The sequence below is a fragment of the Mchenga conophoros genome, linkage group LG13, assembly GCF_057382185.1.
Source record: "Mchenga conophoros isolate Kocher_MC1m ecotype Shallow Benthic linkage group LG13, M_conophoros_male_GT1.1, whole genome shotgun sequence".
NCBI lineage: Eukaryota > Metazoa > Chordata > Actinopteri > Cichliformes > Cichlidae > Mchenga > Mchenga conophoros.
The window spans coordinates 15,432,864-15,558,020 of NC_140538.1; the positions used below are offsets into that span (position 1 = coordinate 15,432,864).

The following is a 125,157-nucleotide window of genomic DNA, read 5'->3' on the forward strand; positions in this document are numbered from 1 at the left end:
ACGGCACAACTCCCGGCACATCATTTTCAGATCACCGCGGAGTTTCGCTGCTCGGGTTAAACGTAATATATAAGTCACTTAGACAACCTAAAAATGTTATTGTTGGGCTTTTTTCAGTGTTTTGTTTGTTCGTGAGTAAATCGGTTTGGCTGAGATTAAAGTTATTAGATTAGATAAAATAAAACTTTATTAATCCCCCGGGTGGGTTCCTCCTTGGTTTTCACACAGCTGACTAAACGTCAAACAGAAAACTTATTAAACAGAAGTATGAGACAGTCGAGAATTTACACCAGTGTCTGGTTATATTTTAGATAGCAAGAAGCAGACGGCCGAGTTTATTAAACTCCACCGAGACAGCGGTGACGCTAATCAGAACTAGCCTTCTGATTAGCTAATCAGAAGGCTAGACCGTCCAATTTCACGCCTTTAAACTTTAAAGGCGTGTTTGTGTGTGTGTTTATACAATTGCTATTATGTTTGCACTTTATGTGTAATGTTACTGACTGCAGAGATCAGTAAGATGTGTGTATTTTTTATTTATTAGTTTTATTTATTTAATATTATTTTTTAATTGAATGACTGTCTAGTAGTTCACAGATGTCGAAAAACTGAGTGTGGTAAAGCCACTGATTTTTTTTTATGTATATTTCTGCAATCTGCACATTGTACTGACTTTCATTTTAATGTTTACACCAGGGTTCCTTGTCAGCACTTTATGCTCAGATGTTTGTAAGCTAAAAATAAACTATTGTGTATGTTCAAATATACTGTTGTGATTGAAGAAGTTAAATAAAAATGTCAGTCATCAATTCATGCATCACCTCATGTCATCATAACAGAGGTCTGTCTTCCAGGAAAGAACAGTTTAAAATTAATGTAATATAGTATTGGCCATACTATATGATGTATTGCTTGTCTTTGTTTAATAATACAGAAGACAAAGACCTTAAAAAATAATCGCATATCGCATCGCAATCGCAATATTGGGGCAAAAAATCGCAATTAGATTATTTTCCATAATCGTTCAGCCCTAATTCTAGGCATTCCAGTATCCAGCTGTGGGGCATTGAGTCATAGGCCTTCTTGTAATCAATCCAGGCAGTGCACAGGTTGGTCAGTCTGGTCTTGCAGTCTCGGCTGATTGTTCTGTCTACCAGTAGCTGGTGTTTTGCGCCTCTGGTATTCTTGCCAATTCCTTTCTGTGTCCCGCTCATGTATTGACCCATGTGCCTGTTCATCTTAGCCGATATGATGCCTGACAGGAGCTTCCATGTAGTACTGAGGCAGGTTATTGGTCGGTAGTTGGAGGGGACCGGTCCCTTCTTGGGGTCCTTGGGGATCAGGACCGTCCGGCCTTCAGTTAGCCATTCCGGGTGTCTCTCGTTAACTAGCAGCTGGTTCATTTGTGCTGCCAGACGCTCGTGGAGTGCAGTCAGCTTCTTCAGCCAGTAGGCGTGAACCATGTCGGGCCCTGGTGCTGTCCAACTCTTCATACTGGAGACCCTTTCTTGGATATCTGCCACTGTGATGGTTACTGGACCCTGTTCAGGGAGGTCGCTGTGGTCTGCCCTCAGATCCTCCAGCCACTGAGCATTGCCGTTATGGGTTGCGTCCTTCTCCCATATGCTCTTCCAGTATTGCTCCGTCTCCAGCCTTGGTGGTGCTGTTCTCTTATTGTTCCCTTGCCACTGAGAGTACACCTTTGCTGGTTCTGTGGAGAACAGCTGGTTTATTCTCCTGCCTTCGATCTCTCTGGTGTACCTCCTCAAGCGGCTGGCCAAGGCTGTGAGTCTTTGCTTGGCAGTTTCCAAGGCCTCAGGTATGGACAGCTTGCCGTATTTCTTAGGCACCTTATTTGTCGCACCTTTCTGCAACTCCGTTAGTTGGCTAACCTCCCTCCGTGCTACTTTGATCTTGCCCTCTAGCCTCCTTCTCCATGGAGGGTACTGCCCCTTGTGGCTGTTCAACTTGTAGCCAAGCATCTCACTGATCACTGCTGCCGTATTGTAGATCAACTTGTTAGTGTCGGTAATCGTGGTTGTAGGTATTGCCCGTAGTGCTGCATTAACATCATCTAGCAGACCTTCTGAGGGTACTTCACGTAATCTTGGTAACCTGCTACGGGGGATCCAGGTTTCAAGCTTGGCCATGATCCTATTTTTCAGGTCAGTTCCTCTCGCACTCAACGATCCTTCTCCTATCGCACTTGGGGCTATGTACCCAATCTCGGGTGGGGGTGATGATATCTCCCCCCTGACCTGGCGTCCTGACTCCTCCTTGCCGTAGCATTTGTGTTGTACCTCGTCAATCTCTAGCTGTGAGAGCAGTCCCTTCTTTCGAATGTTGGAACACTGAGCTACTAGTTGTTTCGCCGTCATTGTGGATGTTGGGTATCGAAGAATCCATAGGTCCCTCATCCTATTCATGTAGCCCCTTCCGCCGGGGTTACTTGCGTAGTAGCATTCCAACAACGCCCTGTTTTCGTCCCTTGCTTGTACTGTGTTGTTGAGTTTGTACTGTGAAAAATGATGCTAATGTTTCCTCCATTAATAAAAAATTATCATTTCTTCATAGTCCTGACGAAACTGAATTTTTTTGGTAACCTCATACTTTACACTGATATTAATATTTTTGAATAATCATTAATGATCTCAAATAATGTGTCGTGACCAGTGTTGGGACTAACGAGTTATTAAGTAACGCGTTACAGTAACTACGTTATTATTGTGGTAACGAGCACGGTAACTAGTTATTATGCCAAAATCAGGAACGCGTTAGTCGTTACTGGGATTTAGATAGGGTCGTTACTCGTTACTTCGTGTGGTGGCTATCGCGGAGCTTCCACAGATTCAGTAACATTAGCAAGTGGTGGAGGCCAGCAGGTGGATGAAGGAAAGGGGACGCAGAAGGAAAAGAGACCCGAGGCGGCCGCCGGTCCAAGTGTGAACTGAACTTCAGGTAAGAAGTTATGACCTGCAGTCTATCTGGGTCAAACATGAACCAAGTTTAGGTGGAGTTTATTTTCGTTATTCTGACTTTTTCCGTACTGCGTGCTAGCTAGCATGACGGAGTTTCTATACAGCTGGGTGGGTGCTATGAAGTTAATGATGTTGAACTTTATTTTGTTCATAAGTTATTAGAGTTGCCAACCGTCCCGTCTGGTATTCAGAGAAAATATTACGCGTTTCTTATTGAGGTGAAAAGGAACAGTTTGTCCCGTAATTCAGCTACAATGAAAAAGGCACAAAGCTGGAGTTATTCTGTGTTTACGCTGCACAGCTGCCTCTTCTTCTCTCATTCCCCCCCTCCCTCTCCCGTTTCTACTTCAATCATGAAAACTGATCTATGATCAGCTGATCGGCTTTTCTCTCTTGTTTGTTTATCGCTCACTTTGCGCCAGAAAGAGGAAACCAGTGGATGTCGCGCTAAACAACAGCAGCACGTTTAAGTTTGATCAGCTGTTGTTAGAATTTATTTAATATTAATTTCTAGTATCAGCTGATGTTTGCTGGAGCCACAGCTGCAAAAAAGCTGCTGGTCATGATATGGTTTGGTTATCTGATGAGAGGGAAACATGAAGATGAAACCAGGAGATGTCCTTACTGGATCATCAGAGCTGAACAGGTGATGGAGAAACAGGTTTACCTTTTAGGTGACATGAATGAGTTGAAGGGAAGTTATGAACTGTTTCTAAGAGACAAATAACCCCAGGATCCTTTTTTAGGTAGCTGACAGCTGGTAACTGTGCAGGTGCGGATCTAGCAAAGTGTTGCCAGGGGGCCAGGTAGGGCATTAACAGGGAAAGGGGGGCACGCTGTGACGTAGGCTAGAATCATGGCAGCAGTCAATGACGGTCCAGGCGTGGGATTTCTCTCGTGGAAATATTCACATTATCTTTTCCTTTCTATTGGTAGGTGGCACAGTGCACTTGTGGCAAGTAAGCAAGCTAGAAGACTGGCAAAGTTATGGAAGAAACACATTAACAAGAGAATTCTGAGTAAAACCAAAGTTACTTTCCCTAGTAACTAGTTACTTTGAAAGTAACGAGTAACTTGAAGTAACTGAGTTACTTTTGAGAGAAGTAACTAGTAATGTAACTAAGTTACTATTTTAAAGTAACTTACCCAACACTGGTCGTGACACCAGAGGAAAGAAAGCGATTGAGGTCCCTCCCTGGCTGCCTCTACATCACAGCTAAGAAAGGTTAAAAGGTCTTATGTAGGGATGGGTACCGGTGTCTGATATAAACGGTAGTAACCAGACAGAAAAGCAGCGCACATTTCGGTGCTTTATTTCGGTGCTTTTTTTTCCTGAGCTGTGATACACTTCTAGCCAATCATTTTATGTTTTCGAGGATAGTAGGCGGGGCCAGGTACGTACGTTCTTTTAGAGCAGAGCTACAGATTAAAAATGCCCAAGGCGAAGCGGTCAAAACTCTGGCTGTACTTCACAGCAAAATATGCAAACTCAGCAGCCTGCAACAAGTGCTTTAAGCTGATACTGTGATACTGTCAAAGGAGGTAACACCTCGAATCCGATGAAATACCTGGCGACGCATAGCGGTTTTTTTAAAAGCCGAGAAATGCGCCGTATTTGATAGCTTGCTGCGAGACCTCACACCGAGCACATCTACTGCGGGTGGGTTGCCTGTTATCGGACCCGGAGTTAGCAACATCCCCCAAAACACGAAGAGGAGAGTCCTGGCCCCTAGCCCTGCCAGTGTAGCAGAAATGATGACAGAGGCGGTCTGCCTCCTCCCACCGCAGGGAAAAGGGAAACACCACCTGGGTCTGGGTGCAGTTCCCCCCTCCAGGGGCGGGGGCACCTAGACCCGGTTTGTAGAGTACGCTTGGGGAGTGTGATCGTGTGTACAACGTCTCTTTATGTCTGTCTCCACGTTGGTTGAGTGTGGAGTAAGTGCATATGAGAGCATGAGGGTGGGAATGGATGTTTGTATCTGTGTGCGCCTGTATGTCTGTGTCTATATGTCAGGTTGGGTGTCAGGCGCCACCTCTCTGGGGACATCTCAGGCCCTCCAAGGTTTGGAGGCCTATCTCCCCCTACCACCCCTTCCCCTGCCAGTGGCGGACCCCCTCAGACATCGGTGCGTTGGTGGTTCTTTGTGTCCGGGGATGGGCGTCCAGGTACACACCGGCTCACTCCTTGGCGGCCGCTTATCGGGGCCTGGAGCCTGGGGCTCGCTCGGGCCACTTCGGAGGTGGGGTGCCCCCGGCCTCTCGGCCTGGGGCTCGGTCACTCAGGCGCAGCTGGCTGCCGGCGGAGCTCACGGGCGCGTCACTGCAACTCCCCCTGGCTTCTGCTCCGCGGCTGCTGAGTGAGCCCTCATCTGGGACTCTCCTCAGCTCTTTCCGGGACAGTGGCGCAGCTGCCCCTCTGTTGGTCTTCCTTGGTCTCTTGTGTTCTGGGGGCCTCTGGATGTCTGGAGTTTTGATCTCCTCCACACCTGCTTCAAGCCCTGGAGGACGGGGCTGTGGCCCCCCCCACACCCTCTAGCAGATTATTACATGAAGGAACCTTTTAAAAAAACAAAAAACAAGCGCGTCCATGCTCACAGGTGTACACACGGGTGATCACACCCACAAACTACACCCTTTTTGGCTCCTACCTCAAAGCACACTGTGTTCTGTTGATCTTATGTGCTGCACAATAATGTTTAACATTTAGTATTTACTGTCATATTCCCATATATCATTGTGATGTTGTTTATTCTATTACTCTTGTTCTCTTCTGCTTGCTTTCTTTTTTCTTTCTCAGCAGGTGAACCAGGTGATTGATATATGCATTTTTTTTTCTCTGCCCGTTCTGTTGGTTTTTGTCTTTTGCCCTTCTCCCCCGTCCCTCTTCTCAGCTGTTTCTCTTTCCCTCTTTCTTTCTCCCCTTCTTTCCCCCAGTCAAGTCTGTCCCGTATTCAGTAAGTGAAAATAAAATAAACAATAAAAGGTGAATCAAATGGACCATTACGGCAAGGCTGGGATGGTCAGTTTGGTAAAGTAAATCCGTTGGGCATCTTTCTTTGCCTTTAGACAACAATTCTGATGCAAAAGAGCCAAACGGGACAGGCCAAAAAAAAAAAAAAAAAAAAAAAAAAAAAAAAAAAATGATGACAGATGATGACGGCAGCAGCAGCCGTTCTTCTCTGCGTGAGTAGCTTAATGTTGTTCGTGTGTAATTTACGTTGAGTAGGCTAACCACGTTATTACATTAATGCATGTAAGGTGAACTAGCAAACACCATCATAGCTACATGCGGCTGTCTTCTTGTTTGATGGCAGATACTCCCTTCACCCTGGCCAAAAAGGCTAAAATGACCAAAGAAAAAGTGGAAAACAGTTAAATATGAGAGGTTTTGGACAAAGTTTGTGTTTTTTCCATTGTTTAAGCACTGCTTCCAGCCAAGAGTGATACCATATATGCCCCACAGCTGCAGAAACGGCTAACATTGTTATCTTTTTACAAAAAACAGCTGAACATGAGAGGTTTTTGGACCAATTTTGTGTTCTCCATTCTTTAAGCACCGGTTTGAGCACCGTTTGAGCACCGGCACCGTTTCAAAAGTACCGATTTGGCACCGGTATCGGATAAAACCTAAACGATACCCATCCCTAGTCTTATGTGTGTGCACATGAGCCAGCTTCAGTCTTGGCTGTTATGTGGATGTTTGGAGAAATGCAGCAAGATATCAGCAAGGCATCAGCCTGCCAGACTCAAGACTGGCCTGAGGACGTCATGTGTCCTCGCGAGTGAGAATGAAGGACCATGTGTGGATTGATTCCAAACGGTTCTCATGTTTCCTCATTCTTCCAGTCTCCTCATTTAGGAACGTGTTGGGTGCCCGGAAGCGTAACATGTTGACAATTTGTCACCTAGCACAAAATATTGGGAGTGAGAACGTGTTGTAATATGTAATAGCATCTGTAAAAGAACTTTTTTAGACAGATACCCTTTAGAAGAACAGTTCTGAATACTGCATGTAAATACAAAGGATATCTGACCTGTGTTCATTTTCATTTTTTAAGCTTTGTTTTTATTATTTTATTATTATTTATATATTATTTATTTTATTTTCAGTTGTTACAGATGGCATGTGGCTGGGGGATAGGAAAGGGAGAGAGAAAGATGAAGGAACAGAAAAATAGAGGGTAAGAGGGACAGTGAGAAAGGACAGTTAAAAAAAGAAAGAAAAATATCCCCTGGATCACCTGCTGAGAGAAGAAGACAGCAACATAATAAACACATCACCATCACATTAATCTAGCTAATAGTAAATAACAGTAAATACTAAACATTAATGTTGTGCAGCATGCAGGACCGACAGCGCACAATGTGCTTTGAGTTAGCAGCCAAGAAAGGTGTTGTTTGTGTCTGTGAACACCCGTGTGTACACCTGTGTGCACACCTATGTGGTTCAGCGCGCTTGTACTCAAAAGGTTTCTCCACATAACGATCTGCTAGAGGGTGTGAGGAGCCATAGCCCTGTCCCCCAGGGCATGAAGCAGGTATGAAGAAGATCCACCACTGGAGACCACCGAAGGGGCATCTGTGTCACCCTACTGGGAAGAGCTGAGGAGAGCCCCAGATGAGGGGTCACCCAGCATCCACGGAGCAGAAATCAGAGGGGGCTGCAGTGGTTCGCCCGTGGGCTCTGCCAGCAGCCAGCTGTGTCAGAGTGAACCGAGCCACAGTTCACTCTGTGGCCCTAAGGCCTCCGGCCTCTGGGCCCCCCAAATCCTGACACTGGCGCCACCGAGCCCTCTGACCACCACCAATAGGCAGTAGGCTCGAACCGGCAACCTTCCGATTACAAGGCGAACTCCCAGCCACGATCGCCCACAATAGATTTGTTACCCTAACTCTCTTAGCCCTGAGACAGACAGGTCCCCCTGTACTCTGCCAATGTTTACTTATTTTTTCTCCTTGTTATTATGTGTTGTGGTTTATTACTGATTGTAATTTGGTTGTTTGTTCTGTGCTGGGATCTGTAGATAAATGCTAGTGTGTTCCTTGGTTTATAGGCCCACTTGTAATATTAGTTGGATTGCAGATAGGGGGCAGAGTTTAATAAGAATATGTTTCTTCTTCCTGCACCTTTTCACACATGGTTGCAGTGTTATATCAAGGTAAAGCATAGTTTTTGTGTATGACAAGATAAAGCTGTTTCAACTGTTGAACCAAGTTTGAAATAAATAAATACATGAAATGAAAGGCCTGACAAATGTGCTGGGTACATTAAAGACGTATATCACTGTCAGCACAGTTTGCTCTTTCACCCTAAAATATTTATTAAGTTGCAGAGTGCATTTTCTTAACTGTTTACAGTTAAGGACCCTATTCATATTTAACTGTTTTCAGTTTGCCAGGACAGCCCTGCAGAGTCACTGTCCACATGGGAACAAGAAGCACTCTGCACAAGTGTGCACTCTGACTAGCAAGATCCAACCAGATGTAATGCTCCATCTCCATGCCAGAGTTTTTTGTGTGTCTGTGACTGGAGCATCTCACACACACAATCACACACTAGCTTACATGTAAATATTAGCATATCCTCAGAGAAAATACAAATGTGCTCATTAGACAAGGAGGTTTTTGCTCCTTGCCAGCATAATTAGCATTTAATTCAAATACACACACAAGGGGGCAGGCTTTCTCCCAGTGCCACCCTGCCTGTCTTTGCAAATGACAGAAAATCTTTCACAGCTTTAATAAAAGTAACCACTGCTTTTCTTATTTCAGCCAAAACCACAGAAAAACCACCAAGTAACACTATCTATGTGCTAAAAATGTTAATAAATGTAACATAACCAATAAAGACACAGAGCAGCACCAAAGCTACATAATGGTTTACTTGTCATCTCCCTTTTTACTTAACTATCCTATATACTTACACTTTCCATTCTGTTTGTCTCTGTTGCAAAATATACAGATAACAGATTGTAATATTATATCACTGGCATGCTTGTTCTAGTTGGAGGAATCCACAAGACTATAGTTTGTAGAGGTAATATTGAAGGCAGCACAGAAACCATGAAACAGTCTAATTGTTGTTGGTACACATTTATTTATGCAGTTAACACAAACAAGCCACACATTTCAGGAAAATTATGTAGTTTCAAGCACTACTTTCCTGATTTGCTCTTGACGAAGGCGGTCGCACTTTTCTCCTCCTCCTTCTCTCCCTTAGCTTCCCTGCTTAGCCTCTTATGTCCTTGTCTAGTCTCGTGTTTTTTGTATTACTTTTCCCTGGAACATTCTCTCACAGTCTGTTCTCTAAAACCTAAAAGAGGAATTATGAATTGGATCAACTGGTCCCTAAATGCAATTGACACCCCTTTCTCAATGAGAAGTTTGGGCTTGGGTGAGCCTGAGTGCTGAAGATATCTACCGATTCGGAACCATGGTAACAGGGTTCTGGCTGATCAGAGCTGGCTTGGCCCTGACTTATCGAAGAATTAAGAAAGGGGAACCGGCTGTTCAAACCCCCACAAGGCTGCCCGCTGGGATTGGAACGATGGGGGGAGGTGTGAGTTTCTCAAAATGGGCTCATTGAGTGCAGCACGGATAAGATCTTGGAAAGGCTACGGCTGCTGTGAATACTCAGAATAAGATCTCTGACTGCAGACTGGATTACATCTCGGAAGGGCTAGCTCGGAATAACATCTCTGGGCGCAAATTGGATGACATCTCGGGGAGGCACACTGCCGTGAGTTCTCAGAATCGGCTCCTTGAGCACAAGAAATGACAACATCACAGAACGCAAGTATAGCGAAGCTCGCGGCTCTCCAACGGGAGTGTTGGACTGTAGAACTGCTTTGAAATTCATATGAGCTGTAAAGTAAAAACCACCATCACTTCATGCGGATACCCCTTTGGCACCAGCTGCGGTCTCAAGGCTGGAGCGGAACAACAACACCCTGATAACGACTGTGTTTAGTCTGTTCCTTCCCATTCCATGCAAGGCCACCTAGGTTGGCTGGAAGACTGTTTACTTAGCCTAGCAGGGCGAAGGACACTGTCTCAGCTGAACTCTGGACACGCACACACATACATATACACTGATATGCACACACTCATCCCCCCTCCCTTTCCAAACGCCTTCGACGCTCATTCCCTTCCGATGCTGACGGTGGATCAAGGAGACCAGTGCACGCAGGCCCGGATGTACTGTCTAAATTGGCTGTCTCCCACCCTTTACCCACCCTTGTTTGCTTGTCATGTGTTTCTTTGGTGTATTAAGAGTTATTTCATGTGCTATGTGCAGAGGTGTTTTTTTCTGTTCTCAAACTGATCTCCCTGTTGGAGCTCAGTCTGGGGGGGGGGGGGGGGGGGGGGGGAGTTATTTTTCTCTCCTTATCTTTCCTCATGTGGTGCATTTTCCATTGTTATACCTCTGACCTGTCTTCCCCATGTGATGTTTTGTGTAATGTATGTATGGTCGGAGGGTAAGATGGCGCCGCCATTGCGTGCAATAGGTCGGCAGCCTTGTGAAATTTCCCCTTGTGGGACTAATAAAGATATATCAAATCAAAATCAAATCAAAAGTGATGGTTTGGTGTGGTATATGGGGTACAACGATAGTGGGTCCATTCTTCATCAATGGAAACCTCAAGGCCACTGGATATTTGAAATTGCTACATGATGACGTGTTTCCCACTTTATTCACTGAAGCTGGCACGTTCCCTGAGTTTTTCCAGCAAGATGGTGCACCACCACATTATGGGTGCCAGGTCCGAGCATTCCTAGATGAACAGTTTCCTGGAAAGTGGACTGGTCATCGTGGGCCAGTTGAATGGCCCCCAAGGTCTCCCGATCTGACCCCCTTAGACTTTTATCTTTGGGGTCATCTGAAGGATATTGTCTATGGTGTGAAGATACGAGATGTGCAGCACCTGAAACTACGGATACTGGATGCCTGTGCTGGCATTTCTCCTGCGGTGTTGCTATCAGTGTGTGAAGAGTGGGAGAAGAGGGTTGCATTGACAATCCAACACAATGGGAAGCACATTGAACACATTTTATAAGTGGTCAGAAACTTGTAAATAACTCATGAAAGAATAAAGTTACATTGAAATCAAGCACACCATTGTTTTTCTTGTGACATTACCAATAAGTTTGATGTGTCACATGGCCCTCTTCCTATTGAAAAAACAAAAGTTGTATCCAAGATGGCCGACTTCTAAATGGCCGCCATGGTCACCACCCATCTTGAGGAGTTTGCCCCCTCACATATACTAATGTGCCACAAACAGGACTTTAATATCACCAACCATTCCCATGTTATTACGGTGTATCTATATAAATGGCCCACCCTGTATATTAGAATAATAATGAGAAGATAAAACATGGCAGAGGATCACAAAACAGAAATTTATTAGCAGAAACATAAAGTAAAAGAAAAGAGGAAAAAAAGTCAAAATCTCAATGATATTCCAAGAAATAAAACTCAATATTATTCTACTGCAAAAGTATACATCAACATCAAGCACACATCCTAAATTCAACCAACTAAATCAATCCTTCAAACAATAAATTAAAACAATAAAAAAAATCAACAGGAATCCAAACCCAAATATATTACGAAGAATTAAAAGCTTTTGTTTTTTTTACCAGTTGTCTCATAATCAAACATAAATCTTTCACCATTTACAATGCTGTGATTGCAGCCATTCCCCAACTCTGTATAAATGGTACTCATGGCCGTTGATCAATGGTCATTGTAAACTGCATATTAATGATCATGAAATCAGTGGTACTAGTTTTAGTCATTTTGCAACGGTACTGTTTATAAGATTGGGGAAACCTGCAGTCAGCTGAGTCTAAGGAAGTCACTTGGATTAGTGATGAAAGGTTTCTCCCATTGAAAACGCTACATCCAGATGAAGAAAATCAATTTTTTGGGATAGAAACCAAAAGCACATCCTCATTGGGGTTTCCTGCAGACATATCAGAGCTGTGCTATTCCTCTTCTTGATCTTTAGCTACATTCTTAGCTACTGTTAGTTTTGCACACATGTACTGTAGAGCAGCTTTAGTCTCTTCACCCACTCTGCTTCTCATCTCCTCCAGTTTCTGGACCTTCTCTGTTTCTCCTTTCTCCTTCATCTCCTCAATCAGGAAGTCCAAGTGGACAATAGTGGACGCTGAATCAGCTTTCAGAGCAATCTGCTCCAGTCTGACAAGATGTTGGTAGGACTCATCCAGTAACTTTAACTTCTCTGCTGTCAATTGGTTAATTTTCTTTTCAACATTTTCCAAAAGAACCTTTTTTTTTTCACTTTCTGATTTATTATTTTCATACTTCTCTTTCATTTCAGTATCAGTTTTCTGAAATTTCCTTGTTTTGTCCACATACACCCACTTTTGTTTCTCATGTTTTGATGCAGGACAATTATTGAGGCAAACAGTGCAGCGGCCATCTTTCATGAACTCACAGTTTTCACGACTCCAGATTGCTTTGCTCCTGCAACAATTCACCTCACAGACAGTGCAGCAGACAGCTCTCTCAAAAGTCCACCACTTTGAATAATCTATAGGTGATCTCTCTTTGTAATTCTCAGTAACTTCGATATTGAACTTCTCATTCTTCTTCATCTCTTCGTCGTGTTTCTTCAGAGCTTCTTGAATCGATCTGATCTTTGTCTGTGTCACTTTACCCTGTCTGATTTTCTCTTGCAGGTTTTGAATGCAGGCTGCCAGTCTGATTCGTTCATTCAAAACTTCCACAGTTTTCTGCAATTTTTGAGGTGAAGTCTTTTCAAGAAACATTGTGAACTCTCTTATTCCTCTCTCTGATTTTTTATATGCAGTTGTCAGAAATTCTTCTTCCTCTGTTCGGTCTTCATGCTGGCAGTTATCAAACAGGAAGTAAAGGGGCTGATTCTTCTCATTTCTGGCACATTTAATGTTTGAATCTTCAAGAGCTTGAAGAGAACTTTTTGGTTTTCTTCCATTTGAGTGTGTGATGAGAGCTACGATATTTTTCTCCAGGTCTTTTTCAAACAGAGACATCACTGAATCAAACACATATATTGGTCGGTCACTCATTCGATTATCCGTTGCTTTCATCACCAGACCCACTGCATGAACTTCAACTCCATCCTCTGATTGAAACAAGTCCAATAATCTTTTACTGATGATGTCATCATGTTCAGTCCCTTTGGTGTTTCCATATCCAGGAGTATCGATGATGGTCAGAGAGTAGGGAAGGGTTTCATCTTCAAAACCAAAGATCTCGTACACGATCACATCTGATGTCTGACTTTCTGTCTGAGTTTTCTTCTCCTCCTCTACGATCTGAAACCAGACTTTATCCTCCCACTTCACTCCAATGGTGTAGTTGATCAGAGTGTTGATCAGGGTAGATTTTCCTGCTCCTGTTTCACCAACAAGTAAGATTGTTTTATTTGCCTTGTCTGGATTTTTTTCTCCAACAGTTATTCTGGTCAGAGTTCTAAGCACCTCTTTGTTTGGTCTCAGCCGGTAGAGAACAGGAGGTCCTACAGAGATGATATAACTGTTGGAGATGATGTTGTTATATTTTGGTGAGCTGTTACAGTTCCTGTAAAAAAAAGAAAGTTTATATTTTCTCAGTCCACATATTGTGATCACATGAAATGAAATGCAGTCAAACTTACAAAATTTCTTTTTAAAATTTTGGGGTCACTTAAAAAAAGTTGTGTCATTGTTTTCTTAAAGAAAATGTTTTTCTTTCAGAATGAGGGATGCACAATTACTTTGTCCACTATTAAGATAATGATTATTAATTGATTAAATGTTTTTATTGCACTCTCATATAACCAGAACACGGTTTTCACATCTTCATATCCATACAAATATTTGCATCAAAATAGAGCTGGTCCTCCTTATATGTAATTTAAATGTTTACATTTCCCTGTTTCAGTTTCTCACAAGTTACTCACAGCCTGTTATTTTGGTAGATATTTGTCTTTTGCATCTTATGTATAATTTTGTTTTCCCGTTCTTGTCTAATTTTCCAGATTTAATTCAGCTGTGTTGACTTATGATTAATGTGTACATGATTAATGCACAAGAGGACGATGGTTTTTGTTTCCCACAGTTAAATGAATATGATCAAGTGATATAAATGTGTGATTTGAAATGCACACTCAATCAATTAAAACAGAAAACAAAAGCAAGTCAAACTCCCTAAATCTGCCACATGCCTGCATGAGCTTAGCGTCACTGCTTAAGCAGGCATAGCAAGTCAAAACAGAAGTCTCCTCCTTGTCTGAGCTCGCCACAATACTTTAGCGGCCCTGTTTGAAGTGTGGCCGATTCTATTCCTTTCTACTCCAGCCACCATGGAGAGAGGTGCTTCTATTATCAGCAGCGAAGTATAGTAGTCGTGTCCAAATTCATCCTCCTGAGGACCCGGCGAACGAAGGCCGGGTCCTCAGAAGGTCGGGTAGGCTGGAAGTAAACGGCTGTGAAATTGGACAGTTTAGCCTTCAGATTTTGCGTCACCGCTGTCTCGGTGGAGTTTAATAAACTCAGCTGTCTCTTCCTTGCTATCTAAAATATAACAGGACACTGGTGTAAATTCTTGACCATCAGTTTTCTGTTTGACGTTTATTCAGCTGTGTGAAAACCAAGGAGGAACCCACCTGGGGGATTAATAAAGTTTAATTTTATCTAATATAATCTAACAACTTTAATCCCAGCCAAACCAATTTACTCACAAACAAATAAAACACTGAAAAAAGACAAACAATAACATTTTTAGGTTATCTAAGTGACTTATATATTACGTTTAACCTGAGTAGCAAAAGACCGCGGTGATCTGAAAACGATATGCCAGGAGTTTGCCGTTCTCGGCGGCTCCAGTGACCCTCGAGCTCCCAGCTAGCAGTTGAGCTGGTGGATAACAGACGTCTCCAAAAACGTCAGAGCACTTTTGCAAATATGTGATATCTTGAAAAACCGAGCAGATATTTGAAGTTTACACAGCTACATTCTTTTAACAATATTCTGCTGCCCTCAGGTGAATGTATGGCTATTCACCCTATGCAGCGAGATTAACATAAGAGGAGATGGTTCCAGGAACGACAGGACACATCGCTTTGTCTTTGTGTCTTTAACTGAAGACCGTTTTTTCCTCTTTTAATTTGTAAGACTGTGAACATACAGTAAAATAATACGTAAGCATCAGTATCAACATATTTTGTAAACAAAACAGAAGTTAGCAACATAGCTTTCCTTATGCTTTACATTCATCATTAACATCTTTCCTTATACGTTCAAATAACCTTTTAAGTAACATGAAAGTAACAAATCTTACAGAAAATGAAGTTAGACATTGCTTACTTACAGATTATGGCTCAACAAACTCCCCAACAATGTACACTGGGCTTAAAGTTTTGCAGCTTGTTCTCTGCTCCATGCATTTTCTCCCACTGCCTGCGTGAACTTTGCCTGCTGCTTACAACACATCACCAACAGTGTTGCCAACTCCTCAGTAAGGAAAATCGCTATTGGTTGTCCTAGAAGTCGCTAGAAGTCGCTAAATGACGTCATCGCCTAATTTGCATAATTGGTCATGCTAATCTAATTGTAACCTATGTTTTTGGAGAGAGAAATAGCATCGTGGAAGAGACATAAAGTGAGTAAAAAACGTCCTAAATGCATTTAGAGTTTATTTAGAACTACAAATTAAATTTCTTTTAGCAATTATTGTTTTTTTAATGTCACAATTCCATCCCTTCTCCTTTACCCGGGCTTGGACCGGCAAAAGTGACCCGAAATAGGCACTCTGGTGGAGTTACTTTGTGTGTGTGTTTATAAGTAGTTTTAAACCTTGTGATCCACAAAACAGCATAAGAGTAAAAGAGTAAAAGAAGAACTGACTGCGTTACAGCACCCGCTGCTTGTTGAGAGTAAAAGCAATACGCGCTTTCACGTCTTTTTTTAGTCGCTAAGGGGTCTGAAAACTCGCTAAATATAGCGACAAAGTCGCTAAGTTGGCAACACTGATCACCAAAGGGGGCAGTGTAGTGCACACCAAATAACCAAAGAAGAAGCCACAAACTGAAGGGGTAATACTGCCCACTATTGGGAAACCTGAGAAATGCGCCAGCCAAAGAAACCCAACAAAGCAACAACCGAGGGGCAGAATAAATATGTTAAAAGTTTATTTTGTGACCCAGAAAGAGTAATAAGAATAATATTAAAAACTTAGTAGTGGCCGCCATTGTTGTAAACTGGAATTGGTGGGCCACGAAGGACACACCCGACCCATCCTTCAAATTCGGGGGAAAGGAGGACGCATTTGTCGGCTGCATTCGGAGGAGTCTACGAATTTGGACAGCCTTCATCGCCTACAAATGTGGTCTCAGGAGGATGCAGCCCATGAATGCAGCCCATGAATTTGGACACCCCCAGTGTCTCCGGTCCTGGGGTAAGTGATTTGTCCATGTGATTTTCTTTTGGGTCCATGGCTGCTGGTAAGTCCTAGTTCAATGATTGTTTTATTGTAATTTAGGACACTGTCAACGACAACACCACATTCAGTTTTCTTACTGTTTTACTCTTTATTTTATTTCTATAATTATAAATAAAACTGCATTAATATTTGAGCCAACTTGCCTCAGTGTGCATCTTTGAATCTGTGCGACCCTTTTTATTTGCGCTTAAAAGATTTTATATTTCCTGGGGGTGAAATTTCCCTTGGTGACATGGTCATTTTGGGGGGGGGGGGGGGGGGTGGGTATAATAAATAATTCTGATTAATCACCAAACCACAATGCTTCTGGTTTAGCACTGTAATATTAAATAACAGAATCTGAAAACACAAGACAACATTCCAGGGAAACAGGCAGAAACAAAGCTATGATTCAACAAGGAACTATGGTAAACTGAATCTTGAAGTAGATACAGGAGGCAATTAGGTAGAGTGAACACAACAGAGTAAAAAGACAACTAAAAAAGGTAATAAAATAACAAAAAGTCAAACTAAGTACAAGATTCAAAAGACTACTAACTACCAGAGACTCACTAACAGAAAGGGTGGCTTCACAAGACAGAATTGAAAGTGGGAATGCTAAACATACTCAAACATAAGGGATCAAAATATAAATACTAAACTCGAAGATTTGAAATATAAATATGATATGTTTTTCAATGTATTTTCTTTAGCAGCAGTTGTCTGTTAAGCCTGTTATGCAAGAAGAAATCATTTGATAGAGTCCAATGTATCTGCACTGAAAACCAGCACAACAAATTGATTAAACTGCCTGCACGGACATAAAAAACTGCAGTAAAATTAGTGTATGGCAGCCAAGAAAAACAGTACATCTGCATTGCTTGTGTAATTACTTTTCTCAGACAGCTGTTTGAGTTGTCAGCCCACTATTTATATAAGTTGACTGAGCTCAGAGGTGAAGCATGAAGAAAACTTTGTAAAGCTGGCCACAGGTTTTGAGGGGAGCTGCATAGTATACTCTGTCAGGTCAGCAGTGGAAGAGGGGAAGTGCCACAAAAACAAGCATCACACTCGGGACAGCATCAGTTGCCATGATGATGGCACTCTGTGTGTAGTTTTGGAAATGGGTTTGGGGGCGTGATCATTGACGGAGGGGCGTGATCATTGACGGAGGTAAGTGACGGAAGTGACGGACAAGGTAAGCGACCCATGTTGTAGGTGACGTCAGACGCCGGAGATTTTGGCGGAGAAAAAGCAAATGGTAGCATAGAGTTTAACAAAGGTTTTTCAAGCTTCAGTATTACCAAATATACTAATCAATTGTCATATAACTAACAACATCTGTTTTATCATCTCTAACACCCTGGAGGACAACGGGGAGAGTTTAGACGCTCTCCAAGATTACATCGACCGCTGTTTTCAAGATTTAGTAATGAAGAAGGCCCAGAGTGCATCTTCCCCGGCCAAAATTGAGACGCCGTCATCAAAGAGATGTCGCCCGGCAGACTCCCCCGGTACAACATCACCTGCCGGCAAAGACATCGCAGACATCCTGGAGTCAATCGACAAGCGATTGTCCAGTTTCGATGCGAGGCTGTCCCTGGTGGAGATTTTACACCGAGAATTTAAATCTCTGAGAGAATCCCTGGAATTCAGCCAGCAGCAGGTGGAAACGCTTGCCGCTGAAAATGCCACGCTACGGGAGTCGGTCAAATCTCTCACCGATAACGTGACCCAGCTAAACATTGAAAATAAAAGAGTCCGTTATCGATCTACAAGCCCGTAGCATGAGAGATAATCTTGTGTTTTCTGGTATTCCAGAAACTGCCGGAGAGGACGCAGAGGCAACGGTGAAAAGCTTCATTAAAATCCACCTGAAGCTGCCGGAGGACACCGTAAAGAACATCAACTTCGATAGAGTACATCGCTTGGGGGGCGCGCGGTCGCGGACCGGGAGACCACGGCCTATTGTGGCCAAATTCGGTCAATTCAAACAGAAGGAACAGGTGAAGAGTCGCGGCAGAGAGCTGAAAGGAATGGACTTCAGCGTGAACGACCAGTTCCCCAAAGAGATCCTGGAACGACGCAAGGTCCTGTTCCCAGTTCGACGTAGCTTCATCCAGAAAGGCCCCCGTGCTGTCATCGCCGTGGACCGGCTCTACGTGGACGGACAGCTCTACAGCGACCCCGGCACCACACCGTGGTTATATTGACTGCACTCCAGATAAGAACCCGCTACACTCTTTTCTTATTCATTCACACTTTCTCTTTTAACATGGGTTTAACCTAGTAATATCAATATGATGTCATAGCAGATATAACACCGTCACCCTCCGTCATTGCTTTAATTGGAATGTTTCCATTTCGTTTCTTTTTTGTTGTTGTTGCTCATAGTTCATGTGGTTTCTTTCTTTCTCTTGTCTTTCACTGCTGTGGTCACCTACTTCCCCACTCACCTACAAACAACACCCTCTATTTCTCCATATTTTCACACCACGATCACGCAAACACATCAGCTCAACGGCAGCACATTCACAACAGCCTCACAGCACGCACAGACTTGCAGGACACATAAGCAAGCCACGCTTGTTCATATTAGTGAATATTCACACACATAGTCAGACTTATGGAGCCTCTCACCACACTTCTTTTTCTCTTTCTATTTACAAACAAGGGATGTTTCCACATTCTCTCCACCTGTCTAAACGAAACACCCAGCGTACATCATTAGAAATACACACACAATTATGGGCATGCTGAGGTTTGTCACATGGAATGTAAATGGAGCTGGCACCAGAGGAAAGAGGTTAAAGATATTTAACCAGCTTAAAAAACTACAGGCAGATGTTGTTTTATTACAAGAAACTCATAAACCTGTCACAGGTTTAAACGAACTTAAAACACCTGAGTTTCCTAACGTGTTTGCAGCCTGTTATAATTCTAGACAACGGGGAGTAGCAATTTTAATACATAAAAATGTTAATTTTACAGTACTCGATACAGTTATAGATCCAGAGGGTAGATTTCTAATTATTAAACTATCAATATTGAACAAAAAACTATGTATTGTAAGTATATACGGTCCAAATGTTGATGAACCCTCATTCTTCCACGGATTTTTTAGTGCACTCTCTGAACACCTTGATTGCACACTCATTCTTGGCGGTGACCTCAACCTTGGACTAAATGAAGACATGGATAGGCTCAACACAACAGGAACTCAGCGCAATTGGCAGTCCACAAATATAATCAAACAGTATATGAGTGACTTTGGTCTTTGCGATGCATGGCGCTCTCTTCACCCCACCAGTAAGGAATATACTTTTTTCTCGCATGTTCATCACTCTTACTCTCGTCTGGATTATTTTTTGGTCAGCAGCTCACTGCTGTGTGACATTTCAGACACTGAGATTCATCCTATAGCTGTCAGCGATCATGCTCCTGTATCTTTAACACTAATGCACAAGAATAACACTACGCCAAGAAAAAACTGGAGATTTAATATATCACTACTTAAAGATGAAGACTTTATTAAATATTTTAAAAAGGAATGGACTTCATATTTAGACTTTAATGACACTCCCGGAATATCTGCTTCTGTTCTATGGGAAGCAGGGAAAGCTGTGATGAGAGGTAAAATAATTTCTTTCTCATCACACAAAAAGAAAGAAGAAAACAAAAATATTCAGGAATTAGAAAAAAACATCAAATCACTAGAAGAAGCCTACGCGTGCAACCAAGATCAGGAAACATTGAACAAAATATGCAAAACAAAACTAGAATTAAATGAAATTATTAATAAAAAAACACAATTCCTTATACAAAGACTACGCTTGCAGAATTTTGAACACAGTAACAAATCAGGTCGATTTCTAGCTAACCAGCTAAAAATAAATAAAGAAAAAACAACTATATGTGCTGCTAAAGATTTATCGGGGAACACAATATATGATCCTGGAAGAATAAACAACACTTTTAGGGATTTCTATGAAACTTTATACTCACCACAAATAAACCCATCTAAAAATGAAATTGATCTGTTTCTTGACAACGTAACTCTTCCAAAATTACTAGACAGTCAAGCAATGGAACTGGATTCGCCACTGACGCCAAGTGAACTCCAGGAAGCCCTGATAAGTATGCCCAATAATAAGGCTCCAGGTCCAGACGGCTTCCCTGCAGAATTCTACAAAGAATTCTGGACAATTTTGGCACCAGTATTCCATGGCATGTTGCAGGAAATCGAGGAAAATGGCAGACTACCACCAAATATGAATTCTGCCAACATTAGTCTCCTGCTAAAACCAGGCAAAGACCCTTTATTTCCCTCAAGCTATCGTCCAATTTCTCTTTTAAATGTAGACCTTAAAATAATCTGCAAAGCTCTCTCAAAGAGATTAGAGAAAATGACCCCCCTCTTAATTCATCCTTACCAAACTGGTTTCATAAAAGGTCGGCACTCCTCAACAAACACTCGTAGATTACTTAATTTAATAGACTACTCATACGATAAAAACATCGAAACCATAATATTATCTCTAGATGCAGAAAAAGCATTTGACAGAGTTAACTGGAAATTTTTATTCGCAACTTTACACAAATTTGGTTTTGGAAACTCTTTCATAAACTGGATAAGAATATTATACAATTCCCCAACAGCTCGTATCAGAACAAATGACCAGACATCCTCCAGCTTCTGTCTCCTGAGGGGCACCAGACAGGGATGCCCACTCTCCCCTTCACTTTTTGCAATTTTTATCGAACCTCTAGCAGCAGCATTTAGACAGGCTACAACAATTAAGGGCATAAAATGTAAGAACATAGAACATAAAATCAGTCTCTATGCAGATGATGTGTTGCTTTTTCTGCAAAACACACAAACCAACCTCTCTGAGGTAATTACTTTAATAAACTGGTTTTCAAGAGTTTCAGATTATTCAATTAACTGGCCAAAATCTACAGCTCTCCCCATTAACTGCTCCTTCCATAATTCTTCCTCTGCCCCACTGCAATCCGGAAATATTAAATATTTAGGTATTAATGTCTTTCCTAAGCTTTCAGACTTAACTAAATTAAACCACATCCCACTTCTAAAGAAAGTAGAAGGCGATCTGACTAGATGGAAATCTTTACCCATATCACTCATGGGAAGGGTCGCCACTATAAAAATGATGATCTTGCCAAAAATAAATTACTTATTTTTGATGATCCCTAACAAACCATCACAAGATTGGTTCAGATCTCGTATCAGCTTAAAAACGCTACAAAGAACCAAGGATAGAGGAGGATTAGATCTGCCTAATTTTCACCAATACTTCTTAGCCAACAGGCTTCAGTTCATCTCAGAATGGTTAAAACATACCTTCTTAGTTGAGCCCTGGCTAGATGTTGAACAGGCACTATGCAAGGATCTAGAGATTTCAGACCTACCATTTATTAGCTCAAACATCAAAAGACATGAATGCTTTAAAAGTATCAACATCAGCTTTTCTCTGACAGCATGGTGGGAGTTTCTAAAAATAACGGAGTCTTCATTAATCCCATGCAAACGTACACCTATCTGGAATAACCCTGACATATTACAAAACAATAATATGATTAATTTCCCAGAATGGAGTTGTAAAGGAATTTAATACTTAGAACATATATTAGAGGGAACAGAATTTATTCCATTTGACAGACTAGTTGCACAATATGGGATCAACATGACAAGGTTTTTAGAATATCAACAAATTAAATCCATAGTAAAAAAGAGATTTAACCTCAGTCAAGTTGAATTACAAACACCACTAAGTGCGGCACATTTTCTTACTCTTAAATCCCCCAAATTATTATCTAAAATATACAGAACACTTTCTAAATTAGATGAATCAATATCCCTTCCTATTGCAAAGTGGGAAGCAGATTTATCAGTCAGCTTAGACCAAAACTTCTGGTCTCAGATTTGCTTAAAAACCTTTAAATTAATTAAAAATCCCAGTCTGCAATTAATACAATACAAAATACTACATAGAGTGCACTATACAGGTCATCGGATGTTCAAGATGGGCTTTACATCTTCCAACAACTGCTCACACTGTCAAGGCAATACACCAGACAATTACATCCACGCTCTTTGGTTCTGTCCACCAGTGCAAAAGTTTTGGTGCGAGATATGTGAAGACTTATCAAAGTGTCTGAAATGTAACATTCCAACTTCCCCCTTAGTGTGTTTACTGGGCAGCTTAGATAATGTCACTTCAGAAAAGAATATAGCCCATATGATTTTCACTGCCCTATGCATAGCCAAGAAAACAGTCCTCATGAACTGGAAAAATAAAAATAATCTTAATTCTAACCAATATAGAAATTATCTATTAGATTACATTAGTCTTGACACAGCCTCTGCCACCACATCAGATCAATTGCTCTGGGCTCCTTTTATCAGCTCCATCACCTAGTGGGGGTGGGGGGTCATAGTTTGGTCCCGCCTTCACTGTTGTGATTGGTGTGGGGGTAGGGACAGGCTTAGGGCGTCGGGGGGTTCCCCGGAGGCATCTTCCTTGGGGGGCTCAACCCGGGGTAGCGGTCATGTCCGGTTGGGGGCTCTGTTGGCTCTCAGGTGACTGTTTCCTTGCAGCTGCGTGCAGCGGGGCTAGGGGAGGGTCTGTGCTGACGGACATGGGTTACTGACCTGGTAGCCTGGCTGCCCCTGGGTGGGTCCGGGATGGGCGTAAGGTTCTGGGGGCACTCCGTCTCTGGGCTGGGGCCCGGGCCGGGCCTCGGGGGCTTGGGTCCTGGTTGGTGTGTTGCCGGGGTTGTGGGCGGGTGGGTGCATGGGGGCCCAGCCCTGGAGCAGGGTGCCGCCGGTGCGTCGAGCCACCTGGGGGGCTCTTCAACTGGTGGGGGAGATGGTCACATCTTGCAGGAGCTTTCCTCTCTTCAGGAACTCTCTCTGCAGGAGGGGGAGATACAGGAGAGGTGGAGGAAGATCTCAGCCTGGGCGTTTACTGTCTTATGTAGTCTGGAAGATGAGTGGATGGTGGAGTGGGTGCAGTTTTCTCTGTGGTGGGGTTGGGTGGACTGTCCTGGGCTCTGTGGGGCCGGGAGGCGCTGCTGCACTGGGCCCCGGTCTGGATGGGCCTGGGCCCCCTTTCCCTGGCGGGTCGCGGAGTGTGAGAGTGCCTACTGGGGTCAGCGGGGGAGCTGGCCCCAGGGAGGGGTTACCTGCCCCTCCCTTCCTTCCCTCCCCATCTCCAGCTGCCTCCCTCTTCCCGCTCCACCACAACCACCCACACATGCAGGGCCTTGGAGTAGGGGTATGTCACCAGGGTGCAGAGGAGGCTACCCCCCCCCCCCCCCCCCCCCCCTCTGTCCTCTTCTGGCTGCCTCTGCCTCAATTTTATCCCACAACTTAGACATTCACATTATTCACACTCTCATTACACATACATATAGGATCTTGGGGGTGGGCACGATATACGGAGTCCAAATTACCATCAGGGTGTACACCTCACCCCTGCCGTCGTTGCCCACCTCTCAATTTTAAATACACTTAGACATTGAGGGCTATCAGGAGGGACTATGCGCTTACCTGCTGCTCCTTGGCAGGTAGCTCCATGCCCTCCTGGGTTTTAATTGCACCTTAGAACACACATGCATCAACACTACAATGAGCGGGTGGAGGGAGGTTTGGAGTCTTCTCCCACCCCCATTCTCTGCGGCCTGCTGGAGCGGGAGGGCTAGGAGGAGTTGGCCGTCCAACTGCGGTCTGGAGTGTGGGGCCTCCCTGCTGCTACGGAGTCGGGGTGGTCTGCCTCTCCCCACCGCAGGGAAAAGGGTAACACCACCTGGGTCTGGGTGCAGTTCCCCCCTCCAGGGGCAAGGGTACCTAGACCCGGTTTGTAGAGTACGCTTGGGGAGTGTGATTGTGTGTACAGCGTCTCTTTATGTCTGTCTCCACGTTGGTTGAGTGTGGAGTGAATGCATATGAGAGCATGAGGGTGGGAATGGATGTTTGTGTCTGTGTGTGCCTGTATGTCTGTGTCTATATGTCAGGTTGGGTATCAGACGCCACCTCTCTGGGGACACCTCAGGCCCTCCAAGGTTTGGAGGCCTATCTCCACCCACCACCACTTCCCCTGCCAGTGGCGGACTCCCTCAGGTGTCGGTGCGTTGGTGGTTCTTTGTGTCTGGGGGTGGGCATCCAGGTACACACTGGCTCACTCCTTGGCGGCCGCTTATCGGGGCCTGGAGCCTGGGGCTCGCTCGGGCCCCTTCAGAGGTGGGGTGCCCCCGGCCTCTCGGCCTGGGGCTCGGTCACTCAGGCACAGCTGGGGGCCGGCGGAGCTCATGGGCGCGTCACTGCAACTCCCCCTGGCTTCTGCTCCGCGGCTGCTGAGTGAACCCTCATCTGGGACTCTCCTCAGCTCTTACTGGAACAGTGGCGCGGCTGCCCCTCTGTTGGTCTTCCATGGTCTCTTGTGTTCTGGGGGCCTCTGGATGTCTGGAGTTTTGATCTCCTCCATACCCGCTTCACACCCTGGAGGACGGGGCTGTGGCCCCCCCACACTCCCTAGCAGATCGTTACATGGAGAAACCTTTGGAATACAAGCGCGCTGATCCACACAGGTATGCACACGGGTGTTCACTGCTCGTAGACCCAAATTACACCTTTCTTGGCTGCTACTTCGAAGCACATCTGTCCTGCGTGCTGCACAACAACATTGAATATTTAGTATTTACTGCTGTTTACACTTAGCTAAATTAATGCGATGGTGTTGTGTTTAGTATGTTGCTTTGTTGTTTTTTTGGGGGGTTTTTTGCTTGTTTTCTATTCTTCTCTCAACAGGTGATCCAGGAGATTTTTATTTTTTTTCTCCCCCCCTTTCTCACTGTCCCTCTCCCCTTCTGTTTTTCCTTTCCTTCCTCTTTCTTTCTCCCTTTCCTATCCCTCACTCATGTCTGTCCCGTCTGTAACATCTGAAAATAAAATATAATAAATAATAAAAACAAAGATCGACCAAATGGACCAATACGGCAATGCCACGATGATCCATTTGGCAAAGTAAATCCATTGGGTATCCTTGTTGGTCTTCAGACAACAATTCTGATGGCTAAATGGGACAGGCAGAAAAAAAAAGAAAAAAATAAAAGGAAATGGGTTTGGCACTCCTCTCACAAATACTTCAAAACATCCAAGGACCTCAAAGGGCAGAATTACTTTGGGTTCTGTGTGGGTACACCTTTTTGGGGTCTATGTGGAATAAGTTCAGGTTTGCCTGGCCTACACAGCCCAACATACTGACGATTTGTCACATTTTGGTATGTTACGTGCTGGGATGAGAACATGTTGTCACACTAGTATTGACCACCAATATCAATGCTACCAATACCAGCATTGATACTAGAGATGGACCGATCCGATATTACGTATCGGTATCGGTCCGATACTGACCTAAATTACTGGATCGGATATCGGAGAAAAATAAAAAATGTAATCCGATCCATTAAATATCACGAAAGCACCTCACAAAACTTGCAACACGCCGTAACTCACCTCAGGTTAGCACGTCGGAGCAGTATGCATCACGTGATAGAGCGGCTGTGGCATGCGGGACCTGTCGGTGGTCTGGATAGCATTTGGAGCTTCGCTAGCAACCCGGCATTTCATCTCCGACAAAGTTATCCCGAGAGAAGTACAGCAAGTGTGTAAGTCCATCTCTGAATGTTTGTAAAGCATTCCTGCGTTAAGCTTAACAAGCGACTGCCTCTTCTTGCTGCTACTTCAATCATGAAACTGCTTAACGATCAGCTGATCGGCTTTTCTGTCGTGTCCGTGTCTCTTGTTTGCTTTTGGCCCACTTTGCACCAGAAAGAGGAAACCAGCGGCTGAACAACAGCAGCACGTTTAAGCTTGATCAGCTATTGTTAGAATGTATTTAATATTACTTTCTACTCGAGGATCTTTTTCTACGTAGCTGACGGCTGGTAACTGTGCAGGGGCGGATCTAGCAAAGTTTAGCCAGGGGGGCCGATAGGGCATTAACAGGGAAAAGGGGGCACAAAGACATACTTTTCTTTCTTATTCTCATTTAAAATGTCTAGCTTTTAATAAATAATTATCTGACAGCCAAAGTTTTAATTTGATGCAAAATGAATAGAAGTCCATTACTGTATATAGTAACTATTAAGTCTAATATACCCTAGTAAGCTATACTACTTTTTCCTTTGGGAAGGTACCATCTGTGCAGTCTGCAATTTTGTTGAAGAAAGATGTTGAATCTATTTAATATTTCTTGAAAAATAATTGATTTCTGTGCATTTTTTTCACACTGCATCAAATTAAGGTTGATTACGTCGATTAAGCATCATGAGGTGGAGCGTGAGGGGTGGTTCCCTATTTTTTATTTATTTATTTTTGTTGTTGCTGGGAGTTGGAACCCTATTAGTTAGGTTGCTTAATATTTATGCTAAGTACTCTTTAAAATACCAGAATAGGGAGGATGGTGTAGGTTTAAGTTTATTAGATTGATCAGTATTGCTGTACTATGAAATATTTTTTTTTGCATACAGGTATAACAGAATAGCTTTAGTGTAGTTGTTGTTTTAAACTTGAGTATGAACTTATACAAAATGCAGCAAGATATTTAAAAAACAGTTTTGTTGATTAAAAAACACCATATCAGATTCATATCGGTATCGGCAGATATCCAAATTTATGATATCGGTATCGGTATCGGACATAAAAAAGTGGTATCGTGCCATCTCTAATTGATACTATTGATATTGAATCAATACACCCACTCCTAATAACTGGAGTGATATAAAAGTGAAAGAAGAGCAGATTTGAGGACTGGACTCTTCACAAACACTGAAGAATCAAAGTTGGACTGAATATTTCTACACTGTGTCTGAGTACTCACTGATTAGAAAGACAACAACATGGACTTTTTCTGGATCACGTCATTGACATGCTACTGTCCCACAACAACTCACCTACTGACACTGAGGCACCATGAGAGGAGCAGCAGAATAAAGCTCACACTGAAAATAATTGAGTCCAGTTTTTATTTTATACCAGATGCATCATTAGATAAAATCCAAAAATTATGATTTTCTTTTAAACCTTCAAAAACAGCTAACAGGAAACAAGTTCATGTCAAGAGCTACTTACTACTGCTAATTACATTTAAAAAAAATAATCACTCACATGCTAATAAATGGGTTTCTGGGTGCATAATAAGAAAACATTAAATGGACTTAATTAATGTTAAAAGCAGTGTTGGGACTAACGCGTTATTAAGTAACGCGTTACAGTAACTACGTTATTATTGTGGTAACGAGCACGGTAACTAGTTATTATGCCAAAACCAGGAACGCGTTAGTCGTTACTGGGATTTAGATAGGGTCGTTACTCGTTTCTTCGTGTGGTGGCTATCGCGGAGCTTCTACAGATTCAGTAACATTAGCAAGTGGTGGAGGCCAGCAGGTGGATGAAGGAAAAGGGACACAGAAGGAAAAGAGACCCGAGGCGGCCGCCGGTCCAAGTGTGAACTGAACTTCAGGTAAGAAGTTATGACCTGCAGTCTCTCTGGGTCAGATATGAACCAAGTTTAGGTGGAGTTTATTTTCGTTATTCTGACTTTTTCCGTACTGCGTGCTAGCTAGCATGACGGAGTTTCTATACAGCTGGGTGGTGCTATGAAGTTAATGATGTTGCACTTTATTTTGTTCATAAGTTATTAGAGTTGCCAACCGTCCCGTCTGGTATTCAGAGAAAATATTACGCGTTTCTTATTGAGGTGAAAAGGAACAGTTTGTCCCGTAATTCAGCTACAATGAAAAAGGCACAAAGCTGGAGTTATTCTGTGTCTTTGCTGCACAGCTGCCTCTTCTTCTTTCATTCTCCCCCCTCCTTCTCCCGTTTCTACTTCAATCATGAAAACTGATCAATGATCAGCTGATCGGCTCTCTTGTTTGTTTATCGCTCACTTTGCGCCAGAAAGAGGAAACCAGCGGATGTCGCGCTAAACAACAGCAGCACGTTTAAGCTTGATCAGCTATTGTTAGAATTTATTTAATATTAATTTCTAGTATCAGCTGATGTTTGCTGGAGCCACAGCTGCAAAAAAGCTGCTGGTCAAGATATGGTTTGGTTATCTGATGAGAGGGAAACATGAAGATGAAACCAGGAGATGTCCTTACTGGATCATCAGAGCTGAACAGGTGATGGAGAAACAGGTTTACCTTTTAGGTGACATGAATGAGTTGAAGGGAAGTTATGAACTGTTTCTGAGAGACAAATAACCCCAGGATCCTTTTTTAGGTAGCTGACAGCTGGTAACTGTGCAGGTGCGGATCTAGCAAAGTGTTCCCAGGGGTCCAGGTAGGGCATTAATAACAGGGAAAGGTGGGCACAAAGAAATAGTTTTCTTTCTTATTCTCATTTAAAATGTCTAGCTTTTAAAAAATAATTATCTGAATCTTACAACAAACGATTGATAGATTGATGCATATATACCATCAAAACAGTGTACATCACTGTCACAAAAGTGTTTATTTTCATTCAAAGGCTTTATGATTTTTCCTATAATGGTGGGCCAGTCTCTAGTCAAAATGTCCGGGCCAATTTTCTGTCCCAGTCCAGCCATGTATGCAGCTCATCTGCAGTCTGGTGTTACCTACATCTTCCTATTCAGAAGGCAGAATTTCCGAGTTCTGAGTACAATCGAAAGCACCACGACTGCAGTTTTTGTGTTGGATGTAAAAGGCGCACATGACGCTGTGACGTAGGCTAGAATCATGGCAGCAGTCAATGACGGTCCAGGCGTGGGATTTCTCTCGTGGAAATATGCACATTATCTTTTCCTTTCTATTGGTAGGTGGCAAAGTGCACTTGTGGCAAGTAAGCAAGCTAGAAGACTGGCAAAGTTATGGAAGAAACACATTAACAAGAGAATTCTGAGTAAAACCAAAGTTACTTTCCCTAGTAACTAGTTACTTTGAAAGTAACGAGTAACTTGAAGTAACTGAGTTACTTTTGAGAGAAGTAACTAGTAATGTAACTAAGTTACTATTTTAAAGTAACTTACCCAACACTGGTTAAAAGACAAATACCAGTTCATACACACATCATTCTGTACACTGGGTTCCATCAGTTTAAGGATACAATTTGCAAGAAACTAGCTTCATGCTTATACATGGACTATTAACTTTTAACAGTTAATAAATTAATGTTACTGTTCTAACTCATGGGAACAACTCTCAAAGCAGAATGAAGACTCTAACTCTATTTATATTATAATGATTAAAAGAGTGACAATGAAACGGATAAATCACATATAAAACACAATGATTTAAAACTACATTAAATTTTAAATGCGATGACATTTCCAAAAATGAAGCTACTTAAAGACTGTTAGAAACTCAAAGACATAAAAGCATGTCTTGCACCTATTTCATGGCTTCTTTTACTTGCTTTTCCCACCCATTGTTTGTTTAACTTTTATATATTGAACGGCTGCTCTGGTTCCTTCATCCAGTCTGGTTTTCATCTCCTCCAGTTTCTGGACCTTCTCTGTGTCTCCTTTCTCCTTCATCCTCTCAATCAGGAAGTCCAAGTGGACAATAGTGGATGCTGAATCAGCTTTCAGAGCAATCTGCTCCAGTCTGACAAGATGTTGGTAGGACTCATCCAGCAACTGTGACTTCTCTGTTGTCAGTTTGTTCTTTTCCTTTTCAAGACTTTCCAAAATACCCAACTTGTTCTGACCTTTAGTTTTATTGTCTTCATATTCCTTTTTCATTGTCGTTTCAGTCTTCTGAACTTTTCGTGTCTTGGTTACATATCTCCACTTTTCTTTCACATGTTTTGATGCAAGACACTTCTTAGTACAAACAGTGCAGCAACCATTTTTCATGACCTGACAGTGTTTTGGATACCAGGCCATGTAGCATCCAGGATAGTGACAGTTCTCCTCACAGACTGTACAGCAGACAGCTCCTTGATAAAAAAAGCCCCACATCCCACCACGGATTATTTCTTTATCTTTATAGGGCTCATCAACTTCTACAATGAACTTTTCATTCTTTGTCATCTCTTCCTTATGTTTTCTCAGAGCTTCTTGAATCTGTTTGATTTCTGTCTGTTTCATATCAGTCAGTTTGACCTTCTCTTGAAGGTTTTGGATGCAGGCAGTCAGTCTGATGCGATCATTCAGAACATCTGATGTCATTACCAGCTTTCGAGGTGAAGTTTTTTCCACAAAGGCTAAAAACTCTTGCGTTCCTGTCATTGTGACTTTATCAGCATGTTCCAGGTGTTCTATTTCCTCTGTTCGGTCTTCATGCTGGCAGTTATCAAACAGGAAGTACACAGGCTGATTCTTCTCATTTTTGGCACAGTTAATGTTTGAATCTTCAATAGCTTGAAGAGGGATTGTGGGTTTTCTTCCATTTGAGTGTGTGATCAAGGCTACAATGTTTTTCTCCAGGTCTTTTCCAAACAGAGATGTCATTGCATCAAATATGTACTTCAGTCTGTCAGTCAGTCGATTATCTGTTGTCTTCATCACCAAACCCACTGCATGCACTTCATGAACTCCATCCTCTGATTGAAACAAGTCCAATAATCTTCCACTGATGCTGTCATCATGTTCAATTCCTCTGGTGTCTCCATATCCAGGAGTATCGATGATGGTCAGAGAATAGGGAAGAGTTTCATCTTCGAAACCAAAGATCTCGTACACGATCACATCTGATGTCTGACTTTCTGTCCGCCTTTTTTTCGCATCTTCTTGAACTATCTGAAACCAGACTGAATCCACCCACTTCACTCCAATGGTGTAGTTGAACAGAGCGTTGATCACAGTAGATTTTCCTGCTCCTGTTTCACCAACAAGTAAGATAGTTTTATTTATCTTGTTCACATTCTTTTCACCAAAGGTAACTCTTCTTGCATTTCCAATGGTCTCCATCTTTATTGTCAGCTGGTAGACAGCAGGAAGTCCTGAACAGATCCGAATACTCTTTTTGATGATATCTTCGTATTTTGATGAGGTGTTACTGTTTCTGTAGAAAAAGTTGATAAGCTGATTTAAACACCATTTTAAATGCTTTTTACTCTTCCCTTGAGTGCTTGTGAACCTGAGAGCATCTGGATAATGTTTTTGCCTTATAGGACCAATCAGCTGTTTATTTAACAAGAGACTGTTTTGATACAATTATTGACATGTCTGCATGTTATAGTTTCCTCATATGTTTTATTTTATTAGTAATTTGTCACATGTTTTGTTGCTCTTTTAACTTTTAGGTCCATCCAAACCAGAACCAGTTAGGTCTTAGCAAATTAAACCTTAGAAGTGTTGAAATATACTATACCATTTAAAAATGATTCATATAAAAATCAAGTTTTCTTCCCATGATGCACTGGGAACAAATGCCCCTGCTTAAAATAATTTACATATAGTTACATTTAGCCTGCAAATACTGCTTTGTATTTAGTTATACTTTCATGTTTACGTGACAAACTATAATATTAGGTTTATGAAAAAAAGCAATTTAGTTTAAACATGGCTGGCTCACAAAATATAATCTACATCTTGAAAAGTACTGCTAAATCCTGCTGTATGTGTTAAATTTCATGCAAAGCACTTCTGACCAAATTTCTGTGTGGAATGTGTCGAGAGTAAAACCAACATTACATTAGTCAAAATTATCCCCACTCTCACAAAATTTAACTCAGGGTTTAGGGGCCAAAAGCTTAATCTTTGAATGGTCATAATTGTTTTTTCCATACACCCCAGCATAATTCTCTGGTATCGCTCATACAGTATAAGCCAGAGTAATCTATGCATGAAATAAAGATTATTAGCAACTGTCGAACATTCAAGATTAGGGCTGCTCAATTAATCAAATTTTAATCACGATTACGATCTGGGCTTTCAACGATCATTAAAAATGACTGAGCCGATTATTAGCACCTCCCTCTGCTTTACTCTCGCGCTGCTCCGTGTGGCAAATCGAGCGCACCTTGCTGCATTTCGAACACGCATCACAACAATTAAAGAGGACCCGAGGGGAGCTCGGAAAGCTAAGCAGAAGTTATTTGGAGAGGAGAGTGACTGCTGTTGGTTGAAAAGATAGGTAAAAAAAAAAACTTCAGTGGTGTGGAAACATTATGGGTTCGCGGAGTCAGATGTGGATCAAGTAGACATAGTGTGTAAACTTTGCTACAGTGTGTAGCTGCACCACAGAGCAACACTGCAAAGTTCACTAAACATAGATGTTTACATTTTTCATTTATTTCTTTTATTGCAAACATTTGCACTGTTATCAGTATTTGCACACTATTTTATATTATTTTTTTAAAGTCGTTATTCAATACATTGCTATTGTTAACCCTTTAAAGCTGGTACGCTCCGTTTTGCGTAACTATTTTTAAATCCCCGTAGAACCGGAACCGTGTAAGCTAGCGCAATAATTTTTTTTGCATATGAAACCGGAGGAGTTGTACTTACATCTTATGCCATCAGCTTGTCCTAGGTCATGGTTTCCTTCCACATAAAGCTTTGCAAAAATTGCATAAAAAGCGCTTGCAGGAACAAAAATATAATATTCCAGAAACACGCTTTGCCGATCCGATCAGCTGTTCGTAACACTTCCCACATTGAAAAAGACCTCAACGCGAACTATCTCATGTCCACCATTTCCTGCCCGAAACCGGAAGTGACGTCATTTACGCGGAAAATGTAGTTTTTTACTTGTAGGCCTTAAAAGCCTATACTGGTGTTTTTATAAGTCGTGTTTGAATCTATACTTTTCTGAATAGTTTCTGGGATGCTTAGAACTCGAATTGCACTGCTGGAAATAGTTTATTTTGATGCACATGCTGTTTTCTTTGCAAATTTGCATCACAGGATTGTTTTTCGTTTTTCCTGCAGTATATAAAAATTGCTGTATCTCCAAAATAAAACTATGAAGACACTCAAAATAAATTTCCTGTTGTTGTAAACTATTTTTTGCAATTTTTTTGTATTTAAAGTTTTGAGGGATAAACCTCTTAAATTTCTCCAAGTAGAAATATATGTAAAAAAAACAGAACAATTTATTGCACTTTTTTTGCAATTAATGTAGTTGCTATGGACTTAATGCATACATATTATCAAAATATGGGCTATAACAGTTGTATTGATGTATAGCAACTTGAAATGCTCCCAAAAATGGTACTACAACATGTAAAAAAAATAATATAAGCTCTGGCGGACTTGGTTCTATGGTAGGTCTTAAAGGGTTAAATAAATATCGTCAAATAATCGAGATCTCAATTTCAGTGAAAATAATCGTGATTATCATTTTTGCCATAATCAAGCAGCCCTATTCAAGATGACTATATAAGATACTCCAAAAAATTAAGAAAGACAAAAACATCAGTAACTTATCTTCATTGCACAGGTAAATGTATCATGGAATCATGTTCAACAAACTCTGAGTTTAAAAATAAACTAAGTTGATTAACCCTGAGATCGGCGACTCTGAGTTTCATCTTTCAGAATAGCTGAAAAATATAAGTTCAGTCATCTCTGAGTATGTTCACATTGGCCATGTTCCAAAAGTCCTATCTCCTATTCCTAACCTTCTCTCCTGGAAAAGTTGTTTGGAGAACTGATAACGAAAGAAGTGAAAGAGTGTTGAAACTACAATGTACAGACGAAACATGCATCTTACTTCACCACAGTGTTTTCTTTTATGATTATATAAAAGAGAACAGCCTGTGTCATGTCATTAAAAAGGCTGGAATGTTAAAGAAAGAACATTTAGGGTCTAGCGTTACTACAGTTTGCAGCAGTTGAAAGCCTTGTAATAAATAAATAAATAAATAACATTAAAAAAATGTTGGATTTACAGGGGCTTGCAAAAGTATTCGGCCCCCTTGAACTTTTCCACATTTTGACACATTACAGCCACAAACATGAATCAGTGTTATTTGAATTCCATGTGAAAGACCAATACAAAGTGGTGTACACGTGAGAAGTTGAACGAAAATCATACATGATTCCAAACATTTTTTACAAATTGATTACTGAAAAGTGGGGTGTGCGTAATTATTCAGCCTCCTGACTCAATACTTTGTACAACCATCTTTTGCTGCAATTACAGCTGCCAGTCTTTTAGGGTATGTCTCTACCTGCTTTGCACATCTAGCGACTGAAATCCTTGCCCATTCTTCTTTGCAAAACAGCTCCAGCTCAGTCAGATTAGATGGACAGCGTTTGTGAACAGCAGGTTTCAGATCTTGCCACAGTTTCGATTGGATTTAGATCTGGACTTTGACTGGGCCATTCTAACACATGGATATGTTTTGTTTTAAACCATTCCATTGTTGCCCTGGCTTTATGTTTAGGGTCGTTGTCCTGCTGGAAGGTGAACCTCCGCCCCAGTCTCAAGACTTTTGCAGACTCCAAGAAGTTTTCTTCCAAGATTGCCCTGTATTTGGCTCCATCCATCTTCCCATCAACTCTGACCAGCTTCCCTGTCCCTGCTGAAGAGAAGCACCCCCAGACCATGATGCTGCCACCACCATATTTGACAGTGGGGATGTCTGTGAAGGTTCTCCATCGTCCAGGTTATCGTAGTCTAAGGAGCTCGAAAGAAAAGCGTCTGGACTTCTTTGAGTTGCTTGAAGACGTTTCACCTCTCATCCGAGAAGCTTCTTCAGTTCTAAGGGTCAAATGGTGGAGAGTCCCAGACTTAAACCCAGTGGGATTTCCCCCCCAAAGAGGTGCAAAGAACCCCGTGACTGAGCTGGAGCTGTTTTGCAAAGAAGAATGGGCAAGGATTTCAGTTTCTAGATGTTCAAAGCTGGTAGAGACATACCCTAAAAGACTGGCAGCTGTAATTGCAGCAAAGGGTGGTTCTACAAAGTATTGACTCAGGGGGCTGAATAATTACGCACACCCCACTTTTCAGTTATTTATTTGTAAAAAATGTTTGGAATCATGTATGATTTTCGTTCCACTTCTCACATGTACCCCACTTTGTATTGGTATTTCACGTGGAATTCCAATAACACTGATTCATGTTTGTGGCTGTAATGTGACAAAATGTGGAAAAGTTCAAGGGGGCCGAATACTTTTGCAAGCCACTGTACAAAAGAGGCACAGTGTTAGTTTTGTGACTGAAAGTTGTGAACAGAAGTACAGGGTGGACCATTTTTATGGATACACCGTAATAAAATGGGAATGGTCGGTGATATTAAAGTCCTGTTTGTGGCACATTAGTACATGTGAGGGGGCAAACTCCTCAAGATGGGTGGTGACCATGGTGGCTATTTAGAAGTCGGCCATTTTGGATACAACATTTGTTTTTTCAGTAGGAAGAGGGCCATGTGACACATCAAACTTATTGGTAATGTCACAAGAAAAACAATGGTGTGCTTGGTTTCAACGTAACTTTATTCTTTCATGTGTTAGTTACAAGTTTCTCTTTGTTCACAGCCATTGACATGTCGAAGAGGTTAACACCTGAGGAGCGGATCGAAATTGTGTTGATATCTGGTGAATGCAGTAACCGGGTCATTGCAGCAGATTTCAATGCAAGACACCCTACGAGACCACCCATCTTCCATGCTACAGTTGGATTTGCCAAAATGTGGACGCAAGAAAACTGTAACTAATGAAGAAATATCAGTGGCTGTCCTAGCTTCATTCAGCAAGAGCTCACAGCGTAGCAAGAACCCACAGCGTCGCACTCGCTGCATGTCACTCGAGAGTGGCATTAGTCGAACATCCCTTCGGCGGATATTAGCTACTCACAAATGGCACCCTTGCAAACTCCAGCTACTGCAGCACAGAATTTGCAGAATGGGCAAAACAAAAATTGGAACAGGACCCTCAGTTCACGCAGAAGATTTTGTTCAGTGAAGAGGCAAACTTTTATGTGAATGGTGAAGTTAACGAACAAAACCACCGCTATTGGTCTGGCACTAACCCACATTGGATGGATCCCTCCAAGATTGTTGGAACAACAAAAGTGATGGTTTGGTGTGGTATATGGGGTACAACGATAGTGGGTCCATTCTTCATCAATGGAAACCTCAAGGCCACTGGATATTTGAAATTGCTACATGATGACGTGTTTCCCACTTTATGAACTGAAGCTGGCACGTTCCCTGAGTTTTTCCAGCAAGATGGTGCACCACCACATTATGGGTGCCAGGTCCGAGCATTCCTAGATGAACAGTTTCCTGGAAAGTGGATTGGTCATCGTAGGCCAGTTGAATGGCCCCCAAGGTCTCCCGATCTGACCCCCTTAGAAGGCAATTGTCTATGGTGTGAAGATACGAGCTGTGCAGCACCTGAAACTACGGATACTGGATGCCTGTGCTGGCATTTCTCCTGCGGTGTTGCTATCAGTGTGTGAAGAGTGGGAGAAGAGGGTTGCATTGACAATCCAACACAATGGGCAGCACATTGAACACATTTTATAAGTGGCCAGAAACTTGCAAATAACTCATGAAAGAATAAAGTTACATTGAAACCAAGCACACCATTGTTTTTCTTGTGACATTACCAATAAGTTTGATGTGTCACATGGCCCTCTTCCTATTGAAAAAACAAAAGTTGTATCCAAGATGGCCGACTTCTAAATGGCTACCATGGTCACCACCCATCTTGAGGAGTTTGCATATACTAATGTGCCACAAACAGGACTTTAATATCACCAACCATTCCCATTTTATCACGGTGTATCCATATAAATGGCCCACCCTGTATTTTTGCGACTAGCATGAAGAAAAAAAAATCCCATCTTCTTCCTTTTGTGATTGTGATAGTTTCTACTAGGAGAGTGTCAGGGGCTGCGTTCTCAGTTTGTTTTGATCTTTTTTTTGTTATATTTTGAAGATGATGTTAAGTTCTATGATTATTCTTTAATTTCCTCAAGTTTAGTGTAGGTTATGTTTCACCCAGGCCTTCTGCGTTAGTAGTCATGTATTCTGCGTGTTTCATGTTGTCAAGCCTGTGTTGTCATGCCTATGTCTCTGTGTTTTCTGTTTTATTTTGAAGAGTCAGGTGTCATGTTACGTTTATTTGTGTCAGCTGTTTCCCATGTGTTACCACTTCCCCTGATCACCTCCTGTGTGTTGTTAAAAACGGTTCTTTTGGATTCTTCAGGGCCAAGAAAACATAAGGCTCAAAGTGGTCTTTTTACTTTAAAAATGATCTTTAATCTTACATATCCCGGGATATGGAGACAGAGCACACACAGAAACGCCTGCTCACATCAGCCAGTCTCAAGCAGAAAAACAGGAAGCCAGGTTATTTATGTACCTCTCGACGTCACATACACTTTAAGTTTCGATCAAACACTCTGCTTAGTTTCACTTTCTGCCTGCAAAAGCATGTTCTGCAAAAACATGTCGTTTCCTGTCAGGACTTTTGGCAGAGAGTGTGCTCAGAGTTGGGCCTTTCTTATAAAGCAATATAATCAGCATATAAGCATTTAAGATGATAAATTTAAGCCTCAACAGTGTATTTAGTCTGTGTGTTTTCATTCAGTCTTTGTCAAGCCATTTGTTTTCCTTTCACCATGTAATGTCAAACTCAGGTATTTCATGATTCAGCTCAGGTCTTGCTCATGTTTCATGTTCATGGATTTCTTACATAGTTTCTCACATGTTCCTGCCCTGAATCATGTTCATGTCAGTTGACTTGTTCAGCTTTGCCAAGTCAACTCTCAGCTCCCAATCGTGTGCCGTTGCCAACAGGCCAGGCGAGATGTTTCGGATTGGTGCTGCTGGCTTCTCCCCAGCTTTTATAAATGTTACCTTGTTCTGAACTGGGCAGGCGCTCAGTAAGTAACCTTTCGTCATGTTATGGCCAACGGTGACAAGTCTAAACATAGGGTTAATTAAACTTGGCACTGCTGAGGCTGCACCCTGCCCATCTTCACTGCCCACAGTTGTAAAAAACTCTTCTTTAACAAATATAGTAGCCTTCCTTTGGCAGCAAACCAGACAAAGTTGTCAGGACGATTAAATGTTTATACTCTCAACTGGAGTGGCATTTGTTGTTTTGCTGACTTTTGGACTCACTTTGTCCCAATTAAAAATGATGGATATCAAGGTCTGGGAATTGCACCCGGAAAGTTATGGAATAGTGCCAGAAAGTTATGTAACACAAGTGCAGAAGACCAAAAAGATAACAAAAATGTGTATGATCGACATACAGACTGGAGTAAAACTTTGACAAAAGCATTTAATCAATAACTGTTGCAATATCAACATTTTTAAAATTGGAAAAATACTTATTAGTTTAAATTTAAAACCGACTAAGTAAAAGACAAGGAATGGAATTACTTACGTTGCTGCCATTATGATGGGGTGGTAAATGAATCTTCACACAGTTCTGTTATTCCAGGTCTTTGTTCCTAGATAAAAAAAACAAAAAAAAAAACAAAAAGAAGAATGAAAAATTGTTAAGAAATAAATTGTTGGTTGACAATTTACTCAGAAACTAGTTTACCCCGTCATTTTCTGTAAAAACTAGCTGTGCCACATCAAGTGCATTGCAGTCAGCATTCAGCAATCAGCCACCCAGCAGTATATAAGCTGGTGAAGAGCAGCTCAGTCAGTGAGTGGGGTATTTATATGTGTGTGGATAGACATGTTTTTCTTGTTCCCCATTTAGTTGTCTCTCCCTGCTCTGTGTTTCCAGGCTTTGTTTCCCTGCTCCTGCTTAGCTTCTGTATTGGACTTTGTATTGTGTTAAAGACACACCATTAAAGCTGGTTTGGAGTTAACTAGTGCTTTCAAAGTCCTAAATCGGGGTCCAAATCCTGTCTATCACACAGCCTGTTATGACAGAAATAACAGCGTAGCTGTCTCTTTGACTTGACTCCTTTTTAATAAAACTTTTATTTTTCACAATTTACTCTGTTTGGTTTTTCCCTTTTCCCAGTTATAATATTGTTGATTCTCTCATACATTAACCCTTCTTTTTGGATATAGTGATTTTAATTAAAATATTTTAATGACTCACTTGCTTGTCCTACAGCACTTTAGGAAACATGCTTAGCTTAATTTGTTATGCACAAAAACTGGCTTCACTAAGAAACTGGCTAAGAGAATATTAAGTGTTTATGGATTCAAGCAGTTAGTAAAAAGAATAGCCCAAATATCTTCAGCATCACAAGTGTGATCTGATGGAGGCCGCTGACCCTATGATCCATCTGCTGTAAGGTAGACTCTGGACTCATAACTGAACATAGCATTCTTCCACATTTTCAGGTTCCAGTGCACATGTTGTAAACACCAACGCAATTGGGCCTGACATTGAAGGGCATCTATGGCAACTGCCAGCAAGACTACCAGGCACCTGATTAGCAGCACTTGTAGTACCAGAAGTTCAAAACAAGACTCAGTAGCAGAAAAAGTGATTTGGTATCAGTGGAGAAGATTTGGTAAGTCTGTCATGGGTGCAGCCAAGTCAACTCTACTGCTCAACCCACAAATGCACTACAAATGTGGCTCAATTTAAGGGGAAATAAAGGAGTAAATACATTTCTAAAGGTGGAGGATATACATTGGGCCGTTCACACTTTTCAAATTCAAATTCAAATTTTATTTGTCACGTACACAGTCATACACAGTACGATATGCAGTGAAATGCTTAGACAACTGCTCGTGACCTAAAGAAAAAAAAAAGGCTATGAATAAGATAGGAAATAAATATGAAAAATTAAAAAGTGTAAATTTAACTAGGAAGGAATCAAATATAAGAATATAAAATATAAAAAATGAAATAACTGTACAACACAAATTAGAATGAAGGGTAAATTTAACTGGGAAAGAATAAGATAAAATATATAAAGACCTGCTATAGAGACCGTATCGCCTGCGGGAAGAAGCACCTCCTCAGTCTCTCTGTGTTGGTCTTCAGGGAGCGGAATCGCTTTCCTGACCTCAACAGAGAGAACAGTGCTCAGGCACTTACTACAAATATATATAACCAATTTTGAACCATTTTAAAATAAAGTAAGGATAGATTTAGATGTTCTCACTTTCAGCATTTTCAAAAGATAAAGTTTTGTGTTATTAGTTCTATTTTATTTCCATTATTAAATAATTAATAATAATAATTTTAATAATTTAAATCTGTTTGCAGTTGTTTGAGTCTAGATTTTTTTGACCACAAACTGAAGCGATCTTACCTCTGTTGTGCATTTCAGGAAGTTCTGTGAAGGAGAAGGGGGAGAAAGAACAAAGGAGAGTTTTGTATTACATGAGGGGAGGGAACTGATGGTCTGGGTCACGTGATTTCATGGAAACCTGAAACAGAATTGCTCCCCCCCTCCTGCTCTTTGTGTTTACACAGCAGAAATAGTGATTGAAATTCTGGCTCCCAACCGGCTCTTCAGGTTGTTATGCACAAAAGGAATTAGTAATGTAAAAAAACGTGGTTTTCTTTATATATGTTTATATGTAAGTATAAGTATGGCCCCTAGAGACCCCTAGAGACTCTTTTCCTCCCGCTCTGTTCCTGTGCTAACTATCGCTCCTCCCCCCTCTGCTCAGCGCAAGCACAAGGCTCACATGTGGAGTGAAGCGAAAAAAAGTGTGAGAGAGAGGGTGAGAGAAAGAATTTTAAAAAATCACGGCTCCCAACAAGGAGCCGGCTTGCGTCGTTCACTTCAAAGAGCTGGCTCTAAGAGCCATTTTGTTCACGACCGACACATCACTAAGCAGAAATACTGTACATGGCAGCGAGGTTAAAAACATGGCGATACCGAGGAGAAGCGCAGTGTTTAACAGGTTATATAAAGGGAATTAAATAATATAAAGCAGGCATTTTGTTAGGTCTAAACTCAAAGACCTTGCTGTCTCAGAGACCTGTCATTGTGAACAAAACAGACACTCAGAGCTCAGAACTGGTTTTCTTGCCTGCAAGGGAAGCATCCGGGTCAGTGGTGTTGCAACTCGCCCATCCAAGCAACAACTTCAAACCTGACTTCCCTCTTTTGCCTCTTTTTATTGACATCAGTGGTTAAGCAGCTATACACAGTTAAATAAATCACATGACAGTTAAAGCAAGCGTATCTAAGCAACGTCAGTGTCTGTATTCTGTGTGTGTATGTGTGTTTTCTGCCATACCATACAAGACACGGCTTCTTATCAAGCTTTTCAGTCGCATTTGAAAGTCCTGGAGTGGCCTAGCCAGTCTCCAGACCTCAACCCCATAGAAAATCTGTGGCGGGAGTTGAAAGTCCGTGTTGCTCGGCGACAGCCCCAAAACATCACTGCTCTCGAGAAGATCTGCATGGAGGAATGGGCCAAAATACCAGCTACTGTGTGTGCAAACCTGGTAAAGACCTATAGTAAACATTTGACCTCTGTTATTGCCAACAAAGGTTATGTTACAAAGTATTGAGTTGTATTTTTGTTATTGACCAAATACTTATTTTCCACCCTGATTTACGAATAAATTCTTTACAAATCCTACCATGTGGATTCATGGATTTTTTTTTCACATTCTGTCTCTCACAGTTGAAGTGTACCTCTGGTGCAAATTACTGACCTCTGTCAACATTTTAGGTGGGGGAACTTGCACAATCGGTGGCTGACTAAATACTTTTTTGCCCCACTGTAGAAGTAATGGTCATATGACTTTGCACAAATGACAATCTTAAAATGATCAACTCTAACACATTTGGTCTGTAAACACTGCATCACAAATTTCCATGTTAAAAAGGATAAACCATAAAGTAAAACAAACATGAATATTATAATCCCCAACTGTTAGCAGAAGTATGAAAGGACAGTATACAGGGAAATCCGACATCAAATAGTAAACTGCACTGACGATAATAAGGAAGGAATAAGGAATTGCTTTTTGGTTTTCCATGAAATTAAAGGAATATTTCCAGCCAGATTTATACAATAACCAGTTGTACTACGTCTATCTGTTACATCAGCTGCCCAATCAGCATCACTGTATGCCCAAAACCTCAGTTCTCCGCTGTCACATTTCCTGTAACACAGTTCTTTCTCTGATCTCCCTTTCAGATATACATGTTTTACTGTAGTCCGTTGGTCTTCAGTTGGCTCAGTAAAATACTTACAGTTTACTAACTATAGAACTCATGTTGTGCATGTAGCCAAATAGATCAGACTATCCACTGCCTTTCTGTACCTTTTGACATCATTCATCTTTTCTGCACCATTAATGTAGTTCAATTTTTGCTCACAAGGTGTCAGCCTAGCTTTGCAATCCTGCATGTTGGACCTTTCAAGTATTTTTTCCACATATTGTTTTTGGGACATTTTTACAGTTATCACTCTGATCAAAATCTATACCAATGAATGTCTCAGTTTCCCTTTATTTTGAATTTTGCTGCAAGCATTTTTATGGGCAGAAATCTGTGCCATCAGAAACTGAATTTGAATAAGTTAAATTTGAATTTGAATTGCTCCGATTGGATCTGAATTGTAACTTGAATAAATGCTTTTAAAAATTGAATATGAATTAGCCTAATTTGAAATTCAACTTATTGGTTTGAAAATGATCATCACTAAATTGAAATTGAATTTATATTTTGAAAATGAATTAATTTGCTTTGAAACTGTATTTTATCCTTGAAAAATTTAGTTCTTGAATAATTTCAGATTCACTTCTCACCATTCAGTTTCCGTTCTGCAATTCAATTTCAGCTTTTTGGGACTTATTTCCGGTTCAAGAGTAATGACCGGAGATTAATAGAACTACGTTTTACTAGCGGATCGAAAGTGTTACTGACGGGAATCTACAGCATCTTGAGCTGAATGAAGACTTCAGAAGTCATTCGTCATGTCGAATGACCAGCGGATAAACTCTCAGGTTGGTAATAAATGGATTACATGTATAAGAACAAGCGTCATGTTAACAAATGATTGCCGTACAGTAACTTTTATGCTTATTGTAGCTGTTAGCTAAAAATGCTAATTTAGCGTAGTTTGCCCTGGATTCAGCTTTGACAAACAAATATGATCGACTGTTTCTAGTAGAATTCCAAAGTTGTCATCTTGTACCCTCTCAGAGCCCTGTATGCTTGCAGAGACCCCTACAGTAGGGAAACATGCAAAACGGTGTCCAAATCTTAGTATTTTAGCTTTATTTATAACTTACACAGCAACTCTTTAGCTAACTTAATAACTTTAGCTAAAGTGAATAGTTAGTCTAATTCAGGGGTATGCAACCTTTTTGATGACGAGTGCCATCTAAAATTTCCTCAGAAGTCAATGTGCCATATAATTGCATTAGCATAAATTTAATAACGCTCTATATTAACAGTTGCTGCGCTGAGCGGACAGCTCCTGTAGCATATGAAGTGTCGGAAAGTGGAAAGTTCAACGTCACTTGAAAAAACTGACAGCTAGCAACGTCCCTCTCACCAGTAGGCGAAGTGATTTTTAGCCAATTAGAAGTTGAATCTGGTAGTTGGGGTTGTTAGCTAAGATACCGTCATTAAGAAGAACTAATGTGTCTATGCGAGCTAATTTGCGATGTGCACCGCTGTCTGGGCCATTTATTTTTTAATGCACCTTCTCAGATTAATTCACTGAGTGTCGAGCACAGGGCTGGATGGGACAAAAAATCGGACCGGGCATTTTGACCAGATATTATAGTTAAAGCCATAAAGCCTTGTGTTGTGACAGTGATGTACACTGTCTTGTTGGTATATGTATGATTTCTATACGTTGTAGATCAGATATAAACTTTGGTTGTAAGATTCAGATAATTATTTATTACAAGCTAGACATTTTAAATGAGCTTAAGAAATAAAAGTATTTCTTTGTGACCCCCTTTCCCTGTTAATGCCCCACCTGGCCCCCTGGCAAAACTTTGCTAGATCCGCCCCTGCACAGTTACCAGCTGTCAACTGCGTAGAAAAGGATCCTGGTGTTATTCGTCTCTCAGAAACAGTTCATAACTTCCCTTCAACTCATTCATGTCACCTAAAATGTAAACCTGTCTCTCCATCACCTGTTCAGCTGTGATGATTCAGTAAGGACATCACCTGGTTTCATCTTCATGTTTCCCTCTCACCACATATGCAAACCGACATCATGACCAGCAGCTTTTACAGCTGTGGCTCCAGCAAACATCAGCTGATACTAGAACTTAATATTAAATAAATTCTAACAACAGCTGATCAAGCTTAAACGTGCTGCTGTTGTTTATACACTGAACAAAAATATAAACGCAACACCTTTGTTACTGCTCCCATTCCCCATGGGATGGACGTAGAGACCTAAAATTCATTCCAGATACACAATATAACATCTGCTATATTGAGATAATCCATCCCACCTCACAGGTGTGCCACATCAGGATGCTGATCTGACATCATAGTGCACAGGTGTACCTCAGACTGCCCACAACAAAAGGCCACCCTGGAATGTGCAGTTTTTTTGCGCTATTGGGGGTCTGGGGACCCAGAACCGGTCAGTATCTGGTGTGACCACCATTTGCCTCATGCAGTGCAACACATCGTCGCATGGAGTCTATCAGATTGTCAATTGTGGCCTGTGGAATGTTGGTCCACTCCACTTCAATGGCTGTGCGAGGTTGTTGGATATTCGTGGGAACTGGTACACGCTGTCGTATACGCCGGTCAAGCACATCCCGAACATGCTCAATGGGTGACATGTCCGGTGAGTATGCTGGCCATGCAAGAACTGGGACATTCTCAGCTGCCATCTGCCCTGAACAATGTGAACCATGATTCATCCGTGAAGCGCACACCTCTCCAACGTGCCAGACGCCATCGAATGTGAGCATTTGCCCACACAAGTCTGTTACGGCGACGAGCTGGAGTCAGGTCAAGACCCCGATGAGGACGACGGGCATGCAGTTGAGCGTCCCTGAGACAGTTTCTGACAGTTTGTGCAGAAATTGTTTGGTTGTGCAAACCAATTGTTCCAGCAGCTGTCTGGGTGGCTGGTCTCAGACGATCTTGGAGGTGAACCTGCTGGATGTGGAGGTCCTGGGCTGGTGTGGTTACACGAGGTCTGCGGTTGTGAGGCCGGTTGGATGTGCTGCCATATTCTCTCGGAGACGGCTTATGGTTGAGAAATGAACATTCAATGCACGGGCGACAGATCTGGTTGACATTCCTGCTGTCAGCATGCCAATTGCACGCTCCCTCATTGCTTGTGGCCAGTCTGAGGTACACCTGTGCACTACTCATGATGTCAGATCAGCATCCTGATGTGGCACACCTGTGAGGTGGGATGGATTATCTCAATATAGCAGATGTGCCCACTACCACACATTTGGACTGATTTGTGACCACTGTTTGGGAGGGATGGTTATATTGTGTCTCTGGAATGAATTTTAGGTCTCTACGTCCATCCCATGGGGAATGGGAACAAAAACAAAAGTGTTGCGTTTATATTTTTGTTCAGTGTATATATATATATATATATATATACATACATACATATATTTAAAAATGTAGGAGGTAAAAGCAAAAAGTTGTCAGAAAGATAAATACTCAAGTAAGAGTACAAGTACCTGAAAATTCCACTTAAATAAGTAACGAAATATTTGTACTTTGATACTTCCCGGCTCTGTCTCTGAGAAACAGAAACACGAGAAAGGTGAAGTAGCTGAAGATAAAAATATTTTTTTCTCCATTTTTAAATGTATTTGTGGTAAACTATGCAATTACTTGCCTAATTATGTCTGAGATTTTTTTTTAGGGATTAAAGAACTTTTGTCAAAATTATGGCATCTTACTTCCTCTTTCTGCTGATGATCACATTTAAATGATTTTTGACACAGTTAAGACCTTTGTTACACTTGACTGAATTATATCAGGATATGCTAATTTACCAACCAATACTTCTCTTTTAAAGGGTAGGTGTGATTTGAGACAATATTGTAACTTTCTATATAAAATTAGCATTTCACATCATTGCACAGGAGAAAATATTTTTGGTCATTTCCTTCACATATTGATCCAGGCAGCTACATCACACATTTGTATGCCTACTTACACCACTTTTTTTCAGAGTTTGTACTGTGAAAAATGATGCTAATGTTTCCTCCATTAATAAAAATTTATAATTTCTTCATGGTCCTGACGAAACAGAATTTTTTTGGTAACCTTGTACTTTACACTGATATTAATATTTTTGAATAATCATTAATGATCTCAAATAATGTATCGTGACACCAGAGGAAAGAAAGCTATTGAGGTTCCTCCCTGGCTGCCTCTACATCACAGCTAAGAAAGGTTAAAAGGTCTTATGAGAATGAAGGACCATGTGTGGATTGACTCCAAATGGTTCTCATGTTTCCTCATTCTTCCAGTCTCCTCATTTAGGAACGTGTTGGGTGCCCGGAAGCGTAACATGTTGACAGTTTGTCACCTAGCATAAAATATTACGCCTTGGGAGTGAGAACGTGTTGTAATATGTAGAAGAACAGTTCTAGCACTGAATACTGCATGTAAATACAAAGAATATCTGACCTGTGTTCATTTTCATTTTTAAGCTTTGTTGTTATTATTTTATTTTATTTATTTTTATTTTATTTTCAGTTGTTACAGACGGCATGTGGCTGGGGGATAGGAAAGGGAGAGAGAAAGATGAAGGAACAAAAAAATAGAGGGGAAGGAGGACAGTGAGAAAGGACACTTAAAAAAAAAAGAAAAATATCCCCTGGATCACCTGCTGAGAGAAGAAGACAGCAACATAATAAACACATCACCATCACATTAATCTAGCTAATAGTAAATAACAGTAAATACTAAACATTGAATGTTGTTGTGCAGCATGCAGGACCGACGGCGCACAATGTGCTTTGAGTTAGCAGCCAAGAAAGGTGTTGTTTGTGTCTGTGAACACCCGTGTGTACACCTGTGTGCACACCTATGTGGTTCAGTGCACTTGTACTCAAAAGGTTTCTCCACATAACGATCTGCTAGAGGGTGTGGGGAGCCATAGCCCTGTCCCCCAGGGCATAAAGCAGGTATGGAGAAGATCCACCACTGGAGACCACCGGAGGGGCATCTGTGCCACCCCACTGGGAAGAGCTGAGGAGAGCCCCAGATGAGGGGTCACCCAGCAGCCACGGCGCAGAAGTCAGAGGGGGCTGCATTGGCTTGCCCGTGGGCTCTGCCAGCAGCCAGCTTTGTCAGAGTGAACCGAGCCACATCCCGGAAGAGGACCGACTGAGCCACGGGTGGCAGGCCCTGCCATACTGCCACCGGGAGTGAGCAAGGTGTAGTAACTGTTCCAACAACAGTATTAACTCCAGACTCTTGAGCCATGATCGCCCACAATAGATTTGTTACCCTAACTCTCTTAGCCCTGAGACAGACAGGTGCCCCTGTACTCTGCCGATGTTTACTTATTTTTTCTCCTTGTTATTATGTGTTGTGGTTTATTGCTGATTGTAATTTGGTTGTTTGTTCTGCGCTAGGATCTGTAAATAAACGCTAGTGTGTTCCTTGGTTTATAGGCCCACTTGTAATATTAGTTGGATTGCAGATAGGGGGCAGAGTTTAATAAGAATATGTTTCTTCTTCCTGCACCTTTTCACACATGGTTGCAGTGTTATATCAAGGTAAAGCATAGTTTTTGTGTATGACAAGATAAAGCTGTTTCAACTGTTGAACCAAGTTTGAAATAAATAAATACATGAAATGAAAGGCCTGACAAATGTGCTGGGTACATTAAAGACGTATATCACTTTCAGCACAGTTTTGCTCTTTCACCCTAAAATATTTATTGAGAAGTTGCAGAGTGCATTTTCTTAACTGTTTACAGTTAAGGACCCTATTCATATTTAACTGTTTTCAGTTTGCCAGGACAGCCCTGCAGAGTCACTGTCCACATGGGAACAAGAAGCACTCTGCACAAGCGTGCACTCTGACTAGCAAGATCCAACCAGATGTAATGCTCCATCTCCATGCCAGAGATTTTTGTGTGTCTGTGACTGGAGCATCTCACACACACAATCACACACACTAGCTTACATGTAAATATTAGCATATCCTCAGAGAAAATACAAATGTGCTCATTAGACAAGGAGGTTTTTGATCCTTGCCAACATAACTAGCATTTAATTCAAATACACATACAAGGGGGCAGGCTTTCTCCCAGTGCCACCCAGCCTGTCTTTGCAAATGACAGAAAATCTTTCACAGCTTTAATAAAAGTAACCACTGGTTTTCTTATTTCAGCCAAAACCACAGAAAAACCAAGTAACGCTATCTATGTGCTAAAAATGTTAATAAATGTAACATAACCAATAAAGACACAGAGCATCACCCATTGCAGCACCAAAGCTTCATAATGGTTTACTTGTCATCTCCCTTTTTACTTAACTATCCTATATACTTACACTTTCCATTCTGTTTGTCTCTGTTGCAAAATATGCAGATAACAGATTGAAATATTATATCACTGGCATGCTTGTTCTAGTTGGAGGAATCCACAACAAGGCTACAGTTTGTAGAGGTAATATTGAAGGCAGCACAGAAACCATGAAACAGTCTAATTGTTGTTGGTACACATTTATTTATGCAGTTAACACAAACAAGCCACACATTTCAGGAAAATTATGTAGTTTCAAGCACTACTTTGTCAAAAGCAGAAACTAGTGTTGGCATTTCAGAACACATATTCATGGTATTATTCTCAAAGCAAAATCATTACAGTCACATTAGGACGTGTACAGGACAGTAATATAACTGTTTCATAATATTTTGATTTATTCTTTATATGCCATAATTCAGGAAGCGGCATACTATTGGCCAATGTCTTGTGTAGGCTACTAATGTATTTTTATTTATTTCTGGGGGCTTTAAACTTTACCTCGATTTCAAATACAGCTTTTGTGTGTTAAAGTATTTGGTTGTTTGGTATTCCTTGGCCTCTCAACACCAGACCAGATATTTTAACAAAGGTGGTAGCAGTGTCACCCATTTAACCCTTTAAGACCTACCATAGAACCAAGTTCGCCAGAGCTTATATTATATTTTTACATGCTGTGGAGCCATTTTTGGGAGCATTTCAAGTTGCTATACATCAATACAACCATTATAGCCCAAACTTTAATAATATGTCTGCATTAGGTGCATAGTAATTACATAAATTGCAAAAAAGTGCAATAAACTACAAAAAAATTGAAAATCGTTTTTGTTTTTTTAACATATATTTCTAGTTAGAGAAATTTAAGAGGCTTATCCCTCAAAACTGTAAATACAAAAAAGTTACACAAACTAGTTTCCCACCACAGGAAATTTATTTTGAGTGTCTTCATAGTTTTATTTTTGAAATACACCAATTTTTATATACTGCAGGAAAAACGAAAATAAATATTATAGTGCAAATTTGCAAAATAACAGCATATGCATCAAAATAAACTATTTCCAGCAGTGCAATATGAGTCTTAAGCATCCCAGAAACGACACAGAAAGTCATAAAGTCAAACATAACTTTTTAAAACACATAACAAGTAAAACACAAGCTCATAAGGCCCCGATCGTAAAAAACTACATTTCCGCAAAATTACGTCACTTCCGGTTTCGGGCAGGTCATGCGGTCATGTGATAGTTCGCGCTGATGGACGTAGGAAGTGTTACAAACAGCTGATGGATCGGCGAAGCGTGTTTCTGGAATATCATGTTTTTGTTGCTGCAAGTGATTTTTATGCAGTTTTTGCAAAGCTATATGTGGAAGGAAACTGTGACCTAGGACAAGCTGATGGCATAAGATGTAAGTACAACTCCTCCAGTTTCATATGCAAAAAAAATTATTGCGCTAGCTTACTTGGTTGCAGAGCTACCGGGATTTAAAAATAGTTACGCAAAACAGAGCGTGCCCGCTCCGATCGGCTGTAAAGGGTTAATATAAATAAGAAACCTGAGTTCTATCACAGCACCTTTGAGGCCATTTTCATAGACGTTTTGATCTGCCACAGTAGAAAAACTACATAGCTACACTATAAAAAGTTAGTTCCTTATGAGCATGTTACACAATACTAAATGAATAATAAATTACAGTGTGAACTTTTAAATTTAAGAAGGAATTGATGTCTTTGAATAAACTGCTGAATGCTGTGAAGCCCTCTAAAACTGGCACTTAATAATTGACATCCAGAAAGTTAACATGTGACACAAAGCATTGCTGATTAAACATCTGTGACAAGTTGGACGTGAGATCAGGTAGACACTATTTATTCTTTCTGCCAATTATATTTTCTCAGTCTAGGCAGGAAGAGGAAGTAACTTAAAACAAATGGGTTTAAAATTATCTCAGTTATCATCAATATACTACCACCATAGTTTTGTATTTAACCATAGTGTAGACCTGAAATGACTTTCCACCAAAGTGCAGCATAATAAAACCTTTAAAATGCTTCAAAGTGTAAAACTTTCGATTTCTGTTCCAACATGAAGGTGATTTAATCAAAATGATGTGGACAGCATGTACAGTTATGCTTCAATCATAAAAGATATGAAAAGGGCAAATATTAAGCTTTCCATTCTAATTTATCACTTTTTTGTTGCTTTTCCTTCCTAATTGTCATATTTATTTCTGCTCTCCATCAGGGTGAAAAAAAGGTCATCTGAGTGCATTTAATCATCAATGAAATATTTCAATACTAAGCTTTTTTGCCTTTTTATCTGTCCCTAAGTTATTGGACTTACTGCTGCAATATTTTGTTTCCTGTCCTAGTGACTCTTTTCATCTCTTTTACAACAACAAAGCTTTATTCTTGCAAAGCAGGAAAGTTTATTGCACAATTTCTTTGTTACCATTTCCTTTCTTTAAGATCACGTGATTTCTGGTTTAAAAGAAATAAAGAATTATCAAAAGCATCAACACCAAAGGATAAGCCTGAACCCTATTTTCAGGATTTGTGAGAACTCATCGTGTTTAATAGAGATTTTTTTTTACTGTTTTCGCTTCCTGCACTGTCAGTGCTATTATATATTATGAGAATGCATATTATTGTTTACTTGTAGCAATGTTGTGGATGATAATTTTCATACTTAGTTTACAGCAAAAGACAGCAGAAAAAAACACCTTATTGTATGACGAACTATCAGGAAGGCAGGTTTTAAGTGTTGCATTTGCATGTTGCTTAAATTCAAAAATAGAACCAGACTTGACTGTGGTTCAGGTGTTTTCATTCTACTCACTCACAGGCATGGCTTCTCATCTCATCGTTCTTCTTCTTTTCAGTGTGCTTAAAGGTCAGTCACAGGAATCATTAAAATACTTCATGGTTTTTTTTTTCAGGTTAGTGTCAGTAGATGATAAAAATAATGGCTTTTAATAATTTTTAGTTTATTCTGTTTTGTACTTAACAACACTCTAAGAGTCTACATATACAAGAGACAAATGAAGGAAGAATGTTTTAATTAAACGTAACCAATAAAATACTTTGTTCCTGTTGCAGGAGTTCACAGCATAACTACAGTCAGTAAAGTATCAGTGGAAGCTGGAAAATCTATCTCCATCCCATGTCTCTATGAGTCACAATATATAGACCATGTGAAGTACTTGTGTGAAGGATCTAAATGGAGCTCCTGCAGCTATGCAGTAAAAACAAACAAACCAGACCCTTCAGGAAAATATTCAATCTCTGATGACAAAAAAGAACAAATTTTTACTGTGACTATAAAAAATCTGACAAATCAAAATACTGATTACTGGTGTGTGGTGGAGATTAATAATGGACCGGACTGCGGACAGTATTTTCAACTATCAGTTACCAGTGGTAAGTGCACATCTCTATTAACATTTCAAATTCTTTACAATGTCGTTTTTTTGGAAAAAAAAGAAAAAATAACATTTTTTAAGACTGAGTATGCACTTGTCATTCAAAGCTAATGAGAATCAACATGAAATCTTAATCACCTATATTCTTTTTATTCAGCACTGAAAAAAGTATTGGCATTTTGGGTTTTTTGCTTTCTTTAAACTGAATTTTACTTGAAGATACCCCCAGTCTCTACGTGGATCATCAGAAGATTACAGGATATATTGGAGAAAACGTAACTATTAGATGTCACCCGAGTAACTCTGGAGAAATGAAGTGGTGCAGGCTGGGCATGAACTGTGTGACAGGATCATCTGGATCCATAGATGGAACAACAGTGACCACTCATATGAGAGACCCAGATGTTTCCACAGTGACCATGACTGGACTAAGGTCAGAGGACAGCGGCTGGTATTGGTGTTCTGAAGGGGACATTCAGATACCAGTATATTTAAATGTTACTGAGAAACCGATTAAGAGTGAGTATTGCAAGTTATCAAAGATTTTACATGTAAATGAATTCAATACTTTTATAAATATTTGTACTTTAGGTTTATAACTGTTACAGTACTCTTGTTATAATGTTCTACTATGTTCTACTTCTATATCTACTACTCATACTGTTGCCATAAGTGAAACAATTATCAAAATGGAACAATTCTACAGTACAAGAAAATAAAGAACACAGGTCAGATATTTTTTTATATTTATTTGCAGTATTTAGACGTAAAATATTTTAAGGGATTATGCATACAAATTTTTACGGACACTATTATTACTTGTTAAAGTAAACTAAATTATGTTCTCAACCTGTATGTTGCAGAGCTTCATATGACACAAAGATCCTCATCATCCCTCTGAGTGTGTTGGTCTTGATTTTAATTATGGTGTTGATCTGGTTTATACTGAGTCACAGTAAGTTTAATGAAGCTTGATTTCAATCCACACTAAATTTTCTAATAAATATTAAGAACTGAATTAATAGTTAGGTTATTGAGCATTGTTACAGTGAGTCAGTAACGACAATTTTGTTTTGCTAGAGAAGCGCAAAGTAGAATTATCAGCGACAGCAATGGTAAGTTATGCTGATTTATTTCTCTGTGTGCAAAACATATTTATCGCAGATGTTTTAATTGTGTTATGTTCTTCAATGAAGATAGGATGTAAGATACTCTGAAATTGGACTCAAAGAAAATAGTTCACCCAGGGTAAGTACTATCAAGAAATCAAGTTTCCAATTTTCAGCAAAGATTTCATCTGAGTGTTTGCTACAGATCTAGACTATTTGATAATGAAAATCCACATAGGGTAAACTGTTCTTGTGTGTGTGTGTGTGTGTGTGGGGGGGGGGGGGGGGGGGGGGGTGTTAAAACTCACAAAATAAAACAACACCTGTCAGATGAAATGAGAGCATGAGTCACAAAGCTGTATTTTGCTTCTGGGGATTCAAACCTCTGTCCCTTCTTGTTCACTTAAATATTGGTATTCTATTAATTTTGGCACCCTGCGCTTGCTACAGGGCACTCAGTGTGTCTAAATGCATTGTATTATGCTCATTTCACACAGGTGGACAAAGAAGTGATATACTCTGAAATTAAACCTAAGAAAAAAAGTTCAACCAAGGTAACCAACTGCAGTGTTATCAAGAAATGTTTACAATTTTCAGTGAACATATTGGCCATCTGAGAATATACAGTAGGTGTAGACTTCTTGATGCATGCTCAATCATCCAGGTAAGTAAATCTCCAAAAGTCGATTCTGTTCATGTGGATGTAGCGTTTTCAGTGGGAAAAACGTTTTGTCACTCATCCAAGTGACCTCTTCAGTCTCAGCTGACTGCAGGTTTCCCCAACCTTATAAATAGTACATTTGCATAATGACCGAAGCTAGAAGGAACAATGGGCTGGGAGTTCAGTTCCTTGACCACTAATACAAATACTCATGACCATTGATCAACAACCACCGTTCAAAGACCGCTGATCAATGGCCATGAGCACCATTCACATAGAGTTGGGGAATGGCTGCAATCACAGCATTGTAAGATGGCGAAAGATGTACTCTTAGGCCCCCTCCTCGATTCAGAAATGGTCTTTCCCTTTTCACATAAATGTCTCCCATTACTGATGGAAATCTCACAGTCTAAGAAGGCTAACCTGCCACTTTTCATATCCTCTCTGGTGAATTTGATGTGTCAGTCCACCGAGTTAATGTGATCTGTGAAATGTGGTACGTACTGAGATTTAATTTTCACCCAGGTGTCATCCACATACCTGAACCAATGACTTGGTGGTGTAGGATAACAAAGCCCTCTTTTCCACTTCGTCCATGTACAAATTGGCCACGATGGGTGAAACTGGGGAGCCCATGGCACACCCATGTTTCAGACTGCAGAACTGACCCTTGTATGTGAAGTAGGTGGAATGAAGACACAGTTCCAAAAGCAAACACACTCGGTCGATGCTGAGGTTGGGGTCATTCTGTAATCTCTAACGAACTACCCCCAACGCTGACTGGGATGCAAGTGAAAAGAGATATAACATCGTACGAGACCATGGTTTCATCTGCCATCATAGTGACATCTCTCACCTTCTCAACAAAAGCCAAGGTGTTCTGGATGTGGTGTTCAGAGCTGCCTACCAGCGGGGTGAGATTCGAAGCCAGAAACTTAGAGATGTTATAGGTGACCGAGTTGATCATACAGACAATTGGTCTTAAAGGTGCACCCTGTTTATGTATCTTTGGTAAACCATACAGACTTGGTGTAGACTCCCCTGGGTATAGCCTGTGGTATGAGGTCATGTCGATAGCCTTGTCTTGTTCTAACTGCTTCAGACAGTCTATCAACCTCTTCCTGTAACCACTTCCTGGGTCTCGTTTCAGGGGCTCATAAGTATTTTTGTCACTGAGCAATGACACAATTTTCTCATGATAGTCTTTCTGGTTTCGCAAAACTGTGCACCTACCCTTGTCTGCCGGAAGGATGATAATGTTGTTGTCATTACTAAGTAATGTGAGTGCCTTCCTCTCCTCCATGGTGATGTTGTCTGCTGGGGGCTTTGCATTCCTGAGAGAGGCCCAAACTTTCGTCTGTAGTTGCTCTGCTTCCACTTCTGCAATATTGTTGTTTCGACATTGCAGTCAGCTTAGACTGAAGAAGTCAAAGATGAGTGACGAAATGTTTCTCCCACTGAAAACGCTAGGTGCAGATGAATAGAAGCAACTTTTGGAGATAGGTTTAGTCTATTAGAGATTGATTACTAATATGTTACCTCATATAGTAAACTGTTCTTGTGTGTATTTTATAACTTGTAAAACACAGCAACAGCTACCAGAAGAAGACATAATTCATAAAGCTACATTTTCCTTCTGATAATTTAAACCTTTAACTCTTATAATGAATTTAAATATTGATATTTTTCAACAACACTGACACCTTGCAGTAGTACTAGAGTGCTTCAATATTGTAACACACTACGATTGCAGATTTATATATAGGAATACTTTTTTCCTTAAAGCTCAACAGAAGTGTAAAGTGCTCACTTTCTATTTCTGTTTCCCCCTAGAGTTTATTTGCTGAATGTGACGTGGAACTCACGTATAGTTCTGTTGTTAAGAAACAGCGCATTAAATGGGTAAATATTAAAAGACCTGAAGCCAACCACACACTAGATGTCACTTCCCTTTATCTCTTAATTTGTTCAATTATTTTGCTTGTTGTCCTAGTGTTTCATGATTTCTTTTTTAATTTCGTCACATTTTTCTTAGCTTTTTCCCTAATTGTCCCATTTGTTTCTGTTCTCAAACAGGATGAAGGAAATTATACAGAAGTTTCGGAGCATTAGAGCATATTAGCTAACAAGCGTTGAAATGTGCAAACATTAAAATCTTTTTGCAGTTTTTACTTTTTTATCTGTACCTATATTACTGAAGTATTGTCAGATAAATGCTGCAATGTGTCAGGTTGTGATGTAGTAGCTTTTTTCTTCTCCTTTTAACTGCTTTGTAACAAATTTTATTCTGCATAGCTGCAGATTTATTCAAAGAAGCATTGGCCAGTTTGCTTGTTCTTTTTCAAGATCATTGATGTGATTCTTAGTTTTGTAATAAAAAGGGATTGTAATCATCAGCATCAACATTTCTATTTGTCTGTTAGATATATTATGTATCATTATGTTTATGAATATATTGTTTGTGGTTTGTATCTATCGATCGATAGATAGATCAATAGATAGATGCCTGTGCACTGCCTGGATTGACTACAAGAAGGCCTATGACTCGATGCCCCACATCTGGATCCTGGAATGCCTAGAAATATACAAGAACAATAGGACTCTAAGAGCCTTCATCAGGAACTCAATTCACCATCAAGTGTGGGATCTACCAAGGAGATGCTCTGTCCCCACTTCTGTTCTGCATAGGCCTGAACGCCCCCAGTGAGATCATCACTGGCTATGGATACCGACTACGGAGTGGAGCAGTTGTTAGTCACCTCCTCTACATGGATGACATCAAGCTGTATGCCAAGAGTGAACAAGACATCGATTCACTGATCCCCACCACCCAGATGTATAGCAATGACATCAGAATGTCATTCGGACTGGAGAAGTGTAGCTGGATGATAACAAAGAGAGGGCAAAGTATTCAGAACTAAGGGGATCGAACTACCAGAAGGCAACATTGCAGACATAGAGGACAGTTACAAGTGCCTGGGGATACCGCAGGCAAATGGGAACCATGAAGAGGCAGCTAGGAAAGCTGCAACCACCAAGTAACTGCAGAGGGTCAGGCAAGTCCCGAAGAGTCAGCCGAACAGGCTATTAACACCTACGCTCTGCCCCTGATCAGGTACCCTGCTGGGATAATAAGCTGGCCAATAGAGGAGATGGAAGCCACTGACATTAAGACCAGGAAGCTCCTGACCATGCATTGGTCACCCCAATTCCAGCACCCTGAGGCTGTATGCTAAGTGGAAGGAAGGAGGCCAGGGAATGGTGAGTGTCAGTACCACAGTCCAGCATAAGACAACAAACATCCATGAATACATAAGGAAAATGGCTCCAACTGACTGCATGCTCAGTGAATACCTCAGGCAGCAGAAACCCAAGAAAGAGGAGGCAGCTTCATGGAAGGACAGGCCCCGGCACGGTACGTACCACTGGCAGATCAAGAAAGTGGGTGACATCCAGAAGTCCTACCAGTGGCTAGCCAAAGCTGGACTGAAAGACAGCACAGAGGCACTAATCATGGCAGAATAGGAGCAAGCTCTGAGCAAGAGATTCATAAAGGGTGAGGTCTTTCACAACAGGCAAGACCCCAGATGCGAGCTGTGTAAAGATGGCCCTCAGACAATTCAGCACATAACAGCAGGGTGCAAGATACTAGCAGACAGGGCATACATGGAACGCCATAACTAAGTGGCCAGCATAGCAACATCTCAGTCTCGACAGTCTCGGTCGTTGTGCCCTTGGGCAAGATACTTCACCCGTTGCCTACTGGTGGTGGTCAGAGGGCCTGGTGGTGCCAGTGTCCGGCAGCCTCGCCTCTGTCAGTGCGCCCCAGGGCGGCTGGCTACAATGTAGCTTGCCATCACCAGTGTGTGAATGTGTGTGTGAATGGGTGGATGACTAAACGCGCTTTGGGGTCCTCAGGGACTAAGCAAAGGGCTATACAAATACAGGCGATTTACCATCTGTGCCGAGTATAACATAGAAGTCCCGAGGTCAAAATGGGTCATTCAGTAGCAATACTGAATGACAGCAACACCAGGAAGAATGAACACAAGAAGCATGAGAAGTACCAAGGGCTCAGAGAAGAGCTCAAAAAGATGTGGAGGGTGAAGGTAACAGTGGTCCCAGTGGTAATCGGATCACCAGGTGCAGTGATTCCCAGGAAAGTGGCTCTAGCAGATCCCAGGAACAACATCAGAGATCTCTGTCTGGAAGAGCGCAGTCCTAGGAACAGTTAAGATATTGCGCAGGATCCTACGCTCCCATTCCTCTGGTAGATGACCCGAGCTTGAAAGATAGACCGCCCACAGGGGCAAGAGGGTAATTTTTCTTCATATATATCTGAGCAGTTCCTATAGGCTTAATATTTATCTGGCCTTGTACTTTTGTCCATATTGTATATTTTCTTAATTTAATCCAAATAGTAACTTCTTGCTGTTATGTTTTAAGTAATTCAGTCCACATTGACTTTGCACCCAGTAAATTACAGCTAATTATGTCATTGAAGTAACTAATAATAAGACCATACCTATGAAGAACTAGTACCAAGGCACATATGAAGTGTTGCATTTTCTATTGCATGAATTAAAAATAGATCCAGACTCGATGCTGGTTTATGTGGTGTAAGTCTATTTACTCACAGGTATAGCTGCTCATCTTATTGTTTTTTTCTCTTCAGTGTATTCAAGGTCAGTCAAATGAGCTGTTTAAATACCTAATGTTCCACAAGCTAACACCAACAGATGATAATGAAGATAACAATAAAATCCAGTAATGTGAAGGAAGAATTTTTAAGTAAACATAACCATGAAAATACTTGTATTATTATATTTGTTCTTGTTCCAAGAGTTCACAGCATAACTACATTCAGTAAAGTTTCAATAACAGATGGAAAATGTGTCTTCATCCAATGTTTCTATGACTCCAAATATATATACTTGTACTTGTATAAAGTTCTTGTATGATGGATATTGTTGGTAATTTTGTCTAATCAGAAATGTAGTGCATTTATTACGTGTATGTAGTTGAGATCAATGGAAGGTCAGTTGACATGAAGTATTGTTATATATATGGCACCAGGTGTATCATAAGTATATTTCAGTATATTTTACATAGACTATTATTGTTGATGATTTTTTATTTTACTTTTTTTTTTTTTTTTTTACATTTGTTCAGAGTAAGAATGTTGTAGAGCTGAGACAGATTTTTATTTGATCTTATTTTATTTTTGCTCTAAGTTGTTTTCTTTAATTAATGTTTTTGTTGTTTTCTCTTTTTTGTTTTTTTCTATGATTATATTATGATTATGGATTTACCTGTTTTGGTGCAAGACTAACGGTAGGATTTATAGAGAGTTGTCCATCTCTAGAAAGAATGCACCCTCTCCCTTTAATGAAACTATTGGCTGTTACTGGTAATAGGCTGCTACTAGTCCTACTGCTGGTGTGAAAGAAGGATGCAATAAGGCTCCATCTTGTGGTGGGTTTGATATGTAGTTAGACATTTAATTTGAGAGAACTGAGTGACATTACTAATTATGATTGAGTGGATCTGCTGTATGATTGAGTTACTGAGGGGGGTGGGCTGAAGAATGGCTGCTCACAAGGGGAGACCCAAATATGATATCTACATGAAGGAATGTTCATTTATTTAACATTTCTCCATGAGCATGGTACATGTTACCAGCTAATGTCACATATGCTACTAAAACCATCACTAACTACTGCAAGTGATTATAAATTCTACATTAATTCCAAATATCAGTAAATTTTAATACCTGAAGACAGAGAAGATACTTTATTGTCACAAGAGGTCACCACAGCAGTTGGCACCACATGTTTGATTTAACAGAAATTCATGTTGGATTTCTTTTCTGACATAATCTCAATGAAGATTTGTGTTTTTAGATGGAACTGAATCAGCAACCTTTCACTTGCCACATGAACATACTGTAATATGGACCCACTCTTAGAGAGAGAGAGATTAGAATACATTCGATTACTATACTAATTACTGCCTTTTTTAAATTGTAGATACTACTCATACTATATGGGAGACAGCATATTTAAAAAAGGGGCAACCCAGCTCGGATATCTTTTGTATTTTTCTGCATTATTTCTTTGCATTATTCCAGTTCCCTGTCCATTACTCTGTGGACAGGTAACTGTTCTTCTAATGAAGTGTCTCGTAAATGTTTTACTAATGTAAAGAGACTACATTAGAAAAAAGAGGTTTTGTCTGAATTCAGATATGGAGGTAGAGAGGTTAGAATAATAAACAAAAATACAATGAACCCAATACATATAACAAACTGTATGAACAGTAACAGCAACAAGATCTCTAAAGTAACCAGTACAAAATACAAAGTACCAGAATGACAACCGAACCTATAGGAAATCAAAAAATTTATATAATATAAATAAAATATAAAATATGATATAAAGAATCATGGTTGAACAACACCACAAATAAACCAGAATAAAGACTTATAATGTAGATATCTAGGACAAATGTCAGGGTCTATGACAACTACACTGACAAACACAAAAGTGATTTGTTATATGACAGAAGATTTAAAAACCAAAAAAACTTCACTGTGACAGTTAAAAACATGACATGTGAGGTCAGTCATTACTGGTGTTTTGTGGAGTTTCAGGTACATGAACACCAGACATGGAAGACAGGCTTCGTCTGTCTGTCACCAGAGGTAAGACTTGACATTTCAAATAATCAACTTTCATAGACAACATTTATACATGTTATAGTAAAAACATTTAACAAGTGTTGAGGGAGTTAAAAAGGAATCATATATGAATAATAACACAAAAAAGTTCTACTTTTTTCCATTAAGGTTCATCCAGTTTCTATGTGGATCACAAGAATATTACTGGGTTATTACTATTATTATAGGGCTGCATAATAATATTCAATATTTAGTATTTACTGTTATATTCACATAGATTATCATGATGATGTTGTTTATTATATTGCTCTTTTTTTGTTTTCTCTTTTTGTTTCTCAACAGGTCATCCAGGTGATTGATATATGTATGTTTTGTCTGTTTGTTTTGTTGATTTTTTGTTTTTTGCCCTTTATCACTGTTCCTCTTCCCCGCTGTTTTTCTTTCCCTACCTCGTTCTTTCTCCCTTTACTTTCCCCCAGTCATGTCTGTCCCATGTGTAGTAAGTGAAAATAAAATAAACAATAAAAACAAAGGTAAATCAAATAAACCAATACGGCAAGGCTGGGATGGTCTATTTGGTAAAGTAAATCCGTTGGGCATCTTTCTTTGCCTTTAGCCAATAATTCTGATGGTAAAAGAACTAAACGGGACAGGCAAAAAAAAAAAAGAAGAATATTAAGGGGTTTAATGGAGAAAAATCACCATCAAGTTTTACAGTACACAAACTGGAAAAATAAAGTGGTGCAAGTCTGGCAGCAAATGTGTAGCACAGTTGTCTGGATCAATAGACGAAACAAGTGTGAGCATTAATGAAAGTGACCTCCAGCTGCCAGTGCATTTAACTGTTAATAGTACGCTTACAACCAATTAAGAACAACTGTAAATTTAAAATATGTGTTCATGAATATTTCTCATGCACAGTTAATGTTTTGTTATAAAATTAGAACTTGTTATTGTTGGCATTCTCTGCAAATCCTTTGTAGAAAACTCACTCATTCCTGAGTCACTGAATCGCACTGTTTGTTTATTATTTCTTTCTTTATACAGATGAAACACTTACCGGAAATCAGGATGAAAAACCAAGGTCTGAAGGACTGTACTACATATACAACTATGTTTATTTTATGGCTTATAAGGAATCTTTATGCATCATGTAAAAACCTTTGTCATGGTTTTGAGTTTTTGGGGACTTTTTTTCTATTTTAATTGGTTTGATTGTCCTTGTATTTTGGTTTCATATTCTAGAGTGTCTATATTTGGTCTTTTGTTCCTGGTTTCAGTTTGGTTTACAATATTCCTTTAATCTCTGTGTTTCCATATTTGGCTTAATCTTGTTTCTATTTTTGCTTAGCTTTCTGTCTCTGTGTCAAGTTTGAGTTTCTGTTCCCATTTTGCGTCACTATTTATACTCTGTATCTAGTTTAGCTTTGCATGTTTTTGGTGATTAGTCTCAGCTGTGTTCCCACCTGTTTCCCATCCCCTCCTTATCCTGTGTTTGTATTTACTGTCTCATTTTCCCTCTGATCTTCATTGTGTCATCTTTCATGGCCGTGTCCTTCCTGTTCAGAATCAGAAAGGGTTTTATTGCCAAATGTTGAGCAGGTTTACAACATTAGGAAATTGCTGTGGTGCTTAGTGCAAAACATACTGTAAGACAACACTTAAATAAACATAAAAATAAGAATTAAAAGTGCTAAGCAGATTAATATATACATGTGTGCAGGTGATGATCGGTGCAAAAATGGAACAGATGCAGAGAACACAGTATAGGGTCATGTGTTTGTGGTGGGAACAGTTATGTGGTTATTGTTCATGAGTCCAACAGCAGAGGGAAAGAAACTGTTCTTATGGCGAGAAGTTCTGGTGCGAATGGACCAGAGCCTCCTGCCTGAGGGGAGAAGGTCAAACAGACTGTGTCCAGGGTGAGAAGGGTCAGCTGTGATCCGAGCTGCATGCCCAGTGTCCTGGAGGTGTACTCTGCAGGACCTGTACTGCAGAGATGGGAGACTGCAGCCACCATCACCTTCTCAGCAGAGTGCACAAAACGCTGCAGTCTCTGTTTGTCCCTGACGGTGGCTCCAGCATACCACACGGTCATGGAAAAGGTGAGGATGGACTTGATGATTGCAGTGTAGAATTGCATCATCGTCCGTGTTGGCAGGTTGAATTTCTTCAGCTGCCTCAGGAAGTACATCTTGGTGATGGTGGGCTCCCACTTGAGTTCCTGGGTGATGGTGGCCCAGGAAGCGGAATGAGTCCACAGTGGTGATGAGGGTGTCAGTCAGGATGATGGGGGGAAGTGGGGCTGTGTGCTTCCTGAAGTCCACAGTAATCTCCACTGTCTTCTGGGCGTTCAGCACCAGGTTGTTGTGGCTGCACCAGGACACCCGACATTCAACCTCCCTCCTGTAGGCAGACTCATCCCCGTCTGAGATGAGTCCGATAACGGTGGTGTCATCTGCAAACTTAATTAGCTTGACAGTCTGGTGGGTGGAGGTGCAGCAGTTGGTGTACAAGGAGAAGAGCAGAGGAGAAAGAACACAGCCCTAGGGGGAGCCGGTGCTGATGGTCCGGTAGTCCAAGACATTCTTCCCCAGCCTCACATGCTGGTTCCTGTCTTTCAGGAAGTCAGTGATCCACCGGCAGATGGGATCAGGCACAGTCCTCTGGGAAAGCTTGCCTTGTAGATGGTCTGAAAGGATGGTGTTGAAGGCAGAAGCCCACAAACAGAATCTTGGCGTAGGTTCCAGGGAAGTCCAGATGCTACAGGGCTATGGTGGATGACTTGAAGCAGCCAGGTACATGACATGCCTTCAGTGAGGAGTTGAAAATGCCAGAAAACACTGGGGCCAGCTCATTTGCACAGAGAGTGGCAGTAGACACACCATCTGGGCCAGGAGCTTACAGAGCATTCAGGCTTTTAAACTGCTTCCTCACATCTGCTTCATAAATATGAAGGGTTGTAGTGGGAGAAGGTGGTGTGAAATTCTCCTTGGTGTGGGGTGAGAAGGGGGGTGTTATGGGTGAAGTCTTTGACGATGGTGATGGCTTTCTTGTGGAGGGAGAGGGGGAAGTGGGGGTAATGAGTGTTCAGGGTGTCTCTATTGTTGGGGCTGATGGAGGTGTGAAGGCTGCTTGATTGCTCATCAACACGGCAGTAAAAGTCGTTGAGGGTGTTGGCCAAAAGCAAGTCATCAGTGGAGTGGGAGGTTTTAGGCTTGTAGTTGGTGATATTCCTAAAACTTTTCCACACAGAGGCCGAGTCATTGTCTGAGATCTGCTGCTGCATCTTCTCAGAGTGCTGATGTTTAGCACTGTCCACTTCTTTACTGAGCCTGTACTATAGCAGTCCCCGGCTCCACTTCTGAACACCTTGTGTTTCCCTAGAAGAGTTATAGATTCAAATTATTTTGTACCTGATCTGTTTTCTTTGTAATTTGTTGTAAAGCTGTTGTTGAGTTTTATAGCCCTTGTTGCTGAGTTGTGCATTTCGGTCCCAACTCCAGCCTGTTACAGTTCACCCTGATAGCTGGGTCTACTCTGTTGTGTATTTTAAGAAATTGTTGGTTTCCAAAAGTAAACTTACAACAATGTATGTCCTGTGACCCTGAATTAGATGTACAGACGGACAATAAAAACAAAGAGGAAACAAAACTGTAATGAATTTCATTTAGTTTGTTGTATTGTTTTATATTCCACTGTGTTTTCCTAGAGGCTATCATCATCCCTGTTATGACATGCTAATTCATTTTGCATTAAGCTTATTATTTTTTATCTATTTATTAGTGCTGTCAGCGTTAATCTCGTTATAATGACGTTAACGCCATAACCGCATTAATGTGGCAAATCTCCGTTAGTGAGTTAGCGCGGATCACCGTGTGCATGTGGCTGCAGATTAATGCTGACAGAACTACTATTTATTGATAGGAACCAGAATGCCATCTGATGAGCAAAATCAAGTTAAAAAATTTCAGAGAATATGTTGTACTTGTACTTTCATAAAATATAACGTCTGTGATTTAGATGATTTATCTTACTACATATGCTTAGAATTCAATACAAAAGAAGTTTAAACTCTGTTTTGATTTCCATTTCACCTCTCTCATGTTTTTTCTTTGCTTCCCAGAGGTCATTTGCAAACTGTGATGAGAATGTGACATACAGCTCTGTGGTTTTGTAATTCAAACACACACACACACAAGCTATGTTTAAAGAACTCCACATGGTTTCTCACACAGCGAAGTGTTGCTCCTTTTACACATTTTCACCACATGAACAGTACAACTCAATGGACAGCAATGTTGGTGTGTTTGCTGTTGGGAAAACTGGTGGGGGCACTGGGAAGCTACGGGCACTGATTTCTGTTGAGTCATTCATCCCCAGTAAGATTTCTGAGTCTACATGAATCAAACTATTGAAATAAAGTGTGTAGAGAAAGGATGGATTAAGGCGCCATTTTGTGTTGGGTTCTGTAATTGCCTGTTTAATGTAAGAGAAATAAGAACGATAATCACTAATTATGACTGAGTGGATTGATGTATCTGTTTCATGTTGTTTGTGGAAGTGGAAAAATGTGTTTATTCTCTATATGAAGGGATGTTATTTCTCCAACTGTTGCTAACTCAGTATTGTAAATATTGCTTTATTATTTGAGTGCCAGATTATTCAACTTCCAGAAGACTTTGAACGCTTAACTATATGGGACTGATGCAGTTCTGAAGCCAGTACTAAAGGCAATAATATTATTTGTTAAGTTACATAATAATGAAGAGAAATCATGGAGAAATGAAAATCACTGCTGAAGCTGCAGATCTTGACCAGCATGAATGTTATATAGTTTTAGAATAATTGAATAATTCAACAATTAAAAATACAATATATGAAATATATATTGTACATAACAGAAAGTTCACACTACAAGGTCAAAACTGTTCAAGGGCTCTCTTGGCTCTTCCTATGCATCTGGAAGTGGCAATCTCCTCCAGAGAGGGCAGAGAGCATCTGATGATCTTCTGTGATGTGTGTATGACCCTCTGCAGTAAGTAATGACACTCTCGATTGTGGCACGGTAGAAGGACACAAGCAGCTTCTGGTTCAGTCTGTTTTTACTGAAGATTTGCAGGAAGTAAAGACACTGTATCATCTTCACTGCCATCACTCGTGTATTCTCCGACTGTGACGGATCATTTGAGATCATAATCAGAAGGAGGCCATCGTCTCTACCCAGTCTCCGTTTATGTAGAGAGGGGTATAATCCTCTGCAGTCTTACAGAAGTCTAAGATGACCTCCTTGGTTTTTGTGGTGTTTAGAAGCAGATTGTTAGCAGCACACCACTCTGTCAGCAGCCACAGCCCCTCTCTGTAACCAGCCTCTTCCCCCTTTGTGATGATGTGTAAGTTCAATAAGGAAGATCTTCAGTTACACATCTGTGTGCTTCCCAAGTACTGGCAGCTAATCTAAGCTTTAGATCATTTCCACTTTCCCATGTCATCAAGCTGGCTGTGACATCACTGGTCTAGTCCAATCATCTTTCTGCTGGCTTTCTTGAGGCCAGTCAGCCTTCACATATACTTCAAATGTCACTGCATATCTGTCATTCTTCCTTGCAGACACCATCATGCAACTAGTACTAGTATAAATACAGCATGAGGAACTAGCAGTAAACCACATAACTGGTTTGTGTGGTTTAAGTCTATTCACTCACAGGCATGGCTGCTCATCTCATCATGTTTCTCCTCTTCATTGTACTTAAAGGTCAGTCATAGAAATAATTTAATTGCCTCGTGTTTCAACAGCAAATGATAAAATTAATGAATAGTTTTTTTATTGGCACTTTCATACTTGCCAATGTTCAAATGTTAGTAGATGTATAATAGAGAAATCACATGAAGGAATAATATTTTAATTAAAGCTGCAAGCAGCGTTATGAGGGCCCTCGCACCCCTGGCACGTCGAGCCACGCCCAACACCTCAAACCGGCACGTCCGATGTGATGTCACATTGATGGATTTCATGCTTTTAATCACCAGCTAACATTTCATCTTATTCAACCAGGATTATAGTCATGCCACTAGGTGGCGCTCTAACCATTATTGACAAATAGCATAACAAACATTTCCAAGCTCGAGTCTCATCACACCTGCGACCTTTGGGAGAGATTGGACATTGTGTTTTTTAGTGACAGCAGATTACTGCTTTTTGCGAGTGATTGAAACTCTACGTGCCGCCATGACCACCCCGTTTCCCTGAACGGAAAAAGCTTCGCAATTTAACATCACAAAGATCTTTAGATTCTACACACTGAAGAATGCTTCAATATGATGAAATCCCTTGGAGGAGTTCGTCAAAGTATGAGACCTGAAAAGGGGGGAAAATGTCGTCAAAATTACACATTAATTTTAAAATGGCTGACTTCCTGTTGGATTTGGGATATTGCTCCAAGAGACTTTTTTGTACACCTTGATATCTTACACAAGCTTACCAAGTGTCAGACTCATAGATGAAACACAGAGCAGGGGCTGATGTTTTGAAATATTGTAGGGGGCGCTGTGGAGCCATTTTGCGCTATTCAAGGAAAATGGTTACATAACAACAATGCCTTCATCCATTTGGAGGTGTGTGCCAAATTTCAAGCCTCTATAAACTTTCCAAGCCCCTCAAAAGCCACTTCATCTTTCATGATGAACCGCGTTGCCACCAGGGTGCGCCGTTCAGTTTAAAGTCACAATTTTTGCACTGAAGCATCACGAGGGACTGATGGTGATATTCACCGCTTTTGAGGTGGCCACGATCAACCTGTGAAAATCAGTACAACAAAGTTAAAGCCATGACATTTCCTGTTGCCACTAGGTGGCGCTGTCCGTATTTCCGACAATGGGCATATCAATCTGTTCAGGGCGGGTCTGACATCATGCCTGTAAAGTCTGGTACTGATCAGACTGGATTTCATTGAGTTATACTAATTTGTTTCTTCATGGCGTGACATCAAAGTTCGCCATGCTGCTGGGGTCACACCCTTTCGTGAAAAGTCACAGTTTTCACTGTAACCCAAGACCAACTCCTTAAGGCTTTCCTGGAGAAATTTGAGGCTGCAGATGTCACCCATCACAATACTGTACCCCAAAGTGTAAAACATGACATTTCCTGTTCCCACTAGGTGGCGCTGTCCTTGATGTCAAATATGGCAGTTGAAATATGTTCAGGGGTGGAGCCTTATCATATGTGTGCTCTTTGGTCCAGATCGGAACATGTATGACAGAATGAGAGGCAATAAGATTTTCATGGCGAGTCATCAAAATTCGCCATGGCGCCACGGCCTCATACTATTGTGAAAACTCAAAAGCTCCGCAATTTAACATGGCACAAGGGTGTAGTTGACACTGTCCAAATTTGAAGGTTATGAAATGAAACCCCAAGGAGGAGTTCGTTAAAGTTCGAGGCATGGAAATGGCAAAATTAGAGCCAAAATGTCACCTTCTCTTCCAAATGGCGGACTTCCTGTTGGGTTTGCGTCAATGGGCCCACAGACTTTTTTGTTCGTCTTGGCATGATACAAATGTGTGCCAAATTTCATACATGTAGCTGAAACGATGTGGTCGTAGGGCTGCATTTAACAAGGCATAGGTGGCGCTCTAGAGCCATTTCCCAGTGCTCATAAGTAAAACCATTAAAATACAAAATTTTTCACCAGACCTGGCATGTGTGCAAAATTTCATGAGTTTTTGAGCATGTTTAGGCCCTCAAAAAGGCCCTTGTTTGGGGTGAATAATAATAATAATAATAATAATAATAATAATAATAATAATAATTAAAGCTGCAAGCAGCGTTATGAGGGCCCTCGCACCCCCGGCGCGTCGAGCCACGCCCAACACCTAAAACCAGCACGTCCGATCGATGTCACATTGATGGAATTCATGCATTTAACCACCAGCTAACATTTCAACTCATTCATTCATGATTAGCTAGTCGTTCCACTAGGTGGCACTCTAACCATTATGTACAAATGGCATAACAAACATTTCCGAACTCGAGTCTCATTATGCCTGTGACCTTTGGGTGAGATTGGACATTGTGTTTTTGAGTAACAGCAGATTACTGCGTTTTGGCGAGTGATTGAGAGTCTACGTGCCGCCATAACCACCCCGTTTCCCTGAACGTAAAAAGCTTCGCAATTTAACAACACAAAGGTCTTTGGATTCCACACACTGAAGAATAGTGCAATATGATGAAATCCCTTGGAGGAGTTCGTCAAAGAACGATGCCTGAAAAGAGGGGAAAATGTTGCCAAAATTGCACATTAATTTTAAAATGGCTGACTTCCTGTTGGATTTGGGATATTGCTCCAAGAGACTTTTTTGTACATCTTGATATCTCCTATAAGCTTACCAGGTTTCAGACTCATACATAAAACACAGAGCAGGGGCTGTGATTTTGAAATTTTGTAGGGGGCGCTGTGGAGCCATTTTGGGATATTCAATGAAAATGATCACATAACAACAAAGCCTTAACCACATTGGAGGTGTGCGCCAAATTTCAAGACTTTTTAAACTTTCCAAGCCCCTCAAAAGCCACTTCATCTTTCATGGTGAACTGCGTTGCCACCAGGGTGCGGCGTTCAGTTTAAAGTCACAATTTTTGCACTGAAGCATCACAAGGGACTGATGGTGATATTCACCGCTTTTGAGGTGGCAAGTGCAATATGATGACTATCACTATACTGTACCCCAAAGTGTAAAACATGACATTTCCTGTTCCCACTAGGTGGCGCTGTCCTTGATGTCAAATATGGCAGTTGAAATATGTTCAGGGGTGGAGCCTTATCATATGTGTGCTCTTTGGTCCAGATCGGAACATGTATGACAGAATGAGAGCCAATAAGATTTTCATGGCGAGTCATCAAAATTCGCCATGGCGCCACGGCCTCATAGTATTGTGAAAACTCAAAAGCTCCGCAATTTAACATGGCACAAGGGTGTAGTTGACACTGTCCAAATTTGAAGTTTATAGGACCAAATCCCAAGGAGGAGTTCGTTAAAGTACAAGGCATGGAAACGGTAAAATGAGACCCAAAATTTCACCTTCAATCAAAAATGGCGGACTTCCTGTTGGGTTTAGGACATTGCCATAATAGACTTTTTTGTTCGACTCTCAACGTTATATAGGTGTACCGACTTTCAAATATGTAGGTCTTACCCATACCGGGGGCTCGCATTTTTCATTTTTCTAGGTGGCGCTACTGAGCTAATTTTCCCTGGCCATGTCTGAGAACATTAAAATACGTAAATTTTCACCAGACCTGACGCGTGTGCAAAATTTCATGAGTTTTCGAGCATGTTTAGGCCCTCAAAAGGCCAATTCATTTGCCGGAATAATAATAATAATAATAATAATAATAATAATAATAATAATAATAAACAGAGCAATTACAATAGGGCCTTCGCACTGTCAGTGCTCGGGCCCTAATAATAATAATAATAATAATAAGAAACGGAGCAGATACAATAGGGCCTTCGCACTCTCAGTGCTCGGGCCCTAATAATAATAATAATAAGAAACGGAGCAGATACAATAGGGCCTTCGCACTCTCGGTGCTCGGGCCCTAATTAAAGATAACCAGTTTAAGTAAATATAATCATTAAAGTACTTTATTTGTTCTTGTTGCAGGAGATCACAGCTTAACTACAGTCAGTCAAGTATCAGTGAAAGCTGGAGAATCTATCTCCATCCCATGTCTTTATGACTCCCAGTACGAAAATTATCTTAAATATCTGTGTAAAGGATACTATTATCGAGAATGCACATATGCAGTAAAAACAAACCAGCCAGGCCAGTCAGGAAAATATTCAATCTCTGATGACAAAAAACAAAGAATCTTCACTGTGACTATTAAAAAATTAAACGCAGATCAGGACAGTCATTACTGGTGTGCTGTGGAGATTCCTGGGATATGGAAAGATGTGAAAGTCTATTTTCATCTGTCTGTCACCAGGGGTAAGAATCCATAAGTACATTCAAGTACATTTCAAATAAGCCAAAATATTAGGAAAGACTTGGTTGTAATATTAGAATCATTATGTGAGTCATGATAAACATGTTTTTAAAAAATGCTCAAGAAGCTATAAATGTAAAGTAGAAGACTAGTAACAACTTACTACTTGTTCTCCATCAAGGTCCACCCAGTTTCTATGTGGATCATCAGGATATTACAGGTTTTAATGGAGGAAACATCACCATCAAGTTTTACAGTACACAAACTGGGAAAATAAAGTGGTGCAAGTTGGGCAGCGAGTGTGTAACACAGCCAACTGGATCAATAGATGGAACAAGAGTGAGCATTAATGAAAGTGCCCACAATGTTTTCACTGTCACCATGAGTCGAGTGACCACAAAGAGCAGCGGATGGTATTTATGTTATAAAGGAGACCTCCAGGTGCCAGTGCATTTAACTGTGAATGAAACTTTCACACCCAGTAAGTACAACAACTCTGAACCTGAAATATGTTTGTATGAATATTCCACATGCATCATGATTAGCAATGCTTTGATGTGATATTAGAAAATATTATTCAGTTTGTTCTTGCTCGTAGCCTCAGTCATTCCTCACTGAATCTCACAGTTTTTTTTGTTTATTGATTCATTGTCTTTCCCAGATAAAACAAGTACTAAAGATCAGGATGAGCAATCAAGGTCAAAAGGACTGCACTGACATGCACTAGCTATACAGCTGTGGTTACACGCTATGTATTTATTGCCATTATGTGAAAACTTTGACCTATGGAAATGATAATTGTTTGTTTTTATTCCACAGTGGTTCCCTAACAGTTCTCATCATCTCTTTGACTTTGTTGATCTTCTTTGTAACAGTGAGCTTGGTCATTTGGTTTTTGCTCAAAGGATCCAGTAAGTTTGCGCTCACCGTTGATGAAACCAGTTCGTTCTTCTTACATAATTTAACGTTAAATGTTGACGACACTGCAGTCGCGCTTTGAGAGTAAGTTCTTGTTTCTCTTTCAGAATGGACCAAAAGAGAATCATCAGGGACGGCACTGGTATGTGATGCTAATTCATTATGAATTCATTTTTTTCTAATTAATTTTTCATTATTTAAGAACAAGAATAATCTGGTAAGAAAAACCAAGTACTCTTTGTAGATGCAGTAGTGCAATACAGCTGCAGCACATGAATAAATGGTAATCATATCATGTAAATAACTTCCTTAATAATGGATATCTGTTGCATTACGGTTTCTCTTTTGGACACAGGCTCACGGGGAAGTGTATACGTCTGTTACACATAGAAAACAAATTTGGTTCCCTAGTTACAAAAAATGAACACTTACAGAGTGAGGAGAATCCCATTTACAGCAGCAGATGCAGAAGTGAAACATAAATGTGACAAACATAGAGGAAAGGACTATATCCAATCCTGCTGCAATAAAGATCTGTGATTAACGGTTGTTACTGGCACTGTAAAGCGAAGTGGGAAATCATATTTTTCATGTGTTTCACACCAGCTAGAGTATGGAGTGTAAATTTAAAAATAACATTACACTTTACTGTTGCTCTGCTTCCATGTGTGATATACTTACTAATAACATTAAAGAAACTTGTATGTTCTGTTTGGAGATTTTGTCCAATAATTATTAAAGATCATAGGACTGATAAATATTCACAGATGTTGCCCCTTGAAAAAGGATATACAAAGAAATCACATCTAATAGCTGTATTGGGTAAAACACATTTTATATTCCATTTTTTAAAAGAATACATATCTTCCATCAAATTTATGTATATTTAATATTTGAATGTGATAGGAAGTCTTAAAGTGCTAATAAACTTTAAGGAGAAAACATCTTATCTCATACTCTAACTTCTTAGTCCACATATTCCCCTTGAAAGGGAACTATTCATGTGAAGTGTCTCAACCTTAGTAAATTGCCACATTTGGTCTAGTGCACACTGTTAAAAAAAGTTCCTCTTTAAAATGTTATATTGATATCAGTTATCAGAGGGACTAAGATACAGTGAACAGTGTATGTAAGAAAAGTTCAGAAGTGACAGCCATAAACATTCACAAACATAATGTTACACGCAAGTAATTTATTTTACTACACGTGCTTGTAATTGGATAAAAAAAGGTTTAAAGTCGTTTTGATCTGTTTCATATCTGTCTCTTCTTTCTTTCTCAGAGTTTCACTGCTAAATGCGATGTGGATGTGACATACAGCTCTGTGTTTACTATGACTCAACAAACCACACAAAGGGTGCGTTATAAGAGCTCCGTATCACAATGTTTCTCAGACATTAAAACTTATGTTCTTTTTTTACATCGTCACCACACAAACAGCATGGCTCAGTCTTAGTGTGTCTGGTGGCTAGACCACTGCTTTAATTCAGACCAAATACTGTAAATATTAGCAACACGTTCAACTCTAAATCTTCAGTGCTATATCAGTAGCACTACTGTGAAAAGGATCAAAGCTTAAAGAATGCAGACACTCGCTTGTTTATCAGTTGCACTAAAAGTCATTCATAAGCGAGTGTTATTGTTCTGTTTGTTTAGACTGAAATATTAAATAGTTAGATGACTGAATACTTTTCTCTGTAGCCTAAAAGGTAATAATTCCTCTTTTCATCTAGATCAGATTAAACCTTTTTAGTAATTTGTGATCAGGGCTGGCAAAAGCATTTGCATTGCCATCAGCTGTTTAGTGTTAACAAATGCTGGCATGTATGAATGCTGAATTTAGATGGTAAATAAAGTGACCATAACATATAAACACTGTATAGTTCTCTCTTTAGCTTAAGCATCACATGCTTACTTAAGCATGCATTCCAAGAGCTGATGTTGCAGTATCCTCTGGTCTAGCTCATCTTTACTCATTCTGCCTAACTCTCATCTTTGCTTCTGTTCTCCCACAGACTGAAAGAGGCGCAGAAGATGTTACATACAGCACTTTGGCTGACTACCAAGCTCAAGGCACCTAATTATTGGATGGTTTAAAATGAGTTATAATAAAGTTTGTGCTTTGTTTGCTAACTACAGCCCAGTTGACGTGTTTCAGGCATCAGATTTTTTTTTTTTTTTTACCATATTTCTCAGTTCAGGTCACATTCCCTGATCAGAGACTAATAACTAGGTAACTACAGAACAAACGTCGGTGCAAACATGCAGGAAACCAGTTATTTATTCTACTCGGGATGATCTGTGCTTCCCTCACACTGAGGCATGCAGTAGCGCTTGTATGAAAATAATAATAATAAATTTGCCCAGAGGCAAGTCAAATATCTGGGTTATCTCAAAATTTCAAGTCACTGGCTCAAACTTCTGAGCAAGCCAAATTTTTGAGACAGCCTGGAAATGTAACTTATGGATAACATTTTTTTTTACTGGTGGAAACAAGCTTCTATAGGAATTGGACACAAAAACTGAGATTTTAAAAGCTCAATAGTAACTCAGTGGTTAGTAGCCATACTCAGGAAATTATTTTTTTTTAAAATCTATGTATTTCTCTTTTGTATCTGACACAGCACTTACCAACCATTTACTAGTGCTATTGTAATCATAGATAGGCTGAATTAGTGATATATATGTCATATATATTTTTATATATTATATACAAGTGCTTTTCAGAAGCTTTTTATTTTTTGTACAGTATAGGTCAATTGATTTTTTCTTTACTTTTAAGTGATACTGTTACAATCTAAAAATAAAATATATTTCATTTCCCATAATTTGTTTGTTTTAGATGTAGTCCATAATATTAGGACGATACAATTGCATGTTAATTATTGTCATCATTACAGTATGTCATCAGCATTCATTAACTTCTGTGTTCATTGTAGCTTCATCTTTATTGTATTACAAAATGTGCCAATTTTTAAGTAAAACAACCTTCATGCCACATAGTGATTCTGGCTTTTGTTTGATTTCCATCCACCCTTCTTCTACTGCCCCTATGGGTTTTTTTTTTCCAGTAAAAAGACCAGAACAGCTCTCCTGGGACACATCCAGGAAGCATCTTTTCACACAGAGGAGCTGAGCCTTTTACAAATTGCACAACTCCTCACCCCATCTCAAAGTGTGAGCCCCACTACATGCAACAAGACAAGAGAAAACTACAGGACTCAGAAACTATTTACAGCTTTGGAAGGTGGAACAAGGAGGATAAACACAACATTAGGCAACTGGTTTATTTTGGTGGCTAAACAGTCAATACTATTCACAAAAATCTGCATACGCCCTTTCAATGTGGCAGAACAGAAAAATTACATTATTATGGTGGGCAGACATGAACTGCTTCACCCATGAGTATCCAATTCAGTTCCTGAGTTATGGAGTTGAAAAGTAGCAAGAAAAAGGGCGTGATGTCAGAACTTCCTCAGAAAATTCTCCTGTGTGAAAACAGTCACTGAAAATGTGAGCAAGCATTAAAACTAACACATTTTAACTAATGCTTCAAAGCACAATCTCCATTCCTTCAAAATTCTCACTATGAAAATCTGTTTTGTTTTTTTTACTTTAGACATCTACAGGATAAAATAATACGGGGGGGGGGGGATACCTGAAACCAAGTTACACAATGTTTATCCCGTCTCAGCACAGGACACGTTTCAATCATAAATCAGTGTAGAAGTGTTTAAAAAAAAAAAAAAAAAAAAAAAAAAAAGGACAGAAAATGAGTGACTATAACGATTATTGGGTAATTTGTTTATGTTGGACAAACATTTGGAAATGCATTAATCCACCAACTACACACATATATATATATATTTCTTCAAGTCTGTACATTAAAAGTAAATACAAAAAAAAAAAAAAAAAAAAGGAGAAATAAAACCTGTTTCAAGCTGGAACAGCTTAAAATGAGTGTGAGTATGTTTGTACCATCACACTCATTTGTTACTGGCTGCTGGTTCTCCACAAAAAAAACAAAATTAAAAAAAAAAAAAAACCCAAAAATTTTTTAAAAAAAATGGCATCTCGTCCGATTGTAAAATAGTTTCAATTTTTGCAGCTACTGCATCAGGGGACGTTCAGTCAGAGTCGCACTCAAGCTGTTCTCTGTGTTTCATCTCCAAAAACTTTGCCATGTGCTCCAGTCGTGACGAACCTCGGTATATCCACTCCTTATGTTCACTCTCCTATGAGAAAAAGACTTAATTAATAAAGCAACTAAGTAAGTAATTAAAGGAAAAGAACCAGCAGCTGCTCATGCTACACATCAGATCCTAGTAGATGCAACTATGCTATCAATTTCAAAATCCTACTTCGCCTTATTTTCAAGTCATCTAATTCATGTGATTTTCTGAAAACTTCACCTCCGCCCTTTAGCTAGTGGTCACTAAGATTCTTATTTGTCACTGATTTTTAGCAGATGCACCTATGGCATCAATTTTAAGTTTCTATGTATATAAGAAATTGAAATAGCAATACAAGTATAGCCTACGGCAGTGATGAATTCTTTTATTTCTGCCTTAAAAAAAGCATATTGATGCAGATGTTTGTAAGAATGTGCCAACCATCTACAAGCAGATGCCACAAATATCAAATATTTTTCCACTAAGACACTAACTAAATATTTTCAACAAATTCTCTTAAACTTGAACTTTTGCTTTGAAAGAGAACACAGACCCAGTTTTTCCCATGTTTGAATAGTTGGACAGTGTTTGCATCTTCCATGCAAACTACTGGCGACTACAGCATCTTTGCAAATCCAAGGATAGGGTGACCAATTTCATCTAGCAACCTCCAGAAACCACTCACCAACCAGCTGCAGAATACACATCTCTCTTTAGCGAATCAAAGAACAGTTTCTAAGCCTGCAAGATCAGAGTTAAAGCAATCGATTTCACAGCCTGCCAGCAACCATCTGCCAACTGGTTGGGGAATACATGCTTTTTCCGAGCGATCAGCGGTTGCTAAATCATCGACCGATCTCTAGGCCTGTGTGACTGGAGCCACTCAGTCTCCATAAAGCAGTGTCAGTGTCTCAACTTTATCTATTATATCTCGTATAAAACTTAAAATTTACCTTAAAAAAATTACCTGTGAATGCTTTGTGTTAGTATTGTTCTAGATTCATAAATGTTATAAAATTCAGCTGAAAATCAAATATAAAATTTTTTAAACTAAAAGATAAATGAAATACTGACCTGAAAGATAACCTGCATTAAGCTGCAGTCAATAATCTGCACTTCACACTTTTGCAGGACTCCGTTCAATTCAGCATTAAGGGTCTGTCCAAGCCTGTACTGGGTTAACTGAGGGTACGGCCACTTATTCAGGTAATGTTCTATGAAGTCTTTGTGAGGGCCCTCTGGAATGTCATCTGCAACGTTTTCCACTTTGAAACAAAATTAAAAAGAAGAAAGAAAAAGTTGGTTACTCGTTTTATGTGTCTAAGAGCTGTACAGTCAGTAAATAAAAACACTTGACAGGATTTCTGAGTATATGAATATGAACCCCCCCAAAGTATAAAAACAATTCAACTTACAAGGTTTCCAAACCAAATGAATTAAAGGTAACCCAACATAGACCGGCGTGTGATCATCCAAAAAGATCAAGAACCTGGAATTGTAAAATGTGTTAGCATTTCCAGCGTTAGCAGTTCCTAACAGAAAATCTTGGCTAAACAGTCAAATCTGATTGCACAGCACGCTATAAATTCATTGGGTTAACCATGGCCAAAAGGGTACACAAGTTTTCTAGCAATTTTAATCATAAAATTAAAATAAACACCTTAGGCGGTTCTTTCTGCTGGGGAGCTCGCCTACGACACCAGGCTGGAACCGGTACTTGTTATCTTGACACTGAATCACCACACGGGCACCAACATACAGCTGCTCCACCTTTGCTGTGGTGTCAAAAGCAACATGGTGTCCAGATACTAGACTCTTCCCTTTTTCTTCAAAACTGACTTTGTATTTTAACCGTCCGTCTTCTGCAAAAAGAGGGGGGAAAAAAAGAGACCAATTTTCACTTCAGTTTTATCAATTTATTTTCTCTCTCTTAAAAAAATATTTTCAGAAAAGCAAAACTTTGAAATTTCTTTCTGCACTCAGCTCACTGTGCCTACCTTGCTTCACCTGGCATCTAATCTCATCATGTCACATGTTTTTAAAATCAGTCAAATGACAGCAAATGCACTTTACTTTTCCTATTTAAGGACAGGCAAACAAATTTCAGGTGCACTGCTTCTGGGCGATAGAACGATAACGATATGTATCGCGATATAACTTTTACTCGATAGAGAAATTAAGCTATCGCGATAGACCTCGCCGCTCTTGTCCTCTTAAAAAAATAAAAAATAAAATAAAGGTCAGCCAATCCAAATTAAGTAGCGCAGAGCCGAACCAATCACAGCCGCAGCGTCACGTCGCGTGACTTGTTACGTACAGCACAAGTGCCAAGCCGCACGTGTGTTTGTTTGGGAAGCAGCCAGCGGGTAATAGAGCCAGCGCATAATGGAGGAAATGAGTGTGCCGACTAGAAAAATCAACCGAGCGTGACCGAAGAGAAAACAGATGATGGTTCCAATGCCAGAGAGATTGTCAAACGGAAGAGCCATAGAAGTTCCGTAGTGTGAAGGTATTTCGGCTATTTCAAGTCTGACAAAAAACAGAGTAGCGTGCACTGTAAATTGTGCCGAAAGCAAGTCTGGAAATACAATAAACTGGTGCATGCGTCACACTGTGCGCCATGTTATTGTTTCAGTGAAATGAATTTCTACAATACTGTTACTGTTAATTGTACTCTCTGCAGTGTTTAAATGCTTACATATACACACAGTTACTGTCCCTCCACACATACGACTCGGTTCTGCTTCTATGCCGCAGCTTTGTTTACTTTTTCCCACCGAGGCTTCTAGACTTCTGATTGGCCAACATTTCTGCACGGTTAGGAATCTAGCGCCACCTGCTGCTTTGGCATGTTCATAGCAGCGTTTTCCTTCATTTCTCCCTTTATGTGTGGACGGGATTATTTTTTAAAACGAAAACGGAAAATCTCCGTTTTCAAAAATACCCGTGTACGTGTGGACGTAGCCTCAGTCTCTGACTGGAAGCGCTAATTCGTCATTCGGCTTTTGTCAGACTAAAGTAACTGTTAAAACTGTTTGAAAAGCTCAGCTATACAACAAGGAGAGATTGAGAATTTCCTTTTAGTTCTCAGTTTATTTGATATTGACAAAAGTTAGTCAGTTTTGTCTGTTCTTCTGTAAAACAAACTAAGATTTATTTTTAGAATTAATATTTTGTTTCTAAGTGGAATTGACAATTTAGTCTGTTTTGTTTGTTCTATTTTGAAACTTAAACGCTTTAGCGGCTGCCTTTTGTGTAGTTTGCAATATTTGCCTTTATTTATCTGAAAAAGTCTCATGTTCCTTAAGTACATCTACCCTGTTGAACTTATTATGGGAAATAAATATTTAAATAAAAACAAGCTGCTGATTATTTCACATTTTACTTGTGAGCAACGGCACATTTAAATCTTACAAATAGTTATTTGGCTTATATCGTGATAGATATCGTTATCGCCTGAAATGAAAAAAACATATCGTGATATGAAAAAATCTCATATCGCCCAGCTCTACTTACATATACCCAGCCACCAGAAAAACAAAATATACAAAAGTTGTCTTTTCCAAACTCATTCACTGCCATTAATGTGCAGTGTTGTTCTTATGTCTAAGGAAAATGACGCTGTGACAAGGAAAAAAAAAAAAAGCTTTCAATTTCTACTGAGCATAAGATGAATCGCATTTTTGCTGGTCCTAGAGTAAAAACCTCAAAAGCATTCACAAAAACAGAGGAGAGAGAAAAGAACAAAACACATCAGAAGATATTTCAAATCTCTAGATCATCTGAAACTAAATACAATTAACAGTTATCAATTACTTTCAGCCTTTTCTAATGCAGGATTTTGAATCAACTTTTTTCAATGCATGAATTCTTTCAAACATTACTGTAATATCTGGCAGAATTTTCTCTTACCCCTTGTAACTATCTCGACTATTTTCCCCCGTTGCCACCTCATAGGTCTTCTCCTAGCCAGAACTACCATGTTCAATTTGAGTTCATCCTTCTGTGCCTCAGGTCGGACAGTTATTATTTCCTTGGAGGAATGGCCAAACACTGATGATATTATAACAGGAGCCACATCTGCCGCTTTGGGGGGGGGGGGGGGGGGGGGGGGGGGGGACACACACAAATGTTTAAAATTCTTTAAACCACTGCTGTTCATCTGTAAAGAGAAGTTACGCTAATTTTATGGCGTCTGTGACCTTACCATTGGTGCTGGTGCTCGGAGGTGAAGCAGGTGGTGGTGTTCTGTCGCTCTCACTGCATTTGTTCATTCTTGCAGGTTTCCGTGTATTGTTGGAGGGTGAAAAATCTGAATCACTGGAATCAACTTCTGGCTCCCACTGCATATCAGAATCAGAGCTGCTGAGAGACTCATCTTCACTGTAGAACTGCTGAGGCGTTGGTGGTCGCAGAGACCTCACCTTATATTCAGGAAGTCTAGTCAACACTACCACTGGCTTTTTAAATGGTCTGGGACAGTCCAAGCCGTTTTGGCATAGTTTCCTCTTTCTGGCAGTTTCATTTACACAGCAAACTGAGTCATTTGGAGACTCAAACATATGTTCTGCAAAGAAAAACACAAGTGTAAAATGTGATGTGCAATTAAGACAAAAATAAAAATAAATACAAAAGCAAAACTAAACTAAAACAAACATTATGTTTATGTTGCAGTCTAATTAGATGTTAAATTAATAAGAAACTTTTGATAACTTATTTTTTAAATACTCATTTTATTGTTCAATAAAAAGCTTAAGATACCATGTGGACATGGATGAGATTTTTGGTCACTAGTACAATACATGGGCCATTTCATCTCCAATCCAGTTACTAAGAATTTCATGTCACAATACATTTTGTGTGTTTTATTTTGCATTACCATTAAATACAACTACATACAATATACACTTTTGATGCCTCTGTCCCAATTTACAGATCCTGATTCGTTTTATGATAAGAGACATTAAAGACAATTTCAGGTGTTTATCTTTAACAGTTTTTTTTTTAGATATTCATATTTAAACATTGTCTCAGACTTTGAAGGGCAAGCAAACATGCTGGATGGAAGTCGAAAGAACATTTTTCAGATCTACAGCTTGAAAATTACTTGATATATGAAACTAAAATTTTAAAGCAATGATTTTGTACAGTGATGTGAAAAAGCGTTTGCATCTTTCCTGATTTCCTTTTTTTTTGGGCATGTTCATCATACTACATGCACTACACCTCGCCTCGGTGTAGTTCTTTCCAAATATATTTTAGTATTTTAGCTTGTGACTACATTTGCAAATCGAGAGTTTTGATTTACTCTCATGGGACTGGTGAGGGACCAGACAAAGAGAGAGTCAAAAGACCCTTATGAGTGAATAATCTAGGGAATAGTTCAGGGGAGGTGTGTGCCTGGTGGTCGGGCCTTGACCCATTAGGTCTGGCCGGGAGCAGCCCGAAGCAGGGATAAGTCCAAACTCTGGACTATGAATTTTTTTTGGCAAATGGTCAAGTGGAAGGCTCAAAGTGATATAACAACAACATACTTACTTTCATCCTCACATTCATAATCCAACAGGTTTTCTTCTGTCTTCAAGGACTCCTCACATTCATAATCCAACAGGTTTTCTTCTGTCTTCAAGGACTCCTGAAGTAACAATGTTTTCGTCTCCAACTGATCCACAGTCATAATCATAGCCATGGCCACTATAACAAAAATCAAACATTGGAGCTTTCAGTCATTTATTAAAGCTTCTGTACAAAGATAAGTGTAAGCAGACGAGTTGCTGCCCCAAGGGGAGAAGTTTAAATATTTTGGGGTCTTATTGACAAGTAGGGTAACTTCTGCAGTGTTGCGGATTCTGTATTGGCGTGGTGAAGAGAGAGCACAGCATAGACGCAAAGCTGTCAATTCACTATCTATGACCATACCTTCACCTATGGTCACGAGATGTGAGTAGTGAACTTTGATATCCCCAAAGGTCAGCTGGACTTTCCCTTTGCAAACGACTGAACTCCTCATCCTTTCAACAGGGACAGTAGGGCCACTACTCCTTCGCACCAAAAGGCACCAGTTAAAGTGGTTCAGGCATCTAACCAGTTCCCCTCTGGGCACATCCAACCAGGAAGTGCCCTCGAAGGTAGACCCACAAGCTCCTAATTACATCTCTAGCCTGACCCGGTATTGCCCCAAGTGACCTGAAAGGAGGTGGTGTAGTACATGTGGTCGGTCTGGGCCCAGGACCCAGGACTGAATAAACGACAAAATAAATAGACTATCTGACACAAGAGTTTATTATGAGCACCTTGGGGTTCTCTTGTATGGTTTTCTAGTAACACGAAAAAAAATAACTACGCCACTTTATAAAAGAAAAAAAAAACACACACACACAGCTTAACCGGGGAAAAATACTACACGTACTGTAGAAAATAAAGACATGAATGCAGGAAAAAATGAGTCAGTTAACACGGCCGTTTAATAAAGGCGTTCACGTGTGTTTTGACTTCTTTCCGTTAGCTTTTCTTTAGTACAACAAATGCCGTTAGCTTAACTGTTCCTTTTTACGGCTGAAAGTTAACCTAACGATCACGATTGTTCTTATAACCAAGAACACAGACATACCTGTTGTTGTATCCCGAATATCCACCTCAAAAATCACAAAGGTCTGGTCCTTTTTGTGAGCAGAAGCAATTAAAAGCTAAAAATCGGTCGCTCGAGCTAGCTAACTTCCTTTAGCACTGACAGGCTACGTACAAAAGGAAACAAAGAAACATACCGTTAAACTTCCTTTCAGATTTTGCATCGCAAAAGTATTTAAATTACACAAAACAACTCGCACTACGATTCTTTTTTGCTACTTAGACGTGTACGAAAATAGGAACCATTCCAAAATTTGCTTTCATACTTTGTGGCAACTAGGCCCCAAAACAAGTAGGTTGCCCGCGAGAATGACGCAAGTTTGATTTTACCCAGGCATCCTTGTGGCTGCCTGGGGTCCTGAGCTACGACGTGATAGGTCAGAATTTGGTTGCCGTAAGTCTCCTTCAGCTCGCCCTCCAACCGGTGACGCCTTCCTCGGTTTTGCGTTGTGAGGAATATTTGTAATAAAAGCCACTTTCCTACGCCGCTAGCATCATCTTCCACTGGTAAGAGACTCCTTAATTTAGGCTTACGATGTTATTCTTCTTCACAGCACGGATTAATCAGTTGTGAAGCGCTTGACACACCGGCACTCTCCAGGCTAGCAAAGTTAGCTGCTAGCTTTAGCTGCGCCTGACACATGTCGCGTGGAATACTGGCCAGTTTTGCTGTTATGCGCTTAATGCTGCTAAAATGTAAGATGTGTGGCTTAAAAGCACTTTAGGAAAACATTCACAACTTTAACATTAGCTATGCTTTGGTTATCCACTACGTAGAATGGTTGGTTATCCATGCTACTAGAGGACTCCTTGAGCGAACGATCATTTTAAGTAACACCTCTCCCTAATAGGAACAGGCATGTACCTCGCCACGCCTAGCTGTGACTGTCAGTTAATGCGGAGGCGTAGTTTAATTAGAGCCAGGCCCGCTGCCTCTTATCAGCCAGATAGGCTGCTTTCACCATAGAGTTGTAGACTGTATTCTGACGAGTACAGTAGTACAAGTTTGACTTTGCTGCAGTGTACATTGCTCATCAGGTCATCAGCGGGATGGTGAAATGGTTATAACTCCTCAATGCAAGGCTTAGTTTTCATTACAGATGTCAAAACTTTAGAAAGAGTAGATTATTATGCTGAAGATGTCCTCCAGACTCTGACAGTATTTCACACTTCGATGGGATAAAATGTGAAAGCAACGTCTACCTATTATATTCATGTGCAGTTTCCATTCACATCATGAACAGACACAAGTACAGCTACCCACTGTGACCACTTGTGAAAAAGCAAGCAGAAAGGAGCTTCTTTTATTAAAAATTAAGATAATTGTACCACAGTATGTTAATTCTGTTCACAGATACAATGGCTGTGCCTCCTTCATATGCTGACCTGGGCAAGTCTGCCAAGGACATCTTCAACAAAGGCTATGGTATGATTTGATTTTTGAAGGTTTGGCCAATGTGTTAAAATTGTAGGAAAGCTTTAAAATAATTTGAAAAAAAAAATCAATGTGTCTTTCCTTAAGGATTTGGCCAGGTGAAGCTTGATGTCAAGACAAAGTCAGCCAGCGGAGTGGTAAGATTTCTTTCGTCATTTTATTTGTGAGGCAAAAACTGCAATAAGAGCGCAGCCTTATGGTAATTTGATGCCAAAGCAATTTGTCCTTATGCTTGTTGTTGGCATTTTTTCTAAAATTGCCTCTTACAGGAATTCAAAACATCTGGTTCCTCCAACACTGATACCAGCAAAGTCGTGGGAAGTCTGGAAACTAAATACAAGCGGTCAGAATATGGCCTGACCTTCACTGAGAAGTGGAATACCGACAACACCTTGGGAACAGAAATCACCGTTGAAGATCAGGTTAGGAATGTATTCGTTTGCTGTTATTTAACAACATGTCACAGAAAAGCATAAATATATATATATATACACACACACACACACATACACACACACACACACACACACACACACACTCTAAAGATGACCACACAGCATTCATTAGTGATTTATTATTGTTTCTTACAGATTGCCAAAGGACTGAAGTTGACTTTTGACACAACCTTCTCACCAAACACTGGGTAAGATGAATCAAATGAAAATTTCTGTGATTTCTTATTGAAATCTTAATGAATGAATCTTGTTATGACCATCGTTTCTTTAGACTAGTAATTATAGGAGCCAGATCTTTGCTCCATGTCCTTCTGAGAGTTGTTGTTGCTGGCCATGTGACCTTAATCAGAGTATGGAGGTAGTCTTTTTAAAAAGCCATTACAGAGACTGGCTCTCAGTCATTCCTATTTAGTTATTTTTACTTTACTTTTTACTTAAATGTGCTTTAGCAGTTAGTTGAACTTCATTAGAAGAAATATGTTGGACTTTACTATGCTGCTCATATGGTGAGGCAACAACAAGTAAGCTTTATTTCTGGAGTATATAAATCACATGAGGAAAGGGAACATGGCCCAGAGGAAGCGTGTCATCTTTCATAGTGAAGGTGGAGTTACATGGCTACATGGAGACAGCATGTTTACAGCTACAGTGTCATGCTAAAACTAAACACCACTGCTGAGACAAATGGGTTTTTATTATTATACTATGAGAAATGTAACCTCTCAGCTGGACTTGATTTAAAAGTTTTTATTTGAGTTTTAGAAAACGGACTTTTTTTCTCATCAACAGCAAGAAGAGCGGCAAAGTTAAGGCTGCCTACAAGCGTGAGTACGTCAACTTGGGCTGCGATGTTGACTTTGACTTTGCTGGCCCCACCATCCACGGAGCTGCTGTCATTGGATACGAGGGATGGCTCGCTGGTTACCAGATGAGCTTTGACACCGCCAAATCAAAAATGGCGCGCAACAACTTTGCCATTGGCTACAAGACTGGAGACTTCCAACTGCATACCAATGTGTAAGTAGAGATCATGTTTTACTCATTTGGATTTTAATTTTAAAATGTTTTCCCCAAATTTATAATAAATAATTTCAAAATAGTTCCAAAACCGCTGCCTAACTCTGAGAAATTGGAAGCATATGAGTTATAGTCAATTGACACTTTCTTAAGAAATCCCATATTTGGATTCTTGTTGCCTAAAATCTGTGTTATGATCTTTAAAGCAATGACGGTGCTGAGTTTGGTGGCTCCATCTACCAGAAGGTGAGCGACAATCTGGAGACTGCAGTCAACCTGGCATGGACTGCTGGCAGCAACAGCACACGCTTTGGTATTGCAGCCAAATACCAGCTGGACAACGATGCCGCCATCAGTGTAAGTAGTTGAGCACAGGGTTTCAGAATAACGTGGAAAAGGAAAAGTGATTGTCTTACACTGACTCTTAAATACTTTTTTTCCCTCCCCCACCCTTTAGGCTAAAGTGAACAACAATAGTCTTGTTGGTGTTGGGTACACCCAAACCCTTAGACCAGGTGAGCTGCTTTTCTACAGGTTCATCAACTGCTGAAAAGTTAATTAACATCTATTCTTACGACACGTATTAATCTTGTATCCTTTAATCTAACGCTGTTCCACACAGAAGTTTAGACTTGTTGATCTATATATAAATAAATGAACTGACCTAGGGCTGTTCGATATAACGATATATATATCTGATGAGGATCTAAAAACGTCTATCGTTTCATTTTACGCTATCGTTTGTTTCGTGGTGTCGCAAAATAAACAGTTTACGGTAATATTTTTTTCATTGTTTTGATGGTCACTGTAGTGGCTATATTAATTTCTTAAAGTTCTCTCTTTCTCTTATATTTAATATAACCACACTACGGACGGACAAGCGCCTGTTTTTATGCGTCGTCGTTAGCAACAACGACGGTAACGCCATCGCGTGTCCGCTTGTTTATGTTCCACATAAACCTTTCACAATAAAGCTCAAGATCCTGTTAAAAGAGAAGTAAAAAGAGAGCCGCCAGGTGCTAAAAAATAAACCTTAGACTCAAACGTTAGAACAGGCTTTTCCCCGCAGCACGCCGTGTAATAAATACTCACAAAGAAAACGGCGGCTGTTACAACTTATGTCTAAAAATGTATAGTTTCATGCATCTGTTAAAACACTCGACTCCAGCTACATGACGCGCAGCTGGAAACACTTCCCACAAGTCGAGCTGCCCGAGATTCACAGAATTTACAGAAAATGTTACATTTTTGTGATTTATATCGTTATCAGGACGATAGAATTCTTATATCGGGATATGAGATTTTGGTCATATCGCACAGCCCTAAACTGACCTATAACAGAGACATTTATAGAAACACTTAACCGCCTACGTTTTTCTCACAAGTATCAGAATGTGATTTAAGCAAGGAATGTTGTAACGGTTAATGTGAGTTCATCTTGTGTGCAGGTGTGAAACTCACCCTTTCTGGTATGGTCGACGGAAAGAACATCAACGCAGGAGGCCACAAGCTGGGTCTTGGCTTGGAATTGGAAGCCTAAGCTTTCCTCATACTGGAAGGACTAGGGAATATCAGAAGAACCTGGCCTTAAATGTCATGTCCAACTCAAGCCAGCAAGGGGATATCTTGGAGAGAATGGTTCAAAGGCTACTGCAACAAACTCTTGAGTACCACTTCAAGTTGGTGCTTCTGTCAGTGGTACATTTTATCTTTTGTTGCTTTTTACTTTGTAGTCACATCTGTTCAAGAGACAGTTCTTGGCATAATATTTATAAATCATGTCATTGTTCCTGTCCAGCACTGCCATAATAATCCGATAAATACAATCACTTTGTCATCAATTCTGTGTGGCTTTATTGTGATAATCCAAGACACTCCTCTTTATTTTTTTTTTAATGTGTAAACATCAATACATTGATCTTTGGGGAGCATTGTCATACTTGCTCTGAATTCACACTCATGACCATCTGATATTCCTTTGTCATCCAGTTATTTGCAACCTTGTTAAGTACACTAGTACACTACTTTTTTTTTTTTTTTCTGCTAATATTTAAATGTGGTCGAAACCTACCTGTCGATGCACACAAGGACAAAATAAATCCCTGTGATGTTTTGTTTTGCTTTGTCCATTGCAGTTTTTCATGTTCTGTTAAAGCTGCACATGTTACCTTCCCTAAAACTTGATAGTTTGGGGGGTTGCTTAAAGTTGGAACTGCAAGTTTGAAAGACACCTGTGTACAAGGCCAAACAAACGGGAACAAGCTTTTGTTTCTGTACTAACAGATCTGGGAGACGCATCATTGATGTTCTTAGTAATGCCAAACTGTCAATCTCTAGAACAAGAGTTCTCACTTGAAGTTGCACGTGTACACCCTCAAAAGTGCTTCCCTACTCAGAGCAAAGAGCCCACTGGAAGGTCCTTCTGTGTGTGTATTAATTTTCAATAAAGTCTTTGAACTCCACAAACGTACTCTAGTATTCGATGGTAGATTACCACTAACCATACCATATTTATTAACTGGTTAATATTAAACTTTGAAAGAGGATCAGGGTCTCTTAGCTCAGTCAAATTTGCTTGCTTATCTGACTTGTGAATACCTCTTAAATGAGGCAAAATATTTTAAGAAACTTAAACTGTTAAGCCTCTGTCAAATTAAAGTTGTTCTGACAGAGCAGGAAAAAATAGTTCAAATATATTGCAAGAAAGGTAATTTAGTAATTCTGTAATCAGACTGTCAGCGTTTTTGCAGCACAGACAGCAGTCTCAACTTCCTTGAGTCTTCTGTGTGCTTTGAACACCAAAATTAAAGCACTTTATGCCATTCACCCTTCAGCCATCTAAGGTTGTCAGATTTAATGAGGACCATCAACTGCTTCAATTCTTGCGAAGGTGATTGAAGTTGGAGCTAGCATGCCACTTGAGGGCTTTTTTTGTGTGTGTATGTGTGTTGCTTAGTTATTCAGAGTCTTTTAAGTGATATTTTGGGAAGGATGATAGATGATTTTACTGTCAAACCCACATTCATCTGATATATTTAGTAGACGGAAACGGGGGGAAAGTTCTGGAAATATCAAGTCCAGTAGAGAATGATATGGTATAAAATATCAAAAACAGATGTTGAGCACAGAGTGGACACCGTTGAACAATCAATAAACTAACGAACAAGCAACAGCACGACATGAGAGAATCAATCCTCATGGAAGCCTACAACTCCTTTCCTTTCCAAAAAAGTTGGGATTTTGTGTAAAATGCAAAAAATAAATACAAACTTATTTTTAATCATTTAAAAAGAAAGGTTTTGAAATGAAAATACAGCTGATTTCATGTGATATGTCTCCTAATTGTACTAGCAGGTTTAATTCTTTAGGTATAGGCTTAAAAGGAATGTCACATTTATGCATTCAAAATCAAAGTAAGTGAAGTAGCTTTATTAGAAGCGTTTAATATGTTTAGAGCATCACAGTATCAGTGTAAACAGTATGTATGTTACGAGCTAGCTGTTTCATAAATATAACAGCTCCATTCACAGTAAGAATCAGGATCTTTTAATCTCACATTTATTTGTCAGCACATACCAAAGCAGATAATGATGGACAAAAAACAATTAAAGGCAGCTTTCATTTTACATTCATACATGTTTTGTCGTGATTCAAAGGGATTTTTTGATACATCACAAGCTGATTTAAGGTTCAGAGGCAAGACTCCAGCAAACATTAGAGAAATTGTGTTCTCTGTGTTGGAAAAGAAGTTGCAGCCTTGAGATTTGTTCTCTTTGCTTGACTCTGCTTCATGCTTGAATTAGATAAGCCATTCTCTTTTTGTTTGCCTGATATTTGCCTGTTTAAACTGCTGTCTCATTAAATGGAAGCATTCTTCACATCTTCCATAACCCTGTTTTGGTTTTATTGCCCTTGTGTTTCTCTGACTTTACACTGTCCACCTTCCGGATCATTTACGATCGGAGTCATCAGACCCCTTTGGTTGCTGTGCTTGGTTTCTGTCTGCTGCCCCCTGATGAAACTCATTGATTTCTGCAGTTAAGGTTGTTTTTTCCTTTGGCACTGCAGATTGAACCGTTTGAATTCTATCCCCAGCATTTGCTTGTAGACTTTCCACTTTAGGAAGACTTTTTACATTAGATGTAAGAGATGATTCTTTCTCTTGGTCTTTATTGCTATCATTACTTGTATCTTGAATGCTTTTTGCTACTTTGTGCTCAGCTGCAGCATCAGATTTGCTGCTTTCCTTTGGCTCTGTATCAGCATGTTCCTTTCTCTCATTCACAAGTGCTGTATGTGAATTTGATTGAGCAGTCAAACCTGTGGCCTTCTCATCTGTTTCAGAATTAAGATTAACCTTATCCTGAACCTGAATAGCGTTGCCTAGCTCTTGAGTTTTTTCTGATTGTTCAGACTCATGAACAGAGATTTCGCCAACAGACTTATTTGCAAGAGCTGAGGTCAAACTTATTTGCTCACCATGTCCTTGATCACATGCCTCAGATTTGTTCTCAGTATTAACTTGGAGTTTATCATGAAGTTTAACAGAAAGCTCTGTCTGAGCCTTTTCCACTGTAACTGTTGTCATATCCACCTTTTCTGTGCTTTCAGCTTTTTCTTGATGCTCAAGCTCTTCAACAACAAAGCTTTCACCCAATAAATCTTCCTTTTGTGCAACTTTATCTATGCTGTTCTCTTCGTCATTCTCAGCCACTTCAGTCTCCTGTGACCCTTCTTTATTTTTATAACCCTTTTCACTACCTTCATCCTGATCAGGACTCTCTTTACCCCCACCATCACGTCCATTCTCTTCATTTACCACTGATACTTGATTCTGCTGACTGTCAGATATCTGGTCACCTTCTCTCTCTCTCGTATCGTTGCTATCATTCTCTTTCTTACCGCTCCCTCTCTCACTTTTGGAACATCCCTGCTCATTATTTCCCTCTTCTGAGCCTGTATCCTCAAATTCTGACATCTCAATTTCCCTGGTGGTCTCTGTTATGATTTCCTCTACAAACTTGTAGTGGGGCTCTGCTCGCCTGCGTGGGCCTCCCGGTCGGTTATGGCAAGGAAGCGTGTAAATAGGGGACTGATGGTAGATATAGGGCAAAGAGATGTGTGTGTCTGACTCTGTGGACAGCCGAGCCTCCTCACCACAGAGAAGTTTCCTGCAGGACAAGAAAGACAAATCTTATGTTAAGTGTTGGTTGTCTTTTAAATGTCATCAAACACCTGACATTTCACCTAAAGTTTACCAAAGGCTGACCTCATACATGACATAGACACTGTAATGTAATGTTCTCCATCTAGACCCTTAAAAGAACTGTTCTCATTACATTACCAACTGACTGTTGCAGTAACATCATTTCCACAGCACTGCACTGTCATTGATTTCCCGGGACAATGAAGTTAGCTTCAGTCTAGATAAATGCAGGGCTCTTAGTGCCTGATCAAAGCACTATGAGCTGCTTTAATCTAAGAGTCTGAAAAGTGGGATCTATGTGAAAGTCTATGGAGTACATAAATAATCTCTTTCCCATAGAAGACAAAAGTTAGCCACCGTGATAATAATACCTGTAAGACAGTATCTCCACATCCAAAGCCATCTTCACGTTCAACAGATCCTGATATTCCCGCAGATAACCAGACATGTCGAATTTGCAACTAATGAGCTCATTTTCAAGTTCTTTGATTGTGTTCTAGGGCAGAAAAGATAACATTTGTTAAGTGAGCATATAAACAATGCGCACGGCTTAATTATAACATGAAAACCACTTTACCTGATAGTGAATAATTTCCTCCATGTGGCGATCCTCGACGTCATGAAGTTGCTTCTCCAACGCTTCTCTGGTACCTTTAGCGCAATCCAACTCGATGTTTTTGGCCTGCAAGCTCTTCCTGTACTGCTGAATCTCTTGCTGGCTCGCTTTTAAAGCCTTTCTCTTGGTGTCAACTGCCTCCGTTAATCTTGCAATCTGAGATCGGAAAGTTTCTCCTATCTGCTGAATGTCGGACGCGCTGTGACCTTCCAGCTGTGCCCTGATGTCTCGGAGTGCCGCAGTGACGCCAGGGTGTCCAAATTCGTGGTCTTTCACAGTTACTTGCGCTCCCTGGATTTGGTCCAATATCTCTGCCACCTGGGCCTCATGGTTGTTCTTCAGGAAGTGGATTTCATCTACGAGGGACTGCGCTTTCTTGTCCAGGTGTAGTTTAGCCTGATACGCGTCGCTGACGTCCTTCTTCAGGACCATGATTTTACTCTCAGTATCGGATCTGCTACGAACCTCTTGTTCACATTGCCGTCTCAAGGTGGAAAGCTCTTCCTCTAAATTCTGATGCTCAATATCAATCTGATGCTTCTGATGTGCAATTTCCTGAACCAGCTGTCTCATCTTCCTGACTTCTTCTCCATACTCCTCCTCTAAACAAGATGCGGGCTTTGCTTTGCCTCGTATCTCTTCAATTTCTCTCTCCAGCTCGTGGTTCTTGTGTTCCAGCTGGTGCACCTTCTCTATGAATCCCGCCAGCCGATCATTCAAGCCCTGCATCACTTCTTTGTCATTAAACTTTGCATGTACATTTACCGGGTTGGTCCAGTTCGTCCCCCTGATGGCGACACCGCTATCCGGTCGCAAATGTCTAGCTTTTTGTTGTGAATCGAGCTCTTTTGCGATTCTGTGTGCGTTGCAGAGTCTGTTATCCATGCTGTGAATCGTGTCGGCGCTGTAAAGGTGCAGTAAAGAGAGGCTCCGCGAGGGTTTTTATAACCGTCGCCATATGCTAGGTATGCAGAATGGAGCTGTCCACGGTGCTGAGAGGGTGTAGCATCAGCTAATACCTGATCAGCGCTTACACCACATTTTAAGCATGTGACGCCGGTAACATGACCATTCAACATCATCAACATCATCATCATCATCATCATCATCATCAACAACAACAACATCATAACAATCTGTACAGCGTCGTTGTATGTACCTATTCTCCTATTTTCATAAAGTAATTGGACAGATTCAGATTGGCGTAATTAATTAGTATGAATTTTAGGAATATTTTTAATATTTCCAGCAATTAACTACATAACTACATGTACCTTTCTCCCTACCCTCCACCCTCAAATTCTGTTTTATCTTTTGAGAGGCTTTAGCAGCTGCCTTCTGCTGCCTTCAGCTGCTGATTGTTTGTCTTCAAAGAGTGAGAGACATGTTCGTTTGCACTGAGGTCAGGTAACTAATTCAGCCATTCGACAACATTTCATTTCTTTGCCAGGTAACACCCTTGGATTGCTTTCTCAGTATGTTTTGGGTCATTAGCCATTTGTACTGTGAAGCACTATCCCATTTGGTTTTCATCATTTGACTGAATCTCAGGAGAAAGTGAAGTCTTGCATGCTTCAGAATTCATCCTGTGACGTCTGTCAGCAGTTACATCATGAATAAAGGCCAGTGATGCAGGTCAAGGTTCAAAGTTCTTTATTGTCATCCATCATGGAGAAATAAGACAGGATGAGATGAAGTTACTGAGGTCTCAGTGCTCATAATGATTAGAATAAGTAACGACCTAATTAAAATATAATAAAAGTAATGTCAAGCTAAAAATATATATATAAATGTAATTAAAGAATAATACTAACATAAATAAAACACTTTTAAATGAATAAATGACCTATTAATTCCATTAAAAGTTTATTAAGTCCATTAAAAATACAGAATGCAAATTGTGTGTATTTAGAGGCGTGGCGGTTGGGTACTGTTCAGCAGTCTCACAGCATCTGGGAACAAAAGCTGTTCATCACCCTGGTGGACCTCGACTTGATGCTGCGCAGTGCCTGCTTCTCTGCCACAGTGCAGCTGCAGTTCCACACAGAGATGCAGGCAGTCAGTGTGTTCTCCACAACACACCTGTAGCAGGAACTGAGGGTGTTGGAGTTCAGCCCCACTGCCTAGGGCTTCCTCAAGAAATACAGCAGTCGATGATGTTGTGTTCACGCCAGGTAAGGGTGTTGTTGAGGTGTATTCCCAGGTATTTGAAGCTGGAAACTCCATAACCGCCCCACTGATGTAGAGATAGTTTAATATCTCTCGAATTTAGCAATCATCCCTTAGTTTAGTTGATGTTTAAAATTAGGTTGTTCTCCTTACACCACAGCCCAAGTCTGTCTACCTTCTGCCTGTGGTGATGACGAGCACCAACACTGCTGTGTCACCTGTGAACTTCACTATGAGGTTATTGCCATAGTAAGCTCTGCGGTCATGTTCAGCTGTTGGTAGTGATACCCGACTAAGCCCCAGATGATGAGGTTTTATTTATGAGCCATTTTTTTCCTTCTCCCTGTTCTGCATTGCTTCAGTAAATGTTGATCTCAGTTTCATATGTCAACAGAATCTGGTTACCTCTGACCTTTTGCTCACCAGTCTATGCATTCTTTAGAAGAACACACCAAAGTGTTGTTCTGGAAACTTAAATGTTCTGATTGCTGACTGAACTCTGATTGAGCTCTGTTCCCTTTTTTCTGCTTCACTTTCACCAGCTGCATATCAGACTGCAATGAGACATCATTCCATGAAAATGGAATCGATTGCAGACCTATTCTCACCTAGTTTCCTATCTCTGCACTTCAATCACGTGATGATTGCTGCTTTTGAAATCCAATGTGGTGCTATACAAAGGCAAAATTGCAATACTTGATACCAGTGCACTCTACTCTGTATAGTCAAATTTAAAAAAACAAAAAACTTATGCAACTAAAAGCACAAAACAATTATCAATGACGTAGTTTTCGTCTTTCCACTGGAAATTAATGTTGAAATGTCAGCACCATAACATGGGCATTTTATCTTATAAAACACATGGAGACAGTAAAGACTGAAAAAATATAACACTCAATTTGATGTTAAATACACCAACAAAAGACTCAATATAAAGAATTTATGTGCTTTTATTTGATATCAGAACTGATGCACTGAAAAAATATGTCTGACCTATAACTAGAGATGTTAGCGTTTAATAGCAATAGTCAGACCATCCCCCACAGTGAGCATGCTCAGTTCAATCCTCTGGTCCTTGTGTAGCTTCTTATTGAGCGCATCTAGACCTTGTGAGGTCAAGTCACTGGGAGCAGGATTCACAACCTTTCCATTCCACAGCACCTTCAAATACAACAACAACAGAGCTGTAAAAACATGCTGCACACCTCCCCATTGTCAACACTGCAGCATGACTTCCCTAACAGAGTTTAATTGTGCTTCTGTGAAGTGGACTTACATTGTCAATTGCAATAATGCCCCCTTTTCGTATCAGCTCTAGAGACTTTTCATAGTATCTGTCATAGTTAAATTTATCAGCATCGATGAACACAAAGTCAAATGTCCCAGCTTCTCCAGCTGCTATCAGTTCATCTGGTGAAACAGAGATATAAATATATGTATTTATGGTTTAATTGCTTGTTTTTAAAGAAAGAAACAGACACAGATTTATGAAAGTGTTTACCCAGTGTCTTCATAGCGATTTGATGCCGAACATCTATCTTGTTTTCGACTCCCGCCTATGGAAAACGTTAAATAGCAATAATTGAGAAAATCTGCAGGGATTTTTAAAGTGAGTGTTTGCAAAAGCTAAAAAAGGTATTGATTTTCCTGCTCAGCCGTGCCTTCTAATGTGACACACTTTCCTGAACAGACACCTTTTTACTGTCCAGACCACGGTGTTTTGTGAAGATGTACTGACAGTCTGAATGTACAGCATGCTGTCTTCTGCACAATTTAGCTCTGACAGAAGCAACAATCAGTTTTACTTAACTTGCAAAATGCCAAATTGTGGTGTTGTGCAAGTGTCTTGTGCTGTTCTTACCTCTTTAAAAAAGGGTTTGGCAATGTCTATGTAGGTGCTTTCTATTTCACAGGCAACCACACGTCCACTTTCTGGCATGGCCAAAGCCATATTCAGTGCATTGTACCCAGTGTACATCCCTGCATAATAATTTGAAGGAGAATCACTTTAGACTTGGATCTTCAGCATAACATGGATAACAGATAATACACCATCGAGGACCTGAATCTACAAACAGTTCAATATCTGTCAAATGTAACTTTGCTGCCTTTTAAAAAGACTGAATTTGTAACATTTGATTTCCTCTGGTTAAAATTCCCAGTCACTGATTTAAATTTACAAAGTCTGAAAACCCCCAAACAAATCACTATATTCAAGATGATCAAAATAAGTAAATCTTTATTTAGTCAAAAGATGTGATTTAGTTGTGCGACTAAGCTGGTTGAAAAAAATCGGACAGCAAAGTTCAAGACAAAAAAATCATTTTCAGACAAAAAAAATCAAGCAAGCATTAAATTATAATAAGTTGGAAGAATACTTAGAATGTCTTTATTATTATATTAATAATATTAATATTATTATTATTATTATGGGATCAGCACTTTGATACTAATTAGTACATTCAGCATTGGTATAATTATGAAATAGTTTAATTCCACAGTAGTTTTTGTTGCCTTTTAAAATGGCCTTTCTTTTTCTTTTTGGTCTCACTCACCGATTTCAATAGCTTTAGTGGCATTAATCAGCCTAATGAGATTTGCCATCAGTTGGGCTTGATCACTGGCAACCATCATTGTACTCCACTGGTCTTCAAGGGTTCTCTGAATTGAAAATATAAAGCAATTTAATATCCAGGTGACTAACCAGAAGAAGAAAAAACATAAAGTTTCAATACTTGACATTTATCATCAGTTTTTGGAACTTTACTAGAAGGATGAAAGTCAGTTCTTCCTAAATATATTGCTTCATTTGCTGTTTAAAAAAACAAAAAAGAAAAAAAAAAGATAACAGCAGAGTGTGCTTTCGAGCACAACTGTCCAAAGACACCAAATGTCAATCCAGCCGAACAACTGTGACATAACTGAAAAATATCCGATGGCTATAGCGCATGTTTCAGTTCATTCAAACAAGCCATTCAGTAGATCTTCATACATCAATTTGAGCATTATCATTGCGGAAGAGAGCATACCATAAGGGCTGAAATGTTTCATAACTGGATAAAGGTGGTAACTTCAGACAGCTTCATGTTGGCTTTGTCTCTGAGATAGTATACCCAGGCTCCATCAGCACACTACCACACATATAATGGTTTAGCTTTTCCTTTCATGCGTTACCTGTCTGTATATAATGTCTGACTAACATAATAGACAACACGCTCATTGTGTTGTTAAACTGCATGAAACTAAGGTTGCATGCAGTTTGGTAAGGTTTTGTTGCACTATGCTGCCCTCTAGTGATCAAAGCTATTACTGCTTCAATCCTGTGTTAATTATCTTCTTTGTCTTCCTCCACTTGTATTGCCCTTGTTTAAATATAAGTATCAATAGATAAAAAGTTGACTCAAACAGAAACTACACTAAAGCAGGAAATACATTTTATTCTAAGCAGGTACTTTTAAAAAAATATTCTGTTGTTGAATCAGATGGCAGTGAGACCTAAAGTTTGGGTGCCCCAACTTCAAAGACACAATCATCTTTAGTTTTTTAGCCTGGAGCATAAAATGACCACCCGCCCTACACCTGACCTAAATAACCTGCTGGTGGCCTCAGCATGTAAATTAATGCTGGCAAAGCACGACTGCGCATGTTAAGTGAAAGGTGTTCAAGAGAATCCTGATCAATCCATTTGCCATATCCATTTATTTATCCTCGAGGGTGACACTGGGTGAGAGGCCGGGCCAAACCAGGACAGGTCGTAAAGAGACAGGCAGCCATAGACATTCACAAACACACATATGGGAAATTTAGAGTCACCACCTGATCTACTATTTATGCTTTTAAACTCTGGAAACAAAATTGCATTAACTGCAATTTAAAAACAACACGGTGAAGGTAACAAGAGAGGTTTTGGTCGGTTTCATCTTTCTGAAAAAAGTCACGTATTTCTTGCTAAGATAAGTGGCAAATGTTACAGTAGAAACATCATGAAATTAGTGATGAAGTTATCATCCAGTCTTTATGCTCGTCTGGTTACCTTACCAGTCTGAGTTTGGTGAGGACCGGGTGCTCCCTCAGTGAGTTGTTAGCTACATACTGAAGCACGGGATCAACATTCTCTATACCATGGATTTTCCCAGTAAAGGCAGATTTTCCCACACCTGACCAACAAAATATGAAACAGATGGAGATAACAGAGATATCCAAGAAACTGCAACCACACATCCTTACTTAAGTCATCGCATACCTGTTAGTATGAGAGCGAGTCCAACACAGAAAAGCACTTTAATCTCTGCAGCCATTATCTTACTGCTGTGGGCTCTCGTAAAGAAACACAGGGCAGCTTCTTTGTTTGAATCTACCAGTTCTCACTGTGTCAGGCCTTTTTGTGCCAGCCTGTATTTGTTTTGGTTAACCTTTAAGAGGGTTTCGCTCAACGTATTGATTTGTAATGATATTGCAAAAGATAGCACAAGGTTGATGCATTTAGGAAAACACACGATGGAATGAAACTCAGAAAACAAAGCATAAGATGGACAACTATCTTTTAAATATATTTTTTAATAACTTGCATTTATTTATTTATTTTATTTAGTTATTTAACAAATCTTTCTTAATGATTTTGAGATTTACCCGTGGTTGACAGCGAGTCCTCTAAAAATAGTACAGAAAGACTGTTGTATTTATAGTTTCCATCTATTAATCTGCACTTTATTACTGTGTAATAAACAATGCGAACAACTATTCGAAACTTGAATCTTTAATTCCCCCTTATCCCCCTGTGTTAATTTATGTGCTAAAACAATTGAATAAAAACAACTAGCGGCCACCGTAAGAGGAAGAGTAACATCCTATGTTTTGCCACTTTAACAAAACGGCTTTATTCCCAAGCAAGATGCAGATTTGCAAAGCTGTAATATATGTAAGGTATCAAAATCACGACTTTCAGTTTCATAGAGCCATCAAAAATCAGCCATTTCATTTATTTCTGACAGCTATCTCTAAGATTTCATATCCGTTTATTGGGAAGATATGTGATCTGACACTTAATAATCCTTCATTGAGATTCAAGCGCATTTTCTTATTGTTTTCTAGCCTGCATTGCTGCCTCCTAGTGGTAGGCTGGCTAAAGAGGCTTTCTTTTTTGTTTTCGTTTGTAGTGTACTGAATGCATGTACTGGTACTGCCCTGCTTAATCCGACAGGCATTTGGGTATGTTGAGCACCACAACAGAGACATTAACAAAAATAATGAGAAAGTTAAGACCAAATGTTAAAGTTATTGTGATGTGGGAAAAAAATGTGGCTCCTCTGAAACTTGATCTATATTCTAACCTTGTTGAAAGGTATGCATGAGCTGAACCTTATCGAACCACAGAAATTCCACTTTTACTGTCCTGTTAAATTTAAGTCCTAATATTTTTATATCTTGGAAGATATCATGGAAGAAGTGCAGTTTAAAGGGTGGCTGAGCAAGTCAGCAATTATGGCTACAGTATTTCAGCTGAGGTCATCCAGACCATCTGCAGTGTTTATTCAAGGGCAGTTGTCCAACAAAACCAAGCCAGTATGTGCAACCCAGGGGCAAGAAGTCAAAAAGTGGTGAAATAAATAAAGAATGAAGTTAGGGCGAAAACCTATTTATGTAACTTTGGACAGCAGAATCAACACTTTTATCGTTTTAAAAATGACTCATAAGTGAAGTACATTCAGGAGTTTAGCAGTTTTACTTTCACAGGCTCACTTGTTCTCATGTTACCAGTGGGTTATTTGTAAATTTGTTAATGTTGGTGTATTTTAGATAGATATTATAATTGATATTAATTGACATTAGCTGTCTTTGTCTCCTCAGCATGTACTGTGTACACATCACTACTAATTTAGTTACACAGCTACATAGAGAGTGATCATTATAGGTTAAAAAAAAACCCACACACATCAGTAACAGTGACAAAGCCCAGGAGAGGATGCTCTAGTTATAAAAAAAAAAAAAATCAATGGTGAAATTGGAACCTAAGCAAAGTCTAGCAAATCATCAAACCCATGTTCAGTCAAGGCTGAGCTCACATATAGCACTGAGGAAATAGCCAACACAGGGCCACACGCTCAGTATGATATTGTCAAATTACAATCAGAAACACCGAAGACTTATTTAGGCAACAGTAACAGTAATGACAGAGTTGCATGTGCATATTTCCTCTGGGACATTTGATAAAAGGTTGGTACTGACAGTAGTCAACAATTTTGTGGCGGATACAAGCAAGTTGTAGAGTCATCTGGGTCACTTTCACACCTCCACTTTCCTGATCTCTCCTGTCCAAATACTCCAATTTTAGGATGATGACAGATACCTGGCATCCTTGGCAGAGATTTCAATGAACCAATCTTGACAAGTGACTCCATACCTTTGCTATGCTGCTATTGATGTAGGCTGCTGGGAAGTTTTACAATCCGGAGCAGTACCTATACACAATGACGACTCTCCAGAAGTCCAAAAAGAGCAAATTTTAACCTTGTCACAAAAAATCCAAACAATACATGACGTGGTCTTCTGCTGCTGTAGGCCATCTGCCTCAAGCTTTAACATGCTGTGCATCAAGAGATGCTCTTCTGGTTACTTTGGGTGTAATGAGTGGTTATTTGAGTTGCTGTTGCCTTCCTATCAATAGAATAGGCCTAAAACTATTCTGATAAAGCTTGCAGTTAAAGCTGAATGCGAACCATCTCTTTCATAAGCTTCTACAGGGAGAGGTGCCCGGGAGACCTCCAGTGATGAGCTGATGGCCCTTTGATCTACTCTTCTCTCTTTAATTCCCAGTACATTTGCTGTATACGTCAATATTGCATGCCATTAACTTTTTCTCTTCTTACTCATGCAGTTTGTGCTTTTTCTTATGTTCTCTTGTTCTGTGCTTTTGTGCTTTTGTGCAGGTACCTCTGGATTTGAAACTGCATGTTTTCTTCTTTGGTTGCAGGCCTCGCCAACCTGTCCAGTGTTTATTGTTTACTTGCTGTTTGCTGCTCCACCTTTTGTTCTCCACTCATTCTTTGAATTGAACCGCTGAATGCACAGTAGCTCAGAAAGCACAAGAATGGTGAATTCTCCTTACAGTGAAGTCATCTCTCTCCATGCTGGAGAGAGATGACTTCACAAACAGTATGGGAACAGCAGAACTGACTGCAGAAAAATATCATTCATTTTGTCATTTGGGACTATTACATTAAGACGGACTTGAAAAAAGAAAAACTGAACCTACAAGCTTTGCAGGGAGTTTATTCTTTTTAATGTTTTGCATCTTTGTTGAGCTTATCTGTAAAGCAGGTAAAGTTTAACGAGCAGTGTTTCATAGAGCAAGTGCGACGGAGCGTGTTCAGAAAACACGCTTTCAGATCGTCTCGTCTTACAACTTCAAAACAGGAACAGGGAAGACAGTAGCCAGGAATGTTCAAAAAGGAATTTTGGGGATGTGAGTGGGATGCAAGGTCTCTCCAAGGACACAGAGCTTCCTCTGTCTATTCCCTAATTAAGAATGCACAGATACAAACAAAAACATGCCGCAGACAAGAACGCATCACTTAAATGAGCCATGACACAAACTGTCTCTGAAAAATGTTTGAGTTGTGATGGGGAAAGGAAGAGGATGTCTCAGAGTGTGCGCACAGCTCTGCTAAAGTCCTCTTGGTGAAAATGAGATGCCGTGTTTTTCCACCATCCTCTCCCGCTCCCTCTCTCCCGCTGCTTCAGGCCTCTGCTTATGTGACGCTAATTGTTTCTGCTACTTGTGCCAAGTACCTACTCTTCCTCAGCACATTCTACAGACAGGTCCTGGTCCCTTAGCTGCTTTTTGTGTCTGTTTAAGGAATGAAAAAATGTGTGCTGCCATCTGCAGCGTGCACACCACTGTTCCTCCTCCCGGCCGTGACTGTCATGGTGCCACAATGGTACACATTCACATACTCTCTCAGAGGTAGGAAAAAATATGTGGTAAAGAAGCAAGAAAACAAAACTGACACGTACAACTGCTAATATGAAACAAAATAATTCAAGAGGTTCCTGTTTTGATGCATTTAGCGTTCGGGAAGGAAGATGCCGTGTGCCGCGTGAAAAGCCTTTTAAATTTTGCAGACCATGCAGAGAAGATATAGTAGATTTACAAACCGTCCCATATATGTGCTACTCACTACTATAGATTCTAACAGAAGCCTGCACAAAAATCTATGCCAATTTTAGGACTGTGACCCCATATGAGTTCACTCTAACTAGATAATCGAGTTAGAGTACTTTAAAGTTCAGTACTTTAAAACAGCCAGCAAGTGGCAATGTTGTTTAGCTTATCCACATTTTTGTCTGTGCACAAGCTAAAAACAAGCTTACCACACAAAGAGGCAGGCCTTCAGTCCTCTGTATGGGAAGGATATCACTTTCCTCTTGTTGAATTGACCTGTGACACCATCAGAGAGTGCAAGGACGCCACATATTGACACTCTTGTAAAGCCACATGGGTGTTATGTCATTCGTGTGTTTATCTCAGGAAGACTGCTTCACTGATGCACTCAAGCAGCCGGAGTCAGTTTGGCACCATCTCAGCAGTCAGATAAGTGCGCATGAATATTAAGTGATGCTAATCACAATGGAGAGACCAACGTCTAGACGACTGACAGACATTTCTCAGCATTCAACCGGCGTGCTCAGATTTGTCCCGTGTTTGACAGCAGCATCGCCCAACATGACAAGTCTGTTTAAAGCTTCCAGAAGAGGCTCACACACGTGCCCGTGCACCAGCACGCACGATTAGAGACGCATTGACACTGATTTTACTCAAACTGGGCCAATGTGTGTGCAAGACCTTAGGTAGTGTTTCTCGGCACACGTGCACACAAAGAGCGTCAGTTTATATAGGCCACTCAAGGGGATTGCAGAATGTAGATGAGGATGTTGGAAAATATTCTCAAGACCTGCTTTTCCATCATGGAAATATTTATTTGTCGTTTCTGTATTAAAATACGGTGTATTTTACAGCGAGAATGTTGAGGATAAGCCATCCAGTTCATTATCATCCTCTCTTTGTGCATTCGAGCTATACAGAACAAAACAGTGGATCTGCTTCTGTGGGAAAAAAAAAAAAGGGGGGGGGGGGGGACAGAAATGAATAGCAGGTGTGGTTGTTTGACTTTCAAATCATCTAGGCATCTATTCTATTAACCTGCCGTGTAAATAAATGCAGAATTCAATTTCCATGGAGTCACGCATTAACTTGACAGTCCTCAAGAAGATCAAACAGGCTGCTTGGGGGCACGTGAGCCACAGTGAAGAAAATCTTGGGTATACGAAAGGTGTTGACACCTTGAGCAAGCCACAAAAAGAGACAAATGTCATATTCTTGGTTACAATTACCGGATGAACTTCTGGTTTTAAGCCAGCAGGTATTCTAGCTATCCTGTATACAGTGGAGCTCCTTCTGCAACACCTCACTGTGGCTGTCAGTCTGCAGTGTCAGAGGACACTTGCTCTTTTTAGCTCTTCTGAATACTAATATTTTAAAGGCCCATTTTCTCTTTCATAATATACTTCCTCCAACATTATGTGTGTCAACAAAGACAAACTGTGTCCATGCCTTTGCTTCCTGTTCTTCACTACATCCTCCCTTCCTATTAGTCTCACGCTCATCTGACTGCCCTGTCCCATTGTGACTGCACTTGAGGCGCTAATGATAATGTTATAACCCAGACCAATTTTCCATGGCGATCATACTCAGTTAATTGAGCTGATTATAAGCTCTCTGTCTGAGATGACCCCTCCAGACTTGGAAAAACTGAACAGAGAGAGAAGTGCAGATGGAGGGATGAAAGGTTTCTTCAGGCATTCCATCACAGCGCAATAGACACATGGGATATGACTGTTTGGAGGCATGAGCTGAGGCATATGTGAGTGTGTGTGTCTCTGTGTGTGTATCCATTAAAAAAATCCTTGTGTGGGGGGTGTTGGGAGATGGCATGCAGGGAGAGCAAGCCTTCAGGGAGGTGTAAAGGAGGAGAGGAGTGGGACAGTGACTGAGGAAGAGGGTTGTGGGGGGGGACTGGGCTCGAGGTTCGAAATCACAACACAGCCTGTGTAATAGACACGGACACACACCACATCTGAAGTTAATCCAATCAGGGAAAAGCACAGCGCTCCCATACGCCTAAGACACACAAACATAAGGTCAAGAGCAACTTGTATTAACGCAGCGATGTCAGGGAGAAGTGGTGTAGATAATTGACTTTCAGCAATGTTTAAAAGGGTTAGAGAGAGACGGAGAAATTAAGTAATGCAGTGGTTTTTTTAGGTAGAGTCAAGCAGATGTGAAAGGAAGGCCATATTAGTCATTATTTTATCAGCAGGTTGATGAGAAAAATTCCCAATTTGACTATTTTTCCATTTAGCTGTTATAGGTTTGCAAAAGTAGTGCTTCATTTTCTCTTCATTAGTGATTAATACATCCCAATTTCCAGCTGAAAGTTATTAGTATTTAGTCCTCTGACTCTTTGGAAAAGGCACAAACAGCATCTAATGTCAGATTTCATAAACTTAATGTCCAAAAATGTCAGATTATTTTGTTTGAATTCTTGTGGCTTTTGTCCAGTTGAGTTTGTGTTTTAACATTTGAAACTCTTGATTTTTATTTTTTTGTATTTTTGGAATTTATAAAAACGGGGAGTTAGTTTTAAATGAAAAAAGATCATCAGAGTTATATGAAAAAAAAGAAATGTTACCTTCTTGCGATATAATATAAGTAGTATAAATGCAGTAAATTTATGGTGTAATTTTTACACACACACGATAAAAAATTAACTTTGTAAAACAAATACTATTTTAAAGACCATGAGCTCGCAGTCATTGTTTTGAAAAATTTACAGCTGAATGTCTGCATCTTTCTTTACGTTAGTAAAAATAGTTAAATTAGCATTATTCAGCATTTGAGTGGGTTCAATTATCCATGCTGTTTTTGGCTGAAGATCTTTTGGTTCATCCAGTGCTGCAGTCTATAAGTATAATCTACTTGCCTCTGTATAACTCTGCTGCATTACATACAGTGCTGCTTTGTGTATACAAACCATGTGTGTAAATGCTTGCTTGGAATATAACAATAAGGGACAAGCATGCAGGGCTCTGCTGAGAATCGTACTGTTTTATTTACAGTAAAACAGGACACACTAATAAAAGACACAGAGCACGGTGCTGTAATATCTGGGGATGAAAAGCAAATGTGCTTTTGAGCGCCAAGTATACTGGTCCTTTTCATAGGCGACTTGGTTCCACCCATGATCGAATGCAACATTCTAAAAGGACTATTTACTCTTTTCATTTCCTCTTGTGTATAACAGACGAAGGAGCGTGTGGCTTGCTGTATGAAAACAGGACCTGGCCTAATGTTGCATGAAGACCATGGTGAATTCATATTGATGGGAAAGCAGCCTCTGAAGCCCAGCAGCCATGATTTTTTCATAAGCCACCGGGAACAAGAAGTCAGTCAGCTGACAGGTGCTAACTCCACCAATTGTGCCGTGGATAAGAGATGGGACATGGAGAAAAGGGGGAGAGAAAGAGAGAAAGCAAAGGCAACAACTGGCTCCTCTTTTCTAAAGCACTTTTGTGTGCAGAATGTGTACGTGCTGCGTTGTGTGTGCTCCGTGCACCCTGTTCCCTTCTATAGCTGGAGAGGATTTTACGGAGGAGACTGTGTAAACACCAGAATGCATGTCAAATATGATGAGTCTTGATAGCTGTAAAACATACCCAAGGACTGCTCCTCACTTATTATCTACAACCAGAGCCCTGGAGCTATGTCTGCATCCTTCTGCCTTCCCTCCACGCATGTCGCGCCACAAGTCCCTCTCTGGAAAGCATTGATTATTTTGGCATGAGCCAGGGAGAAAGAGAGGTGTGATTTCTTTTGTGTTTCCTCAAGAAAAAAAATCAGCAAAAATAAATATTTTTGTGAGCATGGTGCAGCCACAAGAAAAATATGAGCACATTGGGGAAGAAATAAAGATGATGGATTTGCTAGCTGACGTGAGCAGCATGCTTCTGTGTGTGTGTGTGTGTGTGCGTGTGTGTTTGAGCGCCGCAGAGTTTTGGCTGCTACAGTCAGTGCATTGTTTTCATTCGTGTGCATGTCGTTTTTGAACTGTACATCCAGAATAGTATTATCTGTATGTAATTGTGCGCCTCTGTTTGCAATGTCTCTGCTCTATGTGTGTGTGTGTAAAAAGAGGCAGAAAGACTGCTTGCTGAAGAGAGCGACCAAAGCTGCAGGCACTGTGAGGCTCCAGGGAACCACTTGAGATTGCAGGCAGAGGGACTGATAAGGCAGCTAGCCATTCATCAGGCCAAATGAAGGCAGTAAAGTTGACTGGAGGGACCCAGGCATCGCCCCAGGATGGCTGTCGGGCCTCATAGTAGAGACCTGTGACTAACACATGAAAGCAGGCATGCATGCATGTACATACGCACACAAGTAGCCCAAGAATGGTGAAGGAAGGCAGGATGAATGGACTGGGAGGAGGAATAGGATCCTGGACTCAGGAGAGGAAGGGGGTAGAAGTATAATAAACCTCCAGGGGCAGAAGCCCCATCTCCGCAGAGCTACACCCAGCAACTGCAGCTCCTGTTTGGGGCATGCGTGGCCCTTTCCACTCAGAAAACATCTATCAGACTGATATTACTGTAATCCAGAGGTGATACATTAGCTCGGGTGCTAGGGGGGCAGTGTGTGCTGGTGATGGATACCTCTGGAGTTCCCTGGTGTTGTCACAGGGGCCTCTAAGACAGAGCTCTGCTGCGGCAGCTCAGCTCAACACAGCTAATGCTTTCCTGCTTTATGTCATAGTTTGAACTTATTCCACTGTAATAGTCTTTGTATTTTATTCTTAATCACACCACCCAGAGGATGGAGACATATTTCCACAATAGGAAGTACTGCAAAGTTGCACACTTATGAAAGCAATACATTACTTAAGCACTTAGGCCAGCCAAAGAAGCTACTTTAGAGTGTTGCTGGTGTGTTTATAAGACTATATTAGTGTCTCACTGGTGCTTTGATAGAGCTTGTACCATCAATTTGCACAAAGACTCTATCTTTGCTTACATAAATCCCACCTCAGGGTTATTATGAATCTGATTTATTTGCTCCTCTTATGTTTATTATTGTGCTTTATAGTTTATATTCTGTGTTAAACACCATCAATAGGACTGCAGAGCATGTGTGTCTCATCCTGCAAGGGATAAAAATGGTTTATGGAGCAGTGAGTGCCAATAAACAGCCAGCCACAGCCTTTTGGATGTACATCTTTAATGTTTTATCCATGATGAATTCAATAGCTTAGCGCAGGTTCAAGGCCAAATGGTAAGCGTTGACAGGACTTCCCAAAGGCAGCTACGCTCTGCAGCAAGAGGAGATTGAGCTGTTTGCATGAGCAGGGATCTGGTTGTATTTTTTGTTTCTCCTGGCTGCGTATGCACCTGCCAAATGGCCAGAGTAAAGCAACTCAAGGGCCAAGCTGAACATACATGGTTGGAAGGTGAACCGGCCACCTTCCCGTCTGTATTTTGTGTTCTGATCTGGTGGTCTGGACACAGTCATTCTGATGTTATCTTGGACCAATGGAGAGGTGTGGTGTGCAAAGTGAAGGCCGCATACAAGATCTGTCTCAGACAAAATGAAAAACAGACAGTTCACCACGGACAGAGAACACATTGCTGTTATCACCAGTATAGTTACAGACCTTACAGCATTCTCTGACAGCCAATAATAGGAAAATAGAGGCAACTAGTGAGTTTTCTTTTAATAAATCACCGCCAATTCTATCACAATATCAAGCACTGGAAATGTATGACTGGACTGTTTTCCTTAAATATGTGCCTCACTAAATGCTGTTGAAACCAGTCTAACACATAATTATAGTTCCAGATTACAATAAATAGTGAAATTACAGTGTAGAGAGTGCAAGCGCAATCGCGTGAATCATAAAAAACACAAAAAAGCAATCTGAGTCAAAATCTCTTTTCAGCCGTTTACCACACTGCACTATCCGGCCTGCCTTTTCACTTCAGCGTGTTTATTGCTTCAAGGCCAGGTGAGAACGATCAGCTCCGTTCTAATTCACAGACCCACATTTCACAAAGTTTTTATGCCAGGTGTAAATGAGAGAATGTGTGGATTTCCTCGTGTTTCCACCCTGGCGCCTGTCTCTGCTGTGAGTGAGTCTTTGATAGCTGTTGCACTGTGAGACAGACAGGCCTGTGCCAAGACGATGGCATCAAAAAGCTGACGATTGACAGCTACTGACAGCCATCTTCCTCCTAAACACACTTCAGGTCCCCTGCGCTTCCTCTCTCTCCCCCCCTTTCTCTCCTCTCTCTGTCTGTCTTTTTTCTTTCTGTCGGGGGAAATTGAGGAGACGCAGAGATAAAGAGAGCGATGTCGTAAACTGGCACCTGTCATCATGTTTTGTTTTGGTCAGGGCACTGAGAACATTCGTAAAGTTTTAAAAGACATTTTGAAGGATTTAGCACTTCCACAGTTACCATTTGAATCTCCAGGTGATGGTTTATATGTATTTTTTTTTTCTTTTTAAGATAAGCTCAAGCATAAGTGATGTTAAAACAAAAATATATGTGTGTCTGCAAATTCTAATGAGCTCAAAGGCTGACAATTATCCACGTGAACAATCAGACAGAAATTAATTTTTGACATTAACTTGGCTAAATATGCTAAGACAAAGTATTTACTGCAGATACTTAACCCTCTTAGTTTTGTTTTCCGAGACGTGCCGCATCAATGTGAAATGCTGTCACGGAGACCGAGATGCCTGACATGAAACACAAAGAACGTGAGATATTTGCCAGGCAGATATGAGCACGCGTGCACACACTCGCACACAAAAGCGAGGCGTTCATGCAAGCAGCGCGCATTTAAATGAATGCCTGTATCATGCACGCACCTGAATTTCTCAGGTTGTTGCTGTGTTTCATCAGCTTCAGTTTGAGCCAGTGTTTCTTCGCCATGTTCAACCAGCGGAGGCATTATCTCCTGACACACGTATCCTCCTCTAAATGATTTATCTTCATCTTCTGCAAGTCACCTAATCAAAACTGAAAGAAGAGAGCTTAATGCCATTCAGAGATCCCAATGCTTTCAACTGCATTTACTGTCATTATGAAAATGAATGGCGGCAGCTGAGAACTCAGATGTTCTTTCACGTCATGACGAAGGATCTCTTAATGGGTCTTATGATCTTTGCCTTTGCTGCCTTTGACTGAAGGCCTTGGCTGGGGACTCGACTAATCACGTTACACATCTCACACATTACATTCGGTATCTGTATCAACACTGCGCCTTCTTTTCTCGCCCGCTGTATGTGTCACCAGCATATGTGTTGCTCATCGAGATCATTAGTGCATACTGAAAAGAGAAAAGACAGAAGGGACATATAAAGTTTCACCTGACTTGAAGTCGGTGGTCTCTTTGTGCAGTGACAGAACATTGGCTCTGAGGAGTCTAACAAGACGGGAACTGTCAAATTTCTCATTGGACAAAGGGTCTTTCTGCTCTGGAAATCTGGCACAGATGCTCACAAATGTTGCTGTGTTGTTATATGTCAGCACTGCACAAACAACAAAGTGGCAAAGAAAAGTGGAGGGACCAACTTTTTTCAAGTTATTTGCGAGAATTATCTTCAAGATGCTTGCTTTGTCTGCAAAATAAGTACAGCAAAGCAAGAAAAATTATTTCTGTATGAGCTCAGTGTGACACATAATTAGCTTTTGAGGTCGTCATGTGTTTGTTGAGGGGAGGTGTTGATGTTCTTTTGCACAACTTGTCTTTGGGTTGTCACCGCTGTAGTAACTCCTGCGCAGTGGAACTTTATTTAGAGACTTTTTTTTATTTATTTTTTTTGAAAGAACCTATCACCAGCTGTATTTTTCAGAGTTATCTTCCAGATGTGCCATTATAAGCATGGGATGACATCTCCATCTCACCCCTAATCCACAGCCTTCTGCTGGGCGTGTTTGCTTAGGTTTTATACATGTTTACAGAGAATGTAATTACCTCTCTTAGACATGCAGCTGTTAGAAAAACTGATTTTTATGGATCACGGCCATTGCCAAAAAATGTAAGCTCCCTCAGCTTAATCTGTCAATTATTAAATCATAATTACATTTTCTTTAAAGCCATTAGTTACAGAGGTTTAACAATCCCTTTGTGTCAGGCCAATAACTTTTCTGATGCTCTTTTTTTAACAAACAAAAAAAAAAAAAAAAGAAATCATCATTTAAATCTTATTGATGTGTCTGAATTCTTCCCCCAATTTAGCTAACACAGTGCAGAGATGATTCATGGCAGATGAAGGCATGATTTATAATTAGATTATAGCTTGATGGAGTAGAATTTATTAATGATGATGAAGACACATACACAAAGCCTTTAATGCATTTTCCTCCACAGTGTCCCCTTTCCCTCGGACTTCATTGGCACATTGCTCACTCATCTATAGTCAGATGCTCGGTCCTGTTACCAATTTGTGGTAACACATTCTTACAAGAAATTATGCACAAGCACGGAGAGGCCAGCCTTTAAGTGATAGCCACAATACGCATTTGCCTTTAAAACTTAAAGGGGGAGTTTAATTTATTGAGGGTGTCACATGGCAGGAATGAGTAATTATTCCCAACACCCCTGTGGACCCCAGTGGTTAATGTATTCCAGGGCCCTAAGGGGAGCTGTCAGCAAGAGGACGTCATCTCAGCTGCTTTACTCGCTGACCATGTTGGAAGGTTCAGGATTTGAGATTCACTCTGTACAACCACAAATCATTCTCTGAGGGTATGATTTTTTCCCCCGTGATCCTCGTCCCTTGGTCTTAGTTTCTGCAGCTCTGCAAATATGCTTGCTAAAGTTTCTTAGATATACTATTCAAACTTTCTTGAGAGGAACAAAAATTGCTACATGGTTTCACGCCCCCAGTGTTAAAGAGAGGCAACTGGAGAAGTCATAGCAGTTTTGCTTTTAAGCACCTGCTTTTCCAGAAAAGGAAACTGTTATGGATTTGTTGCTGGTTTTGAAGTCTGAACCATCAAACATTTGTCTTTATCACTTGAGAAGACTATTGTTGTGTTGACTTCCTGTATACTGTTTAGTGTGACGTTCTGGCAAGTAGTCATTTCTTGTCTCAGCAGCTGTTGACAATAACTTATCAAAAAGCAGAATACAAAGTCTCCCTTTGATCTCAGCATTGTTCGGGGACATGGTCAGTAACTGGGTCAAAGTGTGTTCACAAATAGGTCTGCTTTTCTTGTAACCCACTTCGTGTACTTTAAGGGTGCACTTCAGTGCAAATGTTCAGTAGTTATTTGTAGTTGCTTTTGTTGGTTGTGGTTTGGCCACTCCAAAGAAATAATAGTTTAAATAAAAAGTCATTTAGCACATGCTGCCAAAGCAGCTTCAGCACACCCGGGTATAGATCCTCCAAATCTTTGGACTCTTCAGGTGAGATGTAACACCATTCTTCCAAAAGAGAATCCCTCTGATGATGGTGAACACATGTTGGTATTTATGGTCTGTGACCATTTGCACTCTGCTGCCATCTACAAAACTACTTTGCAGCATCAAGACAGACTCTGCTACTATCAGTCTGCTGTCATTTTGCCATTGAATAGGATCAAGTTGGCAATTACGCATAATTTTCTTTGTAATATTCCAGCAATTAACTGTGATAAATTTGCCAAAATTGCAAATCTGTTGAAAGTCTACATACATAGACTTTCACATTTAAGAAAAGTTCTCATATATACTGCTTATGTCCAGCCAGAACACAGTAGAAACATAAATTCAGAAATTACTCCACAAATAGTGGTGTAGTTGCTGCAGGATGGCAATTTAGCTGCAAAATGAAACGGGATGTCAGCAACCTTGTTTCTGTATAGGAATATAACCAGAACCCAACCTGCTTGCAACCAGTTGAGTCGAGTCACCTATTGCAAAGAGATGTGTGGCAGATGAGTTGGCTCATTAGCACAGACTGATTGATGGCAGCGTATGAGAAATATGCCTGCATTTATAAATTAGATGCCAATTATTTGCAAATCTTCGCCAATCTGTCTGACAGTGACTGCAGTCAATCCAAGTCTGGCTGTAATTGTTTCCCACCAAGTGATCTGTGCAATCGTCTGAGAGTGTTGTACACTCTGGGCGTCCATTGCAACTACATGCAATCAGAAAAAAAAATGCAATCACTGAGCAACCATCAATTTTTCTTAGTAGCAAGGAGGTTGCTATCCTACTTTTACTCTAGCTACGTTTCTTCATAATGTCCTAAACAGCAAAACACAGCCTGTTTTCCCTTTAATTTCTGAATTATCTGTATATTTGTAAATTATCAGTAGAAATACCTGACAGACAAAAGTACATATTTTAGGTACAGAGTCAGGTGTACAGACATGTCTTTAAAATGTATTCTTCATCTGCACAAGAAACAAATCATCTGTTACCCATGGCCACAACCCTAATTTAAGTGAAACTACTTGAAACAGCCGTAAATTGACACAAAAAACCCCCATAATGAGTAAAGGTAAGGACTAGTACAATAAATACATTTCTGTAGATCGCCTTCCGTCATGGGCTGCTTTTATTTCTATTCACACGGTTTGAGCATGGTTTCTGTTATTATCTTTTGGATCCTCAAGCCATCATGAGTTGACACAATTCGGAAAGTGGGGCATTTGTTCCTGAACACTATAAAACAGCTTTCATAGGGTTCAAGCAAAGTGTGACTTTTATTTCTAGCTTTCACAATACCCATGAGTTTAGCTCAAAGACAAATAAGAGGCCTTGCTCTTTTAAATAGCACTGATAACAACTTTGCCTTTTGCATCCATGACAAATGCAAAAGGCTATTGATTCCGTCTCACCCTGCGTTTTGGTGACTTACGCCTCCCTCTAATTCCCATTACCAGAACACTGTACCCTTATCAAGGGAAACAATAAGCCACTTGTCAGCTCTGCAAGAAAATATGAGGAAGCATCTGCCTGGACCAGAGGAACTCATGACTCAGTGGTGAAAAAGTGCTCCACCTCCCTCCTTCTGTCTGCCCTCTCTCCCTATAGTCCTCCCTATGACCTCTAGAAAGGTATTTTGGCAGCGATGTTTTGGACGAAACTGAAGAGCAGAGTAAATCCGATCATCCAGGGATAAGTCGGAAATTGAATTTCACTCCTTCCACAGGGGGCAGCCTTTTCATGTGCTGCAGTTTGGGAATAAATGTGTTGTGTGTGTTCGGGATACACAGGTGGGTGTTCAGGGAGGGATAGTCAGCTGGAGAGGGACACCCCCAAATAGAAGCTCTGTTCCTGAGCCGTAAACCTGTCACAGAGATATGTCTCTGTCGATGATGGCATCCGACTTTTTTCCCATCTGCCCCTGCGCAGGGCTGTTATCTCCTTCCTCCCTGCTATGTCTCCCTGCTCTTTAAGACAAAGGGTAATAAAGCTATAAATTGTGTGGTCTGCGGAAAGTATGGACATTCTGTCTGGGAGACGCTGTAAGACCTGCCATAAAGCACCCTCAAAGTCATAGCTAAAGATTTACAGTTATTTAACATCCTCCTCTTCCCCTAAATCACAGTGATAAGAGAATTAAGTGATGGCTATAGGTTCTTTGTCCTTACTCTATTGATTTTCTTTGCCCCTCAGAAGGATCCTGAACATTATAATTATTGAGTCCTGCAGTTTAATGTAGGTTTACAGAGTAGGAGAGGCGCCCTCAGTTCGATTCTAACACAGTTAAAACAAAAGACACCCGTTTTTCAATTCGGTAATGGGCTTCCAATTATGCTTCATTTACCTTGTTTGGCCAGAAAATGTTTTATCTGAGGCCTCTGTGCTATAAACAGCTTCTTTGTGCTGTTACAAAACCTCAGTAACAGCTCGATTTATCTTAAATGCAGGTCTGCTTCTTCAGCAATTATTCAGCCATGTGGATACGAGGATTATTTGTAACCCAGATTGTTCATTAACATTAACTTGGTCGCTTTTTCAGTGCAGTGGTATGTGATGTCTCAAAAGCATTTCTGTTAAAGATAAAAATCAAGATCAGCTGATGTGTGCCGCTGGCCGCCTCCGGATTATGAAAGCTTTATCCACCCTATAAACCACTGGTCTGAAAATACAACATGATCCTACTGCCAGTGTGTGCTTTCTGATGCTTTGTCACCAAATGTGTGGACTTTATTTTCCTGAAGAGTTCTTCTCTTTTTTTTTTAAGGTTGCTCATCAAATAAGCGTTTGAGATCGTAGGCTATCAGTGTACATCATTAATGGCTTGGGTGATGCTGAAGAGAATTTAGTACAGTTGGAGCTTTTGTTTATGAGCTGCGTGATCACATGCTGTATCTACAGATAACATTCATGTTATTTTGAGATTCTATATGCCGTCCTACACCAAGCCTGAATTTATCTGCTTCATCTGAGAGCATAGACTTAACACAGACTCAATACAGGCTTCAGGCACTTCCACACTGGCTTCAGTTTTAGAACTGCTAGGTCCATCTTTTTCACTGTCTTTGCAACAGGTGCCTAATTTTAAGATCTCTGAGTGCAAGTGAACACCTCTGAATATACAGGATGACTTTTAAACAAAGAACAACCTCATAAATGGAAAGTACCAAAAATTACAGTTTCTTGAATAGCCACTTATAGCTTGGGCCGCTATGACTGGCAGGGGGCTGCTAATTCATCTTGTTTGGCTTTTTGTTGTAATAAAAGACACCGTAAGGTATCAGCTGGCCAGTTTCCCCAGTATCTTATGTATTAGGTCTTAAATTAGCAAAAGTTAGCACTGCGAGAGTGAATTACCCATGCATCTTGCTAACGAACAAGCTAACAAGTGCTAGCATTAGCTGACTGGGCCGCTATTTTTTCCAGAAATGGTTCCATTCAAGTGGGTGTTGTGAAAATGCAAAACTCCAGGCTTAAAAACAAAACAAGATGCAACAAACGTTTTTTTTAATTGTATTTGTTCTTTAATAATGTTTTTTGTTAAATACATAAATGGTAGTAATGTTATCCACCACATCACAATACCTACACTGACAACTATTACAAAATGATCCGATCTTAGGTTTCCTGATCTGCCAGCCCTATGAAAACAGCTTAACTAATTTATATTTATGCTTCTATTTTTTTATTTGTCAAAGACCATCTACAAAAACTTTAATCTCCTTAGAGTAGAGGCCCATTGTATTCGATATAGCTGCTAGCTTATTTTCATCCACACTCTCTGGGCATTTCTACATGAAAACAGACCAAATAGCAAGTTTAACACTAAAATGGGTGACTGTAATAATTTAAGAACTGTATTAAACTCAATGCTGGGATTTGGCTGGTTCTGTTCAGTGTTAATGTTCTGAATTATGAGGGTTTTGTTTCATACTCTGATAAACTGACAGCTGGCTTAGAATCAAACCGTAGGCATGTAAAATTAACAGCTACAATTAATAGCAGATAAAGAGCTGGTGAAGACTCAAATATGGTTAAAAAGGTGTATCTTGGCCTTAGAGAAATATGACTTTAGAAGATGAGATTTAGTATAGTCAGATGCTACTCAAAGTGGTACAGAACATGACACTTATTTTGCCTTAATATACTCATACGATTCTGCCAAATAACAGTATGACTATAAAAGCTTCCATTTACAGTAATTTGAGTGTTTTCAGTGGTGATTCAGATTCTTTTTAAATGTGCAAGTACTGTCGGAAGGTATAAACTGATGCACATTCTCCTTCTCTATTCCTTCCCTTTAAACGTAAAAAAGATACTGAAACACAAAATGCACACACACATACACACACACCCCTTAGGCGCCACAGAGGGCCACAGCCCCACTTACCACTGCCTGACAGTTGGCTTCTTAACAAAGACGCGGGGAATGTAATTAAATCATTTACCTTTGATACCCAGCCAGCATTGTAATTAATTAATTCACCCTGGTAGTGCAGGAATTATATCCACCGAGAGACATGAGAGGAAGAAAAAAAAGTTGTTCTGCATACTTTGGGGATAAAACCTGACACTGTGCCCTGCCTTTCTCTCTCCCTCATCTACCATCATCATGGCTACAGCAGTGTCCTCAGAGACGGGGAGTAAAGAAGTTAAGTGCTTCACTAGTTGAAATAATGACCCAGTGCTGATATTTAGGCCTCATCAGCCGGAGTGCCTGAGGCCAGATCAGACTGTTGAAGGAGGACTGGCCTTGCTTACACATCTCTCTCATTTGGTCTGACCTTTGAAGCAGCTGTGATATGGGAAGGTGATTGCTGTCAACATCATCAGTGTCACACAGCTCCAGAAATAGCCTCGGTGGTGATCAGCAGCAGCACCTTTGGGGGAACATGGCATAATGAATTCTTGTAGTGATATAGGTTATGATATACAATTCAAACATAATGTCAAACAATAGTGATGTTGCCCTTATAGGCTCCTAAATGATTTAAACTGTCACTGTTGTTTTCTCTGTAGAAAATGTTTGAAGGGTATGCAAGTAGAACGTACTCGGTATGAATATATCTGGTTTTTGTTTTTGCTTCTTTTTTTTTGTACGTTGCACTGTCTGTTAGTTCTTTGCCTTGGGTGTGTGTTTTTTCCTGAAATGATTATCACATTTTTGCATTGGATCTGAGTCAGACCTCTGTAGCACTTTGCAAGATGCTCAGAAGGCAGCCCTAAGCAAATTCTTCAATGTCATCCTTCTGCCTTTCCAAGAACATCAAGCATTTGAATCAATGGGCTTTCATCAGCTATCTAATTTTTTACCCCTCCATATCACTTAGCTACTGCACTGCCAGTCAAGTAGAAGACATACAGCAGTGTTGTTTTCTTTTTTCCTTCGTTGGTAAATTACTGCCACAGCAAAGTTAAAAGCATCCGAAAACCACTTCTGTAAATTATTGTCAATAAATGGCCATGAATCATACCGATCTGCGAGACGTTTGATTTATAATTTTGGGCTGACTGCGTGGAGATATATTGCACTGAGACCTGCTGGGTGGATTTGGTAGGCTCTGTGGGCACATTCATCATTGTATACTGAAGCCATTTTTAATGTGTACCACTATTAGAGCTTGTACTGTTCTATCTGTAATAGGCTGTGCTGTGGTCAGAGTGTCAGTGTTTTAGTGGGTTTTGTTGTCTATAGTGTCTGTTTTATTTATTTATTTTGCACATATCATATCTCTCAGGGTTGTGTACATTCTTTTCCTGTTGTTTCTTGTGAACTGAAATATTTGCTGTTATTATCGCTATTTGAGACAGGGTATAAATTACCATAACAACATTAATATTACTGCCTGTTTTAATATAATTATAAACACCTCTGGTAATATACACTCACTGAGCATTTTATTAGGTACACCTTGCTAACTCCAGGTTGGACCTCTTTTACCTTTAGCACTGTCTTAATTGTTCATGGCATAGATTTAGCAAGGTGCTGGAAACATTCAAAAACATTTTGGTCCATGTTGACATGATAGTGTCAAACATGCCTGTGAAGGTTCTCAGTCATCCAGGTCATCGTAGTCTAAGGAGCTTGGAAAGAAAAAAGGCATCTGGACTTCTTTAAGTCTCCTTGAAGACGTTTCACCTCTCATCTGAGAAGCTTCTTCAGTTCTAGGAGCAACCTGTGGAGAGTCCCAGATTTTAAGCCCTATGGGAGTGTCCCCATGAGGGTCACAGACCCTCTATTGATCCTCTACCTAATCACATGAGTGAAGGTGTGAAAACGGATGTGGGTCACAATCAGCCAAGGTTTCGGGTGAACCCACTGTGAATCCTAGCCCCACCCTATCATGGGATTTACTGAGGTCAAATGGCCCAGGATGTAAGTGGGCATTATGGCGTTTGGGAAGGGATCTCAAAAGAGAGAGGACGAAGGGTTCTTAAAAGAGAGATCCCTGATCCTTTAAAATCTGGGACTCTCCACCAGTTACTCTTAGAACTGAAGAAGCATCTTGGATGAGAGGTGAAACATCTTCAAGGAAACTTATAGTGTCACACAGTTGTTGCAGATTTGTCAGTTGCACATCCACGATGTGAATTTCCAGTTCCACTTCTTAAAGGCGTATTTTGATCTGGTGACTGTGGAGGACATGTGAGTAAAGTGAACTGATTGCCGTGTTCAAAAACCAGTCTGAGATTATTAGACCTTTGTGATATGATGTGTTATCTTATTGGAAGGTGCCATCACAAGCTGGATACGCTGTGGTCATAAATGGTCAGCAAAATTGTGAGCAACAATTCTCAAGAATACTCAAGGCTGTAGTGTGCTGTATTTGAACTGTAAATCAATTTTTACCATTTTTATTTCATTCAAGTTCAACTTAATCTGACCTGTCCAAACATCAGTTTTTCTCCAAACTGTGCAGGCTCTTGTAGATGTCTTCTGGGAAAGTTTGATCTTGCCTTCCTGTTTTTGAATGTAACCATTGGTTTGCACTTCGTTGTAAAAGTATTTACATTCATGAAAGCATCTCTTGATTGTATACTTGGACATTGATTGTTGTTTTGGCCACTCCAGGTTTTATTTGACATCTTTCTGAAGGGTTTATTGAGGCTTTTTAGCCTATTGATGACCTGATAAACTTGCATCAGCATCTCTCTGGACCTCATATTAAGAATTGAAATGGTTAGTTATCAAAGTTCAACACCTATAATAAACTATTATTCGGAAAAAAGAGGGAACAGACTACATGAAGCTGTTTTTCAGTTAATTGTTAAATTGCTTTTGGGCATCTGCAAATCCGGAACTACGTATGCAAATAGTTGCGATTCCTAAATAGTTATTGAATTAAAGCTGAAAGTCTTCACTTTGATCACATCTGGATAAAATTAAAAACATTGTGTCATTGTCCTAATACTTTCATTACTGCAAAGCTCACTTCTGATGCTCCCAAGTCATTATAGGTCAATAAGAGTACTTACTGTATTACAGTGTAAGATCCACTCTGTATTGACACTTTCCTCACATCAGCAACTTATTTATTAGTAACTATTTGAATATTTTCCAGCATTTGAGATGATTGACTGGTTGAGATGATCAGTGTTATACGTTCCATCTGCGAGCAATTAAATTATTGACTCATCTGTGATTTCCACAGCTTATCATTTGTTGATAAAATTAGATATTGAAAAATTTATGTTCTTGTAAATGACCGGAGCGGAGAAAAATATAGTATTTTCCTATGACATTTAGTATAAGTGTGTAGTAGTGTAAAATAGATATATTCAAGGAGTTCAAGTACCTGTGGGCAGTGCTTGACCGACCATTAAGTAAAGTAACAATCTTTAATTCTAACCACTCATGAATAATTAGTGCTAATCATGTCACACCCTCCATATCATCAATCAGCTTTAGAATTTAACTGAACATGCTGTTTTAAGAACTCTGGCTTTATATTTATTAATTTTCTTGCAGCAATAGCTATAAACATTTATCTCTTAGAAAAGCTCAACCTACAGGTCAATATAATAGATATATCAAATGATAAAGACTGAGTGCTTCCATGTCCTGAGGCTGAGGGCAGTCATGTGGTTACAATGTTTACATCCCTCCAAGATCTAAAGAGTATTTACCCAAAACCATATGCTGCCTTCATAATGGTTAGTGATATTTGTATGAATTAACGAGGGAGAAATGGGGCTGGCGTTAACCTCTGGGTATTACTTAGATGTTAACACCCCTCTCCCTGAACCTCAGCTCTCCCTCTTCCTCCCCTTGTCCCTGCTCCCCCTATCTAACTCTCTCCATCTTCTCATCCCCCACCTCCATGCCTCTCCTTCCTTGGGGTACAGTGGAAGTGATTTATCTTAGCGTGAAAAGACTTGTGATGACGCTGAGACAGGAGGCCTCAGGCTCTTGGCATTGAATGCATCGATGGCGTTTGCATGAAGTTCACGGCCCCGGAGCCATGATAAATGTCAAGTGCAACAAACGTCCTGTAAATAAGATAGAGCACTGCCAAAGCCACAGTCTACTTATTGGTTGCCCAAGCAGAAGGCAGTGTCTGTGCACTTGTGCGTGTGTGTTTGCGTGCGTGCGTGCGTGCGTGTGTGTGTGTGTGTGTGTGGCTAAGCTCAACTTTATCCTCTCTCAGAATAAAAAGCAACAAATCTTGGATTTCATAGACACAGTCTATACTCTCACAGCAGTTATGAGCCTTCCTCTGCTCAGGTTTTATTTGACAGCTATGTAAAAATGTTGAAGGTGAAGACTGTTATAAATGTGTCATTAAAAGACTTTGTCCTGCACACTGTTCAACACAAAATCTGCCTTGCTTCAGTGTACATCTACAGGGCACCGTTATATTGTATAACATACGACAGAGAACTGCTGTTTTCTCCTTTTTTTAGGGCTAGCCAGTGGTTACTTAAAGTCTAAATTTCTTCCCTTTCACACTTTATTTTTGAAAACAATAGGATTCTTTCCATAAGACGTTTTATTAAAAGCACCTCTAAATATAGGCCATTCTCAGTGCTGCCATCCAATGGATCCAAATTGGATTAAATGTATCTGAGTACATGAGGAAAAATAGAGGATATAAATAAAGAAGACTATGAGAATTCTAATTCACAGCTAAGTGTAAATACAAGAGGATCTGCTTCAATATAGTAAAGGAAACAGATACTTCTGTAACCTTTCTGCACAAACAGTTGTAGCCTTAGACCTTAGACACATCCTGGGCTTGGCTAACACATACTATGGTTGTTCCTTTATTAGCAACACACTCGGATTACATTAGTTCATGTGTATAAGCAGCACACCTATAAATTATAAAGCTGTGGCACAGAAAATATTTAAAAATTGTTCTTTAAAAGACGACACCAACCACAGATAGAGGCCGCCTCCTGTTTTCTTCTACTGAAATGACAAGGTGCTTTTATTTAATTCTGGAATGTCATTTAAGGACTTGGCGAAGTCATGGCAGGATTCAACCGCACACTTCAAAGTATCATTTGATCAACCTCTCCTACTTCAGGGATGTCCCTGCTGGTTGAAAACGGGGGAACAGAGCAGCAACGGGGCTTATGTTATGTTATTAGAGTTATCTGGGGAAGTACAGTCCTGCATATATCACCTCTGCTGGTGTCATCCCCAGTTGATAAACTGCATTTCCTGTCAGTGGAGGACGCTGAAGGTTACAGCTGAGATTAAAAAGAACAAAACAACCTCCCCCCGGTGAAGTGGTGACACATCCTACCTGCAGGAATGTTCCTAATCATTTTGATAATTTGAAATGTAGGAAACTTTGATGACTCCTCCAGTGGTCCTCAAATGTGAGTATGATGACATCTTTTAACATGTTATAGACTTTCCACATGAGAGAGATCATCCAGGCATGGGGATATGCATGCCTTGACTTAAAACATGCAGCATTATGCAAACATTTGCCTACATGCACTCAGCTGATTAAACAAGCACATAAATTACTGCTCCCTGTCATTTTTTTTTTTTTTTGATATAACGGCACTGGGTTGTCCCTCCCTTTATTGAAATGACTCACAAACAACACCAGCAGCACTCAGAGTTGGTTCTACCCAAGGAGCGTGGCCTGTTGTATATCCAACCCAGCAGTGACCATAAGCTGCGTTTGTTCACCAGCTCCAGACACACTGAGGCAATTTATGAGCCTCTGGCTGCAAGCTGATTAGAGCAGTGCTTGTAAAATGTATTTTGGCATGTATGCAGGGTTTTACTGGAGCTCTCCCTGTCACACATTAGCCATACATCAGCACTAAAAGTGAGGGGTGAAACAAGAGCAGCGGAGGGGGGTGGTGTCAGTGTCGAGAGAGGGCATTGTTTAATCCTCAAGAGCCTCCATTTTGGAAATGTTTTCCATCAAATTGTCAGCACCTCTTTTTTTTTTCACCATACACATTAGATGAAGTTCAGTAAATATTAACTACCTTTACTATTCTTCATGGTTAGTCTTAAATACTGTCACGTGTAGATGCTCTAAAATGAGTCACTTAAAATGTCCCAGATTCCTTGATAGCTCTGCACAAAATCATATTTTTCAAACAAATTCCATTTTAAAATTGCCTGTTTTGCTCAAGTAACCCGCAGCACTCGATTTTCAGCCACACAGCAGTATATGCAGCCAATCCTTGGCCTGTGTCCAAAACATGTCACAGCTTTTCAGGAAGTATCCATGAGCTCTGCTACCTGTCACCTAACTTTCAGCATGATTTGCGATAGCACCATCTGACTAGCACAATTGCATTTACAAGCACCAGAAGGACCAGCCTGTCAGGTTTTGCTGATACCGTGCGAGATCTTTATTAAACTGCAATTATAAGACGACAAATCCTCTCTTTGTTTCACCTTGTGGACTGTGTTTGGACACGTGCCACCATTAAACGAACTCAGGGTGAGTCATTTCTCCACAATGGGGCCTCTAACGTCTCATCCTCCATAATGACAATAAGCTGTGACAAATAGAAATTAAGTACGCACAATGAGAACAATAAATTTATTCTCGACAAATCCAGCAACAGAGTCATTTTGTGCGCTATACATCTTCATCTGGGAGACTTTTATATCATGCCACATTCACCAACCAGTTGGATAAACTTGATCTTAGAGCTGCAGACATTTTAGCTAGGTGTGTTTAATTTAGGTGAAATCAACTTTGTTATAAATGCTCTGCTATTATTGGATGCCTTAATGGGAACAGCAATTATTAGCAATATCTGTGCTTCACCTAAGGGAGTCAATACGTTTACTGTGAAAATTCTAAGCTGATCAACAATGAGTTAAAATAAATGGGCATTTGCTACCTAATTTTTCATGATTGTAGCCAGCAGATCAGTCCATTACCGTAAGCACTGCAAACAATATAAATATTTATTGGTTTGACAATTCTGTACAATCTTGAGACTTACCTTTTTCTACCTAAAAATAAATTGAATGAATTACATTATATTAAATTTGGGATTGACATAGTCACACAAGGCAATGGTGTATCCTTTTAGACGGACATGACTTTGTGTGGGTGATACCAGATCAAGTGCTGCAAATATAAATTGTGCCTCTCCAGATCTTCCAAGGACTTAGGTTGCAGGCAAATAAGACTGAAGACCAAATCTATAAATATTTCTTGCAAACTTTACTTTAAAGAAGCTAGTAACCTTGCTGGCTTTCAAATAATTAATATCGTGTTTAAAGTTTCAATATACCCCATGTATTAGTACCGGATCTATCTCCTTGATTTGGTTTTTAAATATGAATTCAAGTCAATACACGTATAAAAATTGATTTGTTTTAAAAACACATCAACCGAGGTAAATACCTGTGAAACGCTGCATACAAGCATGAGTAGGGCAAACGTGCAAAGTAGAAGTTCTCAGGCATTTTCTGAGAATCCATTCAACTTCAAGCTAAATATAAAAGTGTTCATTAACTAAATTGTGCAGCAAGTCCACTAGCAAGCAATTAAACAATTACTCTGACCAATGCACCTTGGTGCATTAGCATTATTTATGACTCTTGTGTAAAAATAAATTGAGGTGAGTAGGAAATGAAGTCCTCTTTAGGATGTCATTCAAGTCATGCTGACAAGCAGTAATTCTCAAATGCCAAAAAACAATGTGGTCTGCATATGATAATGCTTCCGGTGGATAAAATATGCCTGATACTTGGCATGTGTGCGGACTGAGGCAATCACATATGCAGAGAAGCAGCAAGCACTCCGGAAGGATCAATAACGTGCATAGGATTTGGGGATTTACGATGACATCCTATCGATCAATTAGGAGCTGACTGTTTGAGGCACTCAGAGATGCCAATGTGTATTAAAACTAAATCAGAGGTTAGACAGAATTACTGTATAACCAAAGATAAACTACCACATTTCACTTTGACTTATTGTCACACCTTTTCAGAGGCTGGTAGGCAAGTGTAGGCAAATACAAAGTGAGTGTGATTCAGCACCGTCTGCTAATGAACAAAGTAATCTGAACTCATCTCTTATTTAAAAGTCAAACATTGCAGTTAAAGTGCTATAAGAGGCAAATGGTGCATAACATACATGCTTTGATTTTTTCTTGGCAAGACTTTTGGCCTAATCATTTCCTCTCATGTGAGAGAGCATACCTGCAAAAATCTGAGAGACGGCCAAAATGAGATAGAAAAAAAAAAAAACCTCCTGTAACTTCTCTGGGGGAATGGAGTCATTTAGTTGATTTCTCTCCATGTGCCTATCACTCAAACCAAGCTGCTCTTACCACAGAGCTGATAATCATACATATTCTATGCATCGGAGCAACATAAATCTCCGTCCCTGTTTCATACCTCAGTCATTCATCAATCACACAGAGAGCAGGATGAAACACTGCCTGCTTGAAAATATATCATATTAGTACCTGGGATGTTTACCAAGATAATGTGAGACAACAGCAGAGGGTGAAATATAGCACCACTGCATTGCTTAAATTAAAACCCCTCCTTCTCCCCTTCAGACCACCCTCAGCTTTGGGAGTCTGAGTTTTATGTCTGCAAGGATTCCTGTAGACTGTACCCATGTGCCCTTACCCTCCTCTCACCTTGATGCATAACTAACTATGAAAGGAAACAAGACACTGAAGCATCTAGTGTTGTTTAACCCTGTCATACATGAATTATGACAACTTCAATCAGGACTTTTTCTTAAGTATTTTTATTCATCTTTAGGCATGAAAAGCTGAATAAAGTGCTTAAGAAAAAATCCTGATTGAGTTTGTCATAATTCATGTATGACAGGGTTAAATAACAATAATTACAATGGCACACGTCATACATCTATAGTAACATTAAACAACCAGTGTGTGGCAGGGTATGGAGTGACACACCAGTGTCCAATGTAGTGGTTTATGTGCAAGTATACCATCAACACTGACACAAATAAAGGAAAACAGCCATTAAATAGCTGTCCACTGTAGTGACTACTATGCGTGATAGGGTTAATGTTAAAACAGACATTCCCAATATAGTCAACAAATAGTTTGCAGGGGTTAAAGTGGGCAAAGGGCACAACCCTAAGATTGGGCGTACAGTAGCAGTGCAGGAAAAATGACTTAACAATAAGTCACATAATAATTTGTTTTGTGAAAATTAAGCCGATTTTTGTTTGTGTACCGACCTGTGCTGCCACTCGAGCATTCACTGCTTCTGTGAATGAAAGCCAACTCAACTAGACAAGATTTGGAGATAAATTATCTGAATTTTAGGAGGCAGTGCCAAGCCTCCAAACACGTCCCTTCTGGGTCTTATCTATATATGACCCCCCCCCCCCCCAGTTCTACAGGCTGTTTGTTCTCGTTTTTTGTGCCCCACCCTCTGTCCCCTTTTTTCAAACCTTTCACTTCCTCACTTCTCATTAGAACATGGGGATCTGCCAGTCCCCAGTCCCCCCTCCCTAGACCACTGCTCAATTCTTGATTAAACCATTTGCCTTTATCTACTAAAAAACACTGCCAAACCTAAAAGGAGGACGTGGGTCTAGCTAATGACATAGGCAGACATTACTGGAGCACTGGGGCTGATTTCCAACCCCTAGTCACTATAAATCTAGTATATTATTGTACAGAAATCATTTCTTTATATTTTGCTATTGAGATATGAGCATACATACATGGAAATACAGTAAATAAGGAAAAAACAGAGTTTGTAGAAGTCTAATGAGCATAAAGGTCAATATTAGGTATTACCACCTTTATGGTTCAATATAGCTTGAACCCACTCTTGTCATTTCTTTATGTAGACTTAGTCTGTTTCTTTTCCATATGAGCTATATCAGCTATCAGAGTACTGTATTTTTCTTCACATTTAATAAAT

At 40.2% G+C, this 125,157-nt stretch overlaps 7 protein-coding genes across 10 annotated transcripts; 3 read left to right on the top strand and 4 right to left on the bottom strand.

Moving 5' to 3' along the window:
- Positions 1-11,362: 11,362 nt before the first annotated feature.
- On the bottom strand, positions 11,363-40,674 carry LOC146561011 (uncharacterized). Its single transcript, XM_085296678.1, has 6 exons — positions 40,642-40,674; positions 40,305-40,387; positions 38,793-38,859; positions 29,937-31,503; positions 23,993-24,000; positions 11,363-13,560 (listed from the first exon to the last, which is right to left on the bottom strand). Exons 3-6 carry the CDS (start codon positions 38,801-38,803, stop codon positions 11,970-11,972), a joined length of 3,177 nt encoding a protein of 1,058 aa, XP_085152804.1. The 5' UTR covers positions 38,804-38,859; positions 40,305-40,387; positions 40,642-40,674; the 3' UTR covers positions 11,363-11,969.
- Positions 40,675-49,574: 8,900 nt separating this feature from the next.
- Positions 49,575-54,324, top strand: LOC146561012 (polymeric immunoglobulin receptor-like). Its single transcript, XM_085243219.1, has 9 exons — positions 49,575-50,197; positions 51,634-51,681; positions 51,888-52,208; positions 52,430-52,729; positions 52,917-52,938; positions 53,074-53,165; positions 53,291-53,325; positions 53,407-53,458; positions 53,817-54,324. The coding sequence occupies exons 1-8, from the start codon at positions 50,074-50,076 to the stop codon at positions 53,425-53,427; spliced, it is 963 nt and encodes a 320-aa protein (XP_085099345.1). The 5' UTR covers positions 49,575-50,073; the 3' UTR covers positions 53,428-53,458; positions 53,817-54,324.
- Positions 54,325-60,649: 6,325 nt separating this feature from the next.
- LOC146561013 (polymeric immunoglobulin receptor-like) lies at positions 60,650-74,594 on the top strand. Its single transcript, XM_085243181.1, has 9 exons — positions 60,650-60,683; positions 61,002-61,010; positions 70,324-70,650; positions 70,830-71,129; positions 71,310-71,346; positions 71,468-71,559; positions 71,674-71,708; positions 72,848-72,922; positions 73,581-74,594. Exons 1-9 carry the CDS (start codon positions 60,650-60,652, stop codon positions 73,644-73,646), a joined length of 975 nt encoding a protein of 324 aa, XP_085099307.1. The 3' UTR covers positions 73,647-74,594.
- Positions 74,595-74,836: 242 nt separating this feature from the next.
- LOC146561014 (histone-lysine N-methyltransferase SETDB1-B-like) lies at positions 74,837-82,730 on the bottom strand. 4 transcript variants are annotated; one of them, XM_085296684.1, is made up of 9 exons: positions 82,631-82,730; positions 82,348-82,471; positions 81,276-81,431; positions 79,945-80,304; positions 79,650-79,823; positions 77,398-77,599; positions 77,153-77,226; positions 76,812-77,002; positions 74,837-75,800 (listed from the first exon to the last, which is right to left on the bottom strand). In XM_085296684.1, exons 3-9 carry the CDS (start codon positions 81,424-81,426, stop codon positions 75,693-75,695), a joined length of 1,260 nt encoding a protein of 419 aa, XP_085152810.1. In that variant the 5' UTR covers positions 81,427-81,431; positions 82,348-82,471; positions 82,631-82,730; the 3' UTR covers positions 74,837-75,692. The 4 variants fall into 4 exon arrangements, with proteins under 4 accessions (XP_085152810.1, XP_085152808.1, XP_085152809.1 ...); XM_085296682.1 differs by lacking the exons at positions 82,348-82,471; positions 82,631-82,730 and adding an exon at positions 81,657-81,677 and having other exon boundaries at positions 79,945-80,080; positions 80,162-80,304; XM_085296683.1 differs by having other exon boundaries at positions 82,348-82,688.
- vdac2 (voltage-dependent anion channel 2) lies at positions 82,713-87,737 on the top strand. Its single transcript, XM_085296685.1, has 9 exons — positions 82,713-82,871; positions 83,719-83,790; positions 83,887-83,936; positions 84,069-84,221; positions 84,390-84,442; positions 85,044-85,271; positions 85,478-85,628; positions 85,729-85,786; positions 86,720-87,737. The coding sequence occupies exons 2-9, from the start codon at positions 83,724-83,726 to the stop codon at positions 86,809-86,811; spliced, it is 852 nt and encodes a 283-aa protein (XP_085152811.1). The 5' UTR covers positions 82,713-82,871; positions 83,719-83,723; the 3' UTR covers positions 86,812-87,737.
- A 1,057-nt stretch (positions 87,738-88,794) lies between these two features.
- LOC146561016 (uncharacterized) lies at positions 88,795-92,165 on the bottom strand. Its single transcript, XM_085296679.1, has 3 exons — positions 91,055-92,165; positions 90,849-90,973; positions 88,795-90,442 (listed from the first exon to the last, which is right to left on the bottom strand). Exons 1-3 carry the CDS (start codon positions 91,976-91,978, stop codon positions 89,221-89,223), a joined length of 2,271 nt encoding a protein of 756 aa, XP_085152805.1. The 5' UTR covers positions 91,979-92,165; the 3' UTR covers positions 88,795-89,220.
- Positions 92,166-94,194: 2,029 nt separating this feature from the next.
- comtd1a (catechol-O-methyltransferase domain containing 1a) lies at positions 94,195-97,641 on the bottom strand. The gene is made up of 7 exons (XM_085296686.1): positions 97,506-97,641; positions 97,301-97,419; positions 95,818-95,923; positions 95,124-95,242; positions 94,764-94,818; positions 94,539-94,672; positions 94,195-94,423 (listed from the first exon to the last, which is right to left on the bottom strand). The coding sequence occupies exons 1-7, from the start codon at positions 97,558-97,560 to the stop codon at positions 94,271-94,273; spliced, it is 741 nt and encodes a 246-aa protein (XP_085152812.1). The 5' UTR covers positions 97,561-97,641; the 3' UTR covers positions 94,195-94,270.
- Positions 97,642-125,157: the final 27,516 nt, after the last annotated feature.

What these genes read in the sequence shown, in the direction of transcription:
- LOC146561013 (XM_085243181.1), top strand. Translation starts at nt 60,650, where the DNA reads ATGGAAGACAGGCTTCGTCTGTCTGTCACCAGAG. An exon ending in GATCAGGATGAGCAATCAAG is followed by an intron (nt 71,347 to 71,467) that starts GTCAAAAGGACT and finishes TTTATTCCACAG; the next exon opens with TGGTTCCCTAACAGTTCTCA. An exon ending in GTTTTTGCTCAAAGGATCCA is followed by an intron (nt 71,560 to 71,673) that starts GTAAGTTTGCGC and finishes TTTCTCTTTCAG; the next exon opens with AATGGACCAAAAGAGAATCA.
- LOC146561016 (XM_085296679.1), bottom strand. Translation starts at nt 91,978, where the DNA reads ATGGATAACAGACTCTGCAACGCACACAGAATCGCAAAAGAGCTCGAT. An exon ending in AGGAAATTATTCACTATCAG is followed by an intron (nt 90,974 to 91,054) that starts GTAAAGTGGTTT and finishes TTTCTGCCCTAG; the next exon opens with AACACAATCAAAGAACTTGA. An exon ending in GTGGAGATACTGTCTTACAG is followed by an intron (nt 90,443 to 90,848) that starts GTATTATTATCA and finishes CTTGTCCTGCAG; the next exon opens with GAAACTTCTCTGTGGTGAGG.
- LOC146561012 (XM_085243219.1), top strand. Translation starts at nt 50,074, where the DNA reads ATGGATCGGCGAAGCGTGTTTCTGGAATATCATGTTTTTGTTGCTGCA. An exon ending in TCTTTTCAGTGTGCTTAAAG is followed by an intron (nt 51,682 to 51,887) that starts GTCAGTCACAGG and finishes TTCCTGTTGCAG; the next exon opens with GAGTTCACAGCATAACTACA. An exon ending in TCAACTATCAGTTACCAGTG is followed by an intron (nt 52,209 to 52,429) that starts GTAAGTGCACAT and finishes TTTTACTTGAAG; the next exon opens with ATACCCCCAGTCTCTACGTG.
- LOC146561014 (XM_085296684.1), bottom strand. Translation starts at nt 81,426, where the DNA reads ATGGCTATGATTATGACTGTGGATCAGTTGGAGACGAAAACATTGTTA. An exon ending in AGTCGAGATAGTTACAAGGG is followed by an intron (nt 77,600 to 79,649) that starts GTAAGAGAAAAT and finishes CTCTTTTTGCAG; the next exon opens with AAGACGGACGGTTAAAATAC. An exon ending in AGCAGAAAGAACCGCCTAAG is followed by an intron (nt 77,227 to 77,397) that starts GTGTTTATTTTA and finishes TTACAATTCCAG; the next exon opens with GTTCTTGATCTTTTTGGATG.
- vdac2 (XM_085296685.1), top strand. Translation starts at nt 83,724, where the DNA reads ATGGCTGTGCCTCCTTCATATGCTGACCTGGGCAAGTCTGCCAAGGAC. An exon ending in AAATCACCGTTGAAGATCAG is followed by an intron (nt 84,222 to 84,389) that starts GTTAGGAATGTA and finishes TGTTTCTTACAG; the next exon opens with ATTGCCAAAGGACTGAAGTT. An exon ending in ACAACGATGCCGCCATCAGT is followed by an intron (nt 85,629 to 85,728) that starts GTAAGTAGTTGA and finishes CCCACCCTTTAG; the next exon opens with GCTAAAGTGAACAACAATAG.
- comtd1a (XM_085296686.1), bottom strand. Translation starts at nt 97,560, where the DNA reads ATGGCTGCAGAGATTAAAGTGCTTTTCTGTGTTGGACTCGCTCTCATA. An exon ending in ACTCGCTCTCATACTAACAG is followed by an intron (nt 97,420 to 97,505) that starts GTATGCGATGAC and finishes TTTGTTGGTCAG; the next exon opens with GTGTGGGAAAATCTGCCTTT. An exon ending in GCATTATTGCAATTGACAAT is followed by an intron (nt 94,424 to 94,538) that starts GTAAGTCCACTT and finishes TTGTATTTGAAG; the next exon opens with GTGCTGTGGAATGGAAAGGT.